We start from the raw sequence: 144,179 nt of genomic DNA on the forward strand, positions 1-144,179 counted from the left end.
GTTATGCGAGGCGGTTTCCTTGGCACGTCTTGTCAAAGCAGAGATCGTGTCCCCTTATTCCGGGATTCTCATCAATACGGGCGTGGGTAACCCAACCGCCCATTGATTACGGCGCTTGGAGATAAGCGAGTTTTACCAGGCTGGTGGGGACATGTAGTTGTGTCCACCCATATAAGGGGATAAGGATCCACCTTTCCACCTACGCCTTCTTCCTCCTTTGCCTATCCATTCTTGCGCACTCGAGCTCCAGCGCCCAAGTCCGCACTCACACCTCAACCTTCTCCAGCCATGTCTGGAGCGGGAGGCAAGTGGATGGTCTCCTCCGTTACGGAGGGTCACATCAAAAAGCTGAGGAAGGCCGGATACATGTCTGACGACATCGCGTACCGGCTTCCCGAAAAGGGGCAGCTCATCCCCACCCCTGGGCCCCATGAAAGGGTGGTGTTTCTCCCCCATTTCCTCCGCGGACTGGGCTTCCCTCTTCACCCATTTGTCCGGGGGCTCATGTTCTACTACGGCCTGGATTTCCACGATCTGTCCCCGAACTTTATCCTCAATATCTCGGCATTTATCGTCGTGTGTGAGGCCTTCCTCCGCATCCGCCCCCATTTAGGCCTATGGCTCAAGACTTTCAACGTCAAGCCGAAGGTGGTGTGCGGCAACCAGGTGGAGTGTGGAGGTGCCATGGTTGGCAAGATGGCCAACGTCTTATGGCTCGAGGGCTCCTTTGTGGAGACCCTGAAGGGGTGGCAATCGGGGTGGTTTTACATCACCGAGCCGCGCGACGCCGAATGGGTCGCACCCCCCGAGTTCCGATCCGGATCCCCTACGCGGCTTACCTCCTGGAAGGAGATAGGCCTGTCTTGGGGGAGCTGACTGGACTCCAAACATGCATCCAAACCCTAGCGGACAAGAAGCTCAAACTTGTCAACGTAGTCTAGGTTATGCTCATCCGCCTGATCCTCCCGTGTTAACAACGAGCTTTCAACCTGTGGGAGTTAAACCCGGCGCGGCACCAAACTCTGAGCAGGCTCTTCGACACGACGTACAAAGATGCCTGGAAGGTGCTTTTCAAAGGCGTCGAGGCTCCCGCATCCGCTACCGAGGATCGCAGATTCAGTGCGCAGCGTCACGCTCTCGCGGTAAGCTGTTTTTTTCCTTTTACAGGGTATCAATTTTTCATAGTTTGACTCCATGCGGGATCTAAGCTCCCTTTGCCCGAAGGCCCAGCGGACGCTCGCTTGGCGAAGCTGCTGGTTCCGGCACCCTATGTGGTGCCGGAGAAGAAGGCCGCGAAAAAGGCCACGGGGACTGGAAAGAGTGCCCGGTGCCAGGAGGTGTCGGATCCATCATCTGGCGGTTCCGAGGCGCATTCCTCTCGTGAAGACGAGGAGGAAGAAGAAGAGACCTCTCCCCCTCCAGTGGGAGGAGAGAAGAAAAGGAAGGTCGCCCTGTCCGGGGAGGCCGGAGGGTCCAAGAAGGGGAAAACCCTTCCTCCGGACTACTCCACCGACGCCGACGACGGCGAAGAGGAGTGGCAGCCCAGGGCCAAGCCCCTCGCAAAATCGTGAGTATCCGGACACTGGAGTAATTCATAGTATTCGTTTATTGCACAGCTTTCCCTTATGCCGAATACGTTTATGCAGCCCGCCCAAAGACCGGCTCGACGCATCGTCGAGCGGCTCACTGGACTCGTCGGATGTGAACTCGCTTCCGATGGCTTCCTCCCCCCGCCCTACGGACGACATCGAAGTGTTGTCCCGACAGGTCCCAAGCCGGGAGGAGGTGGTCCTGGAGGCGCCGCAAGGCGACCTCCCGGACCCCAGGAGTAAAGGGGATGAAAACCCCCAGGGCTCCAAGTCCGGCTCCAGGCCGAACACCGCTCCGGAACCTTCAAAGGTTCCAGAGTCTGGCGGGGGACCTCCTTCCAAGAGGAGCAAGCCCACCGCGCCGGTGACCCCCGTCCAACCGGAGGTGCCGGACAATATGTTGGAGGCGCTCCAAGGCGCCTCCATCGACGAGGAGCACCGCGCTATTATGAGTGCGGTGGTCCAGAAGGTTCAGTCCGCCAAGAGCGGACTGAGTGAAGCTTGTACTAGCCTATTAACAGGCTTTGTGGTAAGTAAAGGATGTGTGAATAATATTACCGCATAGACAGTAGCCCCTGATGCTCTGTTGGGCGTTCGGGAAGAAAAGCCGAATAGAGGATCAAAGAATTCGCAGGAGTCTAACAAAAGGAGTCAATATGCGTATACAGGCTTCTCCGCTGGCATCCGCCGCACTGACTGCGGAAGTGGACATGCTGAAGCAGAGCCTCGAGAAGTCCGAGCAAGAGCTCAGGCATGCCAAGAAGTAGCTCAAGGAGAAGGAAGGTAATAAATACCTTGTTTGAACATGTATAAAAAAGGTGCAATTGCAAAAAATGACAGGACTATCATTGCTATTGTAGGGGCCACGTCTGAGGTGGAGACCCTGAAGTAGGCGCTGGCCGAGGCCGAGAAGAGGGCGGCCATGGAGCGCACCGAGCGGGAGAAGTATGAGGCCGAGGTTGGCAAAGTGCGGCAAGAGCTCCAGGTTCTCATGAAGAAACATGAGAGTTTAGAGCTTGACTCAAAGACGCGAGCGTCCGAGCTCGCGGCGGCTATTGAAAATGCCAAGTCTGCCAAGACCGAATCCCAGAAGACCCTCCAGGAGTTGGATGAGGTGAAGAAGATAGCGGCGGGTAAGGCATTCTTTATGCAAAGCAAACATATAAACGTGAGTTACTTGTTACTTACCCGAATCCAGAGCTCTCCAGGAGCGTTCGCAGATCTTCCCCGGAGTGTGTCCGATGCCGCCGCATTCTATCGAACCGAGGAGGGCAGCTCGATAGAGAAGGTGTTCTGGTCTCAGTATGCTAAGGCCGGACACCCCATACCCCTGAGCGACCAGCTGAAGCAGCTGGTCGAGCTCCACAAGGCGGCCGAACAGGCCATGAAGGGCCTCTTGGTCCGGCTGTGGCCTGGAGAGACTTCGCCTGGGAGCTATTTCGGGCTGGTGCGGCGGCTGGTGGAGGCCTGTCCAAGGCTCAAAGTCATCAAGCGCTCCGTCTGCATTGAAGGTGCCCGTAGGGCCCTTGCCCATGCTAAGGTGCACTGGGGCAAGCTGGATGCCGAGAAGCTTGTGAAGGACGGGCCACCGCCGGGGAAAGAGCATCGCAAGCCCGAGAATTACTATAAGGATGTTCTGAAGGGTGCCTGCCTTGTGGCGGATGAATGTTCTAGGGATGTAATTTTTGAGTGAAACTTGCTCATTTTGTCCTGTGCGCTGGAAACTTGTTCATATGCGCTAAGCAATGCTATTTGTAATTTAAAGTATTACCTTCTGTGTGGCTGTTTATCAATTCTGAGAGATGGCGAGTCGTCGGCTTCTGCCCGCGTGCCGCTAGTGCTGGGGTGTTTGGGGATAAACCTGAGCGCTCTTTTTCCCATGTTTGGGTCCTTCAAGGGAGGCGCTCAGCCCAACGAACAAGGCAATTGGACTATAATGCGTGAACACTCTCACTTAGCCATAGAATTCTATAATTTTAAATTTCGGCGAAGCCCCTGGTATTCGGAAGACCGAGTTCGGGGCGCGATCCATGCCTTGGCCGGACAGAGCCGGCTCCTCGCCCTAAGCGGCATATGTCTTTAGGGACTCGAAAGACCTCTCGAACAGCGACCAGCTCTCGCCTCATCATGACAGTCAGTTTTAGTTTTCTCCACTGAGGTGCTCGGCCCAGCTCAACTGGGGCACAATCGCAGTGGTTCTCCTAGTGCTACCTTAGCCGATATAGCGGAACGTAAGGCACCAAAACATAGGAGCCGGGCAAACCCAACTATTGACCCAAGACATGATTCAGAGCTGATGCATATAATGCTATAAGTTCGGGGTGCCGCACTTGTTAAAGTGTTCAGACTTCTCACACCATATTGAGGGGTACTAAAGCCCCTGGCGTATTTTGGCCGTACCAAATTGTACGGGTGCAACATGTCGTTAAGGAACATATATTTATAAAAAGGTAATGCAAAAATAGACAAAAGCTATGCATTGTTTATTAAAAATAGCTGCGATCAAAGCAGAACGATACAAATAATGCGACAAAAAGTTGGACTATTTAACATGTCTGCTCCAGGGGCAAGCTGTGGAATAGTATGCAAAACAGGTATACTGCTCGTGATAGAGGCCACCTGTGAGTTCCGTAATGCGGCGCGGCTTGTCTGCCTCCCTGGTTCGTGCATCATTTGTGTGGCAATTGAACTGCCGAATAGGCCTTCCGAAGGGTGGAGTCCTGAAAGTAAGAGAAAATTTAAAAACCGGTAGCCCCTGGTACGGTTTAAGCCGCGTTTCGGGCGTGCCATGATGGTGCCCCTCCACCTGTACCCATGGTATTATTAGGGCGTAGTTATGTACGCGGAGCACTGATGTCGCCTTTTTGCGCGGGTTGGGGTTGGGGCCGCATTGCTACGCCTGCTCGGAACGTGCCAGGCGGTCTTGTTGTAGATTACTCCGGGCGCGCTTGACGGTGTCCGGTCGTTTAATGGCCAAACTGGAGAACTGCCTGGAGAGGCTACTTTGTACTTCCGCTGCAAGGGCCGTCGTGTGCTCCTCCATTCGGAGGGAGCGTTCGGTGTTTCCATTGACCGTAATTACTCCTCGAGGGCCTGGCATCTTGAGCTTAAGGTATGCGTAGTGTGGTACCGCATTGAACTTGGCGAATGCGGTTCGCCCGAGCAGTGCGTGATAACCACTGCGGAACGGGACTATGTCGAAGATTAACTCCTCGCTTCGGAAATTATCCGGAGATTCGAAGACCACTTCAAGTGTGACTGAGCCTGTACAGTTGGCCTCTACACCTGGTATTATGCCTTTAAAGGTCGTTTTGGTGGGCTTAATCCTCAGGGATATATGCCCATTTTCCGCACTGTATCCTGGTAAAGCAGGTTCAGGCTGCTGCCGCCGTCCATAAGGACTCTAGTGAGATGAAATCCGTCAATAATTGGGTCTAGAACCAATGCGGTGAATCCGCCATGACGGATGCTAGTGGGATGGTCCCTTCGGTCAAAAGTGATCGGGCAGGAGGACCATGGGTTGAACTTTGGGGCGACTGGCTCTACTGCGTATACGTCCCTTAAAGCGCGCTTTCGCTCCCTTTTGGGGACGTGGGTTGCGTATATCATGTTCACCGTCCACACTTGTGGGGGAAAACCCTTTTGTCCACTTCTGTTCGGTGGCTGGGGCACCTCATCATCGTTGCTATGCAGCCCCTTATCTTCATTTTCAGCGTTTAACTTGCCTGCCTGCTTGAACAACCAACAATCCCTGTTGGTGTGATTGGCCGGCTTTTCGGGGGTGCCATGTATTTGGCACAAGCGCTCGAGTATTCGGTCCAAACTGGACGGGCCCCTAGGATTCCATTTGAATGGCTTTTTCCGCTGACCGGATTTAGAGCCTCTGAATCCGGCATTAACTGCCGTATCCTCAGCATTGTCGCCGTTAATGCGGTGCTTCTGCTTGTTGCGATGCGACCTGCCGCTACTGTCTCTGGCATCCGAATTACCAGGGTTCTTGATCATATTGTTGCTACGAGCGAGCCAGTTGTCTTCTCCCATGCAAAAGCAGGTCATGAGTGTCGTGAGTGCTGCCATAGATTTCGGCTTTTCCTGTCCAAGGTGCCGGGCCAGCCGCTCGTCACGGATATTGTGTTTGAAGGCTGCTAGGGCCTCCGTGTCCGGACAGTCGACTATTTGATTTTTCTTTGTTAGGAACCGTGTCCAGAATTGCCTGGCCGATTCCTCTGGCTGCTGAATTACGTGACTTAGGTCATCGGCGTCTAGGGGTCGCACATAAGTGCCCTGGAAATTGTCGAGGAATGCGGCTTCCAGGTCCTCCCAACAACTGATTGATCCTGTTGGCAAGCTGTTAAGCCAATGCCGAGCTGGTCCTTTAAGCTTGAGTGGGAGGTATTTGATGGCGTGGAAATCATCACCACGGGCCATGTGGATATGAAGGAGATAATCCTCGATCCATACCGCAGGATCTGTTGTGCCATCATATGATTCGATGTTTACGGGTTTGAAACCCTCAGGGATTTTATGATCCATTATTTCGTCTGTGAAGCATAGTGGGTGTGCGGCGCCTCTGTACTGGGCTATATCACGACGTAGCTCCAATGAGCTTTGTCTGCTGTGTTCGGCCCTACCGAATTTGTGGCCGGCGTGACGGTTATCGTCTCGAGCCGTGGGGCGCCCGCGTGATCCGTAGATCGATCTTGTTTGCCTTGCCTTGTCCTCCAACATATCTCGCAAGTCCGGCGCATATTCCTGTGCCTTGGAACGGGGTGCGGCTTGAGTGGAGGTCCGAGAGGCCTCTCTGTCCCGGCCACGAGGTGGTCGGTCGGCCGCATCAAGTGCTTCCTCCTCCAATCGGGGTAGCAACCTGCGCTTTGGGTAGCTCTTGGAGGGGCGTTCGAGTTTATGCTCTTCAGTCGCAAGGACTTCAGTCCATCTGTCGACTAGCAAATCTTGATCAGCTCTAAGCTGTTGCTGCTTTTTCTTGAGCCTTCTTGCCGTGGTCATAAGCCTGCGTTGAAAACGCTCTTGCTCGACGGGATCCTCTAGCACGATGAATTCGTCGTCGTCGAGGCTTGCCTCGTCTTCGGAGGGAGGCATATAATTATCGTCCTCGACCTCTATGTCAGCCACCTTCTCATGAGGGCTGGTTTCTCCATCCTCCTATGCTAAATCTTGTTGGAGGGGGTTTTCTTCGGCGCTTTCCGGAGTGTTATTATCTCCCGTGTTGGAATCGCCGCATTTTTTTTGGCGGGATTTTGAGCGGTGCCGCTGACGCCAGCGCTTAGGCTGTTTTTTGGAGGGGTCATCCTCCGCTGTTCCGTCGCCATCTCCTTCTTTTGGGGTGTCCACCATGTATATGTCATATGACGAGGTGGCTTTCCAGGGCCTAGTAGGCGCTGGTTCTTCATCATCTCCTTCATCAGCGTCCATACCGTCGATGTGTTTGGAGTCGAAGTCGAGCATGTCGGTTAAATTGTCGACAGTGGCTACAAAGTGGGTGGTGGGTGGGCTTTGAATTTCTTCATCGTCCGAATCCCAACCTTGCTGACTGTAGTCCGGCCAGGACTCTCCTGATAAAGAGAGAGACTTCAGTGACTTCAGAATATCGCCGAAAGGCAAGTGCTGAAAGATGTCCGCGGCAGTAAACTCCATGATCGGCGCCCAATCGGATTCGATCGGCAGGGGCACAGAGGGTTCGGAGTTCGGAGAGGAGTCCGGCTCCTTGGAGTCATGAGTCTCGCGGAGTGCGGGGCTGGTGTTCGGCTCAATCACCGTTGGGATCACAGCCCCCGAGGCGGCGTCCAACCGCCCATCCTCGATTGGCGCAGTTGGCTCCAAATTAAGGGTCGAAGCCGATGCGGGTACGGCCTCCGGGGCACTGTTCGGCAGCAGAGCTAGATCATGCTCGTCGGGACAGTGCGGCGTGCTCGGCAGTGGCTCGAATCCGTCAAAGATCAAGTCCCCGCGGATGTCAGCCGTGTAGTTTAAACTTCCAAATCTGACCTGACAGCCAGGGGTGTAGCTTTCGATCTGCTCCAGATGGCCAAGTGAATTGGCCCGCAGTGCGAAGCCGCCGAAGACGAAGATCTGTCCGGGGAGGAAGGTCTCACCCTGGACCGCATCGCCATTGACGATCGTAGGAGCCATCGATCCTGACGGCGACGACACAGAGGAACTCTCAAGGAAAGCACCAATGTCGGTGTCAAAACTGGCGGATCTCGGGTAGGGGGTCCCGAACTGTGCGTCTAGGCCGGATGGTAACAGGAGGCAAGGGACACGAAGTTTTACCCAGGTTCGGGCCCTCTCGATGGAGGTAAAACCCTACATCCTGCTTGATTAATATTGATGATATGGGTAGTACAAGAGTAGATCTACCACGAGATCGGAGAGGCTAAACCCTAGAAGCTAGCCTATGGTATGATTGTTGTTGTCTATGTTGTCCTACGGACTAAAACCCTCCGGTTTATATAGACACCGGAGAGGGTTAGGGTTACACAAAGTCGGTTACAATGGTAGGAGATCTGTATATCCATATCGCCAAGCTTGCCTTCCAAGCCAAGGAAAGTCCTATCCGGACACGGGACGAAGTCTTCAATCTTGTATCTTCATAGTCCAGGAGTCCGGCTGAAGGTATAGTCCGGCCATCCGGACACCCCCTAATCCAGGACTCCCTTAGGGGAGCTAACGACGGATCTTGTAAAGTATGTCGACTCTGATGGTACCAAGGACCCCGACTCTGAGGATGAAAGATCGGGGAAGGGAAAGAAGAGTAACGGCATGAAGGGACAACAGTATAACCCTACCAATCAGGGCGGCAATGGTAAGTGCAAGGCTGATGATTTTGTGGCTAACACCAGTGTGCGCAATTATAACCAGCGTCATAAGGCACCGCCGGCTCAAGGGGCAAGATTTGACCATGACGCAGTATTAAATTAGCCATGTCCAAAACACGGAACGAATCAGAAGCCAGCTACTCATTCATTGAAAGATTGCAGCATAATGTGAAGTTTTAGGGAGTCAATCCAACACAACCATGGTCCGAACGGTGGGTCAGGATCCGGCTCTCATGGCCCGGGTCATGGTGGAGGCAGCTCAAATTCTGGGTTTCACGGCCAAGGCAATCAAAATGGTTACAATCAGTAGAATAATCAGGGGAATCAACAGTTGCGCAGTCTGGTTATCAGAGTAATCCAAAGTAGTTGAATAGTGGGCAGTACCACGTTTTCACCACCAGTCTGTGTAAACAGGATCAAAAGCTTCACAAGAAAGCTGTGAACACTATGGAGCTGGCGGTGCCCGCTATTTACGATGGTCAGAGCAGCCTATTGTGTGGAGTCGTGAGGATCATCCGCCCGGGGTTGATAATCTGGGTCACCTAGCTCTAGTGGTAGCACCTCAGTTTGGGGGCTATAAATTTACTAACGTACTCATAGATGGAGGTAGCAGCATTAACATACTTTATTATGAGACCTTCCGTCGCGTGGGACTGACTGATAAGAATCTTAAACCGTCAAACACTGTTTTCCATGGTGTGGTACCGTGTAAGTTGGCCTACCCAGTGGGTAAGATATCTTTAGAGGTTGCTTTTGGAGATGAGTATGATTCCAGGTCTGAGACTTTAACCTTCGAAGTGGTCAAGATCAAGAGCCCTTATCATGCTCTGTTTGGGCAGCCGACTTATGCTAAGTTCATGGAAAGGCCTTGTTATGTTTACTTGCAGCTTAAAATGCCGAGTCATAAGGGCACCATCACAGTGCATGGGAGTCGCAAGGTGGCCTTGGAGTGTGAGGAAGGTGATGCGGCTTATGCTGAATCAGTTTGTGCAACAGATGTTGGGGATATGACTACTGGAGGTAAACCGGCTAGGAGTGGCCGGGTTAACTCCATGAATATAGAATCCCATAAAAACGTGAGGATGGTGGTGCTTTACGAAGGCCGAAGGCCCAAAGGCGGGTTAAGGCCTGTAGATGTAAACCGACCCTTTCATGTAACTTGTATTGTAAGTTAGAAGGAATAGAGACCGAGCCGGACACGTTTATAATCCGGCTTCGGGACTCTGTAAACCGGCGGGCGTCAACCTATGTATATAAAGGGATGACCCGGTAGCGGCTTAGGCACAACACACACAACTCGAGAGCCAGGCAAAGCGGATTCGCTCCCTGGTCATCGAAACCCCAGCAATACCAACACAACTAGACGTAGGCTTTTACCTTCATCGAAGGGGCCGAACTAGTATAAAAATCATTGTGTCCCTTGTCCGGTTTAACCCCTTTAAGCTAACCCATAGCGATGGCTCCACGACTAAGTCCATTCACGAGGACATCTGCCATGACAAACCCACGACAGTTGGCGCCCACCATGGGGCTATCGCATGATGGTTTTGAGTTCTTGAAGGCCAGCTTCGAAGGACTCAAGGCATACATTGTGGGCTGGATGACGAAGAGTCATCGCGACAAGCTCTACATCGACGATGCAGGATGGGTTCCCGAGGCCAGTTCAATCAAATACGGGTACCAGGTCCCCTTTGGTGGGATTCACGTCTTCATCGGCAAGATCGGAGAACCGAGCCCTGAGTCAGACACCTGCACCGACATCATCGAGATGTCTCAGCGTGCAAGTCCTGCCCAGGTTTAGCCCGCAGCAAGGCATGTTTTCGTAGGTATCATCCATGGAGCGGAATATGAGGATAGACCGGCATCTGACAGGGAAACCATTGTGTGTTCTGATGACGAGTCTTCAACCGGAGAGATCGAGTTGCTGTATCAGCTGCAGGACGGCCCGATTAGTGGAGGTTCCGATGGCAACAATATTCCGGAACCCCTCGATCTGCCAAACCGGGTCGCTATCTTCATGGCCGGTACACAACTAGTGCATCACTCTTCTATCACCGCCGCAATGCTCTCCGGTTCAGCAATAGCGACGTCGGCGGGAGCAGGGGGCTCTGCGCCGCTTCCAGCTCAGGTTTTGTCTGATTTTTCGACGCTTTGGCAACATTGATGGCAGCAGAAGTGGACGCCACAGCCCGAGATTAGCACAATGCGGAGATTGCAAAGGTGAAGGATCCGATAATTTAGGCTAAAGTGGACCTGGCAACAGAGAACGCCAGGATGGCTACAGAACGGGCCGAGTTGGAAGCTCAGGCCTACCGGCTTAGGCTGGATCAGAGTGCCTCAGATGATGTCATGAGAAGGAGATACCGGTCGCACCTCCCGCAGGGTTATGAGCCAAGAAATCTCTTCAACACGCCAGGAGCAGGAACCAGTAACCAGTCGGTCAGAAACCAGACTGAGGCAGCAGGAAAGGAGCGCCGGTTCAGCCGCGCACAATGAACCCCCCTCGTCAGAACAACGTTGTGCCGCAATACATTCCGGCGCCTCCGGGGCATTACTCCAACCCATTGGATAACATTGTGGCCGCCGCTTCGTGATTGGCAGCCCTCCCAATGGACGGCGAATCACCAGTGGTGATTGAGACACGACGGGCCAAAGAGCTCCTTCAGACAGCTTTAAACTAGCAGCAGGCTTATTCACATAGTCGTGAGAGGATTCACTCCACCCCCCCCCCCGTCCGAGTCGGAGCTATAGCAGGCACGTTGAGGATGAACTGGCCATGTCGAGCAGTGCACGTCACCGTAACTCGCCGCGAGGGCATAATCCGGCAGGTGGTGGTGCTAATGTGCAAGATGTGGTACATGGTCGTGCATGTCGAGAACCGAGTTAGCAGCACAGCATGCGGCTCGTCAGCTTACTCTGGTTCGCCCTACCGCTTCAGTGGAGCCAGATGTGGTCTTCAATTCTTTAGGGGTGCCGTGTCTTACTCCCGCTTTGCGCAATGTATGGTTACCCAAGGACTTTAAAGGCCCTCGTAAGGTGCCCAATTACACCGCCAATTTGCAACCAGAGTCATGTGTTGAAAGTTATGAGATGGCAATGGAGATGCTGGATGTGGATGAAGCGGTGTATGCTAAATACTTCACCATGATGTTGGAGGGGACAACTCACACTTGGTTAAAGAGCTTACGGGCTAACTCTGTCGGGTCATGGGCCGAGTTAAAACACCGGTTTATCCAGAATTTTAAGGATACTTGTAAGCAGCCTATGTCGATTGTGGACCTGGCCACTTGCGTTCAAGAGGAGGGGGAATCTACAACCCATTGGGTGAAGTGAGTTTCAGCTATCCTGCATTCATCAGATCGCATCAACGCGGACACATCAGTTTTGATGTTGGAGGGCAATTGTCGTTTCTACCGTTAAAACTGAAGTTAGGAAGGCTCAAACGTCACTACAACGACACGTCAACGCTCATGGCCGCTTTGGCGAAATATGCCGATTCAGATAGCACGAAAGACCCTGAGTCTGAGGACGACAAACCGGGGAAGGGGAAAAAGAATGGCAATACCAAAGGGCAGCAGCACAATCCGGCAGGTCATGGGAATAATGGTAAGCACAAGGCAGATAACAGTTTGGACTTTGTGGCTAACACCAATGCTCAGGACAATGGTCGGCATCGTAAGGGTAAACACCCCAGAGGGGTGGAGGGTCAGGCCCCAATCTGGAACGCCTGTTGAATCAACCTTGTCCAAAGCACAGATCGAAGGAAAGGCCAGCTTCACATCTTTGGAAGGATTGTTTCATCATGCGGGAGTTCAAGAATTCCAATATGTTTCAATATGACAATGGCCCGCCCGGCGGTTCAGGAAGTGGTTTTCATGGGCCGGGTTATGGAGGTGGCAGCTCCGGTTCAGGATTCCAAGGCAATCAGACCGGACATGGTAATCAAGGTAATCGGGGCAATCAGGGAGGTTATAACCATCAAGGGAATCAGCAACAACAGTCGGGTTATCAGAGCAATCCGAAGCAGTTGAATAGTGGGCAGTATCATGTCTTCACCACTAGCTTGTGCAAGCGTGATCAAAAACTTCACAAGAGGGCCGTGAACTCTGTTGAACCGGCAGTGCCTCAGTATTTGCGCTGGTCCGAGCAACCAATTTTATGGAGTCGAGAGGATCACCCGCCCCGGTTTGATAATCTGGGTCATCTGGCCTTAGTGGTGGCACCTCAAGTTCGGGGGTATAAGTTCACAAAGGTGCTCATGGATGGTGGAAGTAGTATCAACATCCTTTATTATGATACCTTCCGCCATATGGGATTGACAGATAAGAATCTTAAACCATCGAACACCGTTTTTTGTGGTGTGGTGCCTGGTAAGTCTGCGTATCCAGTGGGCAAGATAGCCCTAGAAGTGGCTTCTAGAGATGATCATGATTCAAGGTCAGAAACGTTGACTTTTGAGCTGGTGAAAATCAAGAGTCCGTATCACGCCCTGTTTGGACGACCGGCTTATGCCAAGTTCATGGCGAGGCCGTATTATGTTTATCTACAACTTAATATGACGGGTCATAAGGGGACCATCACTATACATGGGAGCAAGAAGATTTCTTTGGAATGTGAAGAGGGTGATGCGGCTTATGCTGAGTCGGTTTGTGCCACAGAGGAGCTGAATTTTTATAAAGACAAGGTTGATCCGGCAGAACATGACTTCTTTGAAAAAACCAACTATAGAGCATGATCCGGCGTTGAAGTTTAGAATTGCCTGGATCCAGAGAGTGCTCAGGTGACTTATCAGCGTTGTGTTCAGAATTTTCTTCATAAACAGATTGGGTGCAATGTTCACGCATATGTGGATGATATTGTGGTGAAGTCCAGGAAGGAGGGAACATTGATAGATGACTTGAGGGAGACTTTTGACAACCTCCGGGTTTATAAGATGATGCTTAATCCAGACAAATGTGTCTTTGGTGTTCCAGTAGGCAAGCTCTTGGGTTTTCTGGTGTCTAACAGGGGCATTGAGGCTAATCCGGAAAAAAATTCAGCTATCACGTCCCTCGCTAAACCGGCATCTATCAACGACGTTCAATGTTTAGCAGGCCGGATTGCGGCTTTGAGCCGGTTTATCAGTCGTCTTGGGGAGAAAGCTATCCCTCTATATCAGATGTTAAAGAAAATAGACAACTTTGTCTGGAGTGACGCAACTGATAAAGCGTTTGAGGATTTGAAGAGACGGTTAGTTGAACCGCCTGTCCTTGCGGCTCCGATCGATAAAGAGCCTTTACTACTATATGTGGCTGCTAATGCCCGGTCTGTCAGTGTGGCTATAGTGGTGGAGCGCAAGGAGGCTGGAAAGGAGTATCCTGTTCAACGACCGGTTTATTAATATCAGTGAGATTCCTATCGAATCAAAGCAGAGGTATCTGCATTGGTAGAAGCTGGTGTATGGAGTTTTTTTGGCAAGCCGGAAGCTCAAGCACTATTTTCATCACAGTGGTTAGTTCAACCCCTTTGGGAGATATTATCCAAAACAAAGAGGCAACTGGCCTGATTGCCAAGTGGGCTATTGAGCTTGGACCTCACGGGCTCAAGTATACACCTCGCACAGCGATTAAATCTCAAGCACTCGTGGACTTCATCAATGATTGGACAGAGTTGCAGGCACCAGAGGAAAAGCCAGACAACACTTATTGGACTATTCACTTTGATGGATCCAGGCAATTGGAGGGCTCGGGGGCTGGAGTCATATTAACTTCCCCACGAGGTGACAAGTTTTGTTATGTTCTTCGCTTAATGTTCCCTTGCACTAACAATGCAGCTGAGTATGAGGCCTTACTCCACGGTCTTCGGATGGCTAAGGAGATGAACTTAAGCCGGGTTAAGTGCTTCGGTGACTCAGACCTGGTGGCTCAATAGGTATCTGGCACTTGGGATTCTAAGGACCCACTCATGGCTGCATATCGATGAGAGGTGGACATAGTAGCTGGTCATTTCAAGGGATCGAGTGGACCATATAGAACAGCGAAATAATGAAGCGGCAGATGCTTTAAGTCGTCTAGGTTCTCAGTGTAAACCGGTGCCACCTAATGTTTTCCTCGACGTACTACATAATCCGTCGGTCAAGATACCCACAGAGGAGGAGTTGGCTATTCCTGACTCGGAGGCCCAGTTAGTGGTGGCTTTGCATGTCATACCGGATTGGACAGTCCCGTACCTGTCTGACATGAACCGGGGCGAGTTACCAGATGATGAAACCTTGGCCCGGCAGATAATCCGGCGATCCAAGTCAATGACCATTGTCAATGGGGAGTTACATCGTTACAGTGTGACAGGGGTAATTCAGTGTTGTGTGTCTCCTCAAGAAGGTTGTGAGATTTTGCGAGAAATCCACGAAGGGGATTGCGGTCACCATGCTAGTTCAAAATCCTTGGTGGCTAAAGCTTTTCGTCACGGCTTCTATTTGCTGACGGCTCATGCTGATGCTGAGGATTTAGTCAAATGGTGTGACGGTTGTCAGAAATTTGCACGCCGCGCTCATGTTCCGGCTCAGGAGTTGAGAATGATCCCAATCACGTGGCCGTTTGCAACTTGGGGGCTTGATATGGTTGGACCCTTTAAGAGATCCAAGGACAAAAAGACCCACCTGTTAGTGGCAGTTGACAAGTTTACCAAGTGGGTAGAAGCAGAGCCAGTCAGTAAGTGTGATGCAGCCACGGCGGTTCAATTCATCAAAAAGGTGATATTCCGATTAGGTTTTCCACACAGTATTATAACTGATAATGGTACTTGTCATGGAATTGTCACAGCAGATGTCCTAGAGTAAGGACTTAGTCATAGGGCCATCGCAACTAGGAAGCTTAAAGGGGTTAATCGGGACAAAGGACATGAGAGGTTTTATACTAGTTCGGCCCCTTACGATGAAGGTAAAAGCCTACGTCTAGTTGTGTTGGTATTGCTGAGGTTTCGATCACCAAGAAGCTCAACTCGCCGGCTTGGTTGTCGATCTCTTGTTTCTTTCCCTAAGTCGCCACCGGGTCGCCCCCTTATATACACAGGTTGATGCCTGGTGGCCTACAGAGTCCCGGCCGGCTCATAATCGTGTGCGGCTCGGTGACTTCCTTGGCATGCCTTTCCTTACAAGTCTTTCCTTACATACGGCGGTTCACAATACCGGGCCTTAAGCCGCCTCCAGGCCCTTGGGCCTTCTTTAAGATTTAATAAACTATGTCGGGAATGTTTACTGGGCTTCTTGTGTAACCCGCCATTGGGGCTGACCCGGCCCCTCCTGGGCGGGTCATAATTGATAGCTACATCCCCAACATTAGGCCCCAAGTTGACTCTGAACTTCGTTCTTTGTCAATCTTCAATACTTAGAGAAAATCCATCTTCTTATCTTCGCAGAAGTTTTTTGTAACCCGCCGTGACGTCATCTTTAAAAAACTTTTATGACATCATCTCCTAACGGATCTTCATCTTTAATGTCTCCCGAGAATCAAGGTGTTTGTGTAGTTGGATAACCATTATTCAGCTATCCCTCGATTTTCGCGCCCGTCTGTTCACATTTTCCTTATAAATAGGCATGCTTCGACCTTCCTCATTCTTCTCTCTCTCTCTCTCTCCGTCTTCTTCCTCTCGCAACCCTCTTGCTGCTCGAGCCTCACCGCCGTCACGCTTCTCCTTCGTCTCCGTCGACCTTGGCCGCTACATCAACCCAAATCGGTCCAGAGAAACGGCGGCGACCTCCGCAGAAGACCTGCAATGGTAAGTGTTCTTCCTTTCGTTTCTCATATCTGCATTAGGGTTTCCAGGCTCCTGCGTGTTCTTCATGGTTCATCGTAGTTCTTCGTAGTTCTTCCACCGCAGTTCTTCTTGATCCAAAAAGATATGTATGCTTGTGCGGTAGTGGTTTTGTGCCTACTCTTGATACCCACAGATCTCTTTTTCTAGTTCAAAGACCTCATTAGAACTTACGGACTCCTCTGCACCAAACTTTTTAGGTCTAGAATTTTTTGGATTTTGAATAACCATTTGATCTGGAATAATACCAAGCAATTTAGGAAACTTGTTTCTCTCAACACTTAGCTAAACTTGTAGGTAAATTTGCTTTCTTCAAATATCTGTAGTCATGGCGGCTTACTGTGCCGGCTTACTTTTCCTTATATGACATTAGCCCTTAATTAAGCCGCCATTACTTATCTGCATCATCATCACTTAACTGTTAATATCACCATTGAATTGAACCGGCATGTTGTCTTTCTTTTCAGTTCATCTTTGAACATCATGTCGTCCAAAGCACCAACCATCTGTGACTGGGTTCCCTCAACCGTAACTAAGGAACGTTTGAAAGAGTTCTTCACCATAGGATTTCTGCCAGGAAAAGACGTCATGTCTTACCGTGCCCCTAACCCGGACGAAGAACGGCCCAATCCAAGGGCTGGTGAGGTGATTGTTTTTACTGACCATATGAATCGTGGCTTCTCACTGCCCGGCTCAAAGTTCTTTAGAGAGTTCCTCCACTTTTTCAAAATCCACCCTCAAGATATTGGGCCCAATTCCATATCTAACATCTGTAACTTCCAAGTGTTTTGTGAGGTGTATCTTCAACAAGAGCCTACCGTGGAACTGTTTAGAGAATACTTTTATCTAAACCGGCAGAACGAGTGCACCAACGGTCTTAGCTTAGAGCTTGGAGGCATCTCAATTCAGCGCCGGCAGGGTGCTGTCTTCCCCCTCATAGTCTTGCCGAGTCATCCAAAAGACTGGAATCGGACTTGGTTCTACTGCCAAGACATTTCACCAGCAAATGAGAGGCCACTGCCGGGTTATTGCCCCGAACGTCTTGACTCCAAGTTCGCGCTCCCTGACAAGCTCACTGCCGCTGAACGCAGAAAGCTGATACCATCCATCAAAAGGATTAATGCTCTGTTAGGGAACGGGTTAACTGGAGTTGATCTGACCCATTGCTGGATCTCATGGCGGGTCATCCCTCCAAGCCGTCGGTCGAAACTGATGTATGAGTATGGTGGAGGCCCGGATGACTCTCTTCGTCACAACCCCGTTGAATTAACAGAAGAAGATATTGTTTCAATGTCAACGAATCTGACCTCAATTAGCTTGGCTAGCTCTTCCCCCATAGCTTGGTGTTTGGGTTCGGAAAAGCGTCGTAGTGTTTGCTTGACCGGCTTGTGTCCCTTTAATATGTTGAGGCTGTGTTTGGCCAACTCGCGTGGGATTCTTGGCATATCGGAATGGTCCCAGGCGAATATATCCCAATTCTCGCGCAGGAACTCTCGTAGAGCGGCGTCAACCGTTGGGTCTAGTTGTGCTCCGATAGATGCTGTCTTCTTGGGGTCCATAGGATGGACTTGGAATTTGACTATTTCTTCAGCCGGTTTGAATGAGGTGGATTTGGGTCGTTTGTCTAGGACCACATCATATCTGTCCACCGTGGAGCACAGCGCGGTTAACTCTTCGGCCGCGAGGGCTTCAGATAATGCCTCAAGGGCCAGGGACGCGGTCTTATTCTCGGCGCGGAGTGCTATGTCTGGATCACTAACTAGAATGATTATACCATTGGGCCTGGGCATCTTAAGCTTCATGTACCCGTAATGGGGTATTGCTTGAAAGCGTGTAAATGCATCTCGCCCTTAGAGGGCGTGATATCCGCTGTTGAAGGGGGCCACCTGGAAGGTTATTTCTTTGGACCGATAGTTCTCCGGCGTGCCGAATACCACATCGAGGGTGATTTTTCCCGCACACCGTGCCTCCCGACTGGGAATGATTCCTCAGAAGGTCGTGCTGCTTTGCTCGATGCGGCTCCTGTCTATTTCCATTTTTTGTATTGTATCCTCATAGATGAGGTTCAGTCCGCTGCTGCCGTCCATGACTACCTTGGTGAGCCGAAAGCCATCCATAATTGGGCTGAGGACCAAGGCGGCTGGTGTTCGGACCATCCTGTGATTTTGTTCGTCGCCAGCATTGAAGGTTATCGTTGTGTTGTTCCGGGGGTTTATTGTTGCAGTCTGGAAAATTTCGGCGAGTTCGCGGAGTGCCCTTTTGCGCCTATTTTTTGAAGTGAATGTCTCAAAGATTGTCAGTACTCTGGGTTCGTGGTCTTCTGGAGGGTGTTGCCCTTGGGTGTGTTTGGTGAGGATGTCCTCGCCGTTTTTGGCTACCTGCCAGAGTATCCAACATGCTCTAAGGCTGTGGGTTGGTATGGTATCCGGTGTTGTGTGTATTTTGCATGGGCCATCAAGCCATCCTTCCAGAACGGTTCCGTGTTGCGTGATGGGTTTGCATTTCTTGGCTATTGATCTGGGCGCGTTACAGGGGTGCGCCCTTTTTGCCTGGACCAGTGGTTGAGTTGGGACCGATAGATTCCAAACTGTCTGATCTCTCCAAGCACTCTCCATTGCGCTGTACTTCTATACAATAGTTGCCAAGTCAGTGAAGTGTAGTATGCGACAGCGATTAATGGCGTTGAGGAGTCCTTCATTCGTGCAATTGTTGCGGAACACCGATATTGCGTCTTCGGCGTGGCAACCTTTAACCTTGTCCTTGACAAGGAGGAATCTGGCCCAAAAGTGGTGGACCGTTTCCTGAGATTGTCGTTGTATGCTCGTGAGAGCACTTATGTCTGGGTGGGTGGGTGGAATTGGATCTGAACCCTGACCCGACCGATGATCCGGAGTCTGAGGTTTTTCTGGACTGAACAGATCGGGCTCTGGAGTATCTTCTGATTTTTTTAAGCCTGCCGTCCGACTCTAAGTTCGGAGGATGAGGCGTGCCTTTCTGTCGGTAGGTATCCGGCTTCTCGAGGTCGGAGATCCGAACATAATTCGTCCTCGTGATAGAGGAAGGGTTATCTTGCTCTTCGACTACCGCTATCTGGTGGGTGATCGGTGGAGAATTAATCTCTCTCTGGTCGGGTTTAAGCCCCATCCGATCTTAGTCTGTAGCGACCCCCAAGGCGGCGATGCGATCTAGGAGTTCCTTCAAAGATGATAACTCCATCGGATCCATCCGTTTGGCGTATTCATAATCAACGCAGATACGTTTCTCGATGACTCGGGAGGTCATCCTTGTTGGCTCGAAGTCCGAGCGAGCGATCATGGTAAAACTGCCCAGCCGGAGGGTTTGGCCTGAGGCCAGAGCTCCTTCGGAGGTGATATTTTCCTTCACGATAAGTCAAGCCATCAACCTCTGCGATGACGGCACAGTGGAACTCTCAATGAAAGTACCAATGTCGGTGTCAAAACCGGCGGATCTCAGGTAGGGGGTCCCGAACCGTGCATCTACGGTTGATGGTAACAGGAGACGGGGGACACGATGTTTACCCAGGTTCGGGCCCTCTCTATGGAGGTAATACCCTACTTCCTGCTTGATTGATCTTGATGAATATGAGTATTACAAGAGTTGATCTACCACGAGATCATAATGGCTAAACCCTAGAAGTCTAGCCTGTATGACTACGATATTGAGTATATCCTTTCCGGACTATAGCCTCCGGCTTATATAGACACCAGGGGTTCTAGGGTTACATAGTGTCGGTTACATAAGATGGAATCTTCATAGTTGTTCGCCAAGCTTGCCTTCCACGCCAAGGAGAGTCCCATCCGAACACAGGTACAGTCTTCAGCCTTCATACAACCCATCAGTCCGGCCCATAGATAACAGGATGGACGCCCGAGGACCCCTTAGTCCAGGACTCCCTCAACGGGTCAATCAGGATGACCTGATGGAGTTGAAGCAGCTGGTTACAGGTAGGATGACCCGGTCAGAGTTTGTTCTCTTTAGGCGAATACACCTATGTTTGAACAAACCTGGTCAAGAGGGTAGTAACGCTATGTTCTCTTTGGTCGAGTACGCCTATGTTTGAACAGGAAGCCCCCCAAGTGACATGCTTACAAATCGTGCTTGTTAGGGACCTATGTTTGATCTGTGTTGTGCATCCAACTCTCTTTGGTTCCTGAAACTTGGGTGTCGAGCCTCTTAAATGAATATGATGATAAAGACTTAGCTTCGATGAAGCAAAACGACAGAGGCCCTGAATTGTCAGGCATGCCGGCTTTATTATACTGCTTAGATTATATACATCGGGTAACTATGTACACCATGAGAGCCGGTGGCTCAAGTATAGTAGGGCCGAAGATGAGCAATGTTCCACGGCCAACGGGTCTCCTCCTCTGGTGTGCGTGAGTCCTTGTTGTCTCGAACATCGATAAGGTAGTATGACCCATTATGTAAATTCTTGCTGACCATGAAAGGTCCTTCCCAAGGTGGTGATAACTTGTGCATATCTGTCTGATCTTGGATGAGCCGGAGCACTAAATCGCCTTCTTGAAAGGTTCTGGTTTTGACCCGGCGGTTGTGATAACGACGTAAGTCTTGCTGATAAATAGCCGAACGAGCCGCCGCGAGATCACGCTCCTCATCCAATAAGTCAAGTGCATCTTGACGCGCCCTTTCATTGTCAGACTCAACATAAGCCACCACCCGGGGTGAATCGTGACGGATGTCACTAGGGAGAACCGCCTCTTCCCCATAAACCATGAAAAAGGTGTGTAACCCGTAGACCTGTTGGGGTCGTATTGATGCTCCATAACACTGAGGGTAACTCCTCCACCCAACAACCCGGCGTTCTCTACAAAGGAACCGTAAGCCTGGGCTTGATACCTCGCAGAATCTCCTGATTTGCTTGTTCTGCCTGACCATTAGATTGAGGGTGAGACACAAAGGAAACGTCAAGCCGGATATCCTCTTGTTGACAAAACTCTTCCATAGCGCCTTTAGAGAGATTAGTACCATTATCTGTTATAATGTTATGTGCAAAGACAAAACGGAAGATCACCTTCTTCATGAATTGAACCGTCGTTGTTGCTTCACATTTACTAACCGGCTCTGCTTCAACCCACTTAGTAAACTTATCAACTGCCACCAAGAGGCGGGTCTTCTTATCCTTGGACCTCTTAAAGGGCCCAACCATATCAAGCCCCCAGGTTGCAAATGGCCAAGTAATTGGAATCATCCTCAATTCTTGAGCCGGCACATGAGCTCGTCGTGAAAATTTCTGACAGCCCTCACATCTTCTTACCAAATCCTCAGCATCAGCATGAGCCGGCAACCAATAGAACCCATGACGAAAAGCCTTGGCTACAAGAGATTTAGAGCCAGCATGATGACCACAATCTGCTTTGTGGATCTCTCGTAAAATCTCACAACCTTCTTCAGGAGAGATACAACGTTGAAACGCCCCTGTGACACAACGATGATGCAACTCCCCATTGATAATTGACATTGATTTAGACCGCCGGGTTATCTGTCTAGCCAAGACCTCATCCTCTGGCAACTCACCTTGGGTCATGTAAGCCAAATATGGGACCGTCCAATCAAGAATAGCATGAAGAGCTGCCACCAATTGCGCTTCAGGGTCAGGGACAACACGATCCTCCTCTGTAGGTAATTTAACAGATGGGTTAAGAAAAATATCCAGAAACGTGTTAGGTGGCACTGGCTTACGTTGAGACCCTAGCCAGCTTAAAGTATCAGCCGCCTCATTCCTCCTGCGATCAATATGCTCAACTTGATACCCCTTGAAATGACCCACAATAGCATCAACCTCTCGGCGATAAGCCGCCATGAGCGGATCCTTAGAATCCCAAGTACTGGAAACTTGCTGAGCTACTAGATCTGAATCGTCAAAACACCTCACCCAGCTCAGATTCATCTCTTTAGCCATCTGAAGACCATGGAGCAAGGCCTCATACTCAGCTGCATTGTTAGTACAAGGGAACATTAGCCGGAGAACATAAGAAAATTTATCACCTCTCGGGGAAGTCAAGACAACTCCAGCCCCGATCCCTCCAACTGCCTGGATCCATCAAAGTGAATAGTCCAATATGTGTTATCCGGCTTTTCCTTAGGCACCTGCAACTCTGTCCAGTCGTTGATGAAATCCACAAGTGCTTGGGACTTGATGGCTGTACGAGGCACATATTTTAAACCGTGAGGTCCAAGCTCAATGGCCCATTTAGCAACCCGGCATGTGGCTTCTCTGTTTTGAATGATGTATCCTAAAGGAGTAGAGCTAACCACAGTAATGGCCCATTTAGCAACCCGGCATGTGGCTCAATGGCCCAAGCTCAATGGCCCATTTAGCAACCCGGCATGTGGCTTCTCTGTTTTGAATGATGTATCCTAAAGGAGTAGAGCTAACCACAGTAATGGGATGACCCTAAAAATATTGTTTGAGCTTCCAGCTTGCCATGAAAACCCCATACACAAGCTTCTGCCAGTGTGGATATCTCTGCTTGGATTCAATAAGTACCTCACTGATGTAGTAAATCGGCCGTTGAACTGGGTACTCCTTGCCTGCCTCTTTCCTTTCCACCACAATAGCTACATTGACGGCTCGGCCGTTAGCAGCCACATATAACAACAGAGGCTTTGTATCAATAGGGGCAGCAAGCACGGGCGGCTCAACCAACTATTTTTTGAAATCCTCAAATGCTTGATTAGCGGCATCACTCCAAACAAAGTGATATGCCTTCTTCATCATCTGATAAAGAGGAATAGCTTTCTCACCTAACCGGCTTATGAACCGGCCTAGAGCTGCAATACGACCCGTCAGATGCTGAACATCATTGACAGACGCCGGTTTAGTCAATGAAGTGATGGCTTTGATCTTCTCTGGGTTAGCTTCAATGCCTTTGTTAGAAATCAGAAATCCTAAGAGCTTGCCTGCTGGTACACCAAAGACACATTTGGCCGGGTTTAGCATCATCTTGTAGACCCGGAGATTATCAAACTTCTCCTTCAAATCATCAATCAGGGATTCCTTCTTTCTGGATTTTACCACAATGTCATCCACATAAGCATGAACATTGCGCCCGATCTGACTATGAAGGCAATTCTGTACACACCGCTGATAAGTCGCCTGGGCACTCTTGAGCCCAAAAGGCATAGACACATAGAAGAAGGCTCCAAACTGAGTAATGAAAGTTGTTTTCTCCTGGTCCTTAACTGCCATCTTGATCTGATGATAACCTGAATAAGCATCCAAAAAACTCAAACGCTCACAACCTGCCGTAGCATGAATGATTTGATCAATATGAAGGAGGGCAAACGGATCAGCCAGACAAGCCTTGTTTAAGTCCGTGTAATCCACACACATTAGCCAAGTGCCGTTCTTCTTAAGCACCAGCACCGGGTTAGCCAACCACTCAGGATGGAAAACTTCAACGATAAATCCAGCCACTAAGAGCCGGGCCACCTCCTCACCAATGGCCTTCTGCCTCTCTTCGTTAAATCAGCAAAGAAATTTCTTGATCGGCTTAAACTTTGGATCAATATTAAGAGTGTGCTCAGCGAGTTCCCTCGATACACCCGGCATGTCTGAAGGTTTCCATGCAAATATGTCCCAGTTCTCACGGATGATCTCGATGAGCGTGCTTTCCTATTTTGGATCCAGATTAGCGCTGACGCTGAACTGTTTAGATGAGCCACCAGGGATGAAGTCAACTAATTTAGTATCATCTGCCGATTTAACCTTTCAGGTAGAATCGTGCTCTGAGGTTGGTTTTTTCTAGGATGTCATATCTGCCGGGTCAACATTATCCTTGTAAAATTTCAGCTCCTCTGTTGTCGTGGTTTGTCACGGTAGATGTCCTCGTGGACGGACTTAGTCGTGGAGCCATCGCTACGGGATAGCTTAAAGGGGTTAAACCGGACAAGGGACACGAGGATTTTTATACTAGTTCGGCCCCTTCGATGAAGGCAAAAGCCTGTGTCTAGTTGTGTAGGTATTGCTGGGGTTTCGATGACCAGGGAGCGAATCCGCTTTGCCTGGCTCTCGAGTTGTTGTGTGTTGTCCCTAAACCGCCTCCGGGTCGTCCCTTTATATACATAGGTTGACGCCCGCCGGTTTATAGAGTCCCGAAGCCGGATTATAAACGTGTCCAGCTCGGTCTCTATTCCTTCTAACTTACAATACAAGTTACATGAAAGAGTCGATTTATATCTACAGGCCTTAACCCGCCGTTGGGCCTTGGGTCTTCGTAAAGCGCCACCATCCTCACGTCTTTATGGGCTTCTATATTCATGGAGTTAACCTGGCCACTCCTAGCCGGTTTACCTCCAGTAGTCATATCCCCAACATTAGGCCCCAGATTGATTTGAACTTGTTCATGTCAATCTTCAATACTTAGAAAAATTCTTGCCCTAGCACCTTCATATGGATCTGGTAAACCGCCGTGATGTCATCCTTTAGATTCGTAGTAAACCACCATGATGTCATATATTCGTTGAAGCCGAAGATACCCTTCATTAATGAGTATCCAACCATCAAGGCGACATCCTTATTAACTATCCATTTTAAGCTCCTCAATTCACGTACTTGTCGCTTATCGGTTCGCCTTATAAATAGGACCAAGGGTCATTCTCTTTTCCCCCTTCGTCTCTTTCGCTTCTTCTTCTTCCTTGTGACACCCCTGCACCTGAGCGCCGCCGCCATCGTTGAGCTTCGCCTCTGCCTCTCCGTTGGCCGCTGCATCGACCTGGTTGCATCAGAAAAGAGTGGCGCATCACCGCTACCTCAACCGCTGCGGTAAACTTCCCCTTTTTTGCCTGTAGATCCGTTAGGGTTCATGCGGGTTCCTGTTATTCTCTTCATGTTCTTCGTCAACCCATAGTCAGTAGAACTTGATCTTGATATATTCCGCATAGTAGCTATGAAACTCCTTATCTCAACCATTTGATCCAATCTTTAAGTACATCAAAAACTTGATCTGGACCTTTCGTGAACTGCTCGAGACCAAGTTTTTGAGTCTCAATATTTTTCCTTTTCTTGGCTTACGGTAGATCCAAAATTTCAACGTAGTCTTGTGAAACCTGTTTTACCTTACTTAGTCATTCTTGCCTTAGATTTGTACCTTCTACATCACATAGACGGTTTACCCTTGTAAAAAATAATCTATTATATAACATTAGTCCCCTTGTAAACCGGCAATCCCTTTATCTTCATTGTCATACTTTGGTTTTAACAGTATGCGTATACCTCTGTTCCGTTTATCGCTTTGTCATTCATCATTGTATCAACCTCTGGTTTACAAAATTTACATACCTGGATTTCTTTATCCTGTTGCACCTTACGCATTACCATGAATGAATTGTAAATCAACATTTCCTTTTAGCTTTTCACTTGCAATGGCCAAGAAGTTTTATTCCTGCAACTGGGCTCCCTCCCGGGTTACCGAGGAGCAACTTAATGGAATGGTCAAAATTGGTACTTTACACAAAGAAATGAGATCCGGTGGCGAGTTCCTGGACCGGAGAACCCTCCTACTCCCAAGCAGGGTGAAGTAGTGGTGTTTGTTGATCACATAGGCCGTGGCTTCAAACCACCCGGATCAAAGTTTTTCCGGGATGTGCTTGCAAGTTTTCAGCTCTACCCTCAAGATATTGGACCTAACTCGGTATCCAATATATGTGTACTTACAAGAAGAGCCAACTGTTGAACTGTTCCGTGATTTCTTCCATCTGAACCGGCGCATTGAATTTGTAGATGGATGCAATACTGAACTTGGTGGCGTCTCCATTCAAAAAAGAAAAGAAGTTGAATTTCCTCATGCCAAGCTGCACAGTCACCCCAAAGAGTGGAAACAAACTTGGTTCTACTGTAAAGACATCTCCCCTGAAGATGAAAATCCTCTGCCGGATTACCGTGCCCACCGGCTTGCCAACAATCATCTGCTTAAGTGCTCAAGAATGGGCCCCATATGCACCTCAACTCGCCAAGCTGAGAGCCTTCTTGGCCAACGGTTTAACAGGTGTAGACTTTGTCCGTTGCTGGATATCCTGGAGTACCTTACCGCTAAGTCGTCGTCCCCGCTTAATGTGTGAGTATACTGGTGAAGTAGAAGACTCCCAACGTCATATCAATATTCAGCTAACAGATGAAGAAGTCACTGAGGCTTTCAAGAAGATATTGAACGGATCAGAAGCTGTCTGTCGCCAAACTGGCTTAAACCCCTTTTACACAAAAAACAAACCGCCTGTTGTAAGTACTGTTCTTCCGCTTTACACGTGATATCTTTAGAATGTACCATCTTTGAATACCCTTCTGCTTATTTGTAAACAGGGTGATGATCCGTTCTGGAAGAAGAAACCTCAAGAAAAAGCGGTAAAGTCTTCCCGTCCTAAAACAAAAGCCGTCAAGAAAACCACAAAGTGGAAGGCATCTAAACGCATCAGTATGGAACTGGATGACGACCCGGATGAACCGGAAGTTGAGGTAGAACTTGATTCACTTGGTTCACTTTTCATGCATCTCATTGACAATGATATTTATCAGGAGGACGTTGAAGGCAGCCAAGTGGACGATGCAGAGGTAGTTATCCTTTCCTCCAGTTAAGACTCTCTGCCAACACAAAAAATCCGTCAAGCGGTCCAGAAAGTAAGCTTTTCTCATCCTCTTGCTCACTTGGATCCAACATTTATTTTGAAGAAGCAGCAGCATGACGCTCGCCGCACAACCCGGCACAGCGGTCAAAAGGTCACTTCGACCGGTTTACCAGACACCCCGGTTCGAAAGCGCCGATCTAAAGTCTCACCCACTTCTGACACTTCTTATCCCAAGGTAGGCTATTTCCGACAACCTCTTAATCCGTCCGATTCGAATTATCAGGTGACACCTCCTTCATCTTCTGGCGAGTCAACAGCAACGCAACTCCCTCCTCTCATAACCGTGGCTGGGTAGTATTTCAATCCAATCTTTTGATGTTTCACACTCTATATGCTATGTTAACCTTTGTACCTTGTTTTGCTTAGAGCCAAAGCCAGACCCAGCAAGAAGGCTCGGGTGAACAACCCGCCCAAAGATCATGTGGTTGTTGAACCGGAACGGACCACAGAACTGGAGGGTCCAAATACTGAAGCCACATTTGATGAACCGCCCCCTCCAGATCATAATGTTGATGAACCAACAGAAGTTGAAACTGCTGTGCCAGATGGTGACCCGGCAAGTCCAATCCGGGCTGCTGACAGGCCTTCAAGTCTAGCTAGGACTACTGACATTCCATCAACTCCAGAAAAAGCTGCTGGAGAAAAAGAAGGCGAGGTTATCATTACCGGTATGAGCCACACCTCTCCTGGCCATCCTGTTATATTGGCGAAACATAGTGCCAAGGAAGAGCATGCTACCATGGAAAAAGGCAAATGGAGCACCGATTTGTCAAGCTACGCCCAACTCAACGCTCAAGAACTCCATTCTGGTTTTCTGAACCGTCTGCACTCAAACCGGGATTATGAAGCCGGTTTGGTGAACCTAATGAAGGAGCGCTATGAGGTATTTTCATCACTTTTCCTTTCTTAAATCCAATGTTCAAGTACCAACTCAAGTAGCCCCCAAGGGTCGGTTTATGATGATAATCATACACCAGGACTTTGTAATACCCTAACTCTTGCAAACTTGTCCTCCATATACCAACTGATCTTTTGAAGTAAACCAGACGTGGTCATTGTATTCCTGTAGTTTTCGTCTGTGTAGTCCCCAAGGGCCGGTTTATCTTTTCAAGGTGAACCGGGTCTTTCATCCATACATTCATTTGAACAGATGTACATTAGCCCCCAAGTGTCAAGGATAATGCTTGCATTGTACTTGAGACTTGCAAATAAAATTTTGATGATAGAGAAAATAGGCATTAGCCCCCAAGTGCAAAGTGCAGAACTTGTTATACGCTTGGTACTTCAAATATACATATCTCATTGTTGATATATCTTGCCTTTGCAGGCCGAGCTGAGTAAAAGGGATGCTCAAACCGCTGACCTTCAGGAGAACGTCAAGTCTCAGCAAGCAGAGGCTTCCAAGGCCAAGGAAGAGTAGACAAATGCCTTAGCAGCCATGGAAAAGCTGAAAGAGACCTTTAACAAAGAGTGTGCAGACTGGGAGATAGAAAAGGCCGGTTTAACCAAGAAGGCTGAAGACGCAGAAACAGCCTGAAACCGGTTGTTGAAGAACTGATCGGGTTGAAACGGCAGATTAACGCCATGACCTCTGTTGTCTTTGGTAAGTATCTGCACATGAAGTTTGTCCAATCCATAACATCTTATCAAACGCCGTTTACTGATGCTTTACCATGACAGGGACCCACATTAATCATCTGGGCTCTAATATGCGGATGAAGCTTAAAGCGGCCTATACTTTGATTGAACAGTTGTATTCTGGATCTCAGCGAGCCATTTGCACTGCAGCTTATAACAAGCCTCCGCCAACGTTGATCAAAGAGACCATCGAAAAGCTGGCTATGCTACCGGCCCGGTTGGATGAACTGAAGAGATCAGCCGCAAGGTCAGGTGCACTGACCGTGCTAATCCGGGCTAAAGCGTGGATTCCAAATCATGAACTGGCAGATATCGGCCAAGGGTATCCCAGCATGAAGGAAGATGGCACCAACTTCAACAATGATGATCTTTGAAGGTTGACAAAGGAGGTGCGGCCTATAGAAAGAAAGTTGGCGGATGACACAGATCTATCTCACTTTCAACCGGTTTACGACGCTGAAGGGAAAAGACAGCCCGCACTAATTCATAATGTAGAAGATCTTGTGCCGCCAATCCGTAAGCATACTTACGCTCCTGATATCGACCCCTCCACCCTTATTCATGAAGAAGCTGTTTTTCAAGCCTTAACTAGAATCGATTGGTCAATGATTGATTTCCAGCAACTGGGTAGAGATGAAGAGAATGTGACCGCTCAAGATAACCCTCAATCGTCAAACCGCCCAGATGAAGAGTCATAAACCAGAGGCCGGTTTATTGGTTGCAGTCTGCCACTCCTTAAAACAATTACTCAATTTGGGCTGTTTGAAGCGCCTTGTAATAGGATAGCGTGAACAACTTATCTGCCATGCCATCGAGCATGTTTGTTTTGCTTGTTACTTAAAACTTGCCATGCCTTTGGGAATTATAATATGCATATTCCATTATGGCTTTTGCTCCTGCATATAAAAACTTAAAAGTGTCCTAGTGGTTTACCACTGGACGGGTCATAATGCCCAAAAATATATACATAACTTGGATGGATAACCAAGATTGTAATAACCAGATATAAAATAGATGATACCTGTGATATACCTCATTGGCTGACCAACTGTATGTATAGTAAGGGTGAAAAACACCAATCTGGAGTGTTGATGACTCCTTGCCCTCTTGTCAGTTCAAAAACCATACTGGGCTATAACAGCCATCAATTTGTTCATTTAGTGCTGGTGACATCTAGTCAAAACCAGACCGGAGCAACTTACTGCCGGTTTAAAACTGATCATGTACTGACAACTAAACGTTCAAAGCCACGCCGGGTTATAATAAACACCGGTTTATCAGAAAATATTCATAAATCCCTTATAAAAAGATCTAAAACAACAAACATAAAAGAAATATGCAAGGCTTTTCATGGGCTGCCAGACCCTAAATCGAGGCTTTTCATGGGTTGCCAAGCCGCTGAGTTAAACCATTTTGCAAAGCCTTTTAAGATGGACCTCAATCTTTAACCAATCACCGTTTTAACTTTGACAAGTTCAGGGTCTATGAGATTGACTTGTCAAACATTTGATGGGTCATACCAGGTTTACCTGGACGGAGTGGCTTACTTAAAGAGGCAGGATAACCCGAGGTTTTAGGTGAATACACCTGGCTTCCAAGCCTGGCTTGATAGCCTATTACAAAGGTGCAAGCTTGTTGTTCTTTGAGAAGCAAGGAGCCCCCAAGTAATATTTGAGCTATGCTCAGTGGTTACCTATGTTTGAGCTGCGCTTTATGCAACAAACTCTCTTTGGTTTCACATAATTTCCTTCTGGCTTTAAGCCGATCAAAAGGTGTAGCTATGGTGTACATACAACCAAGCCCCCTAGTGATTTCCCTTTTTGGTTTTAAGCCGATCAAGAGGTGTAGCTATGGTTCGGATACGACCAAGCCCCTAGTGATTTCCTTCATATCTGTGTGGCTTTATTGATCGGGTTAATACAACTCCGCTTTGTAAGTAGAAGCCCCCATGGAACCACACATGATGTAAAAAAGAACAGAGACCCCGCTTTAGCTGAGGCTCCGGTTTATTATATAATATATGCATTGTCATAAGTATGTACATAAGAAGAGCATGTGGCTCAAGTATAGTAAGGCCGAAGAAGAGCTATATTCCATGGCCGTTGAGTCTCCTCCTCCATTTGCGTGAGTCTTTGTGCTCTCGAACATCGATAAGGTAATACGACCCGTTGTGCAAGTTTTGCCTGACCACAAAAGGTCCTTCCCAAGGTGGGGATAGCTTGTGCATATCAGTTTAATGGATGAGCCGGAGCACCAGATCGCCTTCTTGAAAAGTTATGGTCTTAACCCGGCGGCTGTGATAACGTCAGAGATCTTGTTGATAGATCGCCGAACGTGCTGCTGCTAAATCACGCTCTTCATCTAACAGGTCCAGTGAGTCCTGACGTGCTTTCTCATTCTCCGCTTCAACGTAAGCCGCTACCCGGGGCGAGTCATGATGGATGTCACTGGGTAGAACCGCCTCTGCCCCATAAACCAAGAAGAAAGGTGTGTAACCCGTTGATATGTTTGGTGTGGTGTTGATACTCCATAACACAGAAGGTAACTCCTCCACCCAACAACCCGGCGTCCACTTTAAAGGAACCATAAGCCGGGGTTTGATACCTCCCAAAATTTCTTGATTTGCCCTCTCTGCTTGACCATTAGACTGGGGGTGAGCCACTGACGCTACATCAAGCCGGATGTGCTCACGTTGACAAAATTCCTCCATATCCCCTTTGGACAGATTAGTACTATTGGGGATTTGAGTTCTTGAAGGACAACGTCGAAGGGCTCAAGGGATACGTTGTGGGCCGGATGACCAAGAGTCGTCGCGGCAAGCTCTACATCGACGATGAAGGCTGGGGCCCCGAGGCCGGCTCGATTGAGTACGGGTACCGGGTCCCCTTCGGCAGAATTCACGTCTTCATCGGCCGGATCAGAGAGTCAGGCCCTGAGTCGGACGTCCACACCAACCTACACGTGTTCAATCTGTCGTGAAGCATGCCTTCGTAGGCTGCGTCCACGGCGGTGAATACTCTGAAGGATCAGTGGAGGGCGGTGAGACGGTCGTCTGTTCTGACACTGCATCATCAACGGGTGAGACGGACTCTTTGTACCAGCTGCAGGATGGCATGCTCGGGGGCTATTCCCATGGCAGCAGTATTCCGAACCCCCTTGAGCCGCCGAATTGGACCGGAGTCTTCATGGCAGGGACACAGCCCGGGCAGAACTCCATGGGAGCAGCGGCGACAGCTACCGGGTCAGCCGCAGTCGGGTCAGAAGACCCCGCGCGCCCCCCGGCTCAGATTCTAATGGACCTCATGGATAAACTGATGACTCTATTGACTGTTGTGGTAGAGCCGGCGGATAAAGCCCAGCATGATGCAGAGGTGGCACACGTACGTGAAGAGATGGTGCAAGCTAAGGAAAATCTAGCCGCAGAGGAAGTCAGGATGGCAGCGGAACGAGCGGCTCTGGACGTTCGTGCTCAACAGCTTCAAGCAGAGACCTTCCGGCTCTCGGTGGATCTGAACGCATCAAACGAGGTCATGAGGAGAAGGCATCAGAAAACTCAGTCACGTCTACCTCTGACGCTTGATCCTAGGAACCTATTCCATACACCCGGAGCCAGGGGAAGCAACCTGCCGGAGGCACACCAGATCACGACACCCGGCGCGCTGGTCCAGCCGCGTGCCATGGAACCACCTCGTATCGTTACCGCTCCGCCTCATTACGTACCAACACCACCGAGTCACTTCTCCAACCCCTTGGAAAACCTCATCGCAACATCGACTCGTTTGGCGGCTCTCCCAATGGAAGGTGACTCACCGGCGGCGGTCGAAACACGGAGGGTAAGAGAACTTCTTCAAACAGCTCTAGCACAGCAGGATGTCTACTCCTACAGTCGAGACAGGATCCATTCAACTCCTTGCGCAAGATGGAGCCCAAGCTACAGTAGGCATATGGAATCCGCAAACATGTCAAGCAATGCTCAACGCCGCAACCGACCACACAGGCATGAGCCGGTGCGGGCTGGAGCCCTTAACTTGGCGGATCAGGAGAGGATTCGACAAGAGGCGGAACAAGCAGTTCAACTGGCAGCAGATCAGGCGGTTCATCAAACTTTTCCGGCTTATCCAGCAACCTCGGTCGAGGCAGGAGTGGCCACGAGAACCAGAGGCGTCCCTTGCTTGGTGCCGACCATATGTAATGAGTGTTTGCCCAAGGACTTTAAAGGGCCTCGTAAGGTGCCTAATTATACGGCTAACTTATAGCCTGGGGCTTGGATTGAGAGTTATGAGATGGCTACGGAGTTGTTAGAGGTCAGCGATGCAGCAATGGCTAAGTATTTCACCATGATGTTGGATGGAACAACTCGTACTTGGTTGAAGGGGTTGCCACCCAATTCGACCGGCTCACGGGCGGAGTTGAAGGCCCGGTTCATCCAGAACTTCAAAGACACATGTAAGCAGCCTATGTCGATTGTGGACCTGACTAATTGTAAGCAAGAGGATGGCGAGTCTATGACCCATTGGGTGCGCCGGGTCAAGGAGATAATACATTCGTCTGATAAGATGGATGCCGGCTCAGCAATCTTGATGTTGGAGAAAAATTGTCGTTTTGAACCTCTGAAGCAGAAGTTAGGGCGGCTCAAACGTGATTGCAATGACATGGGCCAGTTGATGGAGGTTCTCGTCAAGTATGCTGATTCTGACAGTACCAAGGACCTGGTGTCTGATGAAGAAAAGACAGCGAAGGGAAAGAAGAACGTCAACGGCAAGGGTCACCAGCATAACCCAGCAAATCAAGGAGGTAATAAACGTAAGGCTGATGAGTTTGTTGCTAACACCAATGCACAGGGCAGAAATCAACGGCGCAAGGGCAGACAACCCCCTCGGTCGGGCGGGTCAGGTCCCACCCTTGAGCAACTATTGAATGAACCTTGTCCAAGGCACGACACCCGGGAGAAGCTAGCCACCCACCTGTGGAAAGATTGTACGATCATGAAGGCGTTCAAAAATTCAAACGCGTTTGATGGAGGTCACGGCCCAGGTGGCGGTTCAGGTGGAGGCAGTTTCCAAGGCCCAGGCGCCGGTTCAGGTGGGGGAGGACTTCACGGTCAGGGCCATCCTAGTAACCAAGGAGGATATAATCCACAACTCGGCCAAGGTAATCAGCAGCAATAGTCCGGATATCAGAGCAACCCAAAACAACTAAATAGTGGGCAATACCATGTATTCACCACTAGTTTATGTAAGAGGGACCAGAAGCTTCACAAGAGTGTCGTCAATGCCGTTGAGCCGGCGATTCCATGTTACTTACGTTGGTCAGAACAGCCTATTGTGTGGAGCAGAGAGGATCACCCACCCCGGGTCGATAATCCGGGTCACTTGGCTTTGGTAGTGGTGCCTCAGGTTGGTGGATACAAATTCACTAAGGTACTCATGGATGGAGGCAGCAGCATCAACATCCTCTACTATGAGACGTTCCGCCGGATGGAGTTGACTGATAAGAGTCTTAAACAATCCAACACTGTTTTTCATGGTGTGGTTCCTAGCAAGTCGGCGTACCCAGTGGGTAAGATTGAACTGGAAGTAGCCTTTGGGGATGAGTATGACTCCAGAGCAGAAAAATTAACCTTTGAGGTGGTTAAGATCAAAAGCCCATATCATGCTCTGTTTGGACGGCCGGCTTATGCAAGTTCATGGCTCGACCGTGTTATGTATATTTGCAGCTCAAGATGTCGGGCTATAAGGGCACCATCACAGTACATGGGAGCCGGAAAATAGCTTTGGAGTGTGAAGAAGGTGATGCTGCCTATGTTGAATCTATTTGTGCAATAGAGGAGTTAAAGTTTTACAAGGATCATGTTGACCCGGCAGACGTGACGTCATTAAAGAAACCAACAACAGAGCATGAGCCGGTGTTGAAATTCAAATCAGCTGATGACACCAAGATGGTTGACTTTGTGCCTGGCGACTCATCCAAGAAGTTCATCATCAGTGCAAACTTGGATCCAAAATAGGAAAGCGCGCTTATCGAGTTCTTCCGTGAGAACTGGGATATCTTTGCATGGAAACCTTCAGACATGTCGGGTGTCCCGAGGGAACTCGCTGAGCACACTCTCAATATTGATCCAAAGTTTAAACCTGTCAGACAGTTTCTCCGACGGTTCAATGAAGAAAGGCGCAAGGCCATTGGAGAAGACGTGGCCCGGCTCTTGGCGGCCGGGTTCATTGTAGAAGTCTTTCACCCAAAGTGGTTAGCCAACCCGGTGCTTGTACTAAAAAAGAATGGTACCTGGCGTATGTGTGTGGATTACACCGATCAACAAGGCTTGTCCGGCTGATCCTTTTGCCCTCCCCCGTATTGATCAGATCATCGATGCTATGGCGGGTTGCGCACGTTTGAGTTCCTTGGATGCTTATTCAGGTTATCATCAGATCAAGATGGCGGTCAAAGATCAGGAGAAGACGGCTTTTATCACTCCCTTTGGAGCTTTCTGTTATGTATCTATGCCTTTTGGGCTTAAGAGGGCCCAGGTGACTTATCAACGGTGTGTGCAGAATTGTCTTCATAATCAGATTGGGCATAATGTTCATGCCTATGTGGATGATATAGTGGTAAAATCCAGGAAAGAGGAAACCTTGGTTGCAGATCTGAAAGAGACCTTTGATAATCTCCAGGTCTACAAAATGATGCTTAACCCGGCTAAGTGTGTTTTTGGAGTCCCAGTCGGCAAGCTCTTGGGTCTTTTGGTGTCCAACTGCGGTATTGAAGCTAACCCGGAGAAAATCAAGGCAATTACATCCCTGGCCAAACCAACATGCATCAATGATGTTCAATGGCTGGCAGGTCATGTTGCTGCTTTGAGCCGGTTCATAAGCCGGTTAGGGGAGAAGGCAATGCCTTTGTATCAGATGATGAAGAAAATAGATGATTTTGTTTGGAGCGATGCTGCAAACTCTGCTTTTGAAGATCTGAAGACACAGCTTGCTGAGCCGCCGGTCCTTGCTGCTCCAGTTGAGAAAGAGCCGCTGTTGTTATATGTGGCCGCCAACTCAGGAGCTGTTAGTGTGGCTATTGTGGTGGAGCGCAAGGAGGCTGGCAAGGAACATCCGGTTCAATGGACGGTTTACTACGTTAGTGAGGTGTTAATTGAATCCAAGCAACGATATCCACATTGGCAGAAGCTCGTATATGGGGTGTTTATGGCAAGCCGGAAGCTTAAACATTATTTTCAGGGTCATCCAATCACTGTGGTCAGCTCTGCTCCTTTGGGAGACATCATTCAAAACAGAGAAGCCACTGGACGAGTCGCCAAGTGGGCCATTGAGCTTGGGTCTCATGGGTTGAAGTATGTACCACGTACTGCGATCAAATCTCAAGCACTGGTTGACTTCATTAATGACTGGACAGAGATGCAGATGCCAGAAGAGAAACTAGACAACACATATTGGACTATTCATTTTGATGGGTCCAGACAGTTGGAAGGCTCGGGGGCTGGAGTTGTTTTAACCTCTGCTCGAGGTGAAAAATTTTGTTATGTGTTACGGCTGATGTTTCCTTGCACTAACAATGCAGCGGAATATGAAGCCTTGCTCCATGGTCTTCGAGTGGCAAAAGAGATGAGTTTGAGCCGGGTCAGATGTCTTGGCGACTCAGATTTAGTGGCTCAACAGGTATCAGGCAAGTGGGATTCCAAGGATCCTCTCATGGCGGCTTATCGCCGGGAGGTTGATGTTGTTGCAGGGCATTTTAAAGGTTATCAGGTGGAGCACATTGACCGTAGGAAGACCGAAGCCGCTGATGCTTTAAGCCGGTTGGGGTCTCAGCATAAGCCGGTACCACCTAACACCTTTTTGGATGTTTTGCATAACCCGTCCATCAAGTTGCCCACAAAAGAAGATTTAGCCGTTCCTGACCCGGAGGCGCAGTTGGTGGCGGCTCTTCATGTCATCCCAGATTGGACAGTGCCGTTCTTGGCTTACATGACCCGGGGAGAGTTGCCAGCGGATGAGACTCTGGCTCGATAGATAACCCAGCGGTCTAAGTCAATGATGATTTCAGATGGAGAACTATACCATCGCAGCGTCTCTGGAGCGTTTCAGCGGTGTGTTTTCCCCAAAGAAGGCCAAGAAATACTTCGTGAGATCCATGAAGGCGATTGTGGTCATCACGCCAGGTCAAAATCTCTGGTGGCCAAGGCTTTTCATCATGGTTTTTACTGGTTGACGGCTCACGCTGATGCAGAGGATCTGGTTAGCAGATGTGATGGATGTCAAAAGTTCGCACGACGAGCACATGTGCCGACTCAAGAGCTCCGGATGATTCTAATCACTTGGCCATTTGCTGTCTGGGGGCTTGACATGGTGGGACCTTTCAAAAGGTCTAAGGATAAAAAGACACATCTCTTGGTGGCAGTTGATAAATTCACTAAGTGGGTTGAGGCGGAGCCAATAAGCAAGTGTGATGCGGCCACGACGGTTCAGTTCATGAAAAAGGTGATCTCCGTTTTGGTTTTCCACACAACATTATCACGGACAATGGCACTAATTTATCCCAAGGGGTTGTGGAGGAGTTTTGTCAACATGAACATATTCGGCTTGATGTTTCTTCCGTAGCTCATCCTCAATCTAATGGTCAAGCTGAGAGAGCAAATCAGGAAATTTTAAAAGGTCTCAAGCCCCGGCTTATGGTTCCCTTACAGCGAACACCGAGTTGTTGGGTAGAGGAATTACCCTCGGTGTTGTGGAGTATCAACACCACACCTAATAGGTCTACAGGTTACACACCTTTTTTCATGGTGTATGGAGCAGAAGCAGTGTTGCCTAGTGACATCCGTCATGACTCGCCCTGCGTGTTGGCTTATGTTGAAGCTAATAATGAGCAAGCCAGACAGGATGCACTCGACTTGTTAGATGAAGAAAGATATTAGCAACGACTCAATCAGCAATTTATCAACAGGACCTGCACCGTTATCATAGCCGCCGGGTTAAGTCCAGAACTTTTCAGGAAGGCGACCTGGTGCTCCGGCTCATCCAGTATTTGTCAGATGCACAGAAGTTATCCCCACCTTGGAAAGGACCCTTTGTGGTCAGCAAGAACTTAAACAACGGGTCATATTACTTCATTGACGTTCGAGAGCAGAAAGACTCACGCAAGTCGGAGCAGGAGACCCGTCGGCCGTGGAACATTGCTCAACTTCGGCCATACTACACCTGAGCCACCGGCTCTCATCATGTACATACTTTCACATTGTATATACCATGACAAGTAATAAAGCAGGACCATCGGTCTCTTTTCTTTTCAAAAGATTACGTATCTTTGTTATGTTTTATTTTCAACTGACTATTAAGGAGCTCATCATATTTGAATCAAGTCTAACCTTTTTTGGTCTAGCTTATGATCGTATTCGAATCTAGCTGCAATATCATGGTCACTTGGGGGCTTCCTGTTCAAACATAGGTCGTATTCGAACCAAAGAGAACATAGCTGTCGTAACCCTCTTGATCGGCTCAAGGACAAACTCACTTGGGGGCTTCTTGATCGTATCCAAATCATAGCTTAACCCCTTTTGGGTCCGACTTGGATCATATTCGAATCAGGGTCGTTAAAAACCTCTCAAGGTCATTTGGGGGCTTCTTATTCAAACATAGGTCGTATTCAAACCAAAGAGAACATAGCTGTCGCTACCCTCTTGATCGGCGCAACGCCAAAGCCACTTGGGCTATATGGTCGTATTCAAACCTTAGCTTAACCCCTTTGGTCCAGTTTACTGATCGTATTCGAATCAGAAGCCCCCAACCTTTCAATACAAGGTTAAATTGTATTTGTCTTCTCTTGTTTGCCTTTTAGTGTTTTGTTGTCTCAATATTATAACTAATTAGCCTGATCTTCTTCGTCGGCTGGACTATTTGACAACAAAGCCACCAAGGTCATTTAAACCGGTGGTCTAAAGATCAAAGGTACACGTATGTCCATTGTTTATACGAAATTGCCTGCTGCATTAACTAAAGGGTTAATTTCAGCCTTGTTCCCTTTTTATATCTGTTTCTGTTTTTTATTATGGTAAACATATTGGCTATAAGCCGGGTGTTCTAACCCGTTCGGTACTAAGCCGCCAAGCCAGCTTTTCCCTTGTATCTACAGGAACAAAGCTGAAATATTACAGGGACAGCCATAAGTATGATGCACATATTGAACATTAGGAAACATAGAATAACAGATAAGTGTTTTATGCGTGATGGCATGAGCAAAGCATACAGTGTTTTCACAGCTAAACTATTACAAGGCTTTTATAAGCCCATGAATATGATTATTGCTCCTCCCTCGCCAGTTCACCGCCCTCTGTTGGTTGGAAGCTAGGTTTTGACCAGTCAAAACCATTCACGGCGACAAATTTGGCTTCTTCATCGATCAGGCCGGCCGGGTCAACTTCCGGGGCAAATGTATTTTCTCTTACAGGTGGGATCAAATTTGTCACCTTGTACAAGGGAGTCGCCATCTTCTTATTTTCAACATCAAAACCCGGCTGGTATTTGTCGATGTTGGTTTCTTCTCCAAGGATAGTTGCCAGAGGCCGGACTCCGCGCACGCAAGCCATGAAGAAATCCTGCTCAAAGGGAGATCCCTCTTCCTTCACAGTGGGATAGCCTCTGGCCACGTCCGCCGAGTCTAGGTCTGGCACCCAAGCCTTGGAGCGGCTCAGGGCAGTCAAAGCTCCGGCTCGCGCACAGGAGCGCTTCACTTCTTGAAATCTAGCGGGCAGGATTGACTATTTCTTCAAAACGTCGCTGAGCCGGTTGGGTCCTTGATTGGCAGGAGAGATGGCGGCAAGTGCCTGTTATGCGCCAATATACAGTTATTCTACTAAGGTATACACTGCCTTTAGTTTAATCAAAGGATCTTGGCTCAGGTTTTTGCTTCGTGGGCCTGCACATATTTTATACACAAAGTCAGCTGGCGGCTTATATTCCGGATCAATAAAAAGTACACAAGATTAAAGACAGGCAGCTTACCAAAGATGGCGGCCACCATTTGAGACACCTGGCCCTTTAAACCGTTTAGTTCTGTTGAAACCTCTTCAAGGGCTGCTTCGGCCTTTTCGGCACATTGTGTCAGAAGCGTTTTTTCCTCTGCCCAGGTTTTCTTCTTGGCGGTGAAGCTGGTCTTTAAATTTTCCGTCTAAGAGAGACTTATTTGCAGTTTGGAGTTAGCAGATTTGCTTTCTGCCTCCTGACTCGCTAGCCTGGTCTTCGCATCAGTCAATTGCGAGTTCAGTTCAGATAAGGCATTCTGCAAAAAACACTCAGATGAGTCAAGATTTTGCTTAAAGTTCAAAAATCAAGATTCAAGTCTCAAGTACTTTACAAAAAACCACTTGACACTTGGGGGCTAATGTATGCCAAAACAAATTTTTATGACTCTAAAAAACATACTTTAAGTCCCAAGTAGTTTACAAAGTAATAGCACTCGGCACTTGGGGGCTAATGTATGCAGTTCAACAAGTTTCTCAAGGTTAAGCTGGAGTATTAAGTCCTTTGAATATGGTACAAAACAATTTAAAGTACCGGCTCATTTATGATCAAAAGGAACCGGCCCTTGGGGACTACAAGTGAAGCTTTGTTCTATTTTAGTGAATTCAAGAAAAGTTTCAAAGGTAAAGGTCTTGGCCTATATTATAAAGTCTACAGATCATTCCGGTTCTCTCATAATCTGAAGACTTGGGGGCTAGAGGAATATAGATAAGCCGGAAGAACATACCTCGTATTTCAGCTGCAATTGGTTGACCATTTCGATCTCAGAGTCGCGACTGGAGTGCACATGGCTGAGATAACCGGATAAAATATCGTTGGCATTTAGATGATCATAATTGGCAACGTCAAAGCGCACTTTCTGCCTCTCCGATGCCTCTTGTTTCATCGTGTGGCGAGCCAGCACGGTTGGATTCCCCGGTTCAATAAAATGGCTCCCGATGATCAAAACGTCTTGTGCAGACGGTGATGGCGGGTTAGCTGAGCTTGATGGTCCAGTTGCGGAAGGGTTCACAGTGGTCTCATCAAACGACGGCTCAGGAGGATTTGCTTCTGCATCGACAGGCGGGTCTTCCGAGGTGTCAGTTAATGGAGGAGAAGGTGGCCTGGCCGGGTCAGATGCAAGGACTGGCGGGTCTTCCACCGATTTAGCTGCCTTTGCCTTCTTGGACTTAGCTTGGCCACTAAGAGAAATGTTGCAGGACTATCAGTACAAAGATATAATTTGAATAACCCGGAAAAAGGAGGATTTTTCATTACCCGGGGGCAGTCTTGAAGGCCGGAAATTGGGTCTGAGATGATTCGCTAGACGAGCGAGACACCTCCTGCAAAGATAAAACAAAGTAAGTAATGCAAGGGAAAGGATCCATTAAATAGAGTAAAAGACAAAAGAAGTAAACCTCATTCCGGAGCTTTTGGGGAGTTTGTTGAAGAGCAACAGCCGGTTCATCTTCGGTCCGGGCTTGACGACGGCTCTCATGTTGCTGTTTTTTCAAAATAAAGTGAGGGTCCAGATAAGCCAAAGGGTGTGAAAACCTTACTTTCCGGATTACGACTCGAAGTTTCTGTTTTGGCAAATGGGCTGAGTCAGAGGAAATAGTTACCTCTTCTTCCACGGCCTGACTGGCCCCAGTGTGATCCTAGTAATGATCAGTGTTAACAAGATTGTTAAAAAATTGGCCAAGGGAGTCAAGGGCTACCTCCGACTCAGAAGAATCGTCAAGCTTCATCCAGTCTTCGGCAGTGCTCTTCTTCTTCTTTTTCGACCTCTGGGTCGTTTTCTTGGCGTTTATGGCTGCGGCTCTTGTTTTCTTGGCAGCCTCGTGGTCATATTTAACTTTCCAAAAGTCAGAATTGGCATGCAGACAGGTAAAGGTGAAAAGTCAGGAAAGTATTAAACAATACGGCTGGGAAAAATACAAAGGAGAGAGATCAGAATATTCTTACTGCTGGCACCGGGTTAAGCTTGCAGAAGGGGTTTAACCCGACAGTACTGCAATCTTCGTATTTCCCGTTCAGAGAAATAAAACATCCGGACTGGCTGGCAAATTTGGTGATGGTACCAAAGAAGGACAAATCCTGGCGCATATGCATCGATTTCAAAGACCTCAACAAGGAATGCCCCAAGGATCCCTTCCCCCTTCCCTGCATCGATCAAATCATCGATGCCACCGCAGGACACGACTCATTGTGTTTCCTTGACGCATATTCCGGATACCATCAAATCAAAATGAAGGAGTCCGATCAAGCTGCAACAGCATTCATCACCCTATATGGGCCATTCTGCTTCAACACCATGCCCTTCGGGCTCAAGAACGCCAGCGCCACATACCAACGCATGATTCAAACATGCCTGGAGAAACAGATCGGCAAGACAGTTGAAGCTTATGTGGATGACGTCGTCATCAAAACTAGGCACGTCAAAATACTAATAGACGATTTACGTCTCACATTCGAGAACCTCCGCGTGTATGGCATTAAGCTCAATCCGAAAAAGTGCGTTTTCGGTGTGCCTACTGGAAAACTTCTGGGCTTCATCGTCTTTAATAGAGGAATTGAAGCAAAACTAGCCAAAATCCGAGCTCTGTCACAATTGGCTAAGCCAACAGACCTTAAACAAGTTTAAAAGCTCGCGGGTTGCGTGGCAGCTCTAAGCTGCTTTATTTCCAGATTGGGAGAAAAGGCACTACCACTCTATCGCCTTCTACGGCGAACCGACCACTTTGAGTGGACGGAAGCGGCAATAGCCGTACTGGAGGAAATAAAAACCCTTCTTGCGAGCAATCCAATCCTGGCAGCACCAAACATCGGCGAACCAATGTTATTATACATATCAGCAACACATCAGGTGGTGAGTGTTGTACTCGTCGTTGAACGAGAACAGGACGGACATAAATTCCCACTTCAGAAGCCAGTATACTACGTATCTACCGTCCTTACGCCATGCAAATCCCGGTACCCTCATTATCAAAAGATAGCATACGCGGTCTTCATGGCATCCCAAAAGCTCTGTCACCATTTCCAGGAGTGTTCGATCACGGTGGCTTCCGAAGTACCACTCAATGACATTATAAACAACCGCGATGCTACGGGCCGGATTGCCAAATGGGCCATTGAGCTCCTCCCATTCGACATCACATATAAACCACGTTGAGCTATCAAATCCCAAGTACTGGCCGACTTCGTCGCCGAATGGATAGAAGCCGAACTCCCTAAAGAATACGACACATATTCCAATTGGGTCATGTATTTCGATGGCTCCAAAATGCTGGCAGGGTTAGGAGCGGGCATCGTTTTAACGTCCCCTACTGGAGATGTTGTTCAGTATGTCCTCCAAATACTATACACAGACTCCAATAACACAGCCAAATACGAGACCTTATTGCATGGTCTCCGGATGGCTGCCTCCATGGGCATACAACGCCTAGAAGTGCGCGGGGACTCAAACCTTGCAATATCTCAAATAAATGGAGACTTCAACGCCAAAGATCAGAAGATGGCGGTGTATCATAACGCAGTCATTAAAATGTCGGCCTGGTTCGAGGGGCTCAAGTTCCATCACGTGGCTCGAGAAAGTAATCAAGCGGTGGATGTTCTTGCTCGTATCGGCACTAAGCGCGACCTCGTCCCACCTAATATCTTCCTGGAAAGGCTTTTTAAGCCATCCGTGGTGTGGCAGGGGGAAAACGCAACACTAGTCCGGATGCAAACATAACCCCACATCCCGGAAACACCGGCGTCGTTGGAGGCTCAGCCACCAAAATAGCACCGTCGGCGCATCTCATCATGGCAGTCATTGCCCCATGGACCGAACCCTTCCTGGCCTACCTTAACAGGAAGGAGCTTCCTGAGGACCAGAATGAGGCCTACTGCATTATCCGACGTTCAAAGGCCTACAAGGTTCATGACGGAGAGCTCTATAAGAAAAGCGCTACCAGAGTCCTTCAACGATGTATATCCGAGGAAGAGGGGCGGCAGCTTTTGGCTGAAATTCATGCCGCAGCTCGGGCCCTTGTTAGTAAGGCCTTCTGTACAGGGTTTTATTGGTCAACGGCCCGAGCAGGTGCACAGGACCTTGTCCAACATTGCGTCGGATGCCAACTCTTTGCCAACCAGAGCCATATGCCCCCCACTGCCTTACAAACAATCCCCATCACTTGGCCTTTTGCGGTCTGGGGACTCGATATGGTCGGGCCCCTTAAAGGAGGAAGCCATAATAGAAAGTATCTGCTGGTCATGGTGGATAAATTCACTAAGTGGATAGCGGCTAAACCAGTCAAAACGGCTGAAGCGGGGCAGTAATAGATTTCATATCCAGCATGGTACACCGTTACGGTGTCCCGCACAGCATAATCACCGTTAATGGCTCCAATTTCATAGCCAAGGAAGTGAAAATCTGGTGTGCTAATCTAGGCATTAAGCTTGATTACGCCTCTGTCTATCACCCACAGACAAACGGTCAAGTCGAACGGGCTAATGGTCTTATCATGAGTGGCATCAAACCCAGACTAGTGCGGTCTTTGAAGGAATCAGACAAGCACTTGGTGGAGGAACTCAACTCCGTACTCTGGGGGCTGCGGACCACGCCCAACCGCACTACCGGATATACACCCTTCTTCATGGTGAATGGTGCGGAAGCAGTGTTACCCCGCGATATTATTCATGACTCACCTCGAGTGTGTATGTATGAAGAGAGAGAAGCCGAGCTAGATCGGCAGGACAACTTAGATACCTTGGAGGAGGAGCACGACGTCGCAAAAACCCGTTCAGCATATTACCAACAGCAGGCTCGCAGGTACCAAAGCAGAGAAGTGCGGGCCAAGACTTATAACATGGTGAACTTGTTCTACGCTTGTCGGAGAAGAAAAAGGACAAACTCAAGCCCAAGTGGGAGGGTCCCTTCATCATTGACGAAGTTCTCATTGGAGGAGCGTACCGCCTACATGATGCGTCAGACAACCACCTGGAGTTGAACCCCTAGAACACGGCCACACTATGACGATTTTATGCCTAGCGCCGAACTCTGTGTTCGTTTCCTCCCTCCTGTTATTACAGTTATTTTTCCCTCTCTTTTCGTTTTTTACCTTTTTTGTTTTTTCTTTAAGCCTTACGGCTTTAGTACGGCTTGACCATCCCTACCTGATGCGTACATATCTACATATGTACGTTCATTATACCTGGGGGCTTCTCGTACAGAAGCTTACTAATATTTTTCGAGCATCAAGCCCAATACATATGCATATTTCCATATGTACCTTTTCTTCGACATTATATGCATCAATATGACTTAAGTTTTGGCCAAGCTAGGTTGCCTGGCTCCTATGCTTATGCCCTACATTCCCGTTAGTTCGGCTAGGGCATAAAGGGAGCACCTCTGCGATTCTTACTGCTGGGTCATCCGGATGTGTACCTCAGATGGGGTGAAGCCGAAAGCTAGCATTCTTAAGGGAATATTCTGTCAGCGGATTAAAGACGTTTCCGCATTCACTCTATTGTGAACCCCAGATGTTACTTACTCTATGATTTTTTCAATATAGTTCGGACATGCACATTAAATGCATGCACACCCAGGGAAAGGAACCCTTAACGAAACTATTCTCTCTGGAAGATGTTTCTTACATAATGCAATATAACATAACTAGCCGGATACACATTGTCTGTTCGAGCAATTATGACCCCTACACCTGGTTCCCATGCATACCCCGGTATATTCTTTCGTTAGGGTATTCGGAAACACTCCGCACCTTCGGGTGCAGAGGTTGAAGCAAAAAGGTCGGCGATGACAATTGTCTTTATTATCCAGCTAGAAGGAAAGTACATAGTCACTCAAGACTCAAAGACTTCCTCTTCTATACCGTCCAACAGGCGGTCTAACTTACAATCCTGTTGGGAATATCTAGCGGCCACTTCCACTTGGTCATATACTAAACTAACGGGAATTTCTTCCCCATTCGACCCTACCGGTCCAACCCGGGCCATGTGATTTGGATCTAGCTTGGTATACCATGTTTTCACCATGGCCCAGGCCTCTCGAGCACCCTCTCGGCAAGCCGATATCTTCCATAGTCGGATACGTCGTCGCGCTCCCTTGAACAGCTCTGCTGGCTTCTCCATGCTTCCTAGAGGGGAGTCAGATGGCCATAAGGCCTTGGCCACACTCCGCATCGCCTGTCGAGCTTGCTCGTGCAACTGCGACAACCCTTGCAGAAGATCACTTGATGATTCGGACACCTCCTCTTCGGGGTGATTCGTCAATACACCTGCAATTACAGCTATATCAGCTACTATTACCTCCAAACTGTTATAAGATAAAAGCGGTCACGTACTAAATATGCCGCCTCGCAGCTTCTTGTTCTCGTTCACAGCGTCAACTAGCTGAGCTCGCACATCTTTCAGTTCTTCGCCCAGCTTGGTGTTCGAATCTTGGAGTTTCTTTTTCTCTTGAATGACTTTTGTTAATACACGCTCGCCCGCTGCTAGTAGCTTTTTGGCTCTGTGTTCTTCGCCTCGAGCGGCGTCCAGCTGCTCTCGTAATTGGTCTAACGACCCCATACAAAGATAAGCACCCAGATTCATACTATCAGTGTATCATACAAAGGAAATATTACCGGGAGATGCCTTGTATTTCTCCAGTTCGGCATTGGCAGCAAGCAGCCGGTGCTAACACTTTTCTAGTTCCTGAGTTAACAGGATGTTCTTCTCCGTAAGCACCTGCTTGTACATTGATCCTTAAATCAGTTGTTTCAACTCCTTTAAGTCTCGGGGGCTACTGGCATATGGTTATCATAGTCAGACAAAACAAATTTACATGCACATCTTTCAAATGCTGCTTTGTGGCCCTATTAAGCCCATATCGAGCAGCTCGGATGTATGCATCGGCTGAGTTGAAGGCGTTAAGCGACTCTTCTGAAAAGCCAGGGTCTTGTAAAATGGCCCGGCGGCGACGATGATTCATGGCACTATCCACTTCCGAGTTGGTGACGGATACATCATTCGAGTCCTTGGCTGGAGGACAGTCTGGCGTCGCCCCCGCATCAACCCCCGTCTTCACGGCAGGGTTTGAATCCTGGTTGTGGGAAGTACGGCCGCTCGAACCTCCGGATATAGTCCGGCACACCTTTTTCCTGACACATGGAAAACGGGAAGGTCACGATTGGATGCGACTGCCCAGGTGCATATTGGAAAATTCATACCTCTTCGATGAAGGCCCGACCGTGTCTTCGTTTGTTTTCCTCTTGGAAGGCTCGCCTGGTGTGGGGGACGCTCTCTTCGGAGATACCACCAGAGCGGTATGGCGCATTGAACGCTTCCCGTTTTGAGCACAGAACAGTGCGGTGGGTAAGAAGGAAGAAGAGATCTCTTTTGGATAAGGTGTCTTCGGATTACTTACGTATGAATCTGGAAGGAGGCCGGGGTAATCGACGATAATGGGTACAATACAATATTCCTTCCTCAAGCTCCACAAATATGTCCGGATCTTCTTCATATCCAGGGTCAAGATCCCGGTTGTGATTCTCTGGCTGGGGGGCAGGGTCATGGATCCCCAAGACAGCCTTTTGCCATTCCTGTTATGAGCAGATAAGATGTTGCCTGTCAGCAAATAATCCAGGTACAAGAGTAAAATAGTGGAGCTGAACCTTACCCAGCTAGGAGGATTGTACATGGAAAGTCCGTCCCGATATTGGAGACGGCTGAATTCCTCCTTTTCCCCTTTATACAGCCCGGCTAGAATCTTGGCTAGAGCGGCGGGGGTCTTCGGGCCCTTTCGGCCATAATGTGAGGCATCGTCTTCTCTGTTATAATGCCACATGGGCAGTCCTCGGTATTGGAGTGGCTAGACCCCCCGCCTTATAGAAATCGCCATCACCTCGACTATTGATAATCCATACTGGGCAAGCGTCTTGATCTTGCCCAGTAGCAAGCTGATCTCTGCACTGTCCTCTTCCTCGAGGCTCCGAGGATGCCATCTATGGTGTTTCTTTAGCGGAGCATTTGAAAACTCAGGGAGGCCAATACGGAAGGGGTCGGGTAGAGCGACGTCATCAATGTAGAACCATTCGGAAGGCCACTCTCCGGGAGCTTTCTTCGGTGTGCCGGACAGGTATCCGGTCCCGGCGATGCGCCACACTTTGGCTCCCCCACTTCAAAAATTGATCCACCTTGATTGCGAGGGACGAGGCAGAATAGTCTTCTCCATAAATCGAAATGGGCCTCACAACCCAGGAATAGTTTGCATAGAGCGACATAACCTGCAATGTGGAGGATGGAGCCGGGGGTGAGATTGTGCAGCTGGAGGCCAGAGTACTCCAGCAGCCCTCGCAGGAATGGGTGAATTGGAAACCCCACTCCCCTCAGCAAATAGGGGACTAAGCACACTCGTTCTCCCGCAGACGGATTGGGAGAATCCTCCGCCTGGGTTTTGCCATTGAAGGAGGTCAACCCTGCTCGAACAAGGACCAGATCTGCCGGAGGGAGAAATCCCTGCGTTTGCAGCTTCACCAATCAGCTATGGGACACAAAGCACCTCTCCCACTCACCTCTCTCTAGGTTGGAACGGGGGGAGGAGATGGGAATGTTGGCCATATTGGAATGGTCTTGCCTGGCGGTCTGAGGATTTTCTCCGCTTGGTGCCGAAAGGATCTGAGATCCAGGCTCTTTAAATAGATGTTCTTCCTTGCAGGGCTAGGGTGTTATTTGCAAAAAAATACCCTGACTGTCCGCATTCGCTCGACACATGGAAGACGAGGACATTAAGCGCGCAGAAGCCGAGGGGAGACATTGGATCTAGTACACTACTTGGAAATCATTAAAGGAACCGCCTTGCAATACCGAAGACAATCTGTGTACCGAACACCTCACTATTGAAGACTGGTTCGGGGTCTACTGAGGGAGTCCTGGACTAAAGGGTCCTCGGGCGTCCGGCCTGTTATCTATTGGCCAGACTGATGGGCTGTATGAAGACCGAAGACTGTACCCATGTCCGGATGGGACTCTCCTTGGCATGGAAGGCAAGCTTGGCGAACAACTATGAAGATTCCATCTTATGTAACCGACTCTATGTAACCCTAGATCCCCCCGGTGTCTATATAAACCGGATGGTGTAGTCCAGAAAGGATATACTCAATATCGTAGTCATACAGGCTAGACTTCTAGGGTTTAGCCATTATGATCTCGTGGTAGATCAACTCTTGTAATACTCATATTCATCAAGATCAATCAAGCAGGAAGTAGGGTATTACCTCCATAGAGAGGGCCCGAACCTGGGTAAACATTGTGTCCCCCGTCTCTTGTTACCATCAACCTTAGACGCACATTTCGGGCCCCCTACCCGAGATCCGCCGGTTTTGACACCGACACCTGCCGAACTCTTAACGATCAGTCTTTACAACGTATTCGACCAAGATCTGAGCTCGATTAAGGTTCAAATGGCGACTTGTCATGCGAGAGCACGGTTTACAGATAGTCAGGATGAATCCAAGCTTCATAAGCCGCCTTCCTTGGAACTTGGATAAATTGTTCCGTGATGTATGTTGTTACTCTGACCCCATGTACTCCTGATAAGTCTATAAAGCAAGATACAACTTTATCTGGGTTCAAATGTCGATTGGGTACTGTGAGTCAGGCTCACGGAACACACGAATAATCCAGTGGCTCCGACTAGTTTCATTGAAGAAGATACTTTGGCTTGGCAACCTACAAAAGCCTCGAATTCCTTTTGATTTCTTATTTTTATTCTTTATATAGTGTCTCGTTGCCTTCTGGTTTTTACAAGTCGGGCCCAACTGCCTTGTTTACGGATCATATTTGAAGCATACTTTGGGTTTCTACAACCCGTCAGGAGGACAGACTCTAAGTCGCCAGAGTATCATGTTTAGAGTTATAGCTCTAACACCTCTAACTGCATGAAGCCGATAAGCCGACAGTCTAAGCATATACTACAAGTATGACATCTTATTTCACAATTGTCAAATCGGCCCTGGTTATGGACTTTTCATCCTCAGTGGCTTTAATTAGGTATCATGACCCGCCCGACGGTAAGCCGCCAGGGCGCTTGTATTTTCTTTGCGTGCAGGATAATAATCATTCAGATCTGCATAAGTCAAAGGCTATCATATTTATAAGGGTTTTTAAACTGGCAGATCAGCAGTATTAAGTAAAAGGCAGAAACGTGCACGATGGCACAACAGATTCAAGTTTTGCTACCCTATTACATGGCTCCATGAGCCGAATGAGATCAAGTGTTTTTCAAAGAACAAAGGTATAAGCCGCCTGGCGGATCATTCTTCTTGGCCTGGTTCTGGATCATCCCTTGCCGGTTCTTCGTCCTCCTCCGCTGTCTGGAAGTTTGGTTTTGACCAATCAAAGCCACGCAAGGCGTAGAATTCAGCTTTGTCATCAATAAGATTGGACGGGTCAATTTCAGGAGCGAAAGTGTGCTTAAGAATCGGAGGAATCAAATCCATCACTTTATACGCAGGAGTATGCATCTTCTGGTTCTCTGCGTCATAAGCCGACTGATATTTGAAGAGACTGGTTTCTTCAGCAACGACTGTCGCATGAGGACGGATTGCTTTAACACAAGCAGCGAAGTCTTGTTGATCAAAAGAAGTACCATCTTCCTTCAGACTTGGATATCCACTGGCTACATCGGCCGGGTCTAACTCCGGTACCCACGCCTTAGCACGCCTCAAGGCTGTCACGGCACCGGCTCTCGCACAAGACCATTTTATCTCTTGAATTCTGGTGGGCAGGATTGACAATTTCTTCAACACATCACTTAACAGATTGGGTCCTTGATTAGCCAGGGAGATGGTAGCCAATGTACGCTGAGCCCCAGTATACAACTGCTCGACAAGAGTATAGATCGCCTTGAGCTTCACAAGCATGTCCTGGTTAAGTTTGCTGCTCCTGGAACCTGAGTAAATTACAGATTGGTTAAATGGCAGTTTATATTGCTACGACAAGTACTCACTTTAGATGAATAACAAGGCGACTCACCAAAGATAGCAGAAACCATCTGACATACATGGTGTTTTAAGCCAGTGAGCTCAGTGGTTACCTCTTCAAGAGCTGCCTATGCTTTTTAGCTCGCTGTATTAAGGCAGTCTTTTCTTCAGCCCAAGTGTCAGTGTCAAAACCGACGGATCTCGGGTAGGGGGTCCCGAACTATGCGTCTAGGCCGGATAGTAACAGGAGGCAGGGAACACGAAGTTTTACCCAGGTTCGGGCCCTCTTGATGGAGATAAAACCCTACGTCCTACTTGATTAATATTGATGATATGGGTAGTACAAGAGTAGATCTACCACGAGATCAGAGAGGCTAAACCCTAGAAGCTAGCCTATGGTATGATTGTATGTTGTGATTGTTGTCCTACGAACTAAAACCCTTCGGTTTATATAGACACCGGAGAGGGTTAGGGTTACACAAGGTTGGTTCGAAGGAGGAGATATCCATATACGTATCGCCTAGCTTGCCTTCCACACCAAGTAGAGTCCCATCCGGACACGAGACAAAGTCTTCAATCTTGTATCTTCATAGTCTAACAGTCCGGCCAATGGAGATAGTCCGGCTGTCCGGAGACCCCCTAATCCAGGACTCCCACGGTAGCCCCTGAACCAGGCTTCAATGACGATGAGTCCGGCGTGCAATATTGTCTTCGGCATTGCAAGGTGGGTTCCTTCTCCGAATACATCACAGAAGAATTTGAATACGAGGATAGTGTCCGACCCTGCAAAATAAGTTCCACATTCCAGCATAGAGAGAATAATATTTTCGCAGATCTAATGACGTTACGCCATGGCCCGATGATTATTCGAACTATTTCTTTTAACCAGCCCCGCGCATAACGCGAGGCAGTTTTTCGACACGTCTTGTCTAAGCAGAGATCGTGTCCCCTTATTACGGGATTCTCATCAATACGGGCGTGGGTAACCCAACCGCGCCATCAATTGTGGCGCTTGGGGGATAACCGAGTTTTACCAGGCAAGTGGGGACGCTTAGTTTTGTCCGCCCATATAAAGGGGTAAGGATTCACCTTTCTATCCACGCCTTCTTCCTCCTTTGCTGATCCGCTCCCGCGCACTCGAGCTCTAGCGCCCAAGTCCTCACTTCCATCTCAACCTTCTCCAACCATGTCCGGAGCGGGAAGCAAGTGGATGGTCTCCTCCGTCATGGAGGGAGACATCAAGAAACTGAGGAGAGCCGGATACCTGCCCGACGACATCGCGCACCGGCTCCCAGATGAGGGGCAGCTCATCCCCACCCCCAGGCCCCATGAGAGTGTGGTATTCCTCACCCATTTCCTCCGCGGACTGGGATTCCCTCTCCATCCCTTTGTCCGGGGGCTCATGTTTTATTACGGCCTGGATTTCCACGATCTGGCCCCGAACTTCATCCTCAACATCTCGGCGTTTATCGTCGTGTGCGAGGCCTTCCTCCGCATCAAGCCCCAGTACGTCTTATGGCTGAAGACCTTCAACATCAAGCCGAAGGTGGTGGGCGGCCGCCAGGCGGAGTGCGGAGGCGCCATGGTGGGAAAGATGCCCAACATAACATGGCTCAAGGGCTCCTTTGTGGAAACCACAAAGGGGTGGCAATCGGGGTGGTTCTATATCACCGAGCCGCGTGACCCCGCATGGGTAGCGGCCCCCTAGTTCTGATCTGGCATCCCCATGCGGCTCACCTCCTGGAAGGAGAAGGGCCTGTCCTGGGGTAGTTCGAAAGAGCTGACCGGACTCCAAACATGTATTCAAAACATGGTGGACAAGAAGCTCAAGCTTGTCAACATAGTCCAGCTTATGCTCGTCCGCTGGATACTCCCGTGCCAACAACGGGAGTTCACCTAGTGGGAGTTCAATCCGGGCAGCACCGGACTCTGAACAGGCTCTTCGACACGACTCATGAAGACGCCTAGAGGGTGTTGTTCAAAAGTGCCAAGGTCCCTCCCCCTATCACTGAGGATCGCGGATTCAGCGCGAAGCGCCAAGCTAGTGCGGTAAGCTACTTTACCTTTCACAGGATACTTATTTTTTATATAGATTGACTCTATGCGGGATATAAACTCCCGGACCTTTGACAGGACTGGCAGAAGATGGCTGGACAGATCGACTGTCTGGCTCCTTTGCCCGAAGGCCCTGCAGACGCTCTTCTGGCGAAGATGCTGACTCCGGCCCCTTATAAGGTGCCGAAGAAGACCAAGAAGGCCAAGGGAACTCGAAAGAGTTCCCGACGCCAGGCATCGTCGGACTCACCGTCCGATGACTCTACGGCGCACTCTTCCCCTGAAGACGAGGAGGAGGAAGAAGATGCTCCCCCACCGACTGGGGGAGACAAGAAAAGGAAGGCTGCCCCAACTGGGGAGGCCGGAGGGTCCAAGAAGGGAAGGACTCTCCTTCCGGACAACTCCACCGCCGCCGACGAAAGCGAAGACGAGTGGTTGCCCAGGGCCAAGCCCCCGGGGAGATCGTAAGTATTCGGATACCAAAGTTACCCATAGGATTCCTTTGTCGCACTACTTTTCCTAACACCAAACTCGATTGTGCAGGCCGCCCCGAGCCAATATCAAGGTATCATCGGACGGCTCCCTGGGCTCGTCAGACATGGATAGCGATCCAGTCCTGACCGCCACCTCCCCTCATCCTGCCGAGGACGCTAAGGTGTTATCTCAAGAGGCACCGGATCGAGGGGAGACAGTCCCAGAGGCGCCCCAAGACGACCTTCTGGACTTCGGGAGCCATGGGGACGGGGCCCCCAAGAGCTCCGAGTTCAGCCCTCAGCCGAACACCGTGCCGGACCCTCCAGCGGTTCCGGACTCGGGCAGGCGGCCTCCTTCTAAGGGGGGCAAAACGCCTGTGACAGTGACCTCTGTCCATCCAGAGGCACCAGACCATCTGCTGGAAGCGCTTCGCAGCGCTTCCATCGACGAGGAGCACCGCACTATCATGAGTACGGTGATCCAGAAGGTTTAGTCCGCCAAGAGTGGATTGACTGAAGCCTGTGCCAGCCTTCTGACAGGCTTTGAGGTAAGTATGTTTAAAATGTAGTAGAAATATTACCGCATAGACAGTAGCCCCTGATGCTTTGTTCGGTGTTCATAAAGAAAAGCTGGACAGAGGATCAAATAATATCGCAGGAGTCTAATATAAGTATGTCAATATGCATATGCAGGCTTCGCTGTTGGCGTCCGCCGCACTAACTGCGGAGGTTGCCGTACTGAAGCAAGACCTTGAGGGGTCCAAGAAAGAGCTCGGCCTTGCCAAGAGGCAGCTCGAGGAGAACAAGGGTAAGTAATACCCCGTCTATAGATATGTATATATAAAAGGACGCGATTGCAAAATGACAGGATCGTTGTATGTTTGCCAGGGGCCACGACCGAGGTGGCGACCCTGAAGCAAGCGCTAACCAAGGCTGAAGATATAGCGGCCAAGGAGCGCACCGAGCGAGAGAAGCACGAGGCTAGGGTGGGCGAGGTGCAGCAAGAGCTCCAGGCTCTCGTGACAAAGCACAAGGCGTTGGAGCTTGACTCGAAGACACGAGAGTCTGAGCTTGCCGCGGCCCTTGAGAGTGCAAAGAGTGCCAAGGCCGAGGCCCAGAAGGCCCTCCAGGAGATTGACGCGATGAATAAGATAGCGGCGGGTAAGGCTTTCTATATGCAAAGCAAGCATGTAAAAGTAAATTACCGATTACTTACCTGGATCCGGAGCTCTTCACGAGCATTCACAGATTTGCCCCGCAGTGTGTCCGATGTCGCACAATTTTACTAGGCCGATGACGGAAGCTTGAGGAGAAGTTGTTCTAGTCTCAGTATGCTGTGGCCGAACATCCGGTGCCGATGAGCGACTAGCTAAAGCAGATGGTCGAGCTGCATAAGGCGGCCGATCAGGTCATGAAGGGCTTTATAGTCCGGCTGTGGCCTGGCGATGCCCTTCCGAACAGCTTCTTCGGCCTGGTGAGGTGGCTTGTGGATGCCTGCCCACGGCTGGAGGTCGTCAAACGATCTGTCTGCATTGAAGGTGCATGCCGGGCTTTCGCCGTGTAAAAATGCAGTGGATCAAGCTAGACACCGTGAAGCTGATCAAGGAGGGGCCGCCGGAGGGCAAGGAGCACCGCCACCCCGAGATGTATTACGAGGGTGTTCTGCCGGGTGCCCGTCTTATCGCGGATGAGTGTTCGAAAGATGTAATATTTGAGTAAACTTGCTCGTTTTATCATGTATTTATGAAAACTTGTTTCATATGCGCCATGCAACGCTTGTTTGAATTTAAAATATTACCTTCTGTTTGGCTGTTTATCCAATCTGAGAGATGGCTAGTCCTCGGCTTTTGCCCCCATGCCGCTAGTGTTGGGGTGTTCGGGATAAACCTGAACACTCTTGTTCCCATATTTGGGTCCTTCGAGGGAGGTGCTCAGCGCAACAAACAAGGCAACCGGACTAATATTGCTTTATCACTCTCACTTAGCCATAGAATTCTATAATTTTAAATTTCAGCGAAGCCCCTGGTATTCGGAAGGCCGAATTCGGGGCGCGATACACGCCTTTAAGCCGGACAGGGCCGGCCCCTCGCCCTAAGCGGCATAAGTCTTTAGGGACTCGAAAAAACCTCGCCGAACAGCGACCAGTCTCTCGCCTTATCATGACAGTCAGTTTTAGCTTTCTCTACTGAGGTGCTCAGCCCGGGAGAACCGGGGCACAATCGCAGTAGTTCTCCTAGCGCTACATTAGCCGATAGAGCAGAACGTAAGGTACCAAAACATAGGAGCCGGGCAAACCCAACATTTGACCAAAGACATGATTCGGAGCTGATGCATATAATGCTATAAGTTCGGGGTGCCGCACTTGTGAAAGTGTTTGGACTTTTCACACCGCATTGTGGGGTACGTGAGCCCCTGGTGTATTGGCCGTACCAAAGTGTACGGTTGTAAGGCGTCGTTAATGAACACACACATATATATAAAAAATGCAATAATGGTCGTGATGTAATGCATTGTTTATTAAAAAGTTGTGTTAAAGCAGAGTGATACAGATAGTGCGATAAGCAAAAAGTAGGACTAAGTCCCTTCCAAGGGCGAGCTGAGGGATCATATGAAATCGGAGATCAACCTGGGAATTTCATTGTATAACGTAGATGTCTGCCTCCTTGGTTGCTGCATCATGTGTTCGGCAATAGTGTTGTCGGTCAGTGTTTTCGAAGATTAAGGTCCTGAAAAAAGAAAAATAACCAAACGGGAAGCCCCTAGTGCGGTTTAGGCCGCGTTTTGGGGCGTGCCGCAGTTGTGGCCCCCCTCCCCACCTGTGTCCATGGTATTTTTAATGCATAATTATGTACGCGCGGCACGAAGATCGCCGTTGGGCTGGGATTGGGGTGGCCGCCGTATTGCTATGCGAGCTTAGATTGCGCCAGGCGGTCTATTTGCTGATTGCCCCGAGCGCGCTTGAAGGTGCCCAGGCTTTGAAATGCCGAACTGGTTGATTGCATTGAGAGGCTGCTTTGCGCTTCTGCTGCGAGGGCCGCGGTGTGCTCCTCTGTTCGGAGGGAGCACTCTGTGTTTCCATTGACTGTAATAACTCCGCGGGGTCCTGGCATCTTGAGCTTGAGGTATGCATAATGCGGTACCGCATTGAATCTAGCAAATACGGTTTGCCCGAGCAGCGCATGATAACCACTACGAGACAGGACTATATCGAAGATTAACTCTTCGCTTCGGAAGTTATCCGGGGATCCGAAGACCACTTCCAGTGTAATTGAGCCTGTGCAATGGGCCTCTACGCCTGGAATAACGCCCTTAAAGGTCGTTTTTGTGGGTTTGATCCCTGAGGGGTCTATACCCGTTTTGCACACTGTGTCCTGATAAAGCAGGTTCAGGCTGCTGCCGTCGTCCATAAGGACTCGAGTGAGGTGAAATCCGTCGATGATTGGGTCTAGGACCAGTGCGGCGAATCCGCCATGACGGATACTAGTGGGGTGGTCCCTGCGATCGAAGGTGATTGGGAAGGAGGACCAAGGGTTGAACTTTGGGGCGACTAGCTCCAACGCATATACGTCCCTGAGAGCACGCTTCCGCTCCCTCTTGGGGATGTGGGTTGCGTATATCATGTTCACCGTCCGCACTTGCGGGGGAAACCTCTTCTGTCCTCCAGTGTGCGGATGCCGGGGTTCCTCCTTGTCATCGCTATGCGGCCCCTTGTCCTTGTTTTCGGCAATTAACTTGCCGGCCTGCTTGAACACCCAACAATCCCTATTGGTGTGATTGGCTGGCTTGTCTAGGGTGCCGTGTATTTGACACGAGCGATCGAGTATACGGTCCAAGTTGGACGGACCCCGCGTACTTTGTTTGAATGGCTTTTTCCGCTGACCGGGTTTAGAGCCTTTGAATCCGGCATTGACTGTCGTATCCTTAGTATTTTCGCTGTTAATGCGACGCTTATGCTTGTTGCGACGTGACCTACTATTGCCGTCCTTGGTATCTAAGGTACCATGGTTTTTTGAGAGGTTATTACTGCGAGCCAGCCACCTGTCTTCTCCCGCACAAAAGCGGGTCATGAGCGTCGTGAGAGCTGCCATAGATTTCGGCTTTTCCTGACCAAGGTGCCGGGCTAGCCACTCGTCTCGGATGTTGTGCTTGAAAGCCGCTAAGGCCTCCGCATCCGGACAGTCGACGATTTGATTTTTCTTTGTAAGGAACCGAGTCCAGAATTGCCTGGCCGACTCTTCTGGCTGCTGAATTATGTGGCTCAAATCATCAGCGTCTGGTGGTCGCACATAAGTGCCCTGAAAGTTGTCGAGGAATGCGGCTTCCAGAACTTCCCAACAGCTAATGGAGTCCGCTGGCAAGCTGTTAAGCCAATGTCGCGCTGGTCGTTTGAGCTTTAGTGGGAGGTATTTGATGGCGTGTAAGTCATCACCGTGGGCCATGTGGATGTGGAGGAGGAAGTCCTCAATTCATACTGCGGGATCTGTTGTGCCGTCGTATGATTCAATGTTTACATGTTTGAAACCTTCTGGGAATTGATGTTCCATTACTTCGTCTGTGAAGCATAAGGGGTGTGCGGCGCCTCTGTATTGGGCTATATCTCGACACAGCTCGAATGGGTCTTGCCCGCTGTGTTCGGCCCGGCCGGGTTTGCTTTTACTGTATCCAGCGTGACGTTTGTCGTCTTGCATAGTGGTGTGCCCTCGTGATCCGTAGATCAATCTTGAATGCTTTGCCTTGTCCTCCAATATGTCTCGCAGGTCTAGCGTATCTCCCCATGTCTTTTTATTTGAACGGTGTTGGGGTGGAGGCTGAGTTTTTGGCTGGAATGCCTCTCTATCATGACCACGAGGTGGCTGATCAGCCGTGTCATACGCTTCTTCCTCCAGTCGGGGTAGTAACCTGCGCCTTGGGTAACTCTTGGAGGGGCGCTCGAGTTTATATTCCTCGGCCGCGAGGACTTCAGTCCATTTGTCAGCTAGCAGATCTTGATTAGCTTGAAGCTACTGTTGCTGCTTTTTCTTTAGGCTATTTGTCGTGGCCATAAGCCGGCGCTTGAAGCGCTCTTGTTCGACGGGATCCTCTGGGATGGCGACTTCATCGTCGCCGAGGCTTGACTCATCTTCGGAGGGGGATGTAATTGTCATCCTCCTCCTCTCCATCTGCCGCTCTCTCAGGAGAGCTGGCTCCTTCATCCTCCTGCTCTAAGTCTTGCTGGAGGGGATTGTTGTTGTCTTCAGCACTGTCCGGAGTATTATTATCTCATGTGCCAGTATCACCACTTTTGCTTTGGCGGGACTTAGAGCGGCGCCGCTGACGTCGGCGCTTGGGTTGCTTCTTGGAGGGGTCATCCTCCGCTATCTCGTCGCCATTGCCTTCATTGGGTGTATCCACCATGTATATGTCATATGACGAGGTGGCTTTCTAGTGCCCTATAGGTGCTGGTTCATGTTCATCTCCTACATCGTCGTCCATACCATCAATGTCTATGGAGTCAAAGTCGAGCATGTCAGTTAAATCATCGACAGTGGCTACATAGTGGGTGGTGGGTGGGCGTCAAATTTCTTCGTCGTCCGCATCCCAATCCTGTTGGCCATAATCCGGCCAGGGCTCTCCTGACAAAGAGAGAGACCTTAGTGAATTCAGAATGTCACCAAAGGGCGAGTGCTGAAAGATATCTGCGGCGGTGAATTCCATAATCGGCGCCCAATCGGATTCGATTGGCAGGGGCGTGGGTGGTTCGGAGTCAGAAAAAGGGTCCAGCACCTTGGTGTCATGGGCTGCGCAGAGGATTATGCTGGTGTTTGGCTCGATCACCGTTCAGACTGCAGCCCCTAAGGCGGTGTCTAACCACCCACCCTTGATTGGTGCAGTTGGCTCCGAGCTAAGGGTCGGAGCTGATGCGGGTGCGGCCTCTGGGGTACTGTTCGGCGACAGAGCTAGGTCATACCCATCGCGACCGTGCGGCATGCCCGGCTGTGGCTCGAATCCGTCGAAGATCAAGTCTCCGCGGATGTCGGCCGTGTAGTTCAAACTTCCAAATCTGACCTGATGGCCAGGGGCGTAGCTTTCAATCTGCTCCAGATGGCCGAGCGAATTAGCCTGCAGTGCAAAGCCGTCGAATACGAAGATCTGTCTGGGGAGAAAAGTCTCACCCTGGACCGCATCGCTATCAATGATAGTAGGAGCCATCAAGCCTAACGGCGACGACACAGAGGAACTCTCAATGAAAGCACCAATGTCAGTGTCAAAACCTGCGGATCTCGGGTAGGGGGTCCCGAACTGTGCGTCTAGGCCGGATAGTAACAGGAGGCAGGGAACACGAAGTTTTACCCAGGTTCGGGCCCTCTTGATGGAGGTAAAACCCTACGTCCTGCTTGATTAATATTGATGATATGGGTAGTACAAGAGTAGATCTACCACGAGATCAGAGAGGCTAAACCCTAGAAGCTAGCCTATGGTATGATTGTATGTTGTGATTGTTGTCCTACGGACTAAAACCCTTCGGTTTATAGACACCGGAGAGGGTTAGGGTTACACAAGGTCGATTACAAAGGAGGAGATATCCATATACGTATCGCCTAGCTTGCCTTCCACACCAAGTAGAGTCCCATCCGGACACGAGACGAAGTCTTCAATCTTGTATCTTCATAGTCTAACAGTCCGGCCAATGGAGACAGTCCGACTGTCCGGAGACCCCCTAATCCAGGACTCCCACACCAAGTCTCTTTCTCCGCCTCAAAATTGGTCTTCAGCTTTTCCGACACAGCCACGCTAAACTGGAACTTTGATTCAACTTTTTGGGTCTCGGTTTCCTGAGTCGCCAGCCGGGTCTTTGCACCATTTAATTGAGATTCCAGTTCAGCAGTAGCAGCCTGCATGAAGCACAGACTTGTCAAACACATTCATGGCGGATTACAATAATATAAGTCCCAAGTCCTTTGCAAGCAACAACACTTGGCACTTGGGGGCTAATGTCTGTTAAAGCAATTTTTTCATGTAAACGGCTCTTATGAATAAAGTCCCAAGCACTTTGCAAGCAACACTACTTGGCACTTGGGGGCTAATGCATATTGCTTGTATCTTATTAATGATGAGCCGGATGTGCTGTAAATAGTCCCAGCCGACTCATGGGGACTATGCAGTTAAGCTCTACTTTCTTACACAATGATAAATAGGACCGGCTCATTCATGCTGATTAAACCGGCCCTTGGGGACTATGGATGCAAAAGTTAAACTGCTTCAACATCTGGTTTAATTCTAAACCGGACTTAGAGGGAGTCTATGACAGAAGCTTATGGATTCTTCTAAGTCTACAGCCTATTCAATCTTATCATAGCCAGTAGACTTGGGGGCTGGCGGGATATACATAATTTATTTAAAAGCTGGAAGTCATACCTCATATTTTTGATGCATCTGTTTCACCATGTCAATCTCAAGGTCGCGACTAGAATGAACTTGGTTAAGATAATCAGACAATACTTCATTGACGGTCAGTTGAGAGTAGTCAGCAATGTCAAATTTCATCTTTCGCCTCTCAATGAACTCGCATTTAGCGGAGTGCTTAGCCAAGACAGTTGGGCGTCTCGGTTCTCTGAAGCTGGTGCCAGTAATGATAACACCTTCACCATGTTCTTCTGGCGGCTAAAGTGAATTGGATGACTTGGTGAGCACAGGATTGGCATTAGTATGATCACAGGAGAAGTCAGGAATTTCAGGCGGAGTGTTAGTGGCAGGTTCTTCTGGCTGTTTGTCAGAAGCCTCAGGTGCAGGGGCTTGCTGCTCCGGCTCAGCAATTTCAGGTGCCTTAGTTGGTTTAGTCACTCCCGCCTTCTTGTTAGGCTTTGCTTGACCACTGCACGGGTTATGACAGGTCAGTATAAATATAAGAGTATAAAGAGTTGTAGAGTAAAATTAATTGCCATTACCCAGGGGCAGTTTTAAAAGTCGGCAACTCAGTTTGTGATGAGTCGCCAGAAGAAGAATGGGCAAGTTCCTAGTCAATAGTCATCAACAGAGTTAAGTGATAGGCAAATGAGACCCGCCAGCAGGTTAAAGGAGCAAGTTAAAAAAGAACCTCGTTTCACCATTTTCGAGGAGCAGGAGTTTTTGGTAAACCGAAGGACAATTCTTCACCTCCACTGGTCCGGGTCTAACGTCGATTCTCGTGTTGCTGTCGTTTCAAAAGAAATTGAGGATCTAAATAAGCCAAGGGGTGTGAAAACCTTACTTTCTTGGTTACTTGCCGAAGTTTCTGTCTTGGCAAAGGGTCTGAGCTGGAGGAAATAATAGTTACCTCTTCTTCAGCTGCTTGGCTGGCTCCCGTGTCATCCTGATAATAGTCAGTGTCAATAAGATGATTGAAAAACAAGCCAAGAAAGTCAAGGGCTACCTCCGACTCAGAGGTCTCATCCAAATTAAGCAGATCAGAGGCGCTTGGTTTATTTTTCTTCTTGGTCGTCTTCTTAATGGTTTTCTTGGCGGCTTTCTTGGCAGCTTCATGATCATATGTCTTCTTCAAAAAATCAGACTTACCCTGTAAAAGTCATCAAAGGTTGATTTAGCAAAACATTTGAATAATGAAGTAAAGGTAAATAAGTTTAGAGACTCACATCCGGTGGCGGGTTAAGTTTGGAAAAAGGGTTTAGACCCACTTTGCTGCAATCCTCAGAATCTTCATTCAAGAGAGTTCTTGTCATTTCAATAATTGCGTCATCAAATAGACGCAAAGGGATGTGACGTAATGGATCCTTTGTGCCTCCTGAGTATGTATGCATTAACCCTGGCTGGCAGCTCATGGGTATGATCCGCCAGGCGACCCAACATCAAACTAAGTCAACGCCAGTTAATCCGTTTCCCAATAGAGCTTTAACTTTTGCTATGGTGGGTGCAAGTTTTCTATGTTCAGTGGCTGAGAGCTTTCCTGAAAGATCATGCTTCGGGTCAAGACGTTCAACGCGATAACCCGACAATGGATTCTCATCAGCCGGAGAAGTATCTTTGCAGTAAAACCATGTCTGATTCCAATCTTTTGGGTGACTCGGTAGGCAGGCATAAGGGAAGATGGTGTCTCTTCTGCGTTGAATTGAAATTCCGCCAAGTTCCAAGCTAGGGTCGTTCGTGAACTCATTCTGGCGGTTCAAATAAAAGTATTCTCTAAAAAGCTCAACACTGGGCTCTTCTTGAAGGTATACTTCGCAGAAGACTTGAAAGTTGCAGATATTTGACACAGAGTTGGGTCTAATGTCTTGAGGATGGAGTTGGAAGAAGTGCAGGACATCTCGGAAAAACTTAGAGCCAGGTGGTGAGAAGCCCCGGTTCATATGATCTGTGAATAAAATGACTTCGCCCTCCTTCGGTTGAGGTCTTTCTCCGCCTGGTTTAGGGGCACGATAGTGCATGACATTCTTCTCTGGCAAATATCCTATTTTGACAAAGTCCTTAAGCATGCCCTTAGTGACAATGGAGGGAACCCAGTTGCATGCATAGAATGTCTTTGGTGGTATTGCAAAGAGAGAAAGCCTAAAGAAAGGGAAATTTCGACCGGTTCAAATCAGATTGGTGAAATCACAAGTGAACAGTTATAGTATATATTTTCAGAATGGCGGCTTAAGTGAGGACTAATGATATATGAGTAATTATAAGCCGGGCATGTAAGCCGCCATGACACGTACTGATATTCAGGATCTGATAAGAGCAAAATTTTACTAAGTGTTGGGACAAACATGTTTCGCAGATTGAGGCTATGATATTGGATCTGCAGCTATTCAGAAAAATGGAATAAAATCTAAACCTAAGGTGGCGGCAGCAGAAGAGTGGGGGTGTTCAGATGAGATCTATTTCAAGAAAGATATGGTCTGATATCAAAAATAAGTTCTAAAAATGTTACCACGTAAGGTTTATGCGGTTTTTCGGATCTAAGCCATGAATCTAGGCAAGAAGAAAGAAGGGCGGTGACGAACACCGATGAACACTGAAACCCTAATGACAGATCTATGGCGAGGAAAGGGAAGACTTACTGATGCTGATGAGATAGCGGAGAGGCGCCACGGTGTTCTGTTCCGTTCAGGGTGATGCAGCGGCCGGAGTTGATGAAGAAGACGAAGGTCAACGGCGGCGGAGTTCGGGTGCACTGGGACGTCGTGAGGAGGAAGAAGAATGAGAGAAGGCAAAGGGGGAGAATGAGAAGTGAGCTTGTAGCCCTATTTATAAGGTCGGAAGGATAAGTGGCATGCGCGGGAATCGAGGAGACAGAAAAGTGGATATGTGACGGCGTGAGCGCCTCGATTTTCAGAAAGGTCAGTTAAGAAAAAGATTTATTTGGGCCATGCATCGTATTAATTATAGGTGATGTCATGGCGGGTTACCACAATTTCTGGAGATGACATCATAACGGGTTACAGCATGGCACAGGAAGATGAAGAAGGATTTTTTCTAAATGTTGAAGATTGACATGAACAAGTTCAAATCAACCTGGGCCTAATGTTGGGGATATAACTATCAGATATGACCCGCCCAGGAGGGGCCGGGTCATTTATTATGGCGGTTCATCTAAATGAAGCCCAAGAGAATACTAAAGATGGCGGTTCATAAATAGGCTTGTTAAAAGGCCCAAATCCAGAGGCGGCTTAAGGCCTGTAAGTGTAAACCGCCATTATGTAAACTTGTATTATAAGGCATGTAAGATGAGTCACCAAGACAGACACGTTGTATGAGCCGGCCGGGACTCTGCAGGCCGTAGAGAGTCAACCCATGTATATAAGGGGACGACCCGGCAACATCTTAGGGCAAGAAACAACAAGTTGAAAGCCAGGAAAAGCGTGTTTGCTCCCTGGTAATCGAAACCTAGCAATGCCACCTCAAACTAGAGTAGGCCTTTACCTTCACCATAAGGGGTGTAACCAATATAAACTCCCCGTGTCCTTTGTCCCGTTTTAACCACTTTAAGCTAACCTCGTCACAATGGCTCCACAACTAAGTCCTTCTACGAGGACATCTGCCGTGACACTTCCACGACACTAACCCTAAGGTCATCAATGGGCAACGAATAAAACATTATATCTCAGGTACCCCTATTAATGTTGAAAGCAATATTATCCAAACTATGACACCGGAAGAACACATAAAAGAAACCTTCTGGAACACTCTAGAATCGTGAAAAAGAGGAGGTACGTGATACGGTAAGTAAACAGACTCTGAAAAATCCGCAAAAATATTTTTTGTCAGTTTTGGAATATTTAAAAAAATAGGAAAATAAGAAACTACCAGGAAGGTGACCCTGGTGGGCACAAGACACGCCCACCTCGGGTACCTTTCGGACTCCGTTTTTCTTCGGTTTCTTGTTTCCCACGATAAAAAAATCTTTAGATACCCCCGAACCTACTGACCACCATATCATGGAGAAATCTTATGTTCTTCTTTCTTACTGTTTTCTAGCAGATCTGAAAATATGCCATCCCAAGACTCGGAGGGTGAGAGCTATGTTGCCGACTATATCACAAACCCCAAGGCTTATGGTGATGTGGAGCACTATAGCTGGACCTCGGAGGAGGAAGAAGACTACGATCCTAAAGGGAGGAGGAGACAAGCTTAGACGAGGATGAACTTCCGTTGCCTCAACCTGGGGACATGCACGTGGAATTCAAGAAGTCAAGCCTCCCCAACAAAGCAAAGAAACCTAAGATCCAGTTTATCCCCTTTCGTCTTTTGCAGGAAAACAAGCAAGAATTATGCAAAAAGATATTAGAGATCGAGCAGGAGGTCGGTGATTTAAAGGAGGAGAATTCCATCCTCAAGCATAAGCTAAGGAAGAAAGACAAACCTTCTACATCATCACCAGCACCTCCTTCTTCATCACCAAAAGAAAATTGAGTATTGGGTATGGGCACTCCCCTTGCCTTGCGCCAAGCTTGGGGGAGGTGCCCCGGTATCGTATCACCTCCACTATATTTTGCCTTTACTTATCTTACTTCGATCCATAGTTATCTTTTACTTTAGATGAATAAAAGTTTAGTTCGATCCTTTCTCTTCGAGAGTTTGCTTAGTGATCTATCTTTGTAATCATGTGTGACATATATAATAAAGTTTAGTTTGAGTTTTGCTTTCTTTACCTTCATGTTTCAATAAAAAGAAAGGAAATAAATGAAAAAGATCATATGCTAATCTTATGGTAAGTAATGACATCACATAAGGAAAAGTATAAGTAGAAAATTTTATTGGAGAGTGACAAGCATAGCATTGGTCAATGATGCAATTCATGAAAGAATTAATAAGGGAAGAGAAGATTCACATGCAAATACACTATATTGGAAATATTTTGTGATTGTGAGCCCCCATCAAAATATTATATGCCAAAATTGTTGATGTTGGACAAGGAAGACAACATAATGATTTATGTTTGTTCATATTCACGTAGAAGTTATATTGCCATAGATCCTTCAACATGTGGTGCTTGCCCCCATCTTTGCTAGCCAAAAATTCCGCACCAAGTAGAGATACTACTTGTGCATCCAAAACCTTTAAACCCAAATCTTATTTTCAAGAGTCCACCATACCTACCTAAGGATTGAGTAAGATCCTTCAAGTAAGTTGTCATCGGTGCAATAAGGCAATAAAAATTGCTTCTAATAGTGTTAGATCATTTAGTGTGAGAAAATTGAGCTTTGTACGAACTTGTGATGGCAAAGAATAAAGGTGACAGACTGCATAATAAAGGTTGGTACCACAAGGGGAAATATAACGTGACGTTCTTTTGCACTAAGGGATTGAGCATACAAACAAAAGGCGCATGTCAACCTCTTCTTCCCTCTGCGAAGGGCCTATTGATACGTCTCCAATGTATCTATAATTTATGAAGTATTCGCCATGTTTACAAAAAATCTATATGATTTTGGTATGATTTGATTAGAACTAACCCGGACTGACGTTGTTTTCAGCAGAACTACAGTGGTGTTGTTTTTGTGCAGAAATAAAAGTCCTCGGAACCAGCTGAAAATTAACTGAGAATTTTTCTAGAAAATATAAAAAATATTGGAAGGAAAAGATACGAAAAAGGAGTCTCGGGGCCACCACAAGGGTGGGGGCGCCCACCCCCTAGGACGCACCCTCTGACCTTGTGATCGCCTCGTGGGGCCCCCTGACGTGAAACCAACGCCAACCCCTCGTATAAATCCTAAAAAAACCCAGAACAGAACAGAGATTGAAAGTTCCGCCGCCGCAAGCCTTTGTAGCCACGAAAAACCAATCTAGGCCCTCTCTGGCACCCTGCCGGAGGGGGCCAACATCACCGGAGACCATGGAGGAGGAGGCCGGAAGGGTCAACATCGTCATGGAGGCAAATGACCAGAGGGAGAACCTCTCCCCATCTAGGGGGGAGGCCATGGAGGAGGAAATGCAAGGGGGAGACTCTCTTCCTCTCTCTCTTTCGGTGGCGCCGGAGTGCCACCGGGGGAATCATCGCCACGATGATTGTCTTCATCAACATCACCATCCTCATCTCTTTTACGCGGTCCACTCTCCCGCACTCCGCTGTAACCCCCTACTTGAACATGGTGCTTTATGCCACATATTATGATCCAATGATGTGTTGCCATCCTATGATGTTTTGAGTAGATTTCTTTTGTCTTTGGGTTGATTGATGATCTAGATTGGTTTGAGTTGTATGTTTTTTGGTACTGTCCTATGGTGCTCTCCGTGTCGCGCAAGTGTGAGGGATTCCCGCTGTAGGGTTTGCAATATGTTCATGGTTTGCTTATTGTCTGCATTGCCTGAGTGACTGAAACACAAACACGGGTAAGCGGGTCATGGCGTATGGGAATAAAGGGGACTTGATGTGTTAATAGTATGGTTGGGTTTTACCTTAATGATCTTTAGTAATTGCAGATGCTTGCTAGAGTTCCAATCATAAGTGCATATGATCCAAGAAGAGAAAGTATGTTAATTATGCCTCTCCCTCATATGAAATTGCAATAATGATTACCACTCTTGTTAACAATTGCCTAGGATAATTCCGCACACCGACCCATCATTATTCCACACTCGCTATTTATAATATATAGTAATATATTCTAACTTTATGATAACAGCACCTACTTTTATATTTTAGTTCTTCGATATCATGCAAAGTTATCCTCTTCATACCCACAACGTAGTTTATTTCTTGTTTCTAGTTGGAAGTAAACATTCAGTACATGTAGAGTCGTATCAGTGGCAGATAGAACTTGAGAGAATATTGATCTTACCTTTAGCTCCTTGTGTGTTCGACACTCCGTACTTATCACTTCCACCTTTGGGAATTGCTACGATGATTCCTTGCACTCTGGGATTATCAAGCTCTTTTTTTGGCGCCGTTGCTGGGGAGCAATAGCGTGGGGTTGTATTTTTGTGTATGCTTGTTTGCTTTCTTCACTAAGTAGTTTTTATTTTACCTTTTGTTTTTGCTTAGATATGGGTGAAACAAACAAAACAAATTACAAAATGAAAATACCAAAGAGAAATTTTACTTGCCTGTTATGCCTAAAAACTTTTTCAAAAAGAGAAGTGATTGGAAGGTTATGCATTGGAGAAGTGAGGGTCGACCTTGAACACTTGTGTTCATGCTCATGGAAAAAATGTAGAATTTCTCATGGAAGTTTCTCAAAAATAAGTATCCCCTCGTATATATTCATTGTATTATACAAATAACGTGCCAAAGTTTGCTTTTAGAATGATTAGATTTCTTGTTTGGTGTGTGCAGCAGAAAAACAGAAACTTTTGTTGTAGTCTTTTAATTTTCATTTTTTACTGGAGCATGATAAAATCCTCAAATTTTTACCCAGTACTGATTTGCAAATTTTTTAGATTGTCCTAATGTTTTAGAATTTTTGAAGTTAGGGAAGTATAAGAAAGTTCCAGATTGCTACAGACTGTCCTGTTCTTGACAGATTCTGTTTTCTATGTGTTGTTCACTTATTTTGATGAATCTATGGGTAGTATCAGGGGGTATGAACCATGGTGAAGTTGGAATACAGTATATATAATGCTAATATGAAATTGGAATGAGTGTACAACAGTACCTAAAGGTAGTGATTTGCTTTATTATACTAACGGATCTCACAAAGTTTTTGTTAAGTTTTGTGTGGACGAAGTATTCGAAGAACGAGGAGTTACCAATATGAGAAGAATAAGGAGATGCAAGAGTTCAAGCTTGGGGATTCCCAAGGCACCCCAAGTAAATATTTCAAGGATACTCAAGCATCTAAGCTTGGGGATGCCCCGGTTGGCATCCCATCTTTCTTCGTCAACAATTATCGGTATACCTTGGTTTTTGTTTTGTTCTCATGATATGTGTCTCTTTAGTTTATCTTCACTTCACTTTCCTTTATGCTCCATGCTAGTGTGAGATATCCCTTCACTGATTTGTAGAATTCTCTTTGTGCTTCACTTAAATCTTTTGAGTATGCCTTTATAGAATGCTCTGTGCTTCACTTATCTTTTGAGTGTGCCTTTATAGAATGCTCTTTATGCTTCACTTAAATGTTTTGAGTATGGATTTATAGAATGCTTCGTGTGCTTCACTTATATATTTTGAGCTTGGAAATTGATAAATATATATTATTTGTAGAATGCTCTATGAACTTCACTTATATCTTTTAGAGAATGGATAAATTTATCATTGAAAGTGGGTTTGGAAGAGTGTCAACTCTAGGTAATGATCCCACTATTTTGGAGGGTGTTGAATCTTATAATATTTATGAAAGTGGATTTGGAGAGGTCATGACTTTATTTAATGATGATTCCACTATTTTGGAAGAGGTTCCAATTGATTATGAGAACAAAGTTGCTATCTATGATGATTATTGTGATGACATGTATGCTATAAAGAATAATGATAACCATGAAACTTGTCATCTTGATTTTAATTTTCAATTGGATTATGCCTCACATGATAATTATTTTGTTGAGTTTGCTCCCACTACTATTCATGAGAATAAATTTGCTTATGTGGAGAGTAGTAAAATTTCTACGCTTGTGGATCATGAAAAGAATGCTTTGTGTGATAGCTATATTGTTGATTCCATTCATGATGCTACTGAAAATTAGTATGAGGGAGGAATATATGCTTGTAGGAGTTGCAATAATATCAAGTTTCCTTTCTATGTGTTGAAAATCTTGAAGTTATGCTTGTTTTGCCTTCCTTGCTAGTTGATTCTTGTTCCCATAAGTTGTTTGCTCACAAAATCCCTATGCATAGGAAGTGTGTTAGACTTAAATGTGCTAGTCATATTCTTCATGATGCTCCCATTATGTTTCAATTCTTATATTTTATGTGAGCATCATTGAAATGATCGTGCCTAGCTGAAAAGGCATTAAAGAAAAGCGCTTGTTGGGAGACAAACCAATATTTACCCTTATTGTTTTTGTGTGTTCACATGATTAATGCCACGACCGGTTTTCCGGGTAATAAATTTTCCAGAAAAGACCGTCGTGCTCATCAGCCCCAGGATTACTGTTAGCTGATGAGGCTCCAACTTGATACAGAAATTCCAAGCAAAAATACAAAATATGTAGTACAAGACCATTCTGGCCTGTGAGTACAACAAATGGTTTCTAGTGGTTGATGGCGGAAGCGGGTTGTGAAACATCAGTGTCTATGGGACTCCATTTCCCACGGGAACAGCTGACCAGGTTAACTCCTTTCTTCGCGAGGCTGCCATCTCCATTGAGTGGGTTCCGGGGCTGGCATCGCGTCGCTCCTCTCCGTGCAAGAAAATCTGGCCAAGACAATAGCCAGGGACAAGCCAATGAGTACTTTGAATGTACTCGCAAACATTGTGAACACAGGTATAATATAACCATGATGTGCTAAAAATATTTTATGCTCATGACGTCAGTCACAAAAGATAAATGAAACTCTGATGCGTGCAAGCAAGTTATTTCTAAAAATGCAATAACATGGTAGCATAAAATTTTATGAAACACAAAAAACAGGCAATGCCACAGTCGGGCGTCTTAGCGACACCACGTAAAGGGCTTTAAAAGAAATGCCACAGCCGGGCGTCTGAGCGACACCACATAAAGGGCTTTAAAAGAAATGCTACAGTCGGGCGTCTGAGCGACACCACATAAAGGGCTTTAAAAGAAATACCACAGTCGGGCGTCTGAGCGACACCACATAAAGGGCTTTAAAAGAAATGCCACAGTCGGGCGTCTGAGCGACACCACATAAAGGGCTTTAAAAGAAATGCCACAGTCGGGCGTCTGAGCGACACCACATAAAGGGCTTTAAAAGAAATGCCACAATCGGGCGTCTGAGCGACACCACATAAAAGGGCTTTAAAAGAAATGCCACAGTCGGGCGTCTGAGCGACACCACATAAAGGGCTTTAAAAGAAATACCACAGTCGGGCGTCTGAGCGACACCACATAAAGGGCTTTAAAAGAAATGCCAGGTCGGGCGTCTGAGCGACACCACATAAAGGGCTTTAAAAGAAATGCCACAATTGGGCGTCTGAGCGACACCACATAAAGGGCTTTAAAAGAAATGCCACAGTCGGGCGTCTGAGAGACACCACATAAAAGGGCTTTAAAAGAAATGCCACAGTCGGGCGTCTGAGCGACACCACATAAAGGGCTTTAAAAGAAATGCCACAGTCGGGCGTCTGAGCGACACCACATAAAGGGCTTTAAAAGAAATGCCACAGTCGGGCGTCTGAGCGACACCACATAAAGGGCTTTTAAAAGAAATGCCACAGTCGGGCGTCTGAGCGACACCACATAAAGGGCTTTAAAAGAAACATTCATAGTGAATATCCTGGAGGTAGAACCATCCTAGAGATACTCGATAATAACAATAATATCACGGGTTAGTCAACAACAATAATAATCATAGTTCTCACAAGTCACAAGTAGTAATTCCATTTCTGGTTAACCGTTTCACCTCCGAAGACCGACACTAGGACCGACACCTGACCATCCCAGACTGAAATCCTTAACCATGGACACGGCTATTCGAATAGGTTTATTCTCTGCAGAGGATGTACTCTTTACCCACGAGTAACGGATTTCTTTAGTCCATCGGGACTAATTCCGTCTACGGTCTTTTTGTTGAAAACACACCTAACTTGCACACACCAGCTTAACTCACACGTGTCTGGAATCACCCACGACACCTGTTAAGCAACTCTAAGTGGGGAGGCTACAACCTCGCGTAGCATGGGATCAAACTTATATCGCGCGCTCTAAGGGGTGGCCTCCCCTCTCGGTCCCAACCGGAAACACCCATGCCCCCGGACCAGGTGGCTTGCCTACCAGCTACAACCGGTACCTTCCACCATGGCCTCTCTGTACGGTGTGTGCTAGAAAGAGGTTGACAACTTACTGAACCGTACTCTACTTGCTGTAGAGACGAGTGGTAGTACGAAACAAGTATGGGGGTTACTGGAACAAGACTCGATCTAGGTCGACTCAGGAGGTTCAAGTATTCCCTGCATGATTAGTATAACGAATATATTTCATCCAACAGAGTCACCTCTCATATCACCTTACCATGCCATACCAGACATAACCGTCCCGACGGAGACCGGCGACAAACTCATGCCTACCCAAGGCAGAGGTTTTCCCGGGTTCCTGCCGGTATGCATGCAAGGCACATGAGGGTGATTATCATCACAAGTGAGTTCATTTCCAATAGCATGGAAATCAATAACATGCACCCATGCATATGATCATATCACATGAAATAACAAGTCCTTCAAAATGCGGTGGTGTTATAAATGTATCCACGATCACACCAAAACATTATGCCGGGATTCAGAATGCTTGCCTTCAATGTTGTGGAGGGGTGGGGTGCTCTCCAAAACTTTTTGAAAGTTTCTTCTCTCTCCCCAAAATCCTATTTGAAAATATATTTGAATTAACACACATTTCAAAAACAGTACAAAAAAGTTGTTTGAAATTTTTTCAAATAAATCTTAAAATAAACTAGACCAAATTTTAGGAAGGTAGGAAAAAGAATCAACTCATTTGGAGTTATATTTAAAAAGTTATAGCCAGTCAAAGTTGTGGTCAAAATCTATTATTTAGAATAAAACAGAAAAGAAAACGATTCAGATAGAAATACGCTTTAGGTGCAGAGGAGGCGTACTTGAGGCTTTACACCTCCACTTAACCACGTGGACAGACACGAGGTCGGTGACAGTGGGTCCAGAGGGCCCACTAGTCAGGTTTGACTAGTCCGCCCTCCTCCTTCTCCCTTTGTCCCGAGCGGAGGCGGAACTCCGGCGACCAATGCCGGCGAGCGGCGGCTCCTCGCGGCCTCTGGAGGGCGGGGATGGATCCGCGGATCGAGGGCGATCCTACTGGTAGTCGCGGGGTCGGCGGGGACGGTGTGAGCTATCGGCGGTGAGCTCCTCGGCGGAGGAAAGCTTCGGGGAAAAGTGGTTTCGAGGCGGCGGTGGTTCTCGATCGAAATGGAGTAGTGGGAATGGTTTACGGGAGGATGAGGGGGCTCTTGGTGGAGAGAACGGAGAGTGGGAGGCCCTGGTGGTGCCGAATTGGCCGGGGCAGTGGCGGCGGCTGCAGCTGCCGGAGATGAGGAAGGAGGCCTCCCCGGGTCGATTGGCTGCCAAAGGGGGTCCTCGGGAGGTGGCTTGGGACTGCCTGCGTGTGGGGATGAGCTCTGGGCTCCTTATATAGGCGAGTCGAGGCGGTTCAGCGGCGGCCGCGGATGAGCTCGTCGGCGACCGTCTTTCTGTAGCTGCAGGAGAACGTGGCGGCGACGAGAGCTAGGGGACGAAGCTGTGGATGAGCACGCACTGCTCACAGGGGCAGGTGGCGAGCCGGGGTGGCTTGGGCGGCGCTGAACGGCGCAGGGCTATCGGGCGGCGGCAGCGGCTAGCTCTTGGCTTGCCGGGCGTGGCGAGGAGCGGCTTGGCGCGTAGTGGTGAGAAGGGGAGTATGTGGCGAGGTTCTGCAGAGCGGGCCAAAGCCGTGGGGGCCAGCGTGTCGGCTCGGCGCACGTGCGTGCCAAACGCACGCTCTGCTCGCGCTCCGGGCGTGCACGGAACATGCTCGACGCAATGCTAGATCATGCTACAGAGCTTGGTTGAGACTGGCAATTAACAGATCTAGGTTAGGAGAAACGGGGAGTCTAGTGGACATGCTTGTTTGATCAAAGGTGCAAGTTCATAGTGCAATGCCAAAACTCATGTCAAAACTGATCATTCCCATAAGGTGTTTGACAAAATGCTAAGGGCACTTAGGCAGGTCTTGGGGTGGCCAAAAACTCCAGATGGTGGTCTCTTTAGGTGCAAGGGGGAGTGGTGTGGTTAGTTTGCCAAAAGAAGAAACTTGTTAGTGCAAGTTTAGCAGAACTTCAATTCTGGACAGGAAATAAATGACATTATTTCATGAACCAAAAATGATCTAAAAGGTGCATGCTCCTGGACTTAAGGGTTTAACATGGAGGACTACAAGTAGGAGAAAGAATCAAGGGTTAAAGAGCAAGCAAAAATATGGTTGCTGTACAAACCATCCAGTTGGTCCAGAATGAAGATGAGGTTGATTCACTCAAATTTTGCAAAGAATATAAATAGGTTTTTTCACAAAGTGGAATAATAGGCTCCTAGTGACCTCCCCTAATTTTGGTAGAAGTTTTAAAGAAATATTTAAATAGGTTGTAGTGTAAAATTGCTCTCTGGACCAGAGAAGAAAATTGAATGTAGAGCTCAAAATATGCAATGTATTAAATATATTATTGCACAAAAGTGATTTAGAGACATCACATGATATCTCCAAACTTTGGTTGGATTTTTAGAATAATATAACAAATGGTTGTAGTACAAATATGGCCATATAACCTTGAAAAACCATTTTCAAAAAAAATAAAGATCAAGCAACTTAATTATGTAATTAGTTACACTGATAGAAGGAAAGTTTTTCTTGAGAGGTTAAACAAGTCCAATAACATATTTGAAAAGTTTTCTCTTTGGGAAAAACTCATCATAACAGGGAAAGAAATGATTTAAAAATCAAAATGGAGCTCAGAAATCCAAAGTTTTAATTCCTGGAAAAATTTTAATTTAGTAAAACAAGGCCAAATTTTTGGGGTGTCACAACACTATCCCCCTTAAGAAAAAATCTCGTCCTCGAGATTTGCTAAAAGCGGTGTTAATAAAATAATTACGCAATAAAGATGTGGCTACAGTGAGAGGGCAATAAGTGGTGAAGAACCACAGTGTGAAAACTGGTGCTGCGTGGAAGAGTCTGCGGTTCGGGACAAAAACGGGTGATTTCTACGCTGGATATAAATTTAGAATAACTCATAAATTTAAATATACGCTAGTCGTACCCAAGAGTACAGTGCTCTCTCTGGCTGACAGGTGGGACCGGGGCCCACTGTCAGTCTCCCCTTCTTCTCCCTCTGGCTCTTCCTTCTACCTCTTCTCTCCCGCGCGCTTTCTCGCGCTTTCTCCACCGGCGATGCCTAACTCGTAGGGCATCTAGGCCGTACCGTGGTAGTGCGCGGCGTGCTAGCTGCCGGTGCAGCGTGCACTCACCTCGCGGGCCAGCGCGCTGTCGGCACTGCTCGCGGATTCGACTCCGAACACCGGCGATCAGCGTCGAGCGGCGTTGGTGGACTTCGCCCACCGTACACCGAGCTCGAGCTATAAAACGGCCGGGGTGACTCTCTCTTCTTCCTCACACCTGGCCTCACTTCTCCTCCTCCTTTCTCCATTACTGCTTACAGAAGCTCGGGTGAGGCTCTAATGGCGGAGGCGATGCCGGACTGGTTTGTGATCCTGATATGCGGAGGGCTGGCGACACTGCCGGGGCTCTCTGTGCTCCTGTGCGCGATGATCTTCGACGAGTATCGCGACGCTGCGGCTCGGGTGTTGGCTCTCCGCGGTGGTGGTGATCATGAGGAGTAGATGGAGGTGTGCCGGGTGCTAACTGCTGTTAGGGGGGGGATTAGCTGGATGTAACGCCGTTGCAAAGCTTTGCAAACAGTGTATGTGTCTGAATGATTATGGTTGTGAGTCTGCTGCGTGGTGCTGTGTGAAATTAAATAATCCACGTCGTGAGAAAGGGCAGGTGTAGCAACTCAGGGAAAAGAAATCTCACTCCAGGATTTTGCGAGGGAAAAACAGTTAATTTAAAGGAGCATAAACCCACAACAAAACTACACACATTAGTAGAAGCCAAATAATTGACTCGTCGTACAAACTCAGGGTATCACGCATAAGTTACACACATAAATAAATGTTGCAAAGAACAATACAGTAGTGACGTCTAAAATGAAAATGGTAACTGGGCGGGGTCCTGATAAAATGTCTCTGGTAAAGGAATACACTCTTCTTCTATCGGAGGAAGTGGATTGACCAGTCGATGTATGCGTCTCTCCGGGTCGGGTCTCAGTGGTCTGCCGATGGCAATCTGAGGATTTAAATCTGCGAGGCTCTGGAGATAATCCATCACTCGCTGGTTCAAATGCTCTTGAGCAATGATGTACTGGATAAGGTTGGCCAGAACTGGGTCTCTCTCAATACGTCCACCGGGAAAAGATGTTACTTCTCCGGGTGCTGCACGGCTCGGAAAGTAATAATATCCTCGTTCGCGGGCATAGGGTACTGCGGATCGAAGACGAGCAATCGCTTCTTTCGCAGCAGCTTCTATGGCCAGGTGTGGGGTTGGCATAGATTTCCCCACGAAGGAAACTTCCGTTGGATCTTGGTTGGAGTCTACGGGAGGGATGTGTACTGCTGCCCAATATTCCGAGGTGGATGGGGTGATCCTTGATTTGAACAGCTCGTACTGAGGTGGCTGGGTAGAACCCATGGTACTGCGGGTAAAATCCCACAATATTTTGACAAAGCTACCTGGGGTTGCATCTGGGGTTCTCAGATGAATGCTGGGGCTCGGCATGACAGGATAAAGTGTGAGTGTGGTGCACAAAGTGAGGGTTGCTGGGTAAGGTCACAAGGTGGCCTTTATATAGCAATGGAGCCGGATTCGTTTTACCGTGGTGAAAGGTAATAAATTTGCCAGCTTAGCTCCAAAGGTCGGGTCAGTGTCAGAGATACACATATCCCATAAAGAGACGTGTTACTGTGGTTGTCGTCGGGTTGGTTTTGGTAGTTGTGCCCGGAAAATGTGCAACTATGCGCTGACTAAAAATGCAAGGCTACTATTAAAATAGAGACACAATGACAGGCTGCGTTAATGTACACGGTTGCACGATTACAAAGCGAGGATACACTGAAACTCGGTGCTACTCACACGGCTTAGTCTACCTCGTTTATGTCTAAACGGGCGTGCCTGGTGGATGTCGAGGTTTCTCCACGCGTCTCTCTGCCGGGATTAGTCGGAGATGGTGGAGGAACTGTAGGGTCGGGGTAATGATGATGACCATCACGGGGATTGTTGGCCACAACCCCGTTGGAGTGTGCTCCCAATATGCGACGAAGCACCTCAGGGGTTATCGCAGCACCTTGGCCGATGGCTGGAGCAGATCTCGGGGTCTCGATCGGTTGTCCAAACAGCACGACTGGGTTGTCGGTGTTGGGCTCGTTTTCTCCTCTCGCCAGGGCTCGACGAACCAGCTCTCCACGAGCTGCGATTAGATCAATAGTGATGTGGTCGAATAGTGCCTCTAGTGCACTTACATAGCACACTAGGTGCAACAATGCGGGGTCTGTCTCGTGATCTCCGTTGGCAACTTGGGGTGGTCTACCATACCCTTCACGTCTGGGGTAGTAGTGGAACGAGCGACAGTTAACTCTGGGCGACAAGTGCCTGAGATGAACTATAGCCTCTCGAGCGGCTAGCTGGATGGCTTGTGGCTCAAAGGAAGTTGTCCTTCCGGTGAACCTGTAGGGGCGCTCGGGTGCTAGACCCCTACCATAGATGTGCACAGTGGCCCAGAATTGACGGTCTTCACCGCTCATGGGTCCTTGATACACAACATATTCTGGTGGCTCTTCTAACGCGTAGGCACGACGGGTGAGGTTTGCGAGGATGGTCACAAAACCTCCAAGGTTGGTTGCTGTGGTTTCGTTGTGTACTATAGGTCCAGGCATTGTGGCTCGGTTTGGGGTAGCGGCTGTGCGGTGCTGTGTTGGGACTAGCGTGCCCTTTTTATAGGAAAAAGGGGGCGGAGTCTACCTTCGCACGCTTGCGGGAAAGGACTATCTAGGGGCCGGTCACTGGCGCATGAGTGACAGGTTAGGTTGATAGGTTGGGCACCGACTGCCAAAAGGTGTTGGGTCACTGTGTGGCTATCTTGCACGAGAAGCTTGGCTGGGTTTGGCTATGGTCTAGTGGGTTGGTTTGCCTAAGTTTTTCGACCTGGCTAAGATAGGATTAGCCAATGGTCAGCCTGGCTCTGATACCAAGTCTGCCACGACCGGTTTTCCGGGTAATAAATTTTCCAGAAAAGACCGTCGTGCTCATCAGCCCCAGGATTACTGTTAGCTGATGAGGCTCCAACTTGATACAGAAATTCCAAGCAAAAATACAAAATATGTAGTACAAGACCATTCTGGCCTGTGAGTACAACAAATGGTTTCTAGTGGTTGATGGCGGAAGCGGGTTGTGAAACATCAGTGTCTATGGGACTCCATTTCCCACGGGAACAGCTGACCAGGTTAACTCCTATCTTCGCGAGGCTGCTATCTCCATTGAGTGGGTTCCGGGGCTGGCATCGCGTCGCTCCTCTCCGTGCAAGAAAATCTGGCCAAGACAATAGCCAGGGACAAGCCAATGAGTACTTTGAATGTACTCGCAAACATTGTGAACACAGGTATAATATAACAATGATGTGCTGAAAATATTTTATGCTCATGACGTCAGTCACAAAAGATAAATGAAACTCTGATGCGTGCAAGCAAGTTATTTATAAAAATGCAATAACATGGTAGCATAAAATTTTTTGAAACAAATAACAGGCAATGCCACAGTCGGGCGTCTTAGCGACACCACATAAAGGGCTTTAAAAGAAATGCCACAGTCGGACGTCTGAGCGACACCACATAAAGGGCTTTAAAAGAAATGCCACAGTCGGGCGTCTGAGCGACACCACATAAAGGGCTTTAAAAGAAATGCCACAGTCGGGCGTCTGAGCGACACCACATAAAGGGCTTTAAACGAAATGCCACAGTTGGGCGTCTGAGCGACACCACATAAAGGGCTTTAAAAGAAATGCCATAGTTGGGCGTCTGAGCGACACCACATAAAGGGCTTTAAAAGAAATGCCACAGTCGGGCGTCTGAGCGACACCACATAAAGGGCTTTAAAAGAAATGCCACAGTCGGGCGTCTGAGAGACACCACCTAAAGGGCTTTAAAAGAAATGCCACAGTCGGGCGTCTGAGCGACACCACATAAGGGCTTTAAAAGAAATGCCACAGTCGGGCGTCTGAGCGACACCACATAAAGGGCTTTAAAAATAAACATTCATAGTGAATATCCCGGAGGTAGAACCATCCTAGAGATACTCGATAATAACAATAATATCACGGGTTAGTCAACAACAATAATAATCATAGTTATCACAAGTCACGAGTAGTAATTCCATTTCTGGTTAACCGTTTCACCTCCGAAGACCGACACTAGGACCGACACCTGACCATCCCAGACTGAAATCCTTAACCATGGACACGGCTATTCGAATAGGTTTATTCTCTGCAGAGGATGTACTCTTTACCCACGAGTAACGGATTTCTTTAGTCCATCGGGACTAATTCCGTCTACGGTCTTTTTGTTGAAAACACACCTAACTTGCACACACCAGCTTAACTCACACGTGTCTGGAATCACCCACGACACCTGTTAAGCAACTCTAAGTGGGGAGGCTACAACCTCGCGTAGCATGGGATCAAACTTATATCGCGCGCTCTAAGGGGTGGCCTCCCCTCTCGGTCCCAACCGGAAACACCCATGCCCCCGGACCAGGTGGCTTGCCTACCAGCTACAACCGGTACCTTCCACCATGGCCTCTCTGTACGGTGTGTGCTAGAAAGAGGTTGACAACTTACTGAACCGTACTCTACTTGCTGTAGAGACGAGTGGTAGTACGAAACAAGTATGGGGGTTACTGGAACAAGACTCGATCTAGGTCGACTCAGGAGGTTCAAGTATTCCCTGCATGATTAGTATAACGAATATATTTCATCCAACAGAGTCACCTCTCATATCACCTTACCATGCCATACCAGACATAACCGTCCCGACGGAGACCGGCGACAAACTCATGCCTACCCAAGGCAGAGGTTTTCCCGGGTTCCTGCCGGTATGCATGCAAGGCACATGAGGGTGATTATCATCACAAGTGAGTTCATTTCCAATAGCATGGAAATCAATAACATGCACCCATGCATATGATCATATCACATGAAATAACAAGTCCTTCAAAATGCGGTGGTGTTATAAATGTATCCACGATCACACCAAAACATTATGCCGGGATTCAGAATGCTTGCCTTCAATGTTGTGGAGGGGTGGGGTGCTCTCCAAAACTTTTTGAAAGTTTCTTCTCTCTCCCCAAAATCCTATTTGAAAATATATTTGAATTAACACACATTTCAAAAACAGTACAAAAAAGTTGTTTGAAATTTTTTCAAATAAATCTTAAAATAAACTAGACCAAATTTGAGGAAGGTAGGAAAAAGAATCAACTCATTTGGAGTTATATTTAAAAAGTTATAGCCAGTCAAAGTTGTGGTCAAAATCTGTTATTTAAAATAAAACAGAAAAGAAAACGATTCAGATAGAAATACGCTTTCGGTGCAGAGGAGGCGTACTTGAGGCTTTACGCCTCCACTTAACCACGTGGACAGACACGAGGTCGCTGACAGTGGGTCCAGAGGGCCCACTAGTCAGGTTTGACTAGTCCGCCCTCCTCCTTCTCCCTTTGTCCCGAGCGGAGGCGGAACTCCGGCGACCAACGCCGGCGAGCGGCGGCTCCTCGCGGCCTCTGGAGGGTGGGGATGGATCCGCGGATCGAGGGCGATCCTACTGGTAGTCGCGGGGTCGGCGGGGACGGCGTGAGCTGTCGGCGGCGAGCTCCTCGGCGGAGGAAAGCTTCGGGGAAAAGTGGTTTCGGGGCGGCGGTGGTTCTCGATCGAAATGGAGTAGTGGAATGGTTTACGGGAGGATGAGGGGGCTCTTGGTGGAGAGAACGGAGAGTGGGAGGCCCTGGTGGTGCCGAATTGGCCGGGGCAGTGGCGGCGGCTGCAGCTGCCGGAGATGAGGAAGGAGGCCTCCTCGGGTTGATTGGCTGCCAAAGGGGGTCCTCGGGAGGTGGCTTGGGACTGCCTGCGTGCGGGGATGAGCTCTGGGCTCCTTATATAGGCGAGTCGAGGCGGTTCAGCGGCGGCCGCGGATGAGCTCGTCGGCGACCGTCTTTCTGTAGCTGCAGGAGAACGTGGCGGCGACGAGAGCTAGGGGACGAAGCTGTGGATGAGCACGCACTGCTCACAGGGGCAGGTGGCGAGCCGGGGTGGCTTGGGCAGCGCTGAACGGCGCAGGGCTGTCGGGCGGCGGCGGCGGCTAGCTCTTGGCTTGCCGGGCGTGGCGAGGAGCGGCTTGGCGCATAGTGGTGAGAAGGGGAGTATGTGGCGAGGTTCTGCAGAGCGGGCCAAAGCCGTGGGGGCCAGCGTGTCGGCTCGGCGCACGTGCGTGCCAAACGCACGCTCTGCTCGCGCTCCGGGCGTGCACGGAACGTGCTTGACGCAATGCTAGAGCATGCTACAGAGCTTGGTTGAGACTGGCAATTAACAGATCTAGGTTAGGAGAAACGGGGAGTCTAGTGGACATGCTTGTTTGATCAAAGGTGCAAGTTCATAGTGCAATGCCAAAACTCATGTCAAAACTGATCATGCCCATAAGGTGTTTGACAAAATGCTAAGGGCACTTAGGCAGGTCTTGGGGTGGCCAAAAACTCCAGATGGTGGTCTCTTTAGGTGCAAGGGGGAGTGGTGTGGTTAGTTTGCCAAAAGAAGAAACTTGTTAGTGCAAGTTTAGCAGAACTTCAATTCTGGACAGGAAATAAATGACATTATTTCATGAACCAAAAATGATCTAAAAGGTGCATGCTCCTGGACTTAAGGGTTTAACATGGAGGACTACAAGTAGGAGAAAGAATCAAGGGTTAAAGAGAAAGCAAAAATATGGTTGCTGTACAAACCATCCAGTTGGTCCAGAATGAAGATGAGGTTGATTCACTCAAATTTTTCAAAGAATATAAATAGGTTTTTGCACAAAGTGGAATAATAGGCTCCTACTGACCTCCCCTAATTTTGGTAGAAGTTTTAAAGAAATATTTAAATAGGTTGTAGTGTAAAATTGCTCTCTGGACCAGAGAAGAAAATTGAATGTAGAGCGCAAAATATGCAATGTGTTAAATATATTATTGCACAAAAGTGATTTAGAGACATCACATGATATCTCCAAACTTCGGTTGGATTTTTAGAATAATATAACAAATGGTTGCAGTACAAATATGGCCATATAACCTTGAAAAACCATTTTCAAAAAAAATAAAGATCAAGCAACTTAATTATGTAATTAGTTACACTGATAGAAGGAAAGTTTTTCTTGAGAGGTTAAACAAGTCCAATAACATATTTGAAAAGTTTTCTCTTTGGGAAAAACTCATCATAACAGGGAAAGAAATGATTTAAAAATCAAAATGGAGCTCAGAAATCCAAAGTTTTAATTCCTGGATTTTTTTTTAATTTATTATAACAAGGCCAAATTTTTGGGGTGTCACAATTAAGATACTATAGTAATCATGTTTTATAGCTTTAGTTTCAATAAAGTGCCAAGTAAAACCTTTGGGACGGCTTACGGTGATAGTTGATTTGATCTTGCTGAAAATAGAAACTTTTGCGCTCAGGAAAATAATTATCATTTTTAATAGAAGCGTGATAAAATACCAATTCTTTTTGAAGAAGATTAATAAAAAAATTCTTAGGTTTTCCTAATTTTCAGGATTTTTGGAGTAGTATAAGTATGGTTGTTGTTCAGATCATCACAGACTGTCTTGTTTCTGGCAGATTCTGTTTTCAATGCATAGTTTGCTTGTTTTCTAGTTTCTATGGCTTATATTGCTCAATATAAATTGTAGAAATGATATGGTATAGTAGGCATGTGTGAGAAAAATTATGAATCTTGTCTTGGACAGTACCAAAGTGAATGATTTACTCTTTATCATATTAACCCATCTCACGAAGTTCCGTTAAGTTTTGTGTGATTGAAGTTTTCATGTTTTGGGTGAGATATCGATACGAGGAGAATAAGTAGTGGAAAGACCCTAAGCTTGGGGATTCCCAAGGCACCCCGAGGTAATATTCAAGGAAGACTCAAGTGCCTAAGCTTGGGGATGCCCCGGAAGGCATCCCCTCTTTCGTCTTCAAAACCATCGGTATACCTTACTCGGAGCTATATTTTTATTCGTCACATGATATGTGTTTTTCTTGGAGCATATTTTCATTTTACTTGTTGTTTGAATAAAATCATTGGATCTGAAATCTTGAATGAGAGAGAGTCCTCCCATGGCTAGTTAATTATTTTAATACTCATTGTCCTTCACTAATATCTTTTTGGAGTAGTTTGTCATGTACTCATGTGCTTCACTTATATCCTATGAGTAATGAATTAAATATCATAGATCTTAAATTATATATGCTTCATATGCTTATCCCATGGGAGTAATGACTTCACTTATAATAATTCTAGGTGGTAAATTTATTGAAGGTTAGCAAACATAGTATTGGTCACTTGAAGAATTCATGAAAGAATATTGAAGGAAAAAAGATTTCACATATAAAAATACTATCTTGGACGTCTTTTGTAATTGTGAGCACTCATTAAAATATGACATGCTAAAAAGTTGATGTTGGACAAGAAAGACAATGTAATGGATTATGTTATCTTATATCCGAATAGAAGATATATTATCATGGATCCTCCAACATGTTGAGCTTGCCTTTCCCTCTCATGCTAGCCAAATTATTCGCACCAAGTAGAGATACTACTTGTGCTTCCAAACATCCCTTAAACCAATTTTGCCATGAGATTCCACAAATACCTACCTATGGATTGAGTAAGATCCTTCAAGTAAGTTGTCATCGATGCAAGCAATAAAAATTGCTCTCTAAATATGTATGATCTATTAGTGTGAAGAAAATAAGCTTATACGAACTTGTGATATGGAGGAAATAAAAGCGATGGATTGTATAATAAAGGTCTTTATCACAAGTGGCAATATAAAGTGACGTTCTTTTGCATTAAGATTTTGTGCATCCAACCATAAAAGCGCATGGCAACCTCTGCTTCCCTATGCGATGGACAAGAGTCATGGTGATCATCACCTTTCCCTTTTTACACCTTTTCCTTTGGCAAGCACTATGTGTTGGATAAATCAGGATATATACATCCACTCAGATGTAGGTTTTCATAAAGTATTATTGTTGACATTACCCTTGAGGTAAGAGGTTGGGAGGCAAAACTATAAGCCCCTATCTGTCTCTGTGTCTGATTAAAACTTTGAACCCATAAATATCACGTGAGTGTTAGCAATTGTGAAAGATTAAATGATAGTTGAGTATGTGGAATTGCTAAATCAAAGCTCTTACATAGACCCTTCCTGAAAATAAAATGAATTGCAATTGTTTGATGACTGAGAACATAGTTTGTTAATTTTCAAGAAAGTTTCTGGTATATACCTTAATTTGTGAATAGCTTGTTACTTGATCATGAGAACTTTTATGAGACGAGCTACTGTTTATGATAAAGAATAATGCTAGAAAAAGTGCTTGGAAATTTCATTGATCAAACTTGTGCACTTGATAGCATTCACACTTCATAAATTATTTCTTTTATCATTTACCTACTCGAGGACGAGCAGGAATTAAGCTTGGGAATGCTGATACCTCTCCAACGTATCTATAATTTATGAAGTATTCGTGCCATGTTTACAACAATTCTATAAGATTTTGGTATGATTTGATTAGAACTAACCCGGGCTGACGTTGTTTTCAGTAGAACTACCGTGGTGTTGTTTTTGTGCAGAAATAGAAGTTCTCGGAACAAGCTGAAAGTTAACGGAGATTTTTTTGGAAAATATAAAAAATACTGGAAGAAAAAGATACGGAAAAGGAGTCTCGGGGCCACCACACGGGTGGGAGCGCGCCCTCCAACCCTGTGATCGCCTCGTGGGGCCCCCTGACGTGAAACTAAGGCCAACCTCTCCTTTAAATCCTAAAAACCCCAGAACAGAAGAGAGATCAGAAGTCCTGCTGCTGCAAGCCTCTGTAGCCACAAAAAACCAACCTTGGCCCTCTCTGGCACCCTGCCGGAGGGGACCAACATCATCGGCGACCATGGAGGAGGAAGCCGGAAGGGTCACCATCGTCATAGAGGCCAAGGACCAGAGGGAGAACCTCTCCCCATCTAGGGGGTGAAGGAAATATACCCTAGCGGCAATAATAAAGTTGTTATTTATATTTCCTTATATCATGATAAATGTTTATTATTCATGCTAGAATTGTATTAACCGTAAACTTGATACATGTGTGGATACATAGAGAAAATAAAGTGTCCCTAGTATGCCTCTACTTGACTAGCTCGTTAATCAAAGATGGTTAAGTTTCCTAACCATAGACATGTGTAGTCATTTTATGAACGAGATCACATCATTAGGAGAATGGACAAGACCCATCCATTAGCTTAGCATAATGATTGTTAAGTTTTATTGCTATTGCTTTCTTCATGACTTATACATATTCCTCTGACTATGAGATTATGCAACTCCCGAATACTGGAGGAACACCTTGTGTGCTATCAAACATCACAATGTAACTGGGTGATAATAAAGATGTTCTACAGGTGTCTCCGAAGGTGTTTGTTGGGTTGGCATAGATCAAGATTAGGATTTGTCACTCCGAGTATCGGAGAGGTATCTCTGGGCCCTCTCGGTAATGCACATCACTATAAGCCTTGCAAGCAATGTGACTAATGAGTTAGTGATGACCCACAAGTATAGGGGATCAATTGTAGCTCTTTTCCATAAGTAAGAATGTCGAACCCAATGAGGAGTGGAAGGAAATGACAAGTAGTTTTCAGTAAGGTGATATCTGCAAGTGCTGAAACTATAAGTAGCGAGTAGCTTGATAGCAAGATAATTTGTAAGTTACAAGTAACGATAATACTAAGAAGTATGCAGCAAGGTATCCCAATCCTTTTGAGGAAAAGGACAGGTCAAAATGGTCTCTTATAATAAGTGATGACCCACAAGTATAGTGGATCAATCATAGTCCTTTCGATAAGTAAGAGTGTAGAACCCAACGAGGAGCAGAAGGAAATGATAAGCGATTTTCATCAAGGTATTCTCTGCAAGCACTGAAATTATTGGTAACAGATAGTTTTGTGATAAGGTAATTTGTAACGAGTAGCAAGTAATAAAAGTAAATAAGGTGCAGCAAGATGGCCCAATCCTTTTTGTAGCAAAGGACAAGCCTGGACAAACTCTTATATGAAGGAAAGCGTTCCCGAGGACACATGGGAATTATCATCAAGCTAGTTTTCATCACGTTCATATGATTCGCGTTCGGTACCTTGATAATTTGATATGTGGGTGGACCGGTGCTTGGCTGCTGTCCTTACTTGGACAAACATCCCACTTATGATTAACACCCATTGCAAGCATCCGCAACTACAATAGAAGTATTAAGGTAAACCTAACCATAGCATGAAACATATGGATCCAAATCAGCCCCTTACAAAGCAACACATAAACTAGGGTTTAAGCTTCTGTCACTCTAGCAACCCATCATCTACTTATTACTTCCCAATGCCTCCCTCTAGGCCCAACCAATGGTGAAGTGTCATGTAGTCGACGTTCACATGACACCACTAGAGGGATGACAACATACATCTCATCAAAATATCGAACGAATACCAAATTCACACGACTACTAATAGCAAGACTTCTCCCATGTCCTCAGGAACAAACATAACTACTCACAAAGAATATTCATGTTCATAATCAGAGGGGTATTAATATGCATAATGGATCTGAACATATGATCTTCCACCAAGTAAACCAACTAGCATCAACCATAAGGAGTAATCAACACTACTAGCAACGCACAGGTACCAATCTAAGGTTTGGATACAAAGATTGGATACAAGAGATGAAATAGGGTTTGAGATGAGATGGTGTTGGTGAATATGTTGATGGAGATTGACCCCCTCCCAATGAGAGGATCGCTGGTGATGATTCCCCCTCCCGGACGGAAGTTTCGCCGGCAGAACAGCTCTGTCGGAACCCTAGATTGGTTCTGCCAAGGTTCCGCCTCGTGGCGGCGGAGTCTCGTCCCGAAAGCTTGCTTATGATTTTTTCCTCGACAAAAGACTCCATATAGCAGAAGATGGGCATCGGAGGGCCACCAGGGGGCCCACGAGGCAAGGGGCGCACCCAGGGGGTAGGGTGCGCCCCCCACCCTCGTGGCTGGTGGATGGCCCCCCTCTGGTACTTCTTGCGCTCAGTATTTTTTATATATTCTGGAAACAACTTCTGTGAAGTTTCAAGACTTTTGGAGCTGTGCAGAATTGGTCTCCAATATTTGCTCCTTTTCCAGCCCAGAATCCCAGCTGCCGGCATTCTCCCTCTTTATGTAAACCTTGTAAAATAAGAGAGAATAGGCATAAGTATTGTGATATAATGTGTGATAACAGCCCATAATGCAATAAATATTGATAGAAAAGCATGATGCAAAATGGACGTATCAATAAGCAAAGCATTCTTGAGGGTACACGGAATTTCATCTAGTTACTTTCATCATGTTGGTTTGATTTGTGTTCGCTACTTTGATAATTTGATATGTGGGTGGACCGGTGCTTAGGTGTTGTTATTACTTGAACAAACCTCCTACTTATGATTAACCCTCCCGCAAGCATCCGCAACTATGAGAAAAGTATTAAGAATAAATTCTAACCATAGCATTAAACTCTAGGATCCAATCGGTCCCTTACAGAATAGTGCATAAACTAGGGTTTAAGTTTCTGTCACTCTCGCAACCCACCATCCATTTACTACTCCACAATGCATTCCCTTAGGCCCAAATATGGTGAATTGTCATGTAGTCGACGTTCACATGACACCACTAAGGGAATAACAACATACATACTATCAAAATATCGAACACATATCAAATTCACATGATTACTTACAACATGATTTCTCCCGTGACCTCAAGAACAAAAGTAACTACTCACAAATAATAATCATGCTCAAGATCAGAGGGTTATTAAATAGCATATTGGATTTGAACATATAATATTTCACCAAATAAACCATATAGTAATCAACTACAAGATGTAATCAACACTACTAGTCACCCCCTAGCAACAATCTATAGTTCCGGTAACAAAATTGCATACAAGAGATGAACTAGGGTTTGAGATGAGATGGTGCTGGTGAAGATGTTGATGGAGATTGCCCTCCCCAAGATGGGAGATTTGTTGGTGATGATGACGATGATTTCCCTCTCCGGGAGGGAAGTTCCCCCGGCAGAATCGCTCTGCCAGAGGGCAAAAGTGCTCCTGCCCCAAGTTCCGCCTCAAGGCGGCGGTGCTTCGTCTCGAAAGTCCTCCTCTTATTTTTTTTCTAGGTCAAAATGACTTATATAGCAGAAGATGGGCACTGGAGGTGGGCCGAGGAGGCCACAACCCACCAGGGCGCGCCTGGGGGGCCTGGCGCACCCAAGTGGGTTGTGCCCACCTGGTGGCCCCCTTCTGGTGTTTATTAGCTCTGGTATTTCTCAAATAATCCATAAAAAATCTTCATAAAGTTTCAACTCATTTGGAGTTGCGCAGAATAGGTGGCCTGATGTAGCTTTTACAGGTCCAGATTTCCAGCTGCCGGAATTCTCCCTCTTAGTCTGTTCCTTGCAAATTATGAGAGAGAAGGCATTTGAATTACTCCAAAAAGCATTATTATGGATAAAAACATTATAAATAACAGTAATAAAACGTGATGAAAAATGGACATATCAGTTAGTTACGGGATGATGCATTACGAAATGAGTAAAGAGACTTGCCGGTAACGAGATTGAACTAGGTATGATGATACCGACGGTCGAATCTCGGGCAAGTAACATACCGATGACAAAGAGAATAACGTATGTTGTTATTGCAGTTTGACCGATAGAGATCTTCATAGAACATGTAGGAACCAATATGAGCATCCAGGTTCCGCTATTGGTTATTGACCGGAGATGTGTCTCGGTCATGTCTACATAGTTCTCGGACCTGTTAATGTTCGATGACTGTTTTGTATTATATGAGTTATGTGATTTGGTGACTGAATGTTGTTTGGAGTCCCGGATGAGATCATGGACATGACGAGGAGTCTCGAAATGGTCGAGAGGTAAAGATTCATATAAAGGACGATAGTATTTGGACACCGAAAGTGTTCTGGGGGTACCAGGTACGTATCGGGTCACCGGAAGGGGTTCCGGGCTACCCCGGCAAACTATATTGGCCTATTGGGCCAAGAGGGGAAACACAGTAGCCAGCATGGGCTGCTGCGCCCCCCTTGCTGGCCGAATAGGAAGGGGAAAGGAAAAGGGGGAGAGAGAAGGAAGGGGAGGCAATTCGGCCTCCCCCTTCCTTCTCTCCTCTTCCCCCTTTCCTTTCCTCTCCGGAAAAGATGGTAAGGGGCGAATTGGACAAGCCCCCCAAGTAAGATTCCTCCTACTTGGGACGCCCCATGACTGTCCCCATCCCCCTCCCACCTATATATATGTGGGGAGGGGGCGCTTAGAACACACAACAAACATTGTTAGCCGTGTGCGGCGCCCCCCTCCACACTTTATTCCTCTGGTCATATTCGCGTAGTGCTTAGCCGAAGCCCTGCGCGGATCACTTCACCATCATCGTCACCATGCCATCGTGCTGATGGAACTCTCCCTCGACACTTTGCTGGATCAAGAGTTTGAGGGACGTCATTGAGCTGAACGTGTGCAGAAGTCGAAGGTATCGTATGTTCGGTACTTGATCGGTCGGAACGAGAAGAAGTTCGACTACATCAACCGCGTTGTCAAACGCTTCCGCTTTCAGTCTGCTAGGGTACATGGACAAACTCTCCCCCTCTCGTTTCTATGCATATCCTAGATAGATCTTGCGTGAGCGTAGGAAATTTTTGAAATTTCATGCTACGTTCCCCAACAGTGGCATTCGAGCTAGGTCTATGGATAGATGATATGCATGAGTAGAACAAAAAGATTTGTGGGCGGTGATCATCATACTGCTTACCACCAATGTCTTATTTTGATTCGGTGGTATTGTTGGATGAAGTGGCCCGAACCAACCTTACATGACCACATTCATGAGACCGGTTCCACCGACAGACATGCAACTAGTTTTGCATAACGGTGGCTAGCGGGTATCTGTTTCTCCAACTTTAGTTGAATCAAATTTGACCGCGGCCGATCCTTGTTGAAGGTTAAAACAACAAACTTGATAAATCACCATTGTGGTTTTGATGCGTAGGTAAGAACGGTTCTTGCTAGAAGCCCATAGCAGCCAGGTAAAACTTGCAACAACAAATTAGAGGATGTCTAACTTGTTTTTGCAGGGGCATGATGTGTTGTGATATGGTCAAGACATGACGTGATATATGTTATTGTATGAGATGATCATGTTTTGTAAAAGTTATCGGCAACTGGCAGGAGCCTTATGGTTGTCACTTTATTGTATGAAATGCAAACACCATGTATTGCTTTAATTTATCACTATGCGTTAGCAATAGTTGTAGAAGCAATAGTTGGCGAGACGACCACGATGCTACGATGGAGATCAAGGTGTCAAGCCGGTGACGATGGAGATCATGACAGTGCTTTGGAGATGGAGATCAAAGGCACAAGATGATGATGGCCATATCATGTCACATATTTTGATTGCATGTGATGTTTATCTTTTATGCATCTTATTTTGCTTAGTACGGCGGTAGCATTATAAGATGATCCCTTACTAAAATTTCAAGGTATAAGTGTTCTCCCTGAGTATGCATCGTTGCGATAGTTCGTCGTGCTGAGACACCACATGATGATCAGGTGTCATAAGCTTTACATTCACATACAACAGGTGCAAGACAGTTTTGCACATGCAGAATACTCGGGTTAAACTTGACAAGCCTAGCATGTACACACATGGCCTTGGAACACTTGAGACCGAAAGGTCGAACGTGAATCATATAGTAGATATGATCATCATAGAGATGTTCACCATTGATGACTGCTCCATCTTACGTGATGATCGTACATGGTTTAGTTGATTTGGATCGCGTAATCATTTAGATGACTCGAGGGATGTCTCTCTAAGTGGGAGTTCTTAAGTAATATGATTAATTGAACTTAATTTATCATGAACTTAGTCCTCATAGTGTATTTGCAAATTATGTTGTAGATCAATAGCCCGCGTTGTAGCTCCCCTATGTTTTTGATATGTTCCTAGAGAAAACTAAGTTAAAAGATGATAGTAGCAATGATGCAGACTGGGTCCATGATCTGAGGATTATCCTCATTGCTGCATAGAAGAATTATGTCCTTGATGCACCGCTAGGTGATAGACCTATTGCAGGGAGCAGATGCAGACATTTTGAATGTTTGGCAAGCTCGATATGATGACTACTTACCATGCTTTATGGCTTAGAACTGGGACTTCAAAAACATTTTGAATGCCACAGAGTATATAAGATGTTCCAAGAGCTGAAATTGGTATTTCAGACTCATACCCATGTCAAGAGGTATGAGACCTCTGACAAGTACTTTGCCTACAAGATGGAGGAGAATAGCTCAGCTAGTGAGCATGTGCTCAGAGTGTTTGGGTACTACAATCACTTGAATCAAGTGGGAGTTAATCTTCCAAATGATAGTGTTATTGACAGAGTTCTTCAATCACTACCACCAAGCTACAAAGGCTTTGTGATGAACTATAATATGCAAGGGATGGATAAGACAATTCCCGAGCTCTTCGTTATACTCAAAGTTGCCGAGGTAGAAATCAAGAAGGAGCATCAAGTGTTGATGGTTAAAAAGACCACTAGTTTCAAGAAAAAGGGCAAAGGAAAGAAGGGGAACTTCAAGAAGAATGGCAAGAAAGTTTCCACTCCCGGGATGAAGCCCAAGTCTGGACCTAAGCCTGAAACTAAGTGCTTCTACTGCAAAGGAAATGGTCACTAGAACCGGAACTGCCCCAAATATTTGGCGGATAAGAAGGATGGCAAAGTGAACAAAGGTATATTTGATATACAGATTATTGATGTGTACTTTACTATTGTTCATAGCAACCCCTAGGTATTTGATACCGGTTCAGTTGCTAAATTTAGTAACTCGAAACGGGAGTTGTAGAATGAACAGAGACTAGTTAAGGACGAGGTGGCGATAAGTGTTGGAGGTAATTCCAAGGTTGATACGATCACCATCGCACACTCCCTCTACCTTCAGGATTAGTGTTGAACCTTAAATAAATGTTATTTGGTGTATGTGTTGAGTATGAATATGATTTGATCATGTTTATTGCAATATGGTTATTCATTTAAGTCAGAGAATAATTGTTGTTCTGTTTACATGAATAAAACCTTATATGGTCATACACCCAATATGAATGGTTTATTGAATCTCGATCGTAGTGATACACATATTCATAAAATTGATGCCAAAAGATGCAAAGTTGATAATGATAGTGCAACATACTTGTGGCACTGCTGTTTAGGTCATATTGGTGTAAAGCGCATGAAGAAACTCCATGCATATAGGCTTTTGGAATCACTTGATTACGAATCATTTGATACTTACGAACCATGCCTCATGGGCAAGATGACTAAAACTCCGTTCTCCGGAACAATGGAGCGAGTTAATGACTTATTGGAAATAATACATACCGATGTATGCGGTCCGATGAGTGTTGAGGCTCACGGTGGGCATCGATACGTCTCCAATGTATCTATAATTGTTGATTGTTCCATGCTATTATATTATCTGTTTTGGATGTTTAATGGGCTTTAATATACCTTTTTATATTATTTTTGGGACTAACCTACTAACCAAAGGCCTAGTGAAAATTGTTGTTTTTTGCCTATTTCAGTGTTTTGCAGAAAAGGAATATCAAACGGAATCCAAACGGAATGAAACCTTCGGGAGAGTTATTTCTGGAACAAATGCAATCCCGGAGACTTGGAGTGGACGTCAAGGAATCAACGAGGCGGCCATGAGGTACGAGGGCGTGCCCAGGGGGTAGGCGCGCCCCCACCCTTGTGGGCCCCTCGTGGCTCCGCCGACCTACTTCTTTCGCCTATATATACTCATATACCCCGAAAACATCCGAGAGCACCACGAAACCCTATTTCCACCGCCGCAACCTTCTGTACCCGTGAGATCCCATCTTGGGGCCTTTCCGATGCTCCGCCAGAGGGGGAATCGATCACGGAGGGCTTCTACATCAACACCATAGCCTCTCCGATGACGTGTGAGTAGCTTACCACAGACCTTCGGATCCATAGTTATTAGCTAGATGGCTTCTTCTCTCTCTTTGGATCTCAATACAAAGTTCTCCTCGATTCTCTTGGAGATCTATTCGATGTAATTCTTTTTGCGGTGTGTTTGTGGAGATCCGATGAATTGTGGGTTTATGATCAAGATTATCTATGAACAATATTTGATTCTTCTCTGAATTCTTTTATGCATGATTTAATATCTTTGCAAGTCTCTTCGAATTATCAGTTTGGTTTGGCCTACTAGATTGATCTTTCTTGCAATGGGAGAAGTGCTTAGCTTTGGGTTCAATCTTGCGGTGTCCTTTCCAAGTGACAACAGGGGCAGCAAGGCACGTATTGTATTGTTGCCATCGAGGATAAAACGATGGAGTTTATATCATATTGCTTGAGTTTATCCCTCTACATCATGTCATCTTGCCTAATGTGTTACTCTGTTCTTATGAACTTAATACTCTAGATGCATGCTGGATAGCGGTCGATGTGTGGAGTAATAGTAGTAGATGCAGAATCGTTTCGGTCTACTTGTCGCGGACGTGATGCCTATATACATGGTCATGCCTAGATATTCTCATAACTATGCGCTTTTCTATCAATTGCTCGACAGTAATTTGTTCACCCATCGTAGAATTTGCTATCTTGAGAGAAGCCACTAGTGAAACCTATGGCCCCCGGGTCTATCTTCCATCATATTATTTTCCTATTTACTTGTTATTTCTGCCGCCATTTATTTTGCTATCTTTATTCTCAATCGATACAACAAAAAATACCAAAAATATTTATCTTATTATCTTTACCATATCTCACTTTTGCAAGTGGCCGTGAAGGGATTGACAACCCCTTTATCGCGTTGGTTGCAAGGTTCTTGATTGTTTGTGCAGGTACGAGGACTTTCCTACTGGATTGATACCTTGGTTATCAAAAACTAAGGGAAATACTTACGCTACTTTGCTGCATCACCCTTTCCTCTTCAAGGGAAAACCAACGCAAGCTTAAGAGGTAGCAAGAAGCATTTCGGGCGCCATTGCCGAGGAGGTTGCAGCAAGTCAAGTCAAGATTTGATCTCGCGGCAACTAGCCATTTCTGGCACCATTGCCAGGGAGATCTACGCACAAGTCAAGACATACCAAGTACCCATTACAAACTCTTATCCCTCGCATTACATTATTTGCCATTTGCCTCTCATTTTCCTCTCACCCACTTCACCCTTGCCGTTTTATTCGCCCTCTTTTCCGTCCGTCTCTTTTCACTTGCTTCTTGTGTGCTTGTGTGTTGGATTGGTTGTCATGATGTCTCTTCCAAAAAGTATTGATACTCACCATAGAAGGTTGGAAGAAATTGAAAACAACGTTAGAAGTTTTATGTCCTTACAATTTGAGCATAATAATTTCTTCAGAAATGAGCTTAAAGAGAAAAAAGGTTTTATGGAGTACATGAATAAAGAGCTTGATGACATGTCTAAGGAATTTTATGGTTTTAAATCTCAGTTTGCTCATCTTGAAAACTTAATAGCCCAAATTTCGGATAAGCAGGCCACCTTGGTTAATAAGATGGCTGCCAAACCGGAAGAGTTAGATGATAATAAGGATGAAGATCTAAAAGTGATCGACGTGTCTCCTATTAAATCTTTGTTTTGCAATATGAATCTTGATAATGATGGGACTGGAGATGAGTCAACTTTAGTTAAAAGGCGTCCCAATGATTTAGAGTTTTTAGATCTTGATGCAAAAATTGGTAAAAGTGGGGTTGAAGAGGACAAAACTTTACATAGCAATGAACCCACTATTTTGGATTTCAAGGAATTTAATTATGATAATTGCTCTTTGATAGATTGTATTTCCTTGTTGCAATCCATGCTAAATTCTCCTCATGCTTATGATCAAAATAAAGCTTTTACCAAACATATCGTTGATGCCTTGATGCAATCCTATGAAGAAAATCTTGAATTAGAAGTTTCTATCCCTAGAAAACTTTATGATGAGTGGGAACCTACTATTAAAATTAAAATAAGAGATCATGAATGCTATGCTTTTATGTGATTTGGGTTCTAGTGTTCACGATTCCAAAAACTTTGTGTGATGTGTTAGGTTTCCGTGAATTTGATGATTGTTCTTTAAATTTGCATCTTGCGGATTCCACCATTAAGAAACCTATGGGAAGGATTAATGATGTTATTACTATTGCAAATAGGAATTGTGTGCCCGTATATTTCATTTTTCTTGATATTGATTGCAATCCTACTTGTCCTATTATTCTTGGTAGACCTTTCCTTAGAACGATTGGTGCAATTATTGATATGAAAGAAGGAAATATTAGATTCCAATTTCCGTTAAGGAAAGGCATGGAACACTTTCCTAGGAAGAAAATTATATTACCTTATGAATCTATTATGAGATCCACATATGGATTGCATACCAAAGATGACAATACATAGATCTATTCTTGTTTTTATGCCTAGCTAGGGGCGTTAAACGATAGCACTTGTTGGGAGGCAACCCAATTTTATTTTTGTTTCTTCTTTTTTTGTTTCTGTTTAGTAATAAATAATTCATCTAGCCTCTATTTAGATGTGGTTTTATGTTTTTAATTAGTGTTTGTGCCAAGTAGAACCTTTGGGAAGACTTGGGGAAGTCTTTACGATCTATCTGTAAAAACAGAAACTTTAGCGCTCACGAGATTAGCTGCCATTTTTTACTGGAGAGTGAGATTAGGTTGATTATTTTTTTCAGATTATTAATAGATAAATTTCTCACATCCACCAATTTATTTCATAATTTTTGGGGTTACATAAGTATTCGAAACCTACAGATTACTACAGACTGTTCTGTTTTTGACAGATTCTGTTTTTCGTGTGTTGTTTGCTTATTTTGATGAATCTATGGCTAGTATCGGGGGGTATGAACCATAGAGAAGTTGGAATAAAGTAGGTTTAACACCAATATAAATAAAGAATGAGTTAATTACAGTACCTTGAAGTGGTGGTTTGTTTTCTTATACTAACGGAGCTCATGAGATTTTCTGTTGAGTTTTGTGTTGTGAAGTTTTCAAGTTTCGGGTAAAGATTTGATGGATTTTGGAATAAGGAGTGGCAAGAGCCTAAGCTTGGGGATGCCCATGGAACCCCAAGGTAAAATTCAAGGACAACCAGAAGCCAAGGAGTGGCAAGAGCCTAAACTTGGGGATTCCCATGGCACCCCAAGGTAAAATTCAAGGACAACCAAAAGCCTAAGCTTGGGGATGCCCCGGAAGGCATCCCCTCTTTCGTCTTCGTCCATCAGTAACTTTACTTTAGGCTATATTTTTATTCACCACATGATATGTGTTTTGCTTGGAGCGTCTTGTATGATTTGAGTCTTTGCTTTTTAGTTTACCACAATCATCCTTATTGTACACACCTTTTGGAGAGACACACATGAATCGGAATTTATTTGAATACTCTATGTGCTTCACTTATATCTTTTGAGCTAGATAATTTTGCTCTAGTGCTTCACTTATATCTTTTTAAGAGCACGGTGGTGGTTTTATTTTATAGAAATTATTGACCTCTCATGCTTCACTTATACCATTTTGAGAGTCTTTAGAATAGCATGGTAATTTGCTTTGGCTATAAAATTAGTCCTAATATGATAGGCATCCAAGATGGGTATAATAAAAACTATCATATAACGTGCATTGAATACTATGAGAAGTTTGATACTTGATAATTGTTTTGAGATATGAAGATGGTGATATTAGAGTCATGCTAGTTGAGTAGTTGTGAATTTGATAAATACTTGTTCTAAAGTTTGTGATTCCCGTAGCATATGCACGTATGGTGAACCGTTATGTGATGAAGTCGGAGCATGATTTATTTATTGATTGTCTTATTTATGAGTGGCGGTCGGGGACGAGCGATGGTCTTTTCCTACCAATCTATCCCCCTAGGAGCATGCGTGTAGTACTTTGTTTCGATAACTAATAGATTTTTGCAATAAGTATGTGAGTTCTTTATGACTAATATTGAGTCCATGGATTATACGCACTCTCACCCTACCACCATTGCTAGCCTCTTTAATACCGCACACCTTTTGCCGGTATCATACACCCACCATATACCTTCCTCAAAACAGCCACCATACCTACCTATTATGGCATTTCCATAGCTATTTCGAGATATATTGCCATGCAACTTACCACCATTCCATTTGTTATGACTCTTACATCATTGTTATATTTCTTTGCATGATCATGTAGTTGACATTGTATTTGTGGCAAATCCACTTTTATAATTCTTTCATACATGTCACTCTTGATTCATTGCACATCCCGGTACACCGCCGGTGGCATTCACATAGAGTCTTATTTTGTTCTAGCATAGAGTTGTAATTTTTGAGTTGTAAGTAAATAAAAGTGTGATGATCATCATTATTAGAGCATTGTCCCAAGTGAGGAAAGGATGATGGAGACTATGATTTCCCCACAAGTCAGGATGAGACTCCGGACAAAAAATAAAAAAGAAAGAAAAAAGAGGCCATAAAAAAAGAGAAGGCCCAAATAAAAAAAGGGAAAAAGAAATGGGAGAAAAAGAGAGGAGGGACAATGTTACTATCCTTTTACCACACTTGTGCTTCAAAGTAGCACTATGATCTTCATGATAGAGAGTCTCCTATGTTATCACTTTCATATACTAGTGGGAATTTTACATTATAGAACTTGGCTTGTGTATTCCAATGATGGGCTTCCTCAAAATGCCCTAGGTCTTCATGAGCAAGCGAGTTGGATGCACACCCACTTAGTTTCTTTCGTTGAGCTTTCATACACTTATAGCTCTAGTGCATCCCTTGCATGGCAATCCCTACTCACTCACATTGATATCTATTGATGGGCATCTCCATAGCCCGTTGATACGCCTAGTTGATGTGAGACTATCTTCTCCTTTTTTGTCTTCTCCACAACCACCATTCTATTCCACATATAGTGCTATGTCCATGGATCACACTCATATATTGCGCGAAGATTGAAAAAGTTTGAGAACATCAAAAGTATGAAACAATTGCTTGTCTTGTCATCGGGGTTGTGCATGATTAAATACTTTGTGTGATGAAGATAGAGCATAGCCAGACTATATGATTTTGTAGGGATAACTTTCTTTGGCCATGTCGTTTTGAGAAGACATGATTGCTTTGTTACTATGCTTGAAGTATTATTATTTTTATATCAATATTAAACTTTTGTATTGAATCTTTCGGATCTGAACATTCATGCCACAATAAAGAAAATTACATTGAGAATTATGCTAGGTAGCATTCCACATCAAAAATTCTGTTTTTATCATTTACCTACTCGAGGACGAGCAGGAATTAAGCTTGGGGATGCTTGATACATCTCCAACGTATCTATAATTTTTGATTGTTCCATGCTATTATATTATCTGTTTTGGATGTTTAATGGGCTTTAATATACCTGTTTATATTATTTTTGGCACTGATCTACTAACCAAAGGCCCAGTGCAAATTGCTGTTTTTTTTTGCCTATTTCAGTGTTTCGCAGAAAAGGAATATCAAACGGAATCCAGACGGAATGAAACCTTCGGGAGAGTTATTTTTGGAACAAACACACTCCAGGAGACTTGGAGTGGACGTCAAGGAAGCAACGAGGCGGCCATGAGGTAGGAGGGCGCGCCCAGGGGGTAGGCACGCCCCCCCCCCCCCACCCTTGTGGGCCCCTCTTGGCTCCGCCGACCTACTTCTTTCGCCTACATATACTCATATACCCTAAAAACATCTGAGAGGACCACGAAACCCTATTTCCACCGCCGCAACCTTCTGTACCCGTGAGATCCCATCTTGGGGCCTTTTCCGGCGCTTCGCCGGAGGGGGAATCGATCACGGAGGGCTTCTACATCAACACCATAACCTCTCTGATGATGTGTGAGTAGTTTACCACAGACCTTCGGGTCCATAGTTATTAGCTAGATGGCTTCTTCTCTCTCTTTGGATCTCAATACAAAGTTCTCCTCGATTCTCTTGGAGATCAATTCAATGTAATTCTTTTTGCGGTGTGTTTGTCGAGATCGAAGAATTGTGGGTTTATGACCAAGATTATCTATGAACAATATTTGATTCTTCTTTGAATTCTTTTATGCATGATTTAATATCTTTACAAGTATCTTCGAATTATCAGTTTGGTTTGGCCTACTAGATTGATCTTTCTTGCAATTGGAGAAGTGCTTAGCTTTGGGTTCAATCTTGCGGTGTCCTTTCCCAGTGATAGCAAGGGCAGCAAGGCATGCATTGTATTGTTACCATCGAGTATAAAAAGATGGGGTTTATATCATATTGCTTGAGTTTATCCCTCTACATCATGTCATCTTGCCTAATGTGTTACTCTGTTCTTATGAACTTAATACTCTAGATGCATGCTGGATAGTGGTCGATGTGTGGAGTAATAGTAGTAGATGCAGAATCATTTTGGTCTACTTGTTGCGGACGTGATGCCTATATACATGATCATGCCTAGATATCCGCATAACTATGCACTTTTCTATCAATTGCTCAACAGTAATTTGTTCACCCACCATAGAATTTGCTATCTTGAGAGAAGCCACTAGTGAAACCTATGGCCCCCGGGTCTATCTTCCATCATATTATTTTCCTATTTACTTGCTATTTCTGCCGCCGTTTATTTTGCTATCTTTATTCTCCAATCTATACAACAAAAAATACCAAAAATATTTATCTTATTATCTTTATCAGATCTCGCTTTTGCAAGTGGACGTGAAGGGATTGACAACCCCTTTATCACGTTGGTTTCAAGGTTCTTGATTGTTTGTGTAGGTACGAGGGACTTGCGTGTAATCTCCTACTGGATTGATACCTTAGTTCTCAAGGGAAAACCAACACATGCTCAAGAGGTAGCAGGCATCGTTATTTTCTGACATTCACAAATGATTTGAGCAGATATGGGTATATCTACTTAATGAAACACAAGTCTGAAACATTTGAAAAGTTCAAAGAATTTCAGAGTGAAGTTGAGAATCATCGTAACAAGAAAATAAAGTTTCTATGATCTGATCGCGGAGGCGAATATTTGAGTTACGAGTTTGGCATTCATTTAAAACAATGTGGAATAGTTTCACAACTCACGCCACCGAGAACACCACAGGTAATGGTGTGTCCGAACATCGTAACCGTACTTTATTAGATATGATGCGATCTATGATGTCTCTTACCGATTTACCACTATCGTTGTGGGGTTATGCATTAGAGACAGCTGCATTCACGTTAAATAGGGTACCATCCAAATCCGTTGAGACGACACCGCCTGAACTGTGGTTTGGCAAGAAACCTAAGTTGTCATTTCTTAAAGTTTGGGGTTGCGATGCTTATGTGAAAAAGCTTCAGCCTGATAAGCTCGAACCCAAATTAGAGAAATACGTGTTCATAGGATACCCAAAGGAAACTGTTGGGTACACCTTCTATCACAGATCCAAAGGCAAGATATTCGTTGCTAAGAATGAATCCTTTCTAGAGAAGGAGTTTCTCTCGAAAGAAATGAGTGGGAGGAAAGTAGAACTTGATGAGGTAATTGTACCTTCTCCCGAATTGGAAAGTAGTTCATCACAGAAATCAGTTCCAGTGATTCCTACACCAATTAGTGAGGAAGCTAATGATGATGATCATGAAACTTCAGATCAAGTTACTACCGAACCTCATAGGTCAAGCAAAGTACGGACCGCACTAGTGTGGTACGGTAATCCTATTCTGGAAGTCATGTTACTAGACCATGACGAACCTACGAACTATGAGAAAGCGATGATGATCCCAGATTCCGCAAAATGGCTTAAGGCCATGAAATCTGAGATAGGATCCATGTATGAGAACAAAGTGTGGACTTTGGTGGACTTGCCCGATGATCGGCAAGCCATTGATAATAAATGGATCTTCAAGAGGAAGACGGATGCTGATGGTAGTGTTACTATCTACAAAGCTCGACTTGTCGCAAAAGGTTTTCGACAAGTTCAAGGTGTTGACTACGATGAAATTTTCTCACTCGTAGCGATGCTTAAAGTCTGTCTGAATCATGTTAGCAATTGCCACATTTTATGAAATCTGGCAAATGGATGTCAAAACTGCATTCCTTAATGGGTTTCTTGTATATGATGCAATGAGAAGGTTTTGTCGGTCATAAAGGTGCTCACAAAGTATGCAAACTCCAGCGATCCATATATGGACTGGTGCAAGCATCTTGGAGATGGAATATACGCTTTGATAAGGTGATCAAAGCATATGGTTTTATACAGACTTATGGTGAAGCCTGTATTTACAAGAAAGTGAGTGGGAGCACTACATTCTTTCTGATAAGTATATGTGAATGGCATATTGTTGATTGGAAATGATGTAGAATTTTCTGGAAAGCATAAAGGAGTGTTTGAAAGGAGTTTTTCAAAGAAAGACCTTGGTGAAACTGCTTACATATTGGGCATCAAGATCTATAGAGATAGATCAAGACGCTTGATAAGAATTTTCAATGAGTACATACCTTGACAAGATTTTGAAGTAGTTCAAAATGGAACAGTCAAAGAAGGAGTTCTTGCCTGTATTGCAAGGTGTAAAGCTGAGTAAGACTCAAAACACGACCATGGCAGAAAATAGAAAGAGAATGAAAGTCATTCCCTATGCCTCAGCCATAGGTTCTATAAAGTACGCTGTGCTGTGTACCAAACCTATTGTGTACCTTGCCATGAGTTTGGCAAGGGGGTACGATAGTGATCCAGGAGTGGATCACTGGACAACGGTTAAAGTTATCCCTTGTTACCTAAGAGGACTAAGGAAATATTTCTCGGTTATAGAGGTAATAAAGAGTTCATCGTAAAGAGTTATGTTGATGCAAGCTTTTACACCGATTCGGATGACTCTGAGTCTCAATCTCGATACATATTGAAAGTGGGAGAAATTAGCTAGAGTAGCTCCATGCAAAGTATTGTAGACATAGAAAATTTGCAAAATACATATGGCTCTGAATGTGACAGACCCATTGACTAAACTTCTCTCACAAGCAAAACATGATCACACCTCAGTACTCTTTGGTGTTAATCACATAGTGATGTGAACTAGATTATTGACTCTAGTAAAACCCTTTGGGTATTAGTCACAAGGCGATGTGAACTAATCACATAAAGATGTGAACTATTGGTGTGAAATCACATAACAATGTGAACTAGATTATTGACTCTAGTGCAAGAGGGAGACTGAAGGAAATATGCCCTAGAGGCAATAATAAAGTTGTTATTTATATTTCCTTATATCATGATAAATGTTTATTATTCATGCTAGAATTGTATTAACCGGAAACTTGATACATGTGTGGATACATAAACAAAACAGAGTATCCCTAGTATGCCTCTACTTGACTAGCTCGTTAATCAAAGATGCTTAAGTTTCCTGACCATAGACATGTGTTCTCATTTGATGAAGGGGATCACATCATTAGGAGAATGATGTGATGTACAAGACCCATCTGTTAGCTTAGCATAATGATCATTAAGTTTTATTGATATTGCTTTCTGTTGGGGAACGTAGCAATAATTCAAAATTTTCCTACGTGTCACCAAGATCAATCTAGGAGATACTAGCAACGAGAGAGAGGGAGTGTATATTCATACCCTTGAAGATCGCTAAGCGAAAGCGTTGCAAGAACGCGGTTGGAGGAGTCGTATACGTAGCGATTCAGATCGCGGTCGAATCCGATCTAAGCACCGAACAACGGTGCCTCCGCGTTCAACACACATGCAGCCCGGTGACGTCTCCCGCGCCTTGATCCAGCAAGGAGGAGGGACAGGTTGAGGAAGAAGCTCCAACAGCAGCACGACGGCGTGGTGGTGATGGAGTGGCAGTTCTCCGGCAGGGCTTCGCCAAGCTTACGCGGAGGAGGAGAGGTGTTGGGGAGGGGAGGGGCTGCGCCTTGGATGTCGTGTTGCAGCCCTCCCCTCGCCCCTCTATTTATAGGGAGAAGGGGGAAGGGGGCCGGCCCCTCTAGATGAGATCTAGAGGGGGGCGGCAGCCAAGGGGGAGGGGGCTTGCCCCCCAAGCAAGGGGGGCGCCCCCTTTAGGGTTCCCCCCAAACCCTAGGCGCATGGGCCCTAGAGGGGATGGCACCTAGCCCACTAGGGGCTGGTCCCCTTCCACCAACAGCCCATAAGGCCCTCCGGGACAGGTGGACCCACCCGGTGGACCCCCGGAACCCCTCCGGTGGTCCCGGTACAATACCGGTATACCCCCGAATATTTCCGGTGACCGTATGATGACTTCCCATATATAAATCTTCACCTCCGGACTATTCCAAAACTCCTTGTGACACCCGGGATCTCATCCGGGACTCCGAACAACATTCAGTAATCACCTACAAGTCTTCCTAATAACCCTAGTGTCATCGAACCTTAAGTGTGTAGACCCTACGGGTTCGGGAACCATGCAGACATGACCGAGACAACTCTCCGGCCAATAACCAACAGCAGGATCTAGATACCCATGTTGGCTCCCACATGTTCCACAATGATCTCATCGGATGAACCACGATGTCGAGGATTCAAGCAATCCCGTATACAATTCCCTTTGTCAATCGGTACGTTACTTGCCCGAGATTTGATTGTCGGTATCCCAATACCTCGTTCAATCTCGTTACCAGCAAGTCACTTTACTCGTTCCATAATGCGTGATCCCGTGACCAACTACTTAGTCACAATGAGCTCATTATGATGATGCATTACCGAGTGGGCCCAGAGATACCTCTCCATCATATGGAGTGACAAATCCCAGTCTCGATTCGTGCCAACCCAACAGACACTTTCGGAGATACCTGTAATGCACCTTTATAGCCACCTAGTTACATTGTGACGTTTGGTGCACCCAAAGCATTCCTACAGTATCCGGGAGTTGCACAATCTCATGGTCTAAGGAAATGATACTTGACATTAGAAAAGCTTTAGCAAACGAACTACACAATCTAGTGCTACGCTTAAGATTGGGTCTTGTCCATCACATCATTCTCCTAATGATGTGATCCCGTTATCAATGACATCCAATGTCCATGGTCAGGAAACCATGACCATCTATTGATCAACGAGCTAGTCAACTAGAGGCTTACTAGGGACATGTTGTGGTCTATGTATTCGCACATGCATTACGGTTTCCAGTTAATACAATTATAGCATGAACAATAGACAATTATCATGAACAAGGAAACACAATAATAACCATTTTATTATTCCCTCTAGGGCATATTTCCAACAGTCTCCACTTGCACTAGAGTCAATAATCTAGTTCACATCACTATGTGATTGTAATGAATCCAACACCCATGGGGTATGTTCATATCTTACTTGTGAGAGAGGTTTATCAGTCAATGGGTCTGAACCTTTCAGATCCATGTGTGCTTTACAAATCTCTATGTCATCTTGTAGATGCAGCTACCACGCGCTACTTGGAGCTATTCCAAATAACTGCTTTACTATATGAATCTGGTTTACTACTCAAAGTCATCCGGATTAGTGTCAAAGTTTGCATCGATGTAACCCTTTACGACGAACTCTTTTACCACCTCCATAATCGAGAAAATTCCTTAGTCCACTAGTTACTAAGGATAAGTTCGACCGCTGTCATGTGATCCATTCCTGGATCACTCTTGTACCCCTTGACTGACTCATGGCAAGGCACACTTCAGGTGCGGTACACAGCATAGCATACTGTAGAGCCTATGTCTAAAGCATAGGGGACGACCTTCGTCCTTTCTCTCTCTTCTGCCGTGGTCAGGTCTTGAGTCTTACTCAATGCTCACACCTTGTAACACAGCCAAGAACTTTGCTGATCTATTTTGAACTCCTTCAAAATCTTGTCACGGTATGTATTCATTTGAAAGTACTATTAAGCGTTTTTGATCTATCCTTATAGATCTTGATGCTCAATGTTCAAGTAGCTTAATCCAGGTTTTCCATTGAAAAACACTTTTCAAATAACCCTGTATGCTTTCCAGAAATTCTACATCATTTCTGATCAACAATATGTTAACAACATATACTCATCAAAAATTCTATAGTGCTCCCACTCACTTCTTTGGAAATACAAGTTTCTCATAAACTTTGTATAAACCCAAAATCTTTGATCATCTCATCAAAGCGTACATTCCAACCCCGAGATGCTTACTCCAGTCCTTAGAAGGATTGCTGGAGCTTTGCATACTTGTTAGCATCTTTCAGGATTGACAAAACCTTCTGGTTGTATCACATACAACCTTTCCTCAAGAAAAACGTCGAGGAAACAATGTTTTGACATCCTATCTGCAAGATTTCATAAATAATGCAGTAACTGCTAACATAATTCCAACAGACTCTTAGCATCGCTACGAGTGAGAAAGTCTCATCGTAGTCAACTCCTTGAACTTGTCGGAAAACATCTTAATGACAAGTCGAGCTTTCTTAATGGTGACACTTACCATCATTGTCCGTCTTCCTTTTAAAATCCATCTGCACCCAACAGCCTTACGACCATCAAGTAGTTCTTCCAAAGTCTATACTTTGTTTTTATACATGGATCCTCTCTCGGATTTTATGGCATCGAGCCATTCGTCAGAATCCGGGCCCACCATCGCTTCTCCATAGCTCATAGGTTCATTGTTGTCTAGCAACATGACTTCCAAGACAGGATTACGTACCACTCTGAAGTAGTACGCATCCTTGTCGACCTATGAGGTTTGGTAGTGACTTGATCCGAAGTTTCATGATCACTATCATAAGCTTCCACTTCAATTGGTGTAGGTGCCATAGGAACAACTTCCTGTGCCCTGCTACATACTAGTTGAAGTGACGGTTCAATAACCTCATCAAGTCTCCATCATCCTCCCTCTCAATTCTTTCGAGAGGAACTTTTCCTCGAGAAAGGACCCGTTTCTAGAAACAATCACTTTTGCTTCCGGATCTGAAATAGGAGGTATACCCAACTGTTTTAGGTATTCTATGAAGATGCATTTATCCGCTTTGGGTTCGAGCTTATCAGCCTGAAACTTTTTCACATAAGCGTCGCAGCCCCAAACTTTTTAAAGAAACGACAACTTAGATTTTTCTAAACCATAGTTCATACGGTGTCGTCTCAACGGAATTGCATGGTGCCCTATTTAAAGTGAATGCGGTTGTCTCTAACGCCTAACCCATAAACGATAGTGGTAATTCGATAAGAGACATCATGGTATGCACCATATCCAATAGGGTGCAGTTATGATGTTCGGACACACCATCACACTATGGTGTTCCAGGCGGTATTAGTTGTGAAACAATTTCCACAATGTCTTAGTTGTGTACCAAACTCGTAACTCAGATATTCATCTTTATGATCATATCATAGACATTTTATCCTCTTGTCACGACGATCTTCAACTTCACTCTGAAATTACTTAAACCTTCAATAATTCAGACTTGTGTTTCATCAAGTAAATATACTCAGCATCTACTCAAATCATCTGTGAAGTAAGAACATAACGATATCCACTGCGTGCCTCAGCACTCATTGGACTGCACACATCAAAATGTATTACTTCCAATAAGTTGCTTTCTTGTTCCATCTTACTGAAAACGAGGTCTTTCAGTCATCTTGCCCATGTGGTATGATTTGCATGTCTCAAGTGATTCAAAACAAGTGAGTCCAAATGATCCATCTGTATGGAGTTTCTTCATGCATATCTACCAATAGACATGGTTCGCATGTCTCAATCTTTTCAAAACGAGTGAGTCCAAAGATCCATCAACATGGAGCTTCTTCATGCGTTTTATACCAACATGACTCAAATGGCAGTGCCACAAGTATGTGGTACTATCATTACTATCTTATATCTTTTGGCATGAACATGTGTATCACTACGATCGAGATTCAATAAACCATTCATTTTTCGGTGCAAGACCATTGAAGGTATTATTCAAATAAACAGAGTAACCATTATTCTCCTTAAATGAATAACCGTATTGCGATAAACATAATCCAATCATGTCTATGCTCAATGCAAACACCAAATAACAATTATTTAGGTTTAACACCAATCTCGATGGTAGAGGGAGCGTGCGATGTTTGGTCACATCAACTTGGAAACACTTCCAACATATCGTCATCTCACCTTTAGCTAGTCTCCGTAGCCTTTTATTTCGAGTTACTAACACTTAGCAACCGAACCGGTATTTATTACCCTGGTGCTACTAGGAGTACTAGTAAAGTACACAATAATATAACGTATATTCAAAATACTTCTGTCGACCTTGCCAGCCTTCTCATCTACCAAGTATCTAGGGTAGTTCTGCTTCAGTGACCGTTCCCCTCATTACAGAAGCACTTAGTCTCGGGTTTGGGTTCAACCTTGGGTTTCTTCACTAGAGCAGCAACTGATTTGTCGTTTCATGAAGTATCCCTTCTTTCCCTTGCCCTTCTTGAAACTAGTGGTTTAACCATCAACAATTGATGCTCCTACTTGATTTCTACTTTCGCGGTGTCAAACATCGCGAGTTGCTCAGGATCATCATGTCTATCCCTGATATGTTATAGTTCATCATGAAGCTCCAATAGTTTGGTGGTAGGGACTATGGAGAACCATCACTATCTCATCTGGAAGATTAAATCCCACTCAATTCAAGCAATTGTAGTACTCAGACAATCTGAGCACATGCTCAATGATTGAGCTTTTCTCCCTTAGTTTGCAGGATTAAGAAACTTGTCAGAGGTCTCATACCTCTTGACGTGGGCACTAGTCTGAAATCCCAATTTCAGTCTTCGGAACATCTCATATGTTCTGCGACGTTTCAAAAACGTCTTTGGTGCCACAATTCTAAACCGTTAGCATTATGCACTGAACTATCACGTAGTCATCAAAACATGTATGTCAGATGTTTCCCACCATCTACAAATGATGCTCGAGGTTCAACACACTAAGCGGTGCATTAAGGACATAACCCTTATGTGCAGCAATGAGGACAATCCTCAGTTCACGGACCCAGTCCGCATAATTGCTACTGTCAACTCTCAACTAAATTTTCTCTAGGAACATATCTAAAATAGTAGAACCAAAGTGTGAGCTATGACATAATTTGCAAAGACCTTTTAACTATGTTCATGATAATTAAGTTCATCTAATCAAATTATTTAATGAACTCCCACTCAGATAGACATCCCTCTAGTCATCTAAGTGATACATGATCCGAGTCAACTAGGCCATGTCCAATCATCACGTGAGACGGACTAGTCATCATCGGTGAACATCTTCATGTTGATCGTATCCACTATACAACTCATGTTCGACCTTTCGGTCTTCCGTGTTCTGAGGCCATGTCTGTACATGCTAGGCTCGTTAAGTTAACCTAAGTGTATTGCGTGTGTAAATCTGGCTTACACCCGTTGTATGCGAACGTTAGAACCTATCACACCCGATCATCACGTGGTGCTTCGGAACAACGGACCTTAGCAATGGTGCACAGTTAGGGGGAACACAATTCTTGATATTTTAACGAGGGATCATCTTATTTATGCTACCGTCGTTCTAAGCAAATAAGATGTAAAAACATGACAAACATCACATACAAATCATAAAGCGACATGATATGGCCAATATCATCTTGCGCCTTTCATCTCCATCTTCGAGGTGCGGCATGAACACCATCGTCACCGGCATGACACCATGATCTCCATCATCGTGTCTTCATGAAGTTGCCTCACCAACTATTACTTCTACTACTATGGCTAACTGTTAGCAATAAAGTAAAGTAATTACATGACGTTTTCATTGACACGCAGGTCATAAATAAATTAAGACAATTCCTATGGCTCCTGCCGGTTGTCATACTCATCGACATGCAAGTCGTGATTCCTATTACAAGAACACGATCAATCTCATACATCACATCCTTTTGGCCATATCACATCACATAGCAAACCCTGCAAAAACAAGTTAGACGTCCTCTAATTGTTGTTGCATGTTTTACGTGGCTGCTATGGGTTTCTAGCAAGAATGTTTCTTACCTACGCAAAACCACAACGGTGATATGCCAATTGCTATTTACCCTTCATAAGGACCCTTTTCATCGAATCCGATCCGACTAAAGTGGGAGAGACAGACACCCGCCAGCCACCTTATGCATCAAGTGCATGTCAGTCGGTGGAACCAGTCTCACGTAAGCGTACGTGTAAGGTCGGTCCGGGCCGCTTCATCCCACAATGCCGCCGGATCAAGATAATACTAGTAACGGTAAGCAAATTGAACAAATCATCACCCACAACTGCTTTGTGTTCTACTCGTGCATAGAATCTACGCATAGACCTAGCTCATGATGCCACTGTTGGGGAACATAGCAATAATTCAAAATTTTCCTACGTGTCACCAAGATCAATCTAGGAGATACTAGCAACGAGAGAGAGGGAGTGAATCTTCATACCCTTGAAGATCGCTAAGCGGAAGCGTTGCAAGAACGCGGTTGGAGGAGTCGTATACGTAGCGATTCAGATCGCGGCCGAATCCGATCTAAGCACCGAGAAACGGTGCCTCCGCGTCCAACACACGTACAGCCCGGTGACGTCCCCCGCGCCTTGATCCAGCAAGGAGGAGGGAGAGGTTGAGGAAGAACCTCCAACAGCAGCACGACGGCGTGGTGGTGATGGAGTGGCAGTTCTCCGGCAGGGCTTCGCCAAGCTTACGCGGAGGAGGAGAGGTGTTGGGGAGGGGAGAGGTTGCGCCTTGGATGTCGTGTTGCAGCCCACCCCTTGCCCCTCTATTTATAGGGAGAAGGGGGAAGGGGGCCGGCCCCTCTAGATGAGATCTAGAGGGGGGCGACGACCAAGAGGGAGGGGGCTTGGCCCCCAAGCAAGGGGGGCGCCCCCTTTAGGGTTCCCCCTAAACCCTAGGCGCATGGGCCCTAGAGGGGATGGCGCCCATCCCACTAGGGGCTGGTTCCCTTCCACCTACAGCCCATAAGGCCCTCCGGGACAGGTGGACCCACCCGGTGGACCCCCGGAACCCCTCCGGTGGTCCCGGTACAATACCGGTATACCCCCGAATATTTCCGGTGACCATATGATGACTTCCCATATATAAATCTTCACCTCCGGACTATTCTGGAACTCCTCGTGACATCCGGGATCTCATCCGAGATTCCGAACAACATTCGGTAATCACTTGCAAGTCTTCCTAATAACCCTAGCGTCATCGAACCTTAAGTGTGTAGACCCTACGGGTTCGGGAACCATGCAGACATGACCGAGACAACTCTCCGGCCAATAACCAATAGTGGGATCTGGATACCCATGTTGGCTCCCACATGTTCCACGATGATCTCATCGGATGAACCATGATCTAGAGGATTCAAGTAATCCCGTATACAATTCCCTTTGTCAATCGGTACGTTACTTGCCCGAGATTCGATCATCGGTATCCCAATACCTCATTCAATCTCATTACCGGCAAGTCACTTTACTCGTTCCGTAATGCATGATCCCGTGACCAACTGCTTAGTCACAATGAGCTCATTATGATGATGCATTACCGAGTGGGCCCAGAGATACCTCTCCATCATACGGAGTGACAAATCCCAGTCTCGATTCGTGCCAACCCAACAGACACTTTCGGAGATACCTGTAATGCACCTTTATAGCCACCCAGTTACGTTGTGACGTTTGGTGCACCCAAAGCATTCCTACGGTATCCGGGAGTTGCACAATCTCATGGTCTAAGGAAATGATACTTGACATTAGAAAAGCTTTAGCAAACGAACTACACAATCTAGTGCTACGCTTAAGATTGGGTCTTGTCCATCACATCATTCTCCTAATGATGTGATCCCGTTATCAATGACATCCAATGTCCATGGTTAGGAAACCATGACCATCTATTGATCAACGAGCTAGTCAACTAGAGGCTTACTAGGGACATGTTGTGGTCTATGTATTCCCACATGTATTACGGTTTCCAGTTAATACAATTATAGCATGAATAATAGACAATTATCATGAACAAGGAAACACAATAATAACTATTTTATTATTTCCTCTAGGGCATATTTCCAACAATAATAACCATTTCATGACTTATACATATTCCTTTGACTATGAGATTATGCAACTCCCGAATACCGGAGGAACACCTTGTGTGTCATCAAACGTCACAACGTAATTGGGTGATTATAAAGATGTTCTACAAGTGTCTCCGAAGGTGTTTGTTGAGTTGGCATAGATCAAGATTAGGATTTGTCACTCCGAGTATCGGAGAGGTATCTCTGGGCCCTCTCGACAATGCACATCACTATAAGCCTTGCAAGAAATGTGACTAATGAGTTAGTTATGGGATGATGTATTACAGAATGAGTAAAGAGACTTGCCGGTAATGAGATTGAACTAGGCATGATGATACCAACGATTGAATCTCGGGCAAGTAACATACCAATGACAAAGGGAATAACATATGTTGTTATTGCGGTTTGACCGATAAAGATCTTCGTAGAATATGTAGGAACCAATATGAGCATCCAGGTTCCGCTATTGGTTATTGACCGAAGATGTGTCTCGGTCAAGTCTACATAGTTCTCAAACATGTAGGGTCCGCACGCTTAACATTCGATGACGATTTTGTATTATATGAGTTATGTGATTTGGTGACCGAATGTTGTTCGGAGTCCGAGATGAGATCACAGACATGACGAGGAGTCTCGAAATGTCTAGAGGTAAAGATTCATATATAGGACGATAGTATTTGTGTTGGGGAACGTAGCATGAAATTTCAAATAATTTCCTACAATCACGCAAGATCTATCTAGGAGATGCATAGCAATGAGACGGGGAGAGTGTGTCCACATACCCTCGTAGACCGAAAGCGGAAGCGTTAGGTTGACGCGGTTGATGTAGTCGTACGTCTTCACGATCCAACCAATCCAAGTACCGAACATACGGCACCTCCGTGTTCAGCCCACGTTCAGCTCGATGATGTCCCTCGAGATCTTGATCAGTAGATGGTCGAGGGAGAGTTCCGACAGCACGACGACATGGTGACGGTGATGGTGATGTGATCCGTGCAGGGGCTTCGCCTAAGCACTACGACGCTATGACCGGAGGAGTAAACTGTGGAGGGGGCACAACACACAGCTAAGAGAAATCTGGGTGTGCCTTTGGGGTGCCCCTTGCCCCCGTATATAAAGGGGGGTGGAAGAGGTGGCCAGCCCAAGGGGGCGCGCCAAGGGGGTGGGGGTCCTACTTGGACTCCTAGTCAAAGTAGGATTCGCCCCCCCCCTTCCTTCCAACAGAGAGGGGAAATGGGAAAGGAGGGAGAAGAAGAAGGAAAGAGGGGGGCCGCGCCCCCTCCCCTTGTCCAATTCGAATTGGCAAGGGGGGCGCCACTTCCCATGGCGTGCCACCTCTCCTCCACTATGGCCCATTAGGCCCATTAACTTTTCCGGGGGTTCCGGTAGCCTCGCGGTACTCCGAAAAATCCCCAAACCTTATCGGAACCATTCCAGTGTCCGTATATAACCTTCCAATATATCAATCTTTACCTCTCGACCATTTCGAGATTCCTCTTGATGTCCGTGATCTCATACGGGACTCCGAACAAACTTCGGTCACCAAAACACATAACTCATAATACAAATCATCATCAAACGTTAAGCGTGCGGACCCTACGGGTTCGAGAACTATGTAGACATGACCGAGACACATCTCCGGTCAATAACCAATAGCGGAACCTGTATGCTCATATCGGTTCCTACATATTCTACGAAGATCTTCATCGGTCAAACCGCATAACAACATATGCTATTCCCTTTGTCATCAGTATGTTACTTGCCCGAGATTCGGTCGTCGGTATCCTCATAGCAAGTTCAATATCATTACCGGCAAGTCTCTTTACTCGTTCCGTAATGCATCATCCCGCAACTAACTCATTAGTCACATTGCTTGCAAGGCTTATAGTGATGTGCATTACCGAGAGGGCCCAGAGATACCTCTCCGATACTCGGAGTGACAAATCCTAATCTCGATCTATGCCAACTCAACAAACACCTTCAGATACACCTGCAGAGCATCTTTATAATCACCAGTTAAGTTGTGACATTTGATAGCACACAAGGTGTTCCTCCGGTATTCGGGAGTTGCATAATCTCATAGTCAGAGGAATGTGTATAAGTCATGAAGAAAGCAATAGCAATAAAACTAAACGATCATTATGCTAAGCTAACGGATGGGTCTTGTCCATCACATCATTCTCTAATGATGTGATCCCGTTCATCAAATGACAACACATATCTATGGTCAGGAAACTTAACCATCTTTGATTAACGAGCTAGTCAAGTAGAGGCATACTAGGGACACTATGTTTTGTCTATGTATTCACACATGTACTAAGTTCCGGTTAATACAATTCGAGCATGAATAATAAACATTTATCATGATATAAGGAAATATAAATAACAACTTTATTATTGCCTCTAGGGCATATTTCCTTCAATCTGGACACCAGAAGTGTTCTGGGGGTACCGGGTACGTATCGGGTCACTGGAAGGGGTTCCGGGCTACCCCGGCAAACTATATGGGCCAAGAGGGGAAACACAGCAGCCAGCATGGGTGTTGCGCCCCCTTGTTGGCCGAATAGGAAGGGGAAAGGGAAAGAGGAAGAGAGAGGGAAGGGGAGGCAATTCGGCCTCCCCCTTCCTTCCCTCCTCTCCCCCTTTCCTTCCCTCTCCGGAAAAGATGGTAAGGGGGCCAAACTGGACAAGGCCCCCAAGCAAGATTCCTCCTACTTGGGACGCTCCATGGCTTTCCCCCTCCCCCTCCCCCTCCCACCTATATATATGTGGGGAGGGGACGCCTAGAATAGACAACAAACATTGTTAGCCGTGTGCGGCGCCCCCCTCCACAGTTTACGCCTCCGGTCATATTCACGTAGTGCTTAGGCGAAGCCCTATGTGGATCACTTCACCATCGCCGTCACCATGTCGTCATGCCGACGGAACTCTCCCTCGACACTTTGCTGGATCAAGAGTTCGAGGGACGTCATCGAGCTGAATGTGTGCAGAACTCGGAGGTGTCGTACGTTCGATACTTGATCGGTCGAAAAGAGAAGAAGTTTGACTACATCAACCATGTTGTCAAATGCTTCCGCTTTCTATCTACGAGGGTAAGTGGACACACTCTCCCCCTCTCATTGCTATGCATCTCCTAGATAGATCATGCGTGAGCGTAGGAAATTTTGGAAATTGCATGCTATGTTCCCCAATAGGGGGAGGCCATGGAGGAGGAAGCACAAGGGGGATACTCTCTTCCCCTCTCTTTGGGTGGCGCCGGAGTGCCACCAGGGGAATCATCGCTGCGGTGATCGTCTTCACCAACATCACCATCATCATCACCATCCTCATCTCTTTTACGCGGTCCACTCTCCCGCACCCCGTTGTAACCCCCTACTTGAACATGATGCTTTATGCCACATATTATGATCCAATGATGTGTTGCCATCCTATGATGTTTTGAGTAGATTTCTTTTGTCTTTGGGTTGATTGATGATCTAGATTGGTTTGAGTTGTATGTTTTATTTTGGTGTTGTCCTATGGTGCTCTCCGTGTCACGCAAGCGTGAGAGATTCCCGCTGTAGGGTTTGCAATATGTTCATGGTTTGCTTATTGTCTGTGTTGCGTGAGTGACTAAAACACAAACACGGGTAAGCGGGTCATGGCGTATGGGAATAAAGGGGACTTGATGTGTTAATGCTATGGTTGGGTTTTACCTTAATGATCTTTAGTAGTTGCATATGCTTGCTAGAGTTCCAATCATAAGTGCATATGATCCAAGAAGAGAAAGTATGTTAGCTTATGCCTCTACCTCATATGAAATTGCAATGATGATTACCGATCTTGTTAACAATTGCCTAGGATAATTCCGCACACCGACCCATCATTATTCCACCTTGATATTTATAATATATAGTAATATATTCTAACTTTATGATAACATCACCTACTTTTATATTTTAGTTCTTCGATGTCATGCAAAGTTATCCTCTTCCTACCCACAATGTAGTTTTATTTCTCATTTCTAGTTGGAAGTAAACGTTCGGTGTACGTAGAGTCGTATCAGTGGCAGATCGGACTTGAGAGAATATTGATCTTACCCTTAGCTCCTTGTGGTTTCGACACTCCATACTTATCACTTCCACCTTTGGGAATTGCTACGATGATTCCTTGCACTTGGGGATTATCACCAATCTTTTACTTTTATGTATTTACTTTTATGCAAGAGTCAAGGTTCTTCTCTCTATTCCTTTTTACTTTCTCTTTTGGCAAGCATCATGTGGTGAGGAAAGACCTAGGCACATATATCCAGTTGGATATAGGTAGTATGAGTTATTATTTTTGACATCACCCTTGAGGTGAATACGTTGGGAAGCGAAATTATAAGCCCCTATCTTTCTATGTGTCTGGTTGAAATGTTTTGCTCATGTGTATGCGGTGAGTGTTAGCAATCATAGAAGACTATATGATGGTTGAGTATGTGGACTTGCCTAAAGGCTCCGATACGTGACCTTCCTGAAAAGATGATGAATTGTAGTTGCAAAGTTGACTGAGAACATAGTTTGTTGGTTTCCAATAGAGTTTATGCTTTATACTTCCATGTTGTGATGAATTGTTACTTATTCATGAGAAGTCTATGATAAAAGTTTTATGTTAAAGTTTGTTGCTATTATAATAATTTGCATGATGCTTCTATGTCCATATTTTTTTATCGACACCTCTCTCTCTAAGCATGTGGACATATTTTTTGATTTCGGTTTTCGCTTGAGGACAAGCAAGGTCTAAGCTTGGGGGAGTTGATACGTCCATTTTGCATCATGTTTACCTATTGTTATTTATAACATTTTTATGCATAATAATGCTTCCTGGAGTAATTCTAATGCCTTTTCTCTCATAATATGCAAGGTTCACATAAAGTGGGAGAATTCTGGCAGCTAGAAATCTGGACCTGAAAAAGCTACGTCGGGATACCTATTCTGCACAACTCCAAATGACTGAAACTTCATGAGGAATTTTTATGGAATAAATAAGAAATACTGGAGCAAATAACTACCGGAGGGGGCCCACCTGGTGAGCACAAGACACCAGAGCGCGCCTGGCCCCCTAGGCGCGCCCTAGTGGGTTGTGCTCAGCCTAGCCCACCTCCAGTGCCCATCTTCTGATATATAAGTCATTTTGACCTAGAAAAAAAATAAGGGGAGGACTTTTGGGATGAAGCGCCGCTGTCTCGAGGCAAAACTTGGGCAGGAGCAGTTTTGCCCTCCGGCGGAGCGATTCCACTGGGGGAACTTCCCACCCGAAGGGGGAAATCATTGTCATCATCATCACCAACAACTCTCCCATCTTGGGGAGGGCAATCTCCATCAACATCTTCAACAACACCAACTCCTCTCAAACCCTAGTTGATCTCTTGTGTTCAATCTTTGTACCAGAACTATAGATTGGTACTTGAGGGTGACTAGTAGTGTTGACTACATCTTGTAGTTGATTACTATATGGTTTATTTGGTGGAAGATTATATGTTCAGATCCATTATGATATTTAATACCCTTCTGATCTTGAGAACAACACCTAAGCACCGATCTGTCCACATATCAAATTATCAAAGTAGCGAACACAAATCAAACCAACATGATGAAAGTGACTAGATGAAATTCCCGTGTATCCTCAAGAACACTTTGCTTATCATAAGAGACAGTTTTGGCATGTCCTTTGCCTGAAAAGGATTGAGTTATGTTGCTGCATCTTTTGTTACTATTATTGTTACTTGCTCGTTACAAATTATCTTGCTATCAAACTACTCGTTACTTACAATTTCAGTGCTTGCAGACATTACCTAGCTGAAAACCACTTGTCATTTCCTTCTGCTCCTCATTGGGTTCGACACTCTTACTTACCGAAAGGACTACGATTGATCCCCTATACTTGTGGGTCATCAATATAGGATCAATTTCAAGAGTTTAAACAAGATATTGAAACATTATTATACAATATAGTTGGATGGATTGGATTGATTTAAGTACATAAGACTCCTCCTCGTTGACTAATAAAACTGAAAACATGCTCAAACAAACTGAAATTGTAGACAACAACACACACCAAACATAATTGAACTAAATCCTAGTTATCCTCGCTTGACAAAATGGTGATCTAGTAGCGTTCCTCCTCCTCCGCATTGTCGGCCAAGGCCGCCTCGGGTTACCATGTGCTCCTCGGCGGCACGACGCTCATCTTTTTTTTGAAAAGGAGGTTTTCCCCCTATCTCTGCATCAAAAAGATGCATGTGGCCACTTTATTAAAGCAAGTTCACCAAAACAAATAGTCTGGTATCCAAAGTAGAGCTCACAAAAGGAGCAAAGAAAAATAAAAGCTAGGAAAATAAATCATAGCCACAACCGGCTGGATAAAAGGACATTAAGGACCTATCCTATTATGCGACCGCCATCCAAGCCGGTTGAAGATAGCCCGTGCTACCATCTTCCATCGGTTAAAGATATCCTATTAAGCGATGTAATGCATGATGGCCTTGGCATGCACCGCTAATGAGTGGTTTTTACACTCATTTTTACTCTTGTTTAAAAACAGATAACATAAGATACCTTTTGTGTTTTCCCTTCAACTTGCACGCTAATCAATAATAAATGTAAAGATGTACAAATATCCTTGTGTATTATATTCCTCACCGATATGGTCCCACCTATAAGTGACAGGCAAATATTTTTTCTCTAGGTTCCACCTGTAAGTGACAACCAGATATATTATTTTCTACCGTACGGTCCTTATCCCTTCCACTAGAGGCAAAAGTGTCCAAAATAATGGCCCCTCTCGGTTGAACGGCGTTCACCACACAGAGCCATGATGGAAGGGCATTCAAACTACCTGTGAGACAAATACTAGAAGGTAAGAAGCGCACTCAGCGATGCCCTGCGCCGGCTACCGCTATAGTTGCATTTTGCATTGCCTATTTTGTGTGTTATGCATGGTGTTGGTGGATAATAGAGATGGACATAAGCGTTTGGGTAAACATCATGGTGTTTACTCTAGTGCTTGAAGGAAATATGCCCTAGAGGCAATAATAAAGTTTTTATTTATTTCCTCATATCATGATAAATGTTTATTATTCATGCTAGAATTGTATTAACCAGAAACATAATACATGTGTGAATACATAGACAAACATAGTGTCACTAGTATGCCTCTACTTGACTAGCTTGTTGATCAAACATGGTTGAGTTTCCTAGCCATAGACATGAGTTGTCATTTGATTAACGGGATCACATCATTAGTAGAATGATGTGATTGACTTGACCCATTTTGTTAGCTTAGCACTTGATCGGTTTAGTTTACTGCTATTGCTTTCTTCATGACTTATACATGTTCCTATGACTATGAGATTATGCAACTCCGGATTACCGGAGGAACACTTTGTGTGCTACCAAACATCACAACATAACTGGGTGATTATAAAGGTGCTCTAAAGGTGTCTCCGATGGTACTTGTTGAGTTGGCATAGATCAAGAATAGGATTTGTCACTCCGATTGTCGGAGAGGTATCTCTGGGCCCTCTTGATAATGCACATCACTATAAGCCTTGCAAGCAATGCAACTAATGAGCTAGTTGTAGGATGATGCATTACAGAATGAATAAAGAGACTTGCCAGTAACGAGATTGAGCTAGGTATTGAGATACCGACGATCGAATCTCGGGCAAGTAACATACCGATGACAAAGGGAACAATGTATGTTGTTATGCAGTTCGACCGATAAAGATCTTCGTAGAATATGTAGGAACCAATATGAGCATCCAAGTTCCGCTATTGGTTATTGACCGGAGACGTGCCTCGGTCATGTCTACATAGTTCTCGAACCCGTAGGGTCCGCACGCTTAAAGTTCTGTGATGATCGGTATTATGAGTTTATATGTTTTGATGTACCGAAGGTAGTTCAAAGTCTCGGATATGATCACGGACATGACGAGGAGTCTCGAAATGGTCGAGACATAAAGATTGATATATTGGAAGCCTATATTTGGACATTGAAAGAGCTCCGAGTGAAATCGGGATTTTACCGGAGTGTCGGAGGGGTTACCGAAACCCCCCGGGGGTTAATGGGCCTTGTTGGGCCCTAGTGGAGAGAGAGAGGGGCCGGCCAGGGCATGCCGCGCGCCCCCTCCCCTCTGATCTGAATTGGACTAGGAAGGGGGGCGGTGCCCCCCTTTCCTTCTCCTTATCCCCCTTCCTTTCCTCCTCCTAGTAGGAGTAGGAAAGAGAGGAGTCCTACTCCTACTAGGAGGAGGAGAGGACTCCTCCTCCTGGCGCGCCCTACAGGGCCGGCCGGCCTCCCCCCTTGCTCCTTTATATACGAGGGTAGGGGGCACCCTAGGACACACAATTTGATCATTGATCTCTCCCAGCCGTGTGCGGTGCCCCCCTCCACCATAATCCACCTCGGTCATACTCTAGCGGTGCTTAGGCGAAGCCCTGCGACGGTAGCTTCATTAACATCGTCGCCATGCCATCGTGCTAACGAAATTCTCCCTCGAGCTCTACTGGAGCGTGAGTTTGCGGGACGTCACCGAGCTGAATGTGTACTGAACGCGGAGGTGTCGTACGTTCGGTACTGAGGATCGGTCGATCGTGAAGACGTACAACTACATCAACCACGTTGTCATAACATTTACGCTTAACGGTCTACGAGGGTACGTGGACGACACTCTCCCCTCTCGTTGCTATGCATCACCATGATCTTGTGTGTGCGTAGGAAAATTTTGAAATTACTACATTCCCCAACAGTGGCATCCGAGCCAGGTTTATGCGTAGATGTTATATGCACGAGTAGAACACAAGTGAGTTGTGGGCAATACAAGTCATACTACTTACCAGCATGTCATACTTTGGTTCGGCGGTATTGTTGGATGAAGCGGCCCGGATCGACATTAAGCGTACGCTTACGCGAGACTGGTTCTACCGACGTGCTTTGCACACAGGTGGCTGGCGGGTGTCAGTTTCTCCAACTTTAATTGAACCGAGTGTGGCTACGCCCGGTCCTTGTGAAGGTTAAAACAACACTAACTTGATGAACTATCATTGTGGTTTTGATGCGTAGGTAAGAACGGTTCTTTCTCAGCCCGTAGCAGCCACGTAAAACTTGCAACAACAAAGTAGAGGACGTCTAACTTGTTTTTGTAGGGCATGTTGTGATGTGATATGGTCAAGACATGATGCTATATTTATTGTATGAGATGATCATGTTTTGTAAAAGAGTTATCGGCAACTGGCAGGAGCCATATGGTTGTCGCTTTATTGTATGCAATGCAATCGCCCTGTAATTGCTTTACTTTATCACTAAGCGGTAGCGATAGTCGTAGAAGCAATAAGATGGCGAGATGACAACGATTCTACGATGGAGATCAAGGTGTCACGTCGGTAACAATGGTGATCATGACGGTGCTTTGGAGATGGAGATCAAAGGCACAAGATGATGATGGCCATATCATATCACTTATATTGATTGCATGTGATGTTTATCCTTTATGCATCTTATTTTGCTTTGTTTGACGGTAGCATTATAAGATGATCTCTCATTAAATTTCAAGGTAAAAGTGTTCTCCCTGAGTATGCACCATTGCCAAAGTTCGTCGTGCCGAGAAACCACGTGATGATAGGGTGTGATAAGCTCAACGTTCATCTACAATGGGTGTAAGACAGTTTTGCACACGCAGAATACTCGGGTTAAACTTGACGAGCCTAGCATATGCAGATATGGCCTCGGAACACTGAGACCGAAAGGTCGAGCGTGAATCATATAGTAGATGTGATCAACATAGAGATGTTCACCATTGAAAACTACTCCATCTCATGTGATGATCGGTTATGGTTTAGTTGATATGGATCACATGATCACTTAGATAATTAGTGGGATGTCTATCTAAGTGGGAGTTCTTAAGTAATATGATTAATTGAACTTAAATTTATCATGAACTTAGTACCTGATAGTATTTTGCTTGTCTATGTTATTGTAGATAGATGGCCCGTGATGTTGTTCCGTTGAATTTTAATGTGTTCCTTGAGAAAGCAAAGTTGAAAGATGATTGTAGCAATTACACGGACTGGGTCCATAACTTGAGGATTATCATCATTGCTGCACAGAAAAATTACATCCTGGAAGCACCGCTAGGTGCCAGGCCTACTGCAGATGCTGCTGATGACGTTAAGAACATCTGGCAGAGTAAAGTTGATGACTACTCGATAGTTCAGTGTGCCATGCTTTATGGCTTAGAATCAGGACTTCAACGATGTTCTGAACGTCATGGAGCATATGAGATGTTCCAGGAGTTGAAGTTAATATTTCAAGAAAATGCCCGGATTGAGAGATATGAAGTCTCATTTAATTTCTACAGCTGCAAGATGGAGGAGAATAGTTCTATCAGTGAACATATACTCAGAATGTCTGGGTATCATAACCACTTGACTCAACTGGGAGTTAATCTTCCTGTTGATAGTGTCATTGACAGAGTTCTTCAATCACTGCCACCAAGCTACAAGAGCTTCGTGAAGAACTATAATATGCAAGGGATGAATAAGACAATTCCCGATCTCTTCGCAATGCTAAAGGCGGCGGAGGTAGAAATCAAGAAGGAGCATCAAGTGTTGATGGTCAACAAGACCACCAGTTTCAAGAAAAAGGGTAAAGGGAAGAAGAAGGGGAACTTCAAAAAGAACGGCAAACAAGTTGCTGCTCAAGAGAACAAACCCAAGTCTGGACCTAAGCCTGAGACTGAGTGCTTCTACTGCAAAGGGACTGGTCACTGGAAGCGGAACTACCCCAAGTATTTGGCGGATAAGAAGGATGGCAAGGTGAACAAAGGTATATGTGATATACATGTTATTGATGTGTACCTTACTAGAGCTCGCAGTAGCACATGGGTATTTGATATTGGTTCTGTTGCTAATATTTGCAACTCGAAACAGGGACTACGGATTAAGCGAAGACTGGCTAAGGACGAGGTGACGATGCACGTGGGAAATGGTTCCAAAGTCGATGTGATCGCCGTCGGCACGCTACCTCTACATCTACCTTCAGGATTAGTTTTAGACCTGAATAATTGTTATTTGGTGCTAGCGTTAAGCATGAACATTATATCTGGATCTTGTTTGATGCGAGACGGTTATTTATTTAAATCTAAGAATAATGGTTGTTCTATTTATATGAGTAATATCTTTTATGGTCATGCACCCTTGAAGAGTGGTCTATTTGTGTTGAATCTCGATAGTAGTGATACACATATTCATAATGTTGAAGCCAAAAGATGCAGAGTTGATAATGATAGTGCAACTTATTTGTGGCACTGCCGTTTGGGTCATATTGGTGTAAAGCGCATGAAGAAACTCCATACTAATGGACTTCTGGAATCACTTGATTATGAATCACTTGGTACTTGCGAACCATGCCTCATGGGCAAGATGACTAAAAGCGCCGTTCTCCGGAACAATGGAGCGAGCAACAGATTTATTGGAAATCATACATACTGATGTATGTGGTCCGATGAATATTGAGGCTCGTGGCGGGTATCGTTATTTTCTCACCTTCACAGATGATTTGAGCAGATATGGGTATATCTACTTAATGAAACATAAATCTGAAACATTTGAAAAGTTCAAAGAATTTCAGAGTGAAGTGGAAAATCATCATAAAAAGAAAATAAAGTTTCTACGATCTGATCATGGAGGAGAATATTTGAGTTACAAGTTTGTTCTACATTTGAAACAATGCGGAATAGTTTCGCAACTCATGCCATCTGGAACACCACAACGTAATGGTGTGTCCGAACGTCGTAATCGTACTTTACTAGATATGGTGCGATCTATGATGTCTCTTACTGATTTACCTTTATCATTTTGGGGTTATGCTTTAGATACAGTTGCATTCACATTAAATAGGGCACCATCGAAATCCGTTGAGACAACACCTTATGAACTGTGGTTTGGCAAGAAACCAAAGTTGTCATTTCTTAAAGTTTGGGGCTGCGATGTGATGTCTACTACACAATCTTCTTCTTGTAGACGTTGTTGGGTCTCCAAGTGCAGAGGTTTGTAGGACAGTAGCAAATTTCCCTCAAGTGGATGGCCTAAGGTTTATAAATCCGTGGGAGGCGTAAGATGAAGATGGTCTCTCTCAAGCAACCCTGCAACCAAATAACAAAGAGTCTCTTGTGTCCCCAACACACCGAATACAATGGTAAATTGTATAGGTGCACTAGTTCGGTGAAGAGATGGTGATACAAGTGCAATATGGATGGTCACTCCAAAGTCACTAATAGCAGAGAAAAAACGAAGAGATTATGGTAGGGTACGAAACCACCTCAAAGTTATTGTTGGTGTCAAAACCGACAGATCTCGGGTAGAGGGTCCAGAACTGTGCGTCTAAGGCGGATGGTAACAGGAGGCGGGGGCACAATGTTTACCCAGGTTCGGGCCCTCTCAATGGAGGTAATACCCTACTTCCTGCTTGATTGATCTTGATGATATGAGTATTACAAGAGTTGATCTACCACGAGTTCGTAGAGGCTAAACCCTAAAAGCTAGCCTATGATTATGATTGTATGTGTATCTATGGACTAGCCTGGCCTTGGTTTATATAATGCACCAGAGGCCTAGGATAACAAGAGTCCTAGCCGAATACACCGGTGGGGGAGGAGTCCTTGTCTTGACCACCAAGTCTTGTGGAATCTTCCATGTATGTGACAGCTCTCCGAACTGGCCCATGAGTATACGGCCATGGGGATCCTCGACCCAATCTAACTGACTGGGAGACGACGTGGTGAGTACCCCCTAGTCTAGGACACCGTCGGTAGCCCCCTGAACCGGTCTTCAAGTTGGGGACGCTCCTCGGTTCTTCTGAACTGTTCTTTGTCTTCGGTTGTCGGTCTTGAAAACTAGTTCAACAAATCTTCTCATCTTCTATCTTGAGGATTGCCGAGCTAAATCTGAAGATCTCACACATCGGGTATCCGAGGAGCCCTTTAAGTCTTCGGCCTTTATCAATGCCTTGTTATTTTTATGCCACACCTCGGGTTTGAAGTTGTTCCCGGGCGGCAGCGTCCTCTTGCGTCCGAGCTCCAATGCCGGATTGCATTCGAGGTATCTTTTGCAGCCGAGCACCAACGTTGGACCGCTTTCCGAGCTCTAACGCTGGAATGTATCCAAGCTCCAACGCCGGACTATGTCCAAACTCCAACGCCGGACTGTATCCGGGCTCCAACGCTGGACTATATCCGAGGTGTCATATCACCTTGGTTCAAAAAAGTCAAAGGAGTTTAGCCGAGCTTAATGCCGGAAATGCCCTCTATGGAGCCAGCCACTCGCGCCTGAGCTTTATGCCGGACTGCTTCCGAGGTGGTGCACTACCCCGACTGTGGGTCGATTTTTTGTCAATATTTTTTATTGGTGCAATTTATTCTCTGCCGAGATATATAGCCAGTAGCCCTCAAGGTGTGTATCGGTCTAAAACCTGAGATGCACCTGAAGGATGACGTACGACTGCTGATCCCAGTAGTCGTTGAGACTCAGGTTGATTTGCAAAATTGTCCTAAGGATCAAGTCCTAGCTCGGCAGAATACTTCGGGACACAAAAAGCGGCATGCTCAGTCCTCGAGATTCGGTTTGGGTGCGGCCGACCAACCTGGGGATCAAAATCTCCTCAGAAACTGTATTGCACTTAAAATTTTCTGCATTGGACAGGCAATGCAGTAGCCCCCGAGACACTGGTCGGGTGGCAACACCAGATCAGGGGATCGATGTGCCCCTTTAATATTTGTAAATAATAAGCCCGAAGCCCAGTAGCCCTCGAGCCTTAATGCGGGCACGGGTGGCCGAATTAAGGATCGATATCCATAGTAAAATCACAAATTATGTGTAATGACTCTGTATCCAAGTACTTTATGTCATTAATGCTCGGATCCGCATTGTACAAAACTTTGTTGATCGACCATCGGCTTCCACCTCCTCGGCCAGTAGCTGAGGAGTGTTTGAATTACTTTATAAAGCCTTTATGAGGGCAAAGATTTACGACAAACAAGGAAATCTGGCCATACGGTTTTATAAGCAAAGTTAAGCAGAGAGATATGTTATATTACTGTTTAACATAAGAAATGTCTTCCAAAGAAAATAGTCCTGCTATCGGTTCCTTTCTTTGGGTTGTTATGCTAAGCATGATCATGAAACCTCAGCTCTAATGTAAGAGCAAAATATTGAGAATTTAGTTTGGGAGGCCAGTTACTAGCCCCCGGTAGTGTTCAGCGACAGTCGAGGTCAAGCTGTAAACACTTCAGCCAATGTTATGAATGGCCCGTCATTTAACACAGTCATCGGATCGCTGACCAGTTTACGCTTATTGTGACAGTCAGTTTTTGGCTTTCTCCACTAAGGTGCTTAACCATGTGAGCTGGAAGCACAATCGCAGTGGTTCTCCCTTTGCACACCTAGCTGAACAAAGCGGAACGTAGGAGGCAAGCGCAGGAGCCGGGCAACCCAACTATTGATCGAAGACCCAATTCGAAACCGATGCATATATAGCAATATCCAAGAATGTTTTTTGCCGAATCTCTAAAGGTGTCAGGCGTTGCACTGCGAGACTTGTGCTGAAAACACACAAATAGTTTGAAAGTGCCATTATCTTGGAAAACCAAAAAACGTCAGTAAAAACTTGACGTACGAACAAGATCAAGTGTCTGGTGCCAATCCGAAAATAGGAAAAAAATTGTGCTTCTATCGTGCTTTAACATGACACATCCGTTCTCAAGACTTCACGCGGGTCAGCCTACGGCTTCAAGCTCCTTATCCCAATGGCGGAGTACTTCTCCGAGGTCAGTTTAGCAAACTAAACTCAAGTGGCTTTCAGAGAGAAGACAGGCTATCCGGCTATTGACCATAGACTCGAGTCGAAAAAGGAGCGGTAGAAAAAGACTTTGCAACAACCAAGAAGAAAACACATTTACTATAAAACAGCTCATATAAATTTTAAGAGCCCCCAAGTGACTTGGGTAAAAGAATTTTATGTATAATGATTGTATGTACCGAAATACTTGTATCATATATGTGTTCACCTAAACTTTAAACGCGTCTTAACCGACCGTCGGCTTCTCCCTCTTCGGCCAAGGGCCGAAAAGTGTCATGTACTCCACATATCGAGAGTATCGATGGTGTTTCCGATGACCAGGCAATCAGGCCATAAGGCTGTAACAGACAAAGCGCGCTCAGGGAACTTATGCTATATTACTGACGAAGTGTAAGAAGCATCTTCGAAGAAAATAGTACCCCCACCGATACCTTTCTTCGGTGCTCATTATTACTATGAGACTTGTGCAATAGATTTTTTGTACTCATGAGTTCCGTTGTGTGCCGACCATGATTGAAAACAATAAGAGTGCTAGCTTTCGGCTTCACCTAGTCTGAGGTCAGAGCTCGGATGACCCGGTCGTGACAATCGCAGAGGTGCTCCCTTTACTCCCTAGCCGAACAATCGGGTACGTAGGGGTAAGCACAGGAGCCAGGCAACCCAGCTTGCAGATCGCTTAGGTCAATATGGTGCATATTGTGGCATAATACACGAACAAGGAACGAAGTCGTACAAGTATAATCATATGCAAGAGAAAAGGCTCCATCAAGGGAGCCCCCAAATAAACGGGGTATTTGAATATGCGCATCACAAACAAAGTTTTGACAAGGAACTTTGTCACAAACAACTTTGTGCTAAAAAGTATAATGCTTGGTCGAACCAAACAAAATTTAAAACTGAAAGTTTTTGAGCATGAAAGCAACTTAGCTGGTTAATGTGCTCAGTATTGATGACATGATTCGGGCTTGTGGCGGGACAAAGACGCCCATTAATCTGTGGCAGATCCGACAAGGTTCGCAGTCCTCGGCATGGCCGAGGTCCCAGCCCCCAGGCCCGAGGTGTCCGAGCAAGGAGTTCGGCACTTTGGAGTAGTGACCACCTAACACAGTCAAAATCAATTACCTGCACACATAAAACAGTGCGGTCCAAGAAATAATAATAATAATATATATATATAATCGTTGCATAATTGCTTTACACAAAAATAATTTATTTAAAGAAATGTGGCATGGCGCCGAAGCCAATGTCGATGCAGGGCGTCAGCGTGACGCAGTGAAGACGTGACAAAGCCTGAATTTGCAGGGCGGTCCGGGATCCGGATGCGGCGTTCGCCGAACTATGTACGGAAACTGATCGAACCACCACATGACCATTTTTAATGTGGCCGCCATTTGATAAACCTGGTTTATTTGTTGTCGCATTCCGAAGAAAAGCGACTCCCAAAATTGGGAATCGATCCGCACACCCATTGCCTGATGGGCGATAAAGCGATGGCCTGGTGATGCTGGCAATGGTTGGCTTGCTGAGGCGAAGTCCTCGGTCCAGCTAACGTGACGAAGCTGGTCAGCTGGTGACGTCGAAGTCACCGGAGTATGTTGATGAAGAAATAGACAAGTCTCCGGTCTAGCCAAGGTGACGGAGCAGGCCGGTGAGGAGTTGTTGTAGCTTCCATGTCAGCCGAGGTGTTGAAGTAGTTCGGCGTGATGGACATTGGCTCGAAGAAGCAACAGTGCAGCCATGCCGACCCAGGTCGTAACTTGTGACGCGGCCAATGCTGGTCTGATGAAGTGACCACGCAGCGATGCCGGTGTGCCTGCTCCCTGTAATCCATAGGGCGGGGATGTTGGTGATGATTTATCCTTGGCGATTCCAAACTCTTATTTGGCTTGCCGAGGTGAGGATCCGAAGAAGTTGAGCTCGGCTAAAAAAGCGACGACATGTCTAGCGCAGGTCGGCAGTCGTGGAGCTATATTGCCGGACTGGTTTGACACCAGTGGGATGGCAAAGATTACCTCAAAGGAGGATTAAAATTTTATGGGCGCGTGTTAAAAACAACGCACAATACCTTAGAAGAAAATTCCTTTTAAAAAGGTTGTCAAATATCACGTTCATAAAGAAACATGAATTCGGGTCGGATCCGTATTCGCGCAGAAAATAGATCTGTAAAGTGATGCATTAATCGGAAGGTTCCTGGAGTTTGGACGGTTGGATCGAGCTAAAATTTTGAGGGGTGGTAGATATAGGAATTCCGCAGCAGATGAACGGTTGGATCTTTCAAAGGACTTACGAGATGGGCTCTGGAGACCACGCCCTAAACTTGTCCCGATTCTCGTCTGGATTTGACAGGGTTCCGGTATATCATAGATTGTCAGAGATTCCTCCATCGGAACTAGACGAAATTTTCCAAGGTTGTTGTAGACACGATTCCGCACAGTTCCACTGAAGCAATTGTTAAAACGGCACTCGAGGAGGCGTGGCGGCGGATACGCGTTCGCTGTCCAGAAAAACAGCACGGTTGCCCGAGGGCAATGTTGACGTTGAGCCCCCGAGCTCCATGGACGATTCCTCCATGATCTTGATAGAGATCGGAGTTGGTGTTGATCAAGGCCCTCGTCCAAACATGACGATCAGAGGAAGGGCACAGTCCTCGGTCAAGCCAAGGTGACCAGTCGAGCCGGTGACGAAGATGTCGATGTCGTAGTCAATCTGTAGACGAGCCATCGATCCTTTTGACGATCACACAGCAGAACTCTCAATAAAAGCACCAATGTCGGTGTCAAAACCGGCGGATCTCGGATAGGGGGTCCGAACAGTGCGTCTAAGGTGGATGGTAACAGGAGGCGGAGGACACAATGTTTACCCAGGTTCGGGCCCTCTCAATGGAGGTAATACCCTACTTCCTGATTGATTGATCTTGATGATATGATTATTACAAGAGTTGATCTACCATGAGATCGTAGAGCCTAAACCCTAGAAGCTAGACTATGATTATGATTGTATGTGTATCTATCGACTAGCCTGGCCCTGGTTTATATAATGCACCAGAGGCCTAGGATAACAAGAGTCCTAGCCGAATACACCGGTGGGGAAAGAGTCCTTGTCTTGACCACCAAGTCTTGTGGAATCTTCCTTGTATGTGACAGCTGTCCGAACTGGCCCATGAGTATACGGCCATGGGGGTCCTCGGCCCAATCTAACTGACCGGGAGACGACGTGGTGAGTATCCCCTAGTCCAGGACACCGTCAGTTATCCTTTCTGATCTATCTATTCAAGAGTCCATAGTACAATAACACGAAGCTATTCTTTCCGTTCAATCTACCATAGAGTTCGTACTAGAATAACACCTTAAGACAGAAATCAACCAAAACCCTAATGTCACCTAGATACTTCAATGTCACCTCAAGTATCCGTGGGTATGATTATACGATATGCATCACACAATCTCAGATTCATCTATTCAACCAACACAAAGTACTTCAAAGAGTGCCCCAAAGTTTCTACCGGAGAGTCAAGACGAAAGTGTGTGCCAACCCCTATGCATAGGTTCATGGGCGGAACCCGCAAGTTGATCACCAAAACGTACATCAAGTGAATCATGTGATATCCCATTGTCACCACAGATACGCATGGCAATACATACATCAAGTGTTCCCAAATCTTTAAAGACTCAATCCGATAAGATAACTTCAAAGGTAAAACTCAATCCATTACAAGAGAGTAGAGGGGGAGAAACATCATAAGATCCAACTATAATAGCAAAGCTCGCGATACATCAAGATCGTATCACCTCAAGAACACGAGAGAGAGAGAGATCAAACACATAGCTACTGGTACGTACCCTCAGCCCCGAGGGAGAACTACTCCCTCCTCGTCATGGAGAGCACCGGGATGATGAAGATGGCCACCGGAGAGGGATTGCCCCCTCCGGCAGGATGCCTGAACGGGTCTAGATTGGTTTTCGGTGGCTACGGAGGCTTCTGGCGGCGGAACTACCGATCTATTGTGCTCCCCGAAGTTTTTAGGGTATATGGATATATATAGGAGGAAGAAGTACGTCGGTGGGTCTTCGGGCTGTCCACGAGGCAGGGGGGCGCCCAGGGGGGTGGGCGCGCCCCCCACCCTCGTGGGCAGCCTGGGACTCTCCTGGTCCATCTCCGATACTCCGTGGGCTTCTTCTGGTCCAAAAATAAGTTCCGTGAAGTTTCAGGTCAATTGGACTCCGTTTGATTTTCCTTTTCTTTGATACTCTAAAACAAGGAAAAAGATAGAAAAACTGGCACTAGGCTCTAAGTTAATAGGTTAGTCCCAAAAATAATATAAAATAGCATATAAAACATCCAAGGTTGATAATATAATAGCATGGAACAATCAAAAATTATAGATATGTTGGAGACGTATCAGCATCCCCAAGCTTAATTCCTGCTCGTCCTCGAGTAGGTAAATGATAAAAACAGAATTTTTGATGTGGAATGCTACCTAACATATTTATCCATGTAATTCTCTTTATTGTGGCAAGAATATTCAGATCCATAAGATTCAAGATAAAAGTTTAATATTGACATAAAAATAATAATACTTCAAGCATACTAACAAAGTAATCATGTCTTCTCAAAATAACATGGCCAAAGAAAGCTATCCTTACAAATCATATAGTCTGGCTATGCTCCATCTTCGCCACACAACGTATTTAAATCATGCACAACCCCTATGACAAGCCAAGCAATTGTTTTATGCTACGGGAATCACAAACTTCAACACAAGTATTTCTCAAATTCACAACTACTCAACTAGCATGACTCTAATATCACCATCTCCATATCTCAAAACAATCATCAAGTATCAAACTTCTCATAGTATTCAATGCACTTTATATGAAAGTATTTATTATATCCCTCTTGGATGCCCATCATATTAGGACTAGTTTCATAACCAAAGCAAACTACCATGCTGTTATAAAGACTCTCAAAATGGTATAAGTGAAGCATGAGAGTTCATTAATTTCTATAAAATAAAACCACCACCGTGCTCTAAAAAGATATAAGTGAAGCACTAGAGCAACAACAAACTACTCCGAAAGATATAAGTGAAGATCAATGAGTAGTCGAATAATTATGCAACTATATGAAGACTCTCTAACATTTAATAATTTAAGATCTTGGTATTTTATTCAAACAGCAAGCAAAGCAAAATAAAATAAAATGACGCTCCAACCAAAACACATATCATTTGGTAAATAAAAATATAGCTCCAAGTAAAGTTACCGATGAATGAAGACGAAGGAGGGGATGCCTTCCGGGGCATCCCCAAGCTTAGGCTTTTTGGTGTCCTTGAATTTTACCTTGGGGTGCCTTGGGCATCCCCAAGCTTAGGCTCTTGCCACTCCTTATTCCATAGTCCATCGAATCTTTACTCAAAACTTGAAAACTTCACAACACAAAACTTAACAGAAATCTCGTAAGCTCTGTTAGTATAAGAAAATAAATCACCACTTAGGTACTGTTGTGAACTCATTCTAAATTCATATTGGTGTAATATCTACTGTATTCCAACTCATCTATGGTTCATACCCTCCGATACTACTCATAGATTCATCAAAATAAGCAAACAACATATAGAAAACAGAATCTGTCAAAAACAGAACAGTCTGTAGTAATCTAGATCAAACGTATACTTATGGAACTCAAAAAATACTAAAATAAATTTATGGACCTGAGGAATTTATCTATTAATCATCTTCAAAAAGAATCAACTTAATATCACTCTCCAGTAACAAATGGCAGCTAATCTCGTGAGCACTAAAGTTTCTGTTTTTTACAGCAAGATCACAAAGACTTCACCCAAGTCTTCCCAAAGGTTCTACTTGGCACAAACACTAATTAAAACATAAAATCACATCTAAAAATAGGCTAGATGAATTATTTATTACTAAACATAACCAAAAAGCAAGAAACTAAAATAAAATTGGGTTGCCTCCCAACAAGCGCTATCGTTTAATGCCCCTAGCTAGGCATGATGATTTCAATTATGCCCACATAAAAGATAAGAATTGAAACATAATGAGAGCATCATAAAGAATATGACTAGCACATTTAAGTCTAAACCACTTCCTATGCATAGGGATTTTGTGAGCAAACAACTTATAGGAACAATAATCAACTAGCATAGGAAGGCAAAACAAGCATAACTTCAAGATTTTAAGCACATAGAGAGGAAACTTGAAATTATTGCAATTCCTACAAGCATATATTCCTCCCTCATAATAATTTTCAGTAGCATAATGAATGAATTCAACAATATAACCAGCACCTAAAGCATTCTTTTCATGATCTACTTGCATAGAAATTTTACTACTCTCCACATAAGCAAAATTCTTCTCATTCGGAATAGTGGGAGTATCATAAGAAACTTGAATACTATAAATTGTTTCCACATTAAAAGAGTAATGTTCAGTAAAAGGGTAATCATAATCATGACAAGTTTTATAAATATAATCATCACTACTTTTTATAGCATATGTATCATCACAATAATTATCCTAAGTAGCAACTTTGTTCTCATCATAATCGATTGAAACCTCTTCCAAGATAGTGGAATCAGCACTAAATAAAGTCATGACCTCTCCACATCCACTTTCATCATAAATAGGAGGCATGCTTTTATCATAATAAATTTTCTCATCAAGACTTGGGGGACAAAAAATATCATCTTCATCAAATATAGCTTCCCCAAGCTTGTGGCTTTGCATATCATTAGCATCATAGATAGTCAAGGATTTCATACTAACAACATTGCAATCATGCTCATCATTCAAATATTTAGTGCTAAACATTCTAATGAATTCTTCTTCTAGCACTTGAGCACAATTTTCCTTTCCATCATTCTCACGAAAGATATTAAAAAGATGAAGCGTATGAGGCAAACTCAATTCCGTTTTTTTGTAGTTTTTATGTTATAAACTAAACTAGTGCTAAAACAAGAAACAAAAAGATTCGATTGCAAGATCTAAAGATATACCTTCAAGCGCTAACCTCCCCGACGAAGGCACCAGAAAAGAGCTTGATGTCTACTACACAACCTTCTTCTTGTAGACGTTGTTGGGCCTCCAAGTGCAGAGGTTTGTAGGACAGTAGCAAATTTCCCTCAAGTGGATGGCCTAAGGTTTATCAATCTGTGGGAGGCATAGGATGAAGATGGTCTCTCTCAAGCAACCCTGCAACCAAATAGCAAAGAGTCTCTTGTGTCCCCAACGCACCCAATACAATGGTAAATTATATAGGTACACTAGTTCGGCGAAGAGATGGTGATACAAGTGCAATATGGATGGTAGATATAGGTTTTTGTAATCTGAAAATATAAAAACAGCAAGGTAACTAATGATAAAAGTGAGCGTAAACGGTATGGCAATGCGTTGAAACAAGGCCTAGGGTTCATACTTTCAGTAGTGCAAGTTCCCTCAACAATAATAACATAATTGGATCATATAACTATCCCTCAACATGCAACAAAGAGTCACTCCAAAGTCGCTAATAGCGGAGAACAAACGAAGAGATTATGGTAGGGTATGAAACCACCTCAAAGTTATCCTTTCTGATCTATCTATTCAAGAGTCTGTAGTAAAATAACACGAAGCTATTCTTTCTGTTCAATCTATCATAGAGTTCGTACTAGAATAACACCTTAAGACACAAATCAACCAAAACCCTAATGTCACCTAGATACTCCAATGTCACCTCAAGTATCCCTGGATATGATTATACGATATGCATCACACAATCTCAGATTCATCTATTCAACCAACACAAAGTACTTCAAAGAGTGCCCCAAAATTTCTACCGGTGTGTCTCCAAAGGTACTTGTTGGGTTGGCGTATTTCGAGATTAGGATTTGTCACTCTGATTGTCGGAGAGGTATCTCTGGGCCCACTCGGTAATGCACATCACTATAAGCCTTGCAAGCATTGCAACTAATGAGTTAGTTGCAGGATGATGTATTATGAAACGAGTAAAGAGACTTGCCGGTAACGAGATTGAACTAGGTATTGAGATATCGATGATCGAATCTCGGGCAAGTAACATACCGATGACAAAGGGAACAACGTATGTTGTTATGCGGTCTGACCGATAAAGATCTTCATAGAATATGTAGGAGCCAATATGGGCATCCAGGTCCCGCTATTGGTTATTGACAAGAGAGGTGTCTCGGTCATGTGTACATAGTTCTCGGACCCGTAGGGTCCGCACGCTTAATGTTCGTTGACGATATAGTACTATGAGTTATGTATGTTGGTGACCGAATGTTGTTTGGAGTTTTGGATGAGATCACAGATATGATGAGGAACTCCGGAATGGTCCGGAAGTAAAGATTGATATGTGGATAGTAGTGTTTGATCTCCGGAAGGGTTCCGGAATTCACCGGAAGGGGTTCCGGATGTTTCCCGAAATGTTTGGGCATGAGAACACTTTATCTGGGCCAAAGGGGAAAGCCCACGAGGCTTTTGGAAAGTGCAAAAGGAAGTTTTGCGGAGACCAGAGGCTAGACGCCAGGAACCCTGGCGTCTAGGGGGTAGACGCCGGGAACCCTGGCGTCTAGCCCTGGAGTTCGAGAAGGACTCTTGCCTTTCGGGTGAAACAGACTTTGAGGAGGCTTTTACTCCAAGTTTCGACCCCAGGGCTCAACATATAAATAGAGGGGTAGGGCTAGCACCAAAGATACATCAAGAAACACCAAGCCGTGTGCCGGCAACCCCGTCCCCTCTAGTTTATCCTCCGTCATAGTTTTCGTAGTGCTTAGGCGAAGCCCTGCGGAGATTGTTCTTCACCAACACCATCACCACGCCGTCGTGCTGCCGAAACTCATCTACTACTTCGCCCCTCTTGCTGGATCGAGAAGGCGAGGACGTCACCGAGCCGAACGTGTGCAGAACTCGGAGGTGCCGTGCTTTCGGTACTTGGATCGGTCGGACATGAAGACGTACGACTACATCAACCGCGTTGATATAACACTTCCGTGAACGGTCTACGAGGGTACGTAGACAACACTCTCCCCTCTCGTTGCTATGCATCACCATGATCTTGCGTGTGCGTAGGATTTTTTTTGAAATTACTACGTTCCCCTACAGTGGCATCCGAGCCTAGGTTTTATGCGTTGATGTTGTGCACGAGTAGAACACAAGTGAGTTGTGGGCGGTATAAGTCATACTGCTTACCAGCATGTCATACTTTGGTTCGGCGGTATTGTTGAATGAAGCGGCCCGGACCGACATTACGCGTACGCTTACGCGAGACTGGTTTTACCGCCGTGCTATGCACATAGGTGACTAGCGGGTGTCAGTTTCTCCAACTTTAGTTGAACCGAGTGTGGCTACGCCCGGTCCTTGAGAAGGTTAAAACAGCACCAACTTGATAAACTATCGTTTAGGTTTTGATGCGTAGGTAAGAACGGTTCTTGCTAAGCCCGTAGCAGGCATGTAAAACTTGCAACAACAAAGTAGAGGACGTCTAACTTGTTTTTGCAGGGCATGTTGTGATGTGATATGGTCAAGACGTGATGAGATATAAGTTGTTGTATAAGATGATCATGTTTTGTTGAAGTTATCGGCAACTGGCAAAATCCTTATGGTTGTCTCTTTATTGCATAAGATGCAAGCGCCAAATAATTGCTTTACTTTATCGCTATGCGATAGCAATAGTTGCAAGAGAAATAGTTGGCGAGACGACCATGTGATGACACATTGATATAGATCAAGATGATAGAGATCATGGTGTCATGCCGGTGACTATGGAAATCATGACGATGCTTTGGAGATGGAGATCAAAGGCACAAGATGATGATGGCCATATCATGTCACATATTTTGATTGCATGTGATATTTATCTTTTATGCATCTTATCTTGCTTTGATTGACGGTAGCATTATAAGATGATCTCTCACTAAATTTCAAGATAAAAAGTGTTCTCCCTGAGTATGCACCATTGCCAAAGTTCGTCGTGCCCAGACACCACGTGATGATCGGGTGTGATAAGCTCTACGTCCATCTACAACGGGTGCAAGCCAGTTTTGCACACGCAGAATACTCAGGTTAAACTTGACGAGCCTAGCATATGCAGATATGGACTCGGAACACTAAGACCGAAAGGTCGAGCGTGAATCATATAGTAGATATGATCAACATAGTGATGTTCACCATTGAAAACTACTCCATTTCACGTGATGATCGGTCATGGTTTAGTTGATTTGGATCACGTGATCACTTAGAAGATTAGAGGGATGTCTTTCTAAGTGGGAGTTCTTAAGTAATATGATTAATTGAACTTAAATTTATCATGAACTTAGTACCTGATAGTATTTTGCTTGTCTATGTTGTAGATCAATAGCTCGCGTTTAGCTCCCCTGTTTTATTTTTGATATGTTCCTAGAGAAAACTAAGTTGAAATATGTTAGTAGCAATGATGCGGATTGGATCCGTGATCTGAGGTTTATCCTCATTGCTGCACAAAAGAATTGTGTCCTTGATGCACCGCTAGGTGACAAACCTATTGCAGGAGCAGATGCAGATGTTATGAACGTTTGTCTAGCTCAATATGATGACTACTTGATAGTTTAGTGCACCATGCTTAAACGGCTTAGAATCGGGACTTCAAAGACGTTTTGAACGTCATGGACCATATGAGATGTTCCAGTAGTTGAAGTTAATATTTCAAGCAAATACCCGAGTTGAGAGATATGAAGTCTCCAACAAGTTCTATAGCTAAAAGATGGAGGAGAATAGCTCAAGCAGTGAGCATGTGCTCAGATTGTCTGGGTACTACAATCGCTTGAATCAAGTGGGAGTTAATCTTCCAGATAAAATAGTGATTGATAGAATTCTCTAGTCACCATCACCAAGTTAGTAGAACTTCGTGATGAACTATAATATGCAAGGGATGACGAAAACAATTCCCAAGCTCTTCGCGATGCAAAAATAGGCGAAGGTAGAAATCAAGAAAAACATCAAGTGTTGATGATTGACAAGACCACTAGTTTCAAGATAAAGGGTAAAGGGAAGAAGGGGAACTTCAAGAAGAACGGCAAACAAGTTGCTGCTCAAGTGAAGAAACCCAAGTATGGACCTAAGCCTGAAACTGAGTGCTTCTACTGCAAAGGGACTGGTCACTAGAAGCGGAACTACCCCAAGTATTTGGTGGATAGGAAGGATGGAAAAGTAAACAAAGATATATTTGATATACATGTTATTGATGTGTACTTTACTAGTGTTTATAGCAACCCTCAGTATTTGATACTGGTTCAGTTGCTAAAGAGTAGTAACTCGAAATGGGAGTTGCAAAATAATCAGAGACTAGTTAAGGGTGAAGTGACGATGTGTGTTGGAAGTGGTTCCAAGATTGATATGATCATCATCACACACTCTCTATACTTTCAGGATTAGTGTTGAACCTAAATAAATGTTATTTGCTGTTTGCGTTGAGTATAAATATGATTGGATCATGTTTATTGCAATACGGTTATTCATGTAAGTTAGAGAATAATTGTTGTTTTGTTTACATGAATAAAACCTTCTATGGTCATACACCCAATGAAAATGGTTTGTTGGATCTCGATCGTGGTGATACACATTTTCATAATATTGAAGCCAAAAGATGCAAAGTTAATAATGATAATGCGACTTATTTGTGGCACTGCCGTTTAGGTCATATTGGTGTAAAGCGCATGAAGAAAATCCATGCTGATGGGCTTTTGGAATCACTTGATTATAAATCAGTTGATGCTTGCGAACCATGCCTCATGGGCAAGATGACTAAAACTCTGTTCTCCAAAACAATGGAGCGAGCAATAGATTTATTGGAAATCATACATACTGATGTATGTGGTTCGATGAATATTGAGGCTCGCGACAAGTATCATTATTTTCTGATCTTCACAGATGATTTGAGTAGATATGAGTATATCTACTTGATGAAACACAAGTCTGAAATATTTGAAAAGTTCAAAGAATTTCAGAGTGAAGTGGAGAATCATCGTAACAAAAATAAAAGTTTCTATGATATGATCGCAGAAGTAAAATATTTGAGTTACGAGTTTGGCCTTCAGTTAAAACAATGTGAAATAGTTTCACTACTCATGCCACCTGGAACACCACAGCGTAATGGTGTGTCCGAACATCATAACCGTACTTTATTTGATTTAGTGCAATCTATGATGTCTCTTACCGATTTACCACTATCATTTTGGGGTTATGCATTAGAGACAGCTGCATTCACATTAAAAAGGGCACCATCTAAATCCGTTAAGACGACACCGTATGAATATGGTTTAACAAGAAATCTAAGTTGTCGTTTCTTAAAATTTGGGACTGCGATGCTTATGTGAAAAAGGTTTCAACATGATAAGCTCGAACCCAAATTGGAGAAGTGCGTCTTCATAGGATACCCAAAAGAAAATATTGGGTACACCTTCTATCACAGATCCGAAGGCAAGATATTCATTGCTGAGAATGGATCCTTTCTAGAGAAGGAGTTTCTCTTGATAGAAGTGAGTGGGAGGAAAGTAGAACTTGATGAGGTAATTGTACCTTCTCCCTTATTGGAAAGTAGTTCATCACAGAAATCTGTTCATGTGACTACTACACCAATTAGTGAGGAAGCTAATGATGATGATCATGTAACTTCAGATCAAGTTACTGCCGAACCTCGTAGGTAAACCAGAGTGAGATCCGCACCAGAGTGGTACGGTAATCCTGTTCTGGAGGTCATGTTACTTGACCATGACGAACCTATGAACTATGAGGAAGCGATGATGAGCACAGATTCCGCGAAATGGCTTGAGGCCATGAAATCTGAGATGAGATGCATGTATGAGAACAAAGTATGGACTTTGATTGACTTGCCCAATGATCGGTGAGCCGTTGAGATTAAATGGACCTTCAAGAGGAAGACGGACACTGATAGTAGTGTTACTATCCACAAAGCTAGAATTGTCGCAAAAGGTTTTCGACAAGTTCAAGGTGTTGACTACGATGAGAGTTTCTCACTCGTATCTATGCTTAAGTCTGTCCGAATCATGTTAGCAATTGCCGCATTTTATGAAATCTGGCAAGTGGATAAACAAAACTGCATTCCTTAATGGATTTATTAAAGAAGAGTTGTATATGATGCAACCAGAAGGTTTTGTCAATCCTAAAGGTACTAACAAAATATGCAAGCTCCAGCTATCCATCTATGGACTGGTGCAAGCATCTCGGAGTTGGAATATACGCTTTGATAAGTTGATCAAAACATATAGTTTTATACAGACTTGCGGTGAAGCCTGTATTTACAAGAAAGTGAGTGGGAGCACTACAACATTTCTGATAAGTATATGTGAAAGACATATTGTTGATCGAAGATAATGTAGAATTATTCTGCAAAGCATAAAGGAATGTTTGAAAGGAGTTTTTCAAAGAAAGACCTCGGTGAAGCTGCTTACATATTGAGCATCAAGATCTATAGAGATAGATCAAGACGCTTGATAAGTTTTTCAATGAGTACATACCTTGACAAGATTTTGAAGTAGTTCAAAATGGAACAGTCAAAGAAGGAGTTCTTGCCTATGCTACAAAGGTGTGAAGTTGAGTAAGACTCAAAACCCGACCACGGCAGAAGATAGAGAGAGAATGAAAGTCATTCCCTATGCCTCAGCCATAGGTTCTATAAAGTATGCCATGCTGTGTACCAGACCTATTGTATACCCTGCCCTGAGTTTGGCAAGGGAGTACAATAGTGATCTAGGAGTAGATCACTGGACATTGGTCAAAATTATCCTTAGTAGAATAAGGATATGTTTCTCGATTATGGAGGTGACAAAAGGTTCGTCGTAAAGGGTTACGTCGATGCAAGTTTTGACACTCATCCAGATGACTCTAAGTCTCAATCTGGATACATATTGAAAGTGGGAGCAATTAGCTAGAGTAGCTCCATGAGGAGCATTGTTGACATAGAAATTTGCAAAATACTTACGGATCTGAATGTGGCAGACCCATTGACTAAACTTCTCTCACAAGCAAAACATGATCACACCTCAATACTCTTTGGGTGTTAATCACATAAGCGATGTGAACTAGATTATTGACTCTAGTAAACCCTTTGGGTGTTGGTCACATGTCGATGTGAACTATGGGTGTTAATCACATGGTGATGTGAACTATTGATGTTAAATCACATGGCGATGTGAACTAGATTATTGACTCTAGTGCAAGTGGGAGACTGAAGGAAATATGCCCTAGAAGCAATAATAAAGTTATTATTTATTTCCTTATATCATGATAAATGTTTATTATTCATGCTAGAATTGTATTAACCGGAAACATAATACATGTGTGAATACATAGACAAACAGAGTGTCACTAGTATGCCTCTATTTGACTAGCTCGTTGATCAAAGATGGTTATGTTTCCTAACCATAGACATGAGTTGTCATCTGATTAACGGGATCACATCATTAGGAGAATGATGTGATTGACTTGACCCATTCCGTTAGCATAGCACTTGATCGTTTAGTTTGTTGCTGTTGCTTTCTTCATGACTTATACATGTTCCTATGACTATGAGATTATGCAACTCCAGTTTACCGGAGGAACACTTTGTGTGCCACCAAACGTCACAACGTAACTGGGTGATTATAAAGGTGCTCTACAGGTGTCTCCAAAGGTACTTGTTGGGTTGGCGTCTTTCGAGATTAGGATTTGTCACTCCGATTGTCGGAGAGGTATCTCTGGGCCCACTCGGTAATGCACATCAATATAAGCCTTGCAAGCATTGCAACTAATGAGTTAGTTGCGGGATGATGTATTACGAAACGAGTAAAGAGACTTGCCGGTAACGAGATTGAACTAGGTATTGAGATACCGACGATCGAATCTCGGGCAAGTAACATACCGATGACAAAGGGAACAACGTATGTTGTTATACGGTCTGACCGATAAAGATCTTCGTAGAATATGTAGGAGCCAATATGGGCATCCAGGTCCCGCTATTAGTTATTGACAAGAGAGGTGTCTCGGTCATGTCTACATAGTTCTCGAACCCATAGGGTCCGCACGCTTAACGTTCGTTGACGATATAGTACTATGAGTTATGTATGTTGGTGACCGAATGTTGTTTGGAGTTTTGGATGAGATCACAGATATGACGAGGAACTCCGGAATGGTCCGGAAGTAAAGATTGATATGTGGATAGTAGTGTTTGATCTCCGGAAGGGTTCTGGAATTCGCCGGAAGGGGTTCCGGATGTTTCCCGAAATGTTTGGGCACGAGAACACTTTATCTGGGCCAAAGGGGAAAGCCCACGAGGCTTTTGGAAAGTGCAAAAGGAAGTTTTGCGGAGACCAGAGGCTAGACGCCAGGAACCCTGGCGTCAAGGGGGTAGACGCCGAGAACCCTAGCGTCTAGCCCTGGAGTCTGAGAAGGACTCTTGCCTTTCGGGTGAAACCGACTTTGAGGAGGATTTTACTCCAAGTTTCGACCCCAGGGCTCAACATATAAATAGAGGGGTAGGGATAGCACCAAAGACACATCAAGAAACACCAAGCCGTGTGCCGGCAACCCCGTCCCCTCTAGTTTATCCTCCGTCATAGTTTTCGTAGTGCTTAGGCGAAGCCCTGCGGAGATTGTTCTTCACCAACACCGTCACCACGCCGTCGTGCTGCCGGAACTCATCTACTACTTCGCCCCTCTTGCTGGATCGAGAAGGCGAGGACGTCACCGAGCCGAACGTGTGCAGAACTCGGAGGTGCCGTGCTTTCGGTACTTGGATCGGTCGGACATGAAGACGTATGACTACATCAACCGCGTTGATATAACGCTTCCGCGAACGGTCTACGAGGGTACGTAGACAACATTCTCCCCTCTCGTTGCTATGCATCACCATGATCTTTCGTGTGCGTAGGATTTTTTTGAAATTACTACGTTCCCCAACAGCTTTCTCCTTCGCGAGGCCAAAAATTATATATATAATTGCGATCACGATGAACAAGATGCATAGGATGAAACTTTTGATGAAATTCCAATTTCAATCGTTTGTAGTTCCAAGACTCCATATCATCACATAGCCTATACCATGTCGATGCATCTCCCCTCAAAGATAAAGGGAAGACCTTCTTCTTAACAACATCTCCAGGTACACCTGCAAGCTTAAAGAATCCACAAACTTCATCCACATATATTAGATGCTCATCAGGATGTTTTGTTCCATCTCCTAAAAAAGGATTAGCTAGCAGTTTTTCTACCATACCCAAAGGAATTTCAAAGCAAGCATTTCATTTTCAGTAGGTTCAGTAGGTTGAGGAGCAACTCTTTGCTCTACTGGTCGGCGTGAAGATACCCCGAACAAGCCCCTCAGAGGATTACTTTCCATAGTAACAAGTGACAGTAAATTTCAGCACACAATATAAATTTTTCCTTACCAAATTCCACCTACCAAAGGCGCTTCACTCCCCGGCAACGGCGCCAGAAAAGAGTCTTGATGACCCACAAGTATAGGGGATCTATCGTAGTCCTTTCGATAAGTAAGAGTGTCGAACCCAACGAGGAGCAAAAGGAAATGATAAGCAGTTTCCAGCAAGGTATTCTATGCAAGTACTGAAATAAGTGGTAACAGATAGTTTTGTGATAAGATAATTTGTAACGAGCAATAAGTAACAAAAGTAAATAAAGTGCAGCAAGTGGCCCAATCCTTTTTGTAGCAAAGGACAATCCTGGACAAACTCTTATATGATGTAAAGCGCTCCCGAGGACACATGGGAATATCGTCAAGCTAGTTTTCATCACGCTCATATGATTCGCGTTCGGTACTTTGATAATTTGGTATGTGGGTGGACCGGTGCTTGGGTGCTGCCATTAGTTGGACAAGCATCCCACTTATGATTAACCTCTATTGCAAGCATCCACAAATACAACAAAAGTATTAAGGTAAACCTAACCATAGCATGAAACATATGGATCCAAATCAGCCCCTTACGAAGCAACCCATAAACTAGGGTTTAAGCTTCTGTCACTCTAGCAACCCATCATCTACTTATTACTTCCCAATGCCTTCCTCTAGGCCCAAATAATGGTGAAGTGTCATGTAGTCGACGTTCACATAACACCACTAGAGGAGAGACAACATACATCTCATCAAAATATCGAACGAATACCAAATTCACATGACTACTAATAGCAAGACTTCTCCCATGTCCTCAGGAACAAAAGTAACTACTCACAAAGCATAAACATGTTCATAATCAGAGGGGTATTAATGTGCATATAGGATCTGAAGATATGATTTTCCACCAATTAAACCAACTAGCATCAACTACAAGGAGTAATTAACACTACTAGCAACCTACTAGCACCAATCCCGGACTTGGAGACAAGAATTGGATACAAGAGATGAACTAGGGTTTTGAGATGAGATGGTGCTGATGAAGATGTTGATGGAGATTGCCCTCTCCCGATGAGAGGAGCGTTGGTGATGATGATGGCGATGATTTCCCCCTCTGGGAGGGAAGTTTCCCCGGCAGAACAGCCCCGCTAGAACCCTAGATTGGCTTCGCCAAGGTTCCGCCTCGTGGCGGCGGAGTTTCATCCGAGAAGATGGCTTATGATTATTTTCCCATCGAAAGAGTCCATATAGCAGAAGATGGTCACCGGAGGGCCACCAGGGGGCCCACGAGGTAGGGGGGCGTGCCCCCCACCCTCGTGGGCAGGGTGTGGCCCCCCTGGTGAAGTTCTTGCGCTCAATGTTTTTTTATATATTTGGAAAACATCATCCATGAAGTTTCAGGACTTTTGGAGCTGTGCAGAATAGGTCTCTAATATTTGCTCCTTTTCGAGCCAGAATCCCAGCTGCCGGCATTCTCCCTCTTTATGTAAACCTTGTAAAATAAGAGAGAATAGGCATAAGTATTGTGACATAATGTGTAATAACAGCCCATAATGCAATAAATATTTATATAAAAGCATGATGCAAAATGGACGTATCACCAAGCACCAGATGCTACTAGAGCTCTTCGGCACAACCCACGAAGAAATCTGGAAAGTGCTCTTCAAGGCCGGCGAGACGCCACCGCCCACGACCGAAGATCACGGGCTTAGCTTAAAACGCCAGGCTAACCCGGTGAGTTCTTTTAATGTTTTCAAGGCGTACCCTTTACTAGCATATTTTGAGAAAAAGCCTAAGCTTTCCTACCCGTGTTTTCAGGCCTGGATCAAGATAGCGGAGGGGATTAACAGTACGGCTTCGCTGCCCGAAGACAAATAATTCCCGTTATTAACGAAAATGTTTTTTCCAGCACCTTATGAGGTGCCAGAGAAGACAGCCGAGAAAGCGGCCAAAGGGGCCAAGAAGGACCCTCGCCGAAAAGGCGCTTCGGACGTGATGTCCGAAGATGAGACTTCCTCTTCATCCACTGACGACGACGACGAAGAGGAAGCAGATAGCGACTCCCCACCTGAAGTGGGGAGGAAAAAGAGAGCGGCCCCGCAGATCCAGAGGCGAAAGCACCTAAGAGGGTTAGGGGTTCCCACGCGGACAACTCCGTGTGGGCCGCCTCGTAAGTACCAGGATCTGAAAACATCTAGCCTTCCTGGTTTGTAATATTGATATACCTTAAACCTTGTTATTGCAGTCCAGCATGCGATGGCTCCCCGCGATCCTCATCAGAGGGATCGCTAGACTCAAAGGAGA

This window comes from Triticum aestivum, chromosome 7A (assembly GCF_018294505.1).
Source record: "Triticum aestivum cultivar Chinese Spring chromosome 7A, IWGSC CS RefSeq v2.1, whole genome shotgun sequence".
NCBI lineage: Eukaryota > Viridiplantae > Streptophyta > Magnoliopsida > Poales > Poaceae > Triticum > Triticum aestivum.